General features: G+C 50.2%; 1 protein-coding gene and 1 pseudogene across 1 annotated transcript; both read right to left on the bottom strand.

The window, feature by feature from the left end:
* Positions 1–43609: 43609 nt before the first annotated feature.
* Positions 43610–119105, bottom strand: FA2H (fatty acid 2-hydroxylase). Its single transcript, XM_037877813.2, has 7 exons — positions 118759–119105; positions 76363–76455; positions 55150–55292; positions 53929–54035; positions 49553–49725; positions 48155–48407; positions 43610–43747 (listed from the first exon to the last, which is right to left on the bottom strand). Exons 1-7 carry the CDS (start codon positions 119023–119025, stop codon positions 43668–43670), a joined length of 1116 nt encoding a protein of 371 aa, XP_037733741.2. The 5' UTR covers positions 119026–119105; the 3' UTR covers positions 43610–43667.
* On the bottom strand, positions 111747–112266 carry LOC114022252 (annotated as a pseudogene).
* Positions 119106–142622: the final 23517 nt, after the last annotated feature.

Raw genomic sequence — 142622 nt, 5'->3', positions numbered from 1 at the left:
CCTGCACTTAGGACGGAAGAACCCAATGCACCGCTACAGACTAAGGACCGAATGGCTAGGCAGCAGTTCTGCGGAAAAGGACCTAGGGGTGACAGTGGACGAGAAGCTGGATATGAGTCAGCAGTGTGCCCTTGTTGCCAAGAAGGTCAATGGCATTTTGGGATGTATAAGTAGGGGCATAGCGAGCAGATCGAGGGACGTGATCGTTCCCCTCTATTCGACATTGGTGAGGCCTCATCTGGAGTACTGTGTCCAGTTTTGGGCCCCACACTACAAGAAGGATGTGGAAAAATTGGAGAGAGTCCAGCGAAGGGCAACAAAAATGATTAGGGGGCTGGAACACATGACTTATGAGGAGAGGCTGAGGGAACTGGGGTTGTTTAGTCTTCAGAAGAGAAGAATGAGGGGGGATTTGATAGCTGCTTTCAACTACCTGAGAGGTGGTTCCAGAGAGGATGGTTCTAGACTATTCTCAGTGGTAGAAGAGGACAGGACAAGGAGTAATGGTCTCAAGTTGCAGTGGGGGAGGTTTAGGTTGGATATTAGGAAAAACTTTTTCACTAGGAGGGTGGTGAAACACTGGAATGCGTTACCTAGGGAGGTGGTAGAATCTCCTTCCTTGGAAGTTTTTAAGGTCAGGCTTGACAAAGCCCTGGCTGGGATGATTTGATTGGGGATTGACCCTGCTTTGAGCAGGGGGTTGGACTAGATGACCTCCTGAGGTCCCTTCCAACCCTGATATTCTATGATTCTATGATTCTATCTGCTGAGATCCTGTCCATTAACCTGCCTGGGGGACTGTGGTTCCCAGCTGAGGAAACCACCCCTGTTCAGGACACTCTTTAAGTACTTTTGGGCTTAGTTGCTGTCCTGAAAAGGGGTGGACTTGAGCACACGTTTCAGGACTTTCCAGGAGCAAGGCCTGTGTAAGGCTGGCAGAGCCCAGGGTGAGTCTTAGAGAGGTAGTTAATCATTCCCAGGTAGGAGGCCAGACTTTGGATTCTGAGGCTCCGCTAGGTTATAAACAGTATGGCTATTGGAATGTATTGGAGAACACGCCTGAAAGTCAATACCCCGGCAGGCTAACTGGCCAGGTTCTGGGCAGTGGGGAGGGGTGGCACCTGTTGGAAGGCCATGCGGATAAGCATCATTAGGAGACAGACTCCACTAGCCCTCAGGGGTGGATCGAAGGGGTCCGATCTCATTACTGATGTGTACTCCCGGAGATCCACTGCTCCATGGGAGTTTTAAATGCTGATCTGTGTACCCAGATACAGTGTCAATAAGGCTGGTTAGTCCCCTCCAAGCCCAGCTTTCACCAGTGAAGTTGCTTCTTGTGCTAAGGGCAATGGCAGCACCACCATGTTCAGTCAATGCATGTCATGTCACTTGCGTGCCTGCACGCTCGGCTCCTTGCATCGACGCTGTGCATCCTCACCGCGAGTCTTTGCATCAGTATAAAATGCATTTCATCACAGACAGGCATCCCAGTGTGTCACAAGCTGCAGTCTGGCTCAGGGCCTTGTGGGATATTTTTGCAGTGCTTTGTGGGATGCCACTCATTCATTTAGAGAGTTTTGGGAGGTAGGAGGTCAAGTTCTCACCGTGCCACTTTCTCCATCCAATAATGCCTATTCCATCCCATAATTTTTGCACCATTTTTTAAAAACTGCCATCATCCTGCATGCAGCTTTTTGGTCTCTGCCATTGCTCTGGCAGAAGCATGGACCCTGCACAGCTCAGCGCAATTCACATGAGCAATGCTAACACGGGACGTATGAGTCTACTGTATTTGCAGATCCTAAACGACTACTGCCACAGCAGAGGAGGAAGATACAGTAAACCTGAAAGCTGATGAACACAACAACAAACAAATGCCAGGCTGTTGCAAGCATTCATGGAGCAGCTGCACACAGCGGGTTGCTGCTTCTGAGGAACGAGCACTTCTTGGTGCGACTGCATTATAATGCAGGTGAGAGATGCCTGTGGCTGCAGCACTTTTGGATGCCAAAGGGCACGTTCCTGGATCTGCCAGCCCTTTGGCACAGGGACACTAAGACCAGAGCTGCGTTGCCAGCAGAGAAGTGAGTAGCAATTAGGCTCTGGAAGCTTGGGATGCCGGATTGCAGCTGGTCAGTGGGCTATCAGTTTGGAAATGGAAAATCCACAGTGTTGGAACAATTGATCTATAACAGAGGTTGGCAAACTATGGCCCGCGGGCCACATCCGGCCCGCAGGACCCTACTGCCTGGCTCCTGAGCTCCTGGCCCGGGAGGCTAGCCCCCGGTCCCTCCCCTGCTGTTCCCCCTCTCCCGCAGCCTCAGCGCGCCATGCTGCCGGCACAATGCTCTGGGCAGCCAGGCAGCGCAGTTGCAGAGCCGCGGCCTGAACCGGTGCTCTGGGCAGTGTGGCTGCAGGGCTGCCAGCCACTGGTGCTCCAGGCAGCGCAGTAAGGAGGCAGGGGGCAGGGAACAGGGGGGTTGGGTAGAGGGCAGGGGAGTTGCGGGGGATGGTCAGCGGGCGGGAGGGGTGGATAGGGGGCGGGGCAGTCAGAGGGCGGGGAACAGGTGGGTTGGATGGGGCAGGAGTCCCAGGCTGCAAGTCAGGAATGAGAGGGAGGGTTGGATGGGGCGGCAGGAGGCAGTCAGGGGTGAGGGGTCCAGGGGTGGTCAGGGGACAGGGAGCAGGGGGTGGTGGATGGGGTAGGAGTCCCAGGGGGCCGTCAGGAGACGGGGGGGGGGGGTTGGATGGGGCAGGAGTCCCTGGGGAGCTGTCGGGGGTGAGAAGCAGGGGGGTTGGATAGGAGGCAGAGGCTGGGACATGCCTGGCTGTTTGGGGAGACACAGCCTCCCCTAACTGGCCCTCCATACAATTTTGGAAACCCGATGTGGCACTCAGGCCAAAAAGTTTGCCCACCCCGATCTATAACATTTGCCTGCTAAGGAATTTACCATGGAAAGTAGGTAAAGCTATTTTCAGTAAAGAATGTTATAAACAGGTGCAAGAGAATCAGACAGAGAAATGGGATTAGACTAAACCAAACCGTCCACGACAGTATAATTCAACGACTGTTGACATGATGCATGTTAAAAACATGATGTGGAGCCGTAAGTTCACGAGCCAAAATTGGTGTGTCAGATATTAGGCCTCATTGGTGGACAAAATAATGAGGGGATGGGCTATTCCACCTGCAATTCCCAATTCCCTTTAAAGAAAGACTTGGGGGGCGGGGCGGGAACAGAACGAACAGACAGAGGCTATTGGAGTGAGTTTCGCTGTTATGGCTGCCACTCTCACTGTTTCCTGGGACCCCAGACTCTCTCTGTCCTAATCTTGAGGGATGTCTTGACCAGATCAGGCCAGAGAGAGGAATCCAGATGACATTGTCACCCCGACTGGCTCCTGCTGCATCCCAACCACAACCTGGGATGAAATGGGATGGGACTTTAACAGCAGCTCCAACTCATCGCAACTGACTTCTTTTTCCCAAGCAGACCATTATTACCATATTTGATACCATCTAAGAGTCTGTCAAACCATGGGAGGTTTCTGTCTAAAAACTTTACTCCTGGGGGAATTCTGCGCCACTGTGCAATGCAGAATTTTGCAGAAATTAACATGCACACAGAATTTCCTTTCCCACGACAGAAGTGGGCTGCAGTGCTGCTAGCCGCCACTAAGGGACACTGGACCTGGCAGAGCCCAGCTCCAACATAGAAGAGACTGGCGGGAAGAGGGAGCCAGAGAAGGGGTGGGGAACCTATGGCCCGCAGGCCGGATCTGGCCCACTGCTTAATTTCATACGGCCTGCGGCAAGTCTCCATGCTGTGGGCAAGCAGCCCCAAACCTCGGCGCCCCCCTATGGGGCTGGAGCCGTGAGCACCAGCTCACCCTGCTGCGGGGGGAAGCTACGGTTGCCAGGCCGTTAAAAGTCTGGTTGGCTCCGTGCATCTCCTGGAAGCGACCACATGTCCCCAGCGCTGGCTCCGCAGCTCCCATTGGCTGGGAACCACAGCCAATGGGAGCTGTTGGGTTGGTGCCTGCAGGCGCAGGCAGTGCATAGCGCGCAGAGCCCCCTGGCCCCTCCAGCTAGGGGCCAAACATGACAGCTGCTTCCTGGAGCAGCACGGAGCCAGGACAGGCAGGGAGCCGCCTGAGGTAAGTGCTGCCAGGCCGGAGACCGCACCCTGAGCCCCCTTCCCCAGGTCGGAAGCCCCTCCCACACCCTAACTCCCTCCCAGACCCCGCACCCACACCTGCATCCCCTGCCCCAGCCCAGCTCCCCCTCCTGCATCTTGAACCCCTCATTTCGGGCCCCACCCTGGAGCGTAGGGGAAGCCGTGCACCTCTGTGTCTCCCCACCAGGCTGGAGCCACGAGCACTGGCTCACCCCCCTGTGACTGATTTTTTCTCTGGGTCAGTGACCCCTGATAGAAAAATGTTCCCCACCCCTGAGCTAGAGGGTTCCTGGCAGCTGCAGTTCCCAGCATGCCCTGAGGGAAGGAGAGGCCGGCCCACAGGAAACTCTGTGCAACCCTGGAACTGAGCATCAGACTGTTTCTCCCTCTGGATCCCTGGGCTCTGGGGGGAGGGGCTGTGAATATCTGGGCCGGGGGAGGGAGCACCACGGCTGAGCTCTGGTGTGTGGGGAGTGTGGGTATCTGGGCCAGAGAGGCCCTGCAGCTGGGCTTTGGGGCGGGGGAGGGGGTTTGGGTGTATTGGCTGGGGGGAACCACACAGTTGGGCTCCTGGAGGGAGGGGGTGCAGGTATCTGGGCTGCGGGGGGGCCACCACGCCTGGGCTCTGGGGGTAGGGGGTTCAGGTGTATTGTCTGGGTGGCCCCGCAGCTGAGCTCTCGGGGGGGAAGGGTTGTGGGTGTCTGGCCCCCTGGCTGGCCTTGAGTGGGGGAAGGGGGCAGAGAAACAGGAACTGGATTGTCATAGGGGTTTTTTTAACTCTCTACTTCTGGGGGGATTTTTGTGTGTGTCTGTACCAATACATACTTGCCGACAGGTATTTTGAAATTAATTACCAAAATAATTGAAACTGGCGTGATTATGTAGTGTTATTTTGACAATAAAATTTGCAGAATTTGAAAATATTGTGCGCAGGACTTTGAATTTTTTGCCACAGAATTCCCTCAGGAGTAAAACTCCCTCTAAATAGGGAACAAAACAAGCTGCTAACATAGAAGCCTTACTTAAAGCATTAGAGATGTAAAGCATTAACTGTTTTTTCTTCCTTTCTGTACCTTTAGTAAAACATTAAAACAATGTTTGAAGACGTGCCATGGTACTAAGGTGGCTGAGGTCTCTATTTACCAAACCTGGTTTAATGTTGGACAGTGACTGGGTGATATTAACTGCTGTGGCACCTAAATTAATACAACAGGGCCACTGTCATCCAAATGTGTAAGCCAACTAATTGCCTCTTGCCACCCAGGTTTGTGACGCTCAGTAATGTGCAGGAACTTGTGGATGGCTTTGCAGCAGGAGATTGCTGAATAGCAGTGGGACAATAGATAGCACATATCTCCTTATTCTTGCACCATGCCACCTTGCCCCAGAGTACATCGACAGAAAGGGAGACTTTTCCATGGCAGTCCAAGCGCTGGTGCTCACCAGGGATGCTTCACAGGGATGGCTTGTGGAAGGTACATGATCCTTGCACCTTTAAGGGTGTGAGATTTTTCAGAAAGCTGCAAGCAGCAACATTCTTCCCCAGCTGGCACATTCACACTGGCAATGTTGAAATGCCATTAGTGGGGACCCAGACTAGCCCTTGCTCATGAAGCCCTGCACTGGCCCGCTCAACAGTGCCAAGGAAAGATTCACCTGTGGTCTCATGTGCAGGCTGAATGTGCTTGTGGGAGCTTGAAGGGTCATTGCTGATGTTTGTTCAGTTAATAGGATCTCAGAAAGGCCATTGTTATTGCGGTATGTGCTGCACAGTAGCTGTGAGGCAAAGGGTGGGGTGGAGGGGAAGCTACCGCCGCGGTGGAGGAGCAAGCTGGACTGGCTGCCTGCGGGGCTATTGGGAGAGCTCGCTGTGGAGCCAGGCACATTAGTTTGTGTAACGCTTTGTGAAACAATGTTCCGGAGTGTAGCACGGCCGCCTGCTTCGACGTGGGCAATGCTTGAGTAAGCTTTTGCAAGAGGTTGATTATTGCCTCCTGTTACGCATTCTGTAATGTTTGCTGTACAGTCATAAAGAGTCTCAGTTTCCAACAATAAAACTTTATTATGTGCAAACAAACAGCACAAGGGCAAAACACAAGGGTAAAGACAGCCTAGCAACAGTGTTAAAGGAGGACCATACTTTAAAATCCCCACCCATAGATGACTTGTGCCTCCCCATACTGTGCGGGGGTGGGGAGGGAGAAGGGAGGTACAGTCTAAAGGGGAGGACACATGAATGCACTGTGTGTCTCCTCTGCCCAGTGATCCCCCCATTCTGGCCCTGAACGCAGCCTTGCACCCGGCTGGGGCCACTGTACTCTCCCCACCCCACCAGTTACCTCTGTGTGTGTGTGGGGGGGTGGTTTGTCCTTCTCCCGCTGGGCCTCCCACCTGGCACATTCAGCCACTCTCCCTGGACAGCTGGGCCCGGGCATGGGGCCAGATGGAGCCGCTTCTCATGCCGGCCGAAGCTGGCCACTCCGGGTCGATGCTCTGTGCAGCACAGCAGCTGCCTGGGAGAGAGCCTGGTTGGAGTGGTGGCGGTGATGGGCCACCCAGCTCCCAGGCCTGGCTGCTGAGGACAGGGGCCGAGTGAGCCAGAAACATGGAGGGGGGCAGGGACTCTGGCTCACTCATAGGCACCTACTCCGTGGGTGCTCCAGGGCTGGAGCACCCACAGGGAAAAATTAGTGGGTGCTCTGCACCGACCAGCAGCCAAGCTCTCCGCCCTGTCCCATCTCACCTCTTCCTCCGCCTCCTCCCCTGAGCGCGCTGCGTCCCTGCTCCTCCACCTACCTCCCAGCGCTTGCCACCGCCAAATATCTGTTTGGCGACGTTACAAGCTCGGGGGGGGGGGGGAGTGGGAACGTGGCGTGCTCAGGGGAGGAGGCAGGGCTTTGGGATCTGGGGAAGGAGTCGCAATAGGGGCAGGGAGGGGGCGGAGTTGGGGCAGGGACTTTGGGGAAGGGGTTGGAATGGGGGCGGGAGGCAGGGGCAGGAGGGGCAGGGGCAGAGGGGGGTCGAGCACCCACTGGCACGAGCAGAAGTCGGCGGCTGTGGGCGCACTTGGCCCCTGTCCCCAGCAGCCAGGCCCAGGCCAGGGGTGGGCCGTCGTCACCACCTCCCCAGCCAGGCTCTTGCAGGCAGCCACTGCGCTGCACAGAGCAGCGATCCGGAGCAGCTGGTGTGAGAAGCGGCTGGCCCTGCCCTTTCAGCTCCCCGCCCAGGCCTGGATGCCAGGAACAGGGGCCAAATGTGCCAGAGGGCAAGTGCAGTGGGAGAAGGACAGAGCCCCTCTCCCTCCCACTTAGCAGGCCAAGCAGAAATCTGGGGGGGCACTTGACACCACATGCCGCCCCACATCCCCGTCTACAAAATGGAACGAAACAAGTATTGTCCGATCCTGTGGTTTTCACGTGTCTGTGTAGCTGTGGGTCTCCTTACTTCCCCCCAGTCGTGGAGTAGTCTGGAGTACAGCTGTGCCTGTGATACCATCTGATGGGCTGGGGGCGTAGGGAGGAGTGACCATGGAGTCTCGAAGACCTGGAAAGACTGCTGTGGCAGTGTTCTTTGGGCATGTAGGTCAATGCTCTGCAACATTCATGTTTGATGGCTTGGTACATTTCCCAATGAGCCTTTCAGTTCTTTTCCCTCTCCTGCAGCAGCTGATTCCTCCATTCTCAATCCTTCTCCATGGTCTCAGTCCTGTGGCCCCTCCAAGCCCTGTGTTCCCAGTCTGAAGCTGTAGAGGATTGGAAGAGTTGGCTGACCATATCCTTTCTGGTCTTCTTTCTCCTCCATTCTGCAGGTAGGAGGGGATGCCTATCAAGGCCACCACACCAAAGGCTACTGATTGAGACAGATACAGCATTAGATTTACAGTCACAGAGAGGGAAGTCAGGTCTCAAAGGCCCTTGCATGAGTCCTATAGACAGCTTTTATTGGGCAAGGCTAACTGTCACTTTTGCTTTGGATTGCTTTGATACAGCACCACTCCGCAGCTCGAGCCATAGCAATATGGCCTAGTCTACCATGGTATGTGTGTGTGTTCTCTTGCATGGAACCTTCAGAAGCTGGGTATAGGGCAAGTGCAGTGAATACTGACAATTGTCACACGCAGTGGTGATCTTGGCTGAGGGTGACAAAGGCACAGAGAACCCAGCTGCCACTGGGGTCCTGAAGCTGCCCTGGCCCCTATGCTGCTAGCCCATTGCAGTGGTGCCAGCTGAATGCATTGCAGAATGGAGTGGGAAAGTCTATCAGGGGGAAGACATTTCAGAGGGAGAGAATTTCAGAGTATTTCCATAAAAGTTCCAGCAATCTCCCTCAAAGGACAAAAGGGATGTCCCTCTTCACGTGATAAGTGAACTCTACATGGCCTGTCACTGCACAGCCCAACAAGCCAAAGAATTGAGAAGCGGACACCAACCATCTGTTTCTTCTATCTGTCCAAGCACAAGACATTCCATCCTTAGAGGTTTTTAAGGCCCAGCTTGACAAAGCCCTGGTTGGGATGATTTAGTTGGTGTTGGTCCTGCTTTGAGCAGGGGGTTGGACTAGATGACCTCCTGAGGTCTCTTCCAACCCTAATATTCTGTGATTCTATGATACTATGAATAACCGATGTGGGTGTGTAACTGGACTGCCTGTTATCTTTCGGAATGGATTCTAGGTTGCCTAGGGAGGTTGTGGAATCTCCATCACTGGAGATTTTTAAGAGCAGGTTGGACAAACTCCTGTCAGGGATGGTCTAGATAATACTTAGTCCTGCCAGGAGTGCAGGCAGCTGGACTAGAGATCTCTCAAGGTCCCTTCCAGTCCTACAATTCTATGATCTCTACAAATTTTAATTTCTAACACACTAGTAAGTGAGTCAGTCAAAAAATGTGTGCCTTTGTTCTCTAAAGCTGCAGATAGGATGGTGAAGGGCAGTGGAGGGAGCATGGGGGCGGAGGAGGAGGGAAGTGAGATTTCAGGCAAACAAAAATGAGGGGAAGTTACTATAAGGATTAATTCAGGCACAAGCTTACCTCAAGGTCCTGTTCCCTTCATCAGCCAGATCATCTGCTTTCATCTGGTGGGGCAGGCTTGATTCCAGAGGAATTTCAAACAGCTCCCTGCTTGCATCATGGTTTGAATCCCCTGCCACATGCCTCCCTGCCCCCCACCCCCACACAAAAGACAGTAGCCACAGGGGGTGAGAGTGATTGCTGGACCCAGACTAGAAGGAGACTAGTCTGTAAAAGGAAGCTTACTGGAACACCTCTGAGGGTGAGGTTTTATCTGGATTCAGTTTCCTTACTGTATTAGGCAGAGATGAGTGTTTTATTTTATTTTGCTTGGTAATTCAATTTGTTCTGTCTGCTATTACTTGGAACCACTTAAATCCTACTTTTTGTATTTAATAAAATAATTTTTTACTTATTAATTAACCCAGCGTATGTATTAATACCTGGGGGGGGGGGGAGGGACAGCTGTGCATATCTCTCTATCAGTGTTATAGAGGGCGAACAATTTATGATTACCCTGAACAATTACCCTGTATAAGCTTTATACAGCACATTAACGCCCTGTTTCATATCTAGGCATGCATGCAGCCCTAACCCTCCTTGCCCCAAGAGCCCGCACCGAATAACTTCCTTCCCAAAATAAAAGCCACTTACTGGGAACCTCCTGTGGTGTTTGTCCTTCCTCAAGCACCAGCCACCGCCACTGGCTACCTTCCTCCTGGCTTGAGCACAGCTCCCTCCTCCTCAGCACCCTCCTCCCACTTTGCTCCTCCTCCTCCTGCCTTGTTGGACTGTGCTCTGAAGTGTCTATGGTGGTACTCAGAGTGGAGGTGGGGCCGCTCCCAAGTATTGCGTCCAGTTCTTTGTAAAAATGGCAGGTCGTGGGGGCAGCACCGGAGCAGGGGTTTGCCTCACGGGCTTTGCGGTAGGCATTCTGCAGCTTCTTCATTTTAACCCTGCACTGCAGTGCATCCGGTCATGGCCCCTTTCCAGCATGTCCCTTGATATCTGCCTGAAGGTATTATAATTCCTACGTCTGGAGCGCAGCTGGGGCTGGACAACTTCTTCCTCCCAAACACTTACGAGGTCCAGCACCTCATAATTGCTCCATATTCTTTCCAGTTTTTCCACATCCTTCCTGTAGTGTGAGGCCCAAAACTGGACACAGTACTCCAGATGAGGCCTCACCAATGCTGAATAGAGGGGAACGATCACGTCCCTTGATCTGCTGGCAATGCTCCTCCTTATGCAGCCCAAAATGCCATTAGCCTTCTTGGCAACAAGGGCGCACTGTTGACTCATATCCAGCTTCTCGTGCATTGTAACCCCTAGGTCCTTTTCTGCAGAACTGCTGCCTAGCCACTTGGTCCCTTGTTGAACCTCATCAGATTTCTTTTGGCCCAATCCTCTAATTTGTCTAGGTCTCTCTGTATCCTATTCCTACCCTCCAGTGTATCTACCTCTCCTCCCACTTTGGTGTCATCTGCAAACTTGCTGAGGGTGCAATCCACACCATCCTTCAGATCATTAATGAAGATATTGAACAAAATTGCCCCAGGACTGACCCTTGGGGCACTCTGCTTGATTCCGGCTGCCAACTAGACATGGAGCCTTTGATCACTACCCATTGAGCCCAACGATCTAGCCAGCTTTCTATCCACCTTATAGTCCATTCATCCAGGACATACTTCTTTAACTTGCTGGCAAGAATACTGTGCGAGACCGTATCAAAAGCTTTGCTAAAGTCAAGATATATCACATCCACTGCTTTCCCCATATCCACAGAGCCAGTTATCTCGTCATAAAAGGCAGTTAGGTTAGTCAGGCATGACTTGCCCTTGGTGAATCCATGCTGACTGTTTCTGATCACTTTCCTCTCCTCTAAGTGCTTCAGAATTGATTTCTTGAGGACTTGCTCCATGATTTTTCCAGGGACTGAGGTGAGGCTGACTGGCCTGTTGTTCCCCGGATCCTCCTTCTTCCCTTTTTTAAAGATGGGCACTACATTAGCCTTTTTCCAGTCGTCCAGGACCTCCCCCGATTGCCATGAGTTTTCAAAGATAATGGCCAACGGCTCTGCAATCACATCCGCCAACTCCTTTAGCACCCTTGGATGCACCTTATCCTGCCCCATGGACTTGTGCTCGTCCAGCTTTTCTAAATAGTCCCGAACCACTTCTTTCTCCACAGAGGGCTGGTCACCTCCTCCCCATGCTGTGCTGCCCAGTGCAGTGGTCTGGGAGCTGACCTTGTCTGTGAAGACAGAGGCAAAAAAAGCATTGAGTACTTTAGCTTTTTCCACATCCTCTGTCACGAGGTTGCCTCCCTCATTCAGTAAGGGGCCCACACTTTCCTTGACCTTCTTCTTTTTGCTAACGTACCTGTAGAAACCCTTCTTGTTACTCTTAAGATCCCTTGCTAGTTGCAACTCCAGGTGTGATTTGGCCTTCCTGATTTTGCTCCTGCATGCCTGAGCAATATTTTTATACTCTTCCTTGGTCATTTGTCCAATCTTCCACTTCTTGTAAGCTTCTTTTTTGTCTTTAAGATCAGCAAGGATTTCACTGTTAAGCCAAGCTGGCTGTCTGTCATATTTACTATTCTTTCTACACATTGGGATGGTTTGTCCCTGTAACCTCAATAAGGATTCTTTAAAATACAGCCAGCTCTCCTGGACTCCTTTCCCCCTCATGTTATTCTCCCAGGGGATCCTGCCCATCAGTTCCATGAAGGAGTCAAAGTCTGCTTTTCTGAAGTCCAGGGTCCATATTCTGTTGCTCTCCTTCCTTTCTTGTGTCAGGATCCTGAAGGCGACCATCTCATGGTCACTGCCTCTCAGATTCCCATCCACTGTTGCTTCCCCTACTAATTCTTCCCGGTTTGTGAGCAGCAGGTCAAGAAGAGCTCTGCCCCTCGTTGGTTCCTCCAGCACTTGCACCAGGAAATTGTCCCCTACCCTTTCCAAAAACTTCCTGTATTGTCTGTGCACTGCTGTATTGTTCTCCCAGCAGATATCGGGGTGATTGAAGTCCCCCATGAGAACCAGGGCCTGTGATCTAGTAAATTCCGTTAGTTGCCGGAAGAAAGCCTCGTCCACCTCATCCCCCTGGTCCGGTGGTCTATAGCAGACTCCCACCACGACATCACCCTTGTTGCTCACACTTCTAAACTTAATCCAGAGACTCTCAGGTTTTTCTGCAGTTTCATACTGGAGCTCAGAGCAGTCATACTGCTCCTTTACATACGGTGCAACTCCCCCACCTTTTCTGCCCTGCCTGTCCTTCCTGAACAGTTTATATCCATCCATGGCAGTACTCCAGTCATGTGAGTTATCCACCAAGTCTCTGTTATTCCAATCACATCATAGTTCCTTGACTGTGCCAGGACTTCCAGTTCTCCCTGCTTGTTTCCCAGGCTTCTTGCATTTGTGTATAGGCACTTGAGATAACTCACTGATCGTCCTGCTTTCTCAGTATGAGGCAGGAATCCTCCCCTCTTGTACTCTCCTGCTCGTGCTTCCTCCTGGTGTCATGGAGTCCCCGGGCGATGCTCTGGAACTGCTCCCTATGAACCCAGGCAGGACTCTGGGGCAGTCTCCTTTCTGTGAGCAGCCTGTCTGCAGGGCAAAAAGCCCACACAGCTTCCACCTTCCTGGGTCTGACCTTGGAGCATTCAGCATCCTCTGCCCCTCCGTGCGCTTCCCGCAGCGAGTCCGCCCATGCGGGGTCCTGGGGAAGCCAGAGGGTCCTGCACCCCAACTTCGCAGTCAGACATGACTCTCAGTCAGCCAGTAAAACAGAGGTTTATTAGATGACAAGAACACGGTCTGAAACAGAGCTTGTAGGCACAGAGAACAGGACCCCTCAGCCGGGTCCATTTTGAGGGGCAGTGAGCCAGACAACCACATCTGCACTTCACTCCTTGTCCCCAGCCAGCCCAAACTGACTCACCCTTCACCCCCTCCTCCTCTTGGCTTTGTCCCTTTCCCAGGCCAGGAGGTCACCAGATTCCTTTGTTCTCCAACCCTTTAGCTATCACCTTGCAGGGGGGAAGGGCCCAGGCCATCAGTTGCCAGGAGACAGAGTGTCGGCCATTTATGTACACTGATCCTTTGCTCTGCAACAATTACACCCCTTTATCCCACTACCTAGAGACTTAAGAAATGCACAGGGGAAACTGAGGCACCCCACAGTATTCAGAGGAAACATTAAGAACAGTCCCACTTCATCACACCTGGTATCCCACTTCCCCACTTACCTCAGGGCTTTGGTCTCCTTCCCCCGGTGAACCTAGTTTAAAGCCCTCCTCACTAGGTTAGCCAGCCTGCTGGCAAAGATGTTCTTCCCTCTCTTCGTTAGGTGGAGCCCGTCTCTGCCTAGCACTCCTTCTTCTTGGAACACCATCCCATGGTCAAAGAATCCAAAGCCTTCTCTCCGACACCACCTGCGTAGCCATTCGTTGACTTCCACGGTTTGACGGTCTCTATCTGGGCCTTTTCCTTCCACAGGGAGGATGGATGAGAACACCAGTTGCGCCTCAAACTCTTTTATCCTTCTTCCCAGAGCCACGTAGTCTGCAGTGATCCGCTCAAGGTCATTCTTGGCAGTATCATCAGTGCCCATGTGGAGAAGCAGGAAGGGGTAGCGACCCGAGGGCTTGATGAGTCTCGGTGGGCTCTCCGTCACATCGTGAATCCTAGCTCCTGGCAAGCAGCAGACTTCTCGATTTTCCCGGTTGGGACGGCAGATAGATGATTCAGTCCCCCTGAGGAGAGAGTCCCCGACCACCACCACCCGCCTCCTTCTCTTGGGAGCGGCAGTCGTGGAACCCGCATCTCATACCTTCCAATTGGCGGAGTCTCCTTCTGTTCCCTTCCCTCAGATGTATCATCTAGTCCACTCTCTGCATTAGTACCTGTGAAGAGACCGTGAAAACGGTTGCTCACCTGTATCTGCATTGCTGGTACATGGATGCTCCTCTTTCTTCTTCTGGAGGTCACATGCTGCCAATTTTTTTCACCGTCCTTATGTCTCCGCTGCGCAGCCTGCTCTGAATCTTCAGAATGTTGTGCCCGCAGAAGCATATCCTGACGTCAGTCCAGGAAATCTTCATTTTCTCTTATGAAACGCAGGGTTGATACTTGTTTCTCCAGACCTTGAACCTTCTCTTCCAATATGGAGACCAGCTTGCACTTTGTACAGACAAAGCCGCTTCTGTCCTCTGGAAGAAAGACAAACATGGCACATCCTGTGCAGGTCACAACAGCTGATCACTCACCATCCATATTACCTTCCTTCTACGAGCTTCTTCAGCTGTTGCAGTAACTACTCAGAGAAGCCTGCAAGACGAAAGCCTCAGTGGGCTCTCCCCAGGTGAACTCCCAGTCACACTCCCGCTGCAGACTCTCCACTGTTTGCCACTCAGCTGACTGCCTTTTTATAGCAGTCAGGCCCACTCAAGGTCCACCTGGAACAAAGCACTCTCAATTCACACTTTTCAAACCATCAAGCACATGATCAAACTGACAAACTGTCCCTGCAACAGACACTCAGATACTCACCAACACAGCTCCCTTACCACAGCACTTACTGTACCTCCTCTAGAAATTTTATTTAAACTATAATACAATGGATGTAGAATAGGAGTGGGGAGCATTGGAGGAAATCCCTAAACCCCCTTGCCTAATAGTAATCTAGCTAGGTTTGACTCTTTATTTCTAGCATTAGGGGGGCTGTGTTGGTGAGTATCTGAGTGTCTGTTGCGGGGACAGTTTGTCAGTTTGACTGTGTGCTTGATTGTTTGAAAAGTGTGAATTGGTAGTGCTTTGTTCCATTAGTTTGTTTGTTAGTAATAAAATTACTAAAATAATTTAAACCAGTGACTATATTGCATTATTTTGACAAAATATACAGAATTTTGCAGAATTTTTAAATATTGTGTGCAGAATTTTTAATTTTTTGGCACAGAATTCCCACAGGAGTAAGATTTACACCTCTGCTGAACACGTACTGGAAAAAAATTAACTACCTAAATCTTGGCTTGTTAGCTCACTAAAGCCTTTCCCCCATGTGGCTTGTGTTGCTTTTTTTGTGATATAATGGATCATTGATCAGAATTGCTTGTAGCAATTTTGATCTCCTGGGATCAGCAGGATTTATTGTGGGCTGAGAAGGCTCTGGTGCTATGAAAAGGAGGCTAAAGGTTTCTCTCCACCCTCACAATGACAGCCTAGCTGACTGCCCAGTGCTAGCAGAAATCCATGCTAAGGCAGCATTTGATGGAATTAACTGAGGCTATACATATTTAAGATAATGTCCTGCATCTCAGTGAGACGTTATGGCCCAGTCATAGTGGATACGGCACTGGCTTGGGAAATGGACAGCCTATGTTCTATTTCAGGCTAGGTGTGTGATGTCCCTTCCTCCCCTCTGTTCCCTCCCAGTCTTTTTTTTTTTTTTTTTTTTGGCATGCCTTGTCTATCTAGATCAGAGGTTCTCAAACTGTTTGTATTGGCCACCCCTTTCCACTCTGCCCATAGCCAGAACTCACAGCTCTGACACCAGCGCCACCACCAGCAGGGCAGAGGATAGTCTGCTGTGAAAAGTGATATTGACAAAGTTTCTTTGCCTGCCCTGCCCCCACTCCTCCTGAGAACCTCTGGCGTGACTCCCAGTTTACACACCACTGGTCCCACCTCAGCTCCCACACTGGGAAGAGCCTGGTGCTGCTCCTGACTCACAACCCCCGTGTAATAACCTTGTGACCCCCTAAGGGGTCATGACCCCCAGTTTGAGAACCCCTGCTCTAGATAGGGAGCCAATTGCGGGCGGTCCTCTCACGATGTATTTGTGCCTTACAATCTCAGTTCAGGCCTTTAGGTGCTGCTATAATACTACTAAGAAGAATACTGCCTAAGTAAGTTTCCCCAAGTTATTTGTAACTCACATGATGAACTCAGCTTCACTGGCACTGGTTACAAAACTCTGCTTACTTCCTTTTACCCTCAAGCCATAGCCAAAGCTGTGCCCTCCCACTGAGACGATTTGCTTTGAGCCACTTGCTGCTGCTGCTTTACAGCTGTCATTTTCAATTGTTCCCCATTGTGCGGCAGACCAACAACGTGTCGTTGTGCTGTGAGGACGTGCTGCTTCATCCTAGCGCGATGGACAGCTCTGCATGGACATGGGGATCCTGGTGGGGAGGGGAGGGGAGGGAAGGACTGACTCACTTCAGTTGCTATGACATGTCACTCCTAGTAGTAGTTAATGATTAATGTCCATGTGTCTTATGTGTTTTGACCAGCAAGGAAATACTTGATGATTATATTGTCTTCATTAAACTTCAGAATCAACATCTCATGGTGATAGTGGGCAGCTGACCTCTCTCAGAGCTATTGTTTCAGGTGGTCTGTTGACTCAGGCAGATCTCTACATTGGTTTATGCTTGGTTCAACATTCTGAATGTTTTATTCCCAACCTAGAGGTTATATTTCACAGAACACAGAAATTACATAAAACCAAAATGATCTTGCTGGAAGATTTTAGCGTAATATTATTTTCTTTTGTAACCCTTATGCCAGGTGGAGCCAGCAGCAACCAGGGCCGGGTTCAGTATCTAGGGGTTCCTTTTCAACAATACAACACAAAACCTGCTTGAGCCCCCACCCAGTGACCTGGGACAATTACACACCATCCCCGGGGTGCCTCTTAAGAGGCAATACTTCCCCTTTCACAAGCACAGAGTCTGAGTGTAGCAAAACTTTTAATAAAAGGAGGGAATTAACTCAACATTAATTTGGGAAAACACTGCAACTAGGGTTCATAAACACAAACTGTGAGGTTGCACCCCATAATGCTTTATAGAAATATGCTTATGAATGTAAATATGACATAACTGAAATAAATTTTATGCTACATATGCCATGTAACATATCTTTGCAAAGGTTATGTTCTTCTGCATGTATTCATCCTATTCGTATGCATGTATCATTTTTATATCTGAAGTTATAAGCGTTGGCTCTACGCTTGTATTAATGTATTTGCTGTAGAAAGCACCTACGGTAGATTTGGTCAACATAGTGTGAAGATGTTATTCAAGTAATTGGGAGTACTTTGCCAACAATGGACCTTGATAGATGTCAATCCACATCTGAGCTTTCCTGGGAATGTTCGGGCTAACATGGCATCGGCCTGTAAAGAACTGAGTCATGCATGGACATGTGACTTGCCCATGTGACTCCAAAACTCCATCTTGGAGCTGTAATTCTACACAGGGGGAGAGATGGGTTTCCACCCACAAGAGGTAGGCTATATAAGCCCCTGGAAAACCCCTCCATTTTGTCTTCATCTGGCTCAAGAGATAGCCTCTCCACCCCAAAGGATGCTTGAAAGAAACTGGAACAAAGGACAGTAACTACAGGGGTGTGAGTGATTGCTGGACCCAGACTAAAAAGAGGCTAGTCTGTCAAAGGAGCTTATTGGAATATCTCTGAGGGTGAGATTTACCTGAATTTAGCTTCCTACTCTATTAGGCATAGACTTGTGTGTTTTATTTTATTTTGCTTGGTAATTCACTTTGTTCTGTCTGTTATTACTTGGAACCACTTAAATCCTACTTTTTGTTTTTAATAAAATCACTTTTTACTTATTAATTAACCTAGAGTAAATATTAATACCTGGGCAGGGTGGGGGAGGCAAACAGCTGTGGATATCTCTCTATCAGAGTTATAGAGGGCTAACAATTTATGAGTTTACCCTGTATAAGCTTTATACAGAGTAAAATGGATTTATTTGGGGTTTGGACCCCATTGGGAGCTGGGTACCTAAGTGCTGGAGACAGGAGCACTTCTTAAGCTGTTTTCAGTTAAGCCTGCAGCTTGTGCAGGACGTGGTTCAGACTTGGATCTGTGTTTGCATCAGGCAAGTGTGTCTGGCTCAAACAAGGCAAGGTACTGAAGTCCCAAGCTGGCAGGGAAAACAGGCTCAGAGGTAATCTAGACAACACAGGTGGCAGCCAAAAGGGGTTTCTGTGATCCAATCTGTCACACAAACAATGAGCAAAAGACCTACCCCCAAGTAAGTTGGGCAGTGTCCTTTTCCCCCTCAGGATCTTAAGTCCAGCAACCCAAAAGTCCCTTTAATGTGCTTGTCCCTTCTCCGCACCCCATTCAAAGTTGTTGTCCTTGGCCAGTGCAGCCCCAGAGTTCAGAGATTCATCCACAGAGTTCACCTCCCATCGTGTGGAAGGCAGGGGGTGGGCAAGGAGGCACCTTACACGCTGCGCTGCTCGAGCACTCGCTCGTCACCCCAATGGCTGATTGCCACACCTCTGCGGAGTTCTGCTCCCAGCTGGCCGCTTGCCACGCCTCTCCACCAGCCACCGCCTCTCCCCAACACTAACCCTAACCTCTCCACCAGCCACTCACTCATCAAGATGACTTCAGGCCCCAGCCCCAACACTTAACACAGCTCTCCGCGATTTCAGCTGTTAGTGGGGGAGCCTCACTGCTGGTGCACACTGGGCAGTCCATTGCAATAGAGAAAGTAGGTCTAATGCTTAGAAGTAGGTATTATTGATTTCAGCTCTGCAGCATGTAACGAGACTCTCAATTGAATCTAAATTAGCTCTTTTATTATACTATGGCAAGAGGGGGGGAAAAACTCAAATGCTGTCTAGTGCCCTTAAATAGGACCCCACCCTCTCTCAATTCATTGGGCTTTGGAACCCATGTCCCCTGCCTAAAGAGTGCTGCTCAGTGGAGGGTGATTCACAAGTCATACCCTCCACTTGGGTATGCCAGGTACAGTTCTGCTGCCCGAAGTTCACAAAACAAAGATAGCAACCCTTTATTACTCCTGTCCCAATAACAAGGAGACTGGGGATCCAACACCATTCATTCGGTCAAGCAGTCCTGTCATGCTGAGCACCTAGGCAGGGTGGGTGTGTCCATGAAAATGAGATCTGCTTCTGAAGTCTTTTTCCACAGCTGGATGTCAGGGGAGAGCTCATACAGATTGCTTATACTTAGAATCTGAATGATAACACAAGAATCCCAGAACAAAGAGACAAAGCAGGCTTCTCCCTACAACAGGACTCCAATCACACACTTTCCCACAGAGCATCCTGCCTGCATGTAGGAGAAGGAAAACTCCATCGAATTTAAAACAATAGACCACTGGTTTTCAAACTGTGGGTCATGACCCAGCACTGGGTCACAGAATGTAAGGCAGTGGGTCGTGGTGGCTCTGGTCAGCACTGCCGACCGGGCCATTGAAAGTCCCATCGGCTGTGCTGCTGGGCCAAGGTAGGCTAGTCCCTAACTGTTTTGACACCACGCTACACCCCGGAAGTGGCCAGCAGTAGGTCCAGCTCCTAGGCAGGGGGACCACGGGGCTCTGTGCGCTGCCCCGACCCCAAGTACTGGCTCCGCACTCAGGAGCTGTAGGGGGTGGTGTCTGTGGGTGAGAGCCACACAGAGCCACTTGCGTGCCTCCGCCTAGGAGCCAGACTGCTGCTGTCCATGGTGCCAGGACAGGCAGGAAGCCTGCCTCTGCACCCTGGCTGTGCCACTGACTGGGAGTGGCCTGAGGTAAGCCCGTGCCCCAATCCCCTACCTGAGCTCTGAGCCCCCCCCCAAGCCCAGAGCCCTCTCATGCACCCCAAACACCTTATCCTCAGCTCCACCCGAGCCTGCAACACCAGTCCAGAACCCTGACCCCCTCCCATACCTTGAGCCCCTCACTCCCGGCCCCACCCCACAGCCTTCACACCCCAACCTTCTGCCCCAGCTCTGAGCTCCTCCCACACCCCAAACCACTCATCCTCAGCTCTGTGGGGTCACGGGCATCAACAATTTTCTTCAACTGGGTTGCCAGAAATAGAAGTTTGAAAACCACTGTGATAAGACCACAGCTTTCAATACACCACATTAGAGAGACTTAGATCTTTTTTTGACATGAAAACAGAATCTGGAACATGACAGAAAGCACCAGGGGAAGCATCTGTTTGCTACACTGCCCTGAGCCAGCTCTATTATACCCTGCCTGAGCATCTAAGTTCCATATAGCCCCTGAAAGCTGCCGTACCACCCCTTAAGGGAGAAAGTGCAGATTCCTTCTAAAGAGACTCCTTCACGAGCAGGGGCTGCAGGGAAGGAGCGATGATCTTTCCTAAAAGTCATGTCTATTGAGATAATACGGCAAGACAGGAAGGGGTCCATGGGAAGAACAGAGAGCTGGAGACGCTCCCCTCTCTATGGGCAGCAGGCATATCTGTGGAACAGCTCCTCAGCCTGGGCAAGGAGCCCATTTCCCCAGTCCCTGCGGAGAAGCCTGGGTGGGTGGGAGGTCATGATTCAGCCCATGTGGTTTTGTTAAGGAAATCTCCTCTGAAAGCATTTGTACTTCAGGTGCCAAAGAGGACACTGCTAAACCCCACAGTCTGGTAAGGCAGACTGTGACGTTATGAATGTAATATATCTCATTGAAAGGTGACATAGGGCCAGAAAGAGTTAATTAACTCACAGACTGACCTGACCCATGGCTGAACTTTAAAAACTTGTTAGGAAGAGATGTAAATGAATAGAGCTTTGAAATGCAAGCATCCCCTACAGCCTCCTGGGAAAACGAGACCCCGGCTGCCTGGTCCTTGCCACACTCTTCAACCAGTGCAAGTGGGTCTGCCGGACTCCCAGCTCCTGGAAGAAGGCCATGACGGTGCTGGTATACAAGAAGGGCGAGTGGGACGACCCCAACAACTGGAAGCCCATCTCCCTCTGCTCCACGGTGTACAAACTGTATGCCAACTGCCTGGCGTCAAGGATCACGGAGTGGTCGGTGCGCGGGGGGGCCATCAGCTCCATCCAGAAAGACTTCATGTCCTGCGAGGGCTGCTACAAACACAACTTCGTCCTCCAAACCACCATCCAAACAGCCAGAAGGGCACGGAAGCAGTGTGTCATAGCGTGGCTCAACCTGGCTAACACCTTTGGGTCCATGTCCCACCACCACATCTTTACCATGCTCCAGGAGTTCGGGATGCCATAGAACTTCCTTCGTGTGATCCAAGAGCTGTACAAGGGGTGCAGCACCACCATCCACTCAGTCGAAGGGGAGACTGCTGAGATCCTGATCCGGAGCGGAGTAAAGCAGGGCTGTCCTCCCAGCGCCATCATCTTTAACCTCACCATGGAGCCGTTGCTACGAGCGATCTCCAACAGCACAGATGGTTTAAACGTCCATGGTGAGAGGGTGAGCATCCTGGCTTACGCAGATGACCTGGTCCTGACTGCGGACGACCCAGAGAGCCTCCAACATATGCTAGATGCCACCAGTCAAGCTGCCAACTGGATGGGGCTCCACTTCAATGTAAAGAAGTGAGCAACTCTCCACTTTGACAGTAGCAAAAGGGACTTGGTGCAGGCGACGGAGTTCCAGATCTAGAGGGGCAGGCATACCAGCACCTCGGCACACCGATGGGATTCCGTGTCCTGCACACACCCAAGGACACCATCCAAGAGATCTTGCAGGATGCTACCAAGATCGACACCTCCCTGCTGGCACCGTGGCAGAAGATAAATGCCCTGAACACCTTCCTGATCCCCCACATCTCATTCGTCCTAAGGGGATCCGCCGTGGTGCAGGTGCCCCTCAACAAGGCAGACAAGATCGTCTGGCAGCTGGTGAAGAAGTGGCTGTTGCTTCACCAGACAGCCAGCAATGAGCTGGTCTACATTGCCCACAGGCATGGCGGCACCAACATCCCCCGCATGGGCGACCTGTGTGACATCGCGGTGATCACCCACGCCTTCCACCTGCTGACGTGTCCCAACTCCATGGTAAGAACATGGCAGCAAATGCCCTCCATGACGTGACAAAGAAGCGGATCGGCAGAGCCCCCTCCAACCAGGACATTGCCACCTTCCTGAGCGGTTCCCTGGATGGCGAATTTGGATGGGACAGGCGTGACATCACTTCACTGTGGTCCTGCCCTCGCAATGCCACACAGCACCTGGGGAAGCGCATCGGCTGTCACTGGGAGTTGTGCGAGGAGCACCAGGAGCTGGGAGTCCTGGTGCCACAGATCAGATCCGACAACACCATCGTCACTCTGAGTGCCGGGGCATGCTGGAGAGGACCCTGAAGGCAGCCAGCCATTCACTGTATGTGGAAACCCTGAAGCATAAACCGGACCAAGGTAAAGCCTTCGAGTTGACCAGCAAGTGGGACGCCAGCAACCACTTCCTCACTGGGAGCGGCTTCACCCATTTCACTGACTGGCGGTTCATCCACCGTGCCCGGCTCAACTGCATCCCGCTCAACGGAGCCGTCCGCCACAGGAACCGAGACAAGCGTTGTAGGAAGTGCGGCTACTCCAACAAGACCCTGCCCCATGTCCTGTGTATCTGCAAGCCCCACTCCAGAGCCTGGCAGCTGCGTCACAATGCCATCCAGAACTGCCTGGTGAAAGCCATAGCACCGCGCCTGGGGGAGGTCGCCGTGAACTGCGCCATCCCCGGTACTGACAGCCAGCTGCGAACTGACGTTGTCATCTCCTACAAGGCCCAGAAAAAGATCATCCTCGTCAACGGCATGGTCTCCTTTGAGAACAGGACCCAGCCTTTCGCGAAGCCCGAGCTCATAAGCTGGAAAAGTATGCCCCCCTGGCCGACACCCTGAGAGCGAAGGACTATGGGGTGCAGATGGATGCTGGCATAAAAATAAAGGGAAGGGTAACCACCTTTCTGTATACAGTGCTATAAAATCCCTCCTGGCCAGAGGCAAAACCCTTTCACCTGTAAAGGGTTAAGAAGCTAAGATAACCTCACTGGCACCTGACCAAAATGACCAATGAGGAGACAAGATACTTTCAAATCGGGAGCGGGGGAAGCAAAGGGTCTGTCTGTCTGTGTGATGCTTTTGCCGGAAACAGATCAGGAATGCAGTTTCAGAACTTCTGTTAGTTAGTTAGTAATCTGGCTAGATATGCGTTAGATTCTGTTTTCTTTAAATGGCTGAGTAAATAAGCTGTGCTGAATGGAATGTATATTCCTGCTTTTGTGTCTTTTTGTAACTTAAGGTTTTGCCCAGAGGGATTCTCTATGTTTTGAATCTGATTACCCTGTAAGGTATTTACCATCCTGATTTTACAGAGGTGATTCTTTTAGTTTTTCTTCTATTAAAATTCTTCTTTTAAGAACCTGATTGCTTTTTCATTGTTCTTAAGATCCAAGGGTTTGGGTCTGTGTTCACCTATGCAAATTGGTGAGGATTTTTATTAAGCCTTCCCCAGGACAGGGGATGTGTAGGGCTTGGGGGGATATTTTGGGGGAAGACATCTCCAAGTGGGCTCTTTCCCTGTTCTTTGTTTAACTTGCTTGGTGGTGGCAGCATACGGTTCAAGGACAAGGCAAAGTTTGTACCTTGAGGAAGTTTTTAACCTAAGCTGGTAGGAATAAGCTTAGGGGGTCTTTCATGCATGTCCCCACATCTGTATCCTAGAGTTCAGAGTGGGGAAGGAACCTTGACAGATGCCCTGATCGTCGGAGCCCTGGGAGCCTGGGACCCCTAAAACAAGTGTGTGCAGGATCGGTGTGTGGTACCGCTCATGCGGCGCCTCATCCGATGGTCCAGGGACATCTAAACCGAACACATCACCGGCCACTGAGAGTACCAGGAGGTGTGAGCCAGAGCGACATCATGCTTTGACTATGAGAAAGGGATCGAGAGACTTTGTCCATTGGACCATATGAACTGGAACCATAAACTCACTGAACGTTAAATTCACCAAATGAGGGTCAATCCATCATAACAGTATCCACTCGTACTCCACACCTGAATGTAGCCATTATAGGAACAACATACCCTCATAGCTCAATGTCTGTACTTTGCCTCATCAACCTTTTACCCCCAATCAGGGATATTGCAGCTTATGTATTCCTTATGCCACCCGAACTTAAACTGAACTTCGCACCCCTTGATAATCTGTGCGTTATTCCATGATAACCAGAAACTTCTATGCTTAAACTCTGTACTGTTCACTTTTTTTAAACATAAAATTTTTATATCTCATTGAAAGGTGACATAGGGCCAGAAAGAGTTATTAACTCACAGACTGACCTGACCCATGGCCCAACTTTGAAGACCTGTTAGGAAGATATGTAAATGAATAGAGCTTTGAAATGCAAGTCTGCATTGTTAGAGATAGAAGGGTAGCTGTTTGCTCAGGTCTTGTGATGTAAGCAAGCAAGTCTTGTCTATTGCCATGGCTTTGATTCAAAGATCAAAAAAGGAGTATTAATATTTAGGAAGACACTTGAGTAAAATAGTATTATTGTCTGTATGTCTTGTTGAAGGTTGTGGTAACCGGTGTCTGAACTGTTTAATGGATAAATTACCCTGGGCTAATTGCCATGATGTTTGGGAGAAGGCAAGTGAAGCCTATTGTTTTCTCAGGCCAAAACGCTGCTGGAAATGTATAAAAACCCAGGGACATGATCCTTCTTCATCTCAGATCTGCTTTGGGTTTCAAGAGGGAGAAACCTTAAACCACGAGGATTGAGATCCCCAGTCATTGAGATCCCCAGTCATCCCTGAATATGAACTTTGGACTATAACCTGTGGACTATTTCTAAAAGGACTTTTGGCAACTACAAACTCATCTCTGCTACGTATCTGAACCTCAAGAATTGAATTCCTCTGTATGTATATTGATCTTTTAACCAACACTCTCTCTTCTCTTTTTTTAATAAATTTTAGTTAACTTAATAAAAATTGGCTATAAGCATGTATTTTGGGTAAGATCTAGTTATCATTTGACCTGGATCTGGGGCTTGGTCCTTGGGATCAGGAGAACCTTTTTTCTTTTACTGGGGTATTGGTTTTCATAACCAGTCTTCTGTGTTTGGCTGTGTCGCAGGGCTTCCCCCTGCTTCCCTGTAAGGTGGTTGGGGGCATGGCTGAAACCCTGAGCAGGGAGCCCAGCTACAGGCCCTAACAAGGGTAGGCTCAGGGTGATCTGCTAAGCCAAGTGGAACCAGCTGGGTTGATTACTGGGCAGGCATATAAACCCAGGGAGGAGCTCAGTGAGGAGAGGCTAGCCAGGCTGGAAGATAGAAGGGTTGTGGCTCTATCCCTGCTGGCTGACACAAGCCTCAAAGGCCAGAGGACCCAGTGAGGGGTCGGGGGGGGGGGACCGGTGTTGGGGGGGGGAATTGGGATGTACAATCACTGTAAATAAAGAAACATTTGTGAAGTACCTGCAAGAGGTGGCTGAGACCCTTTCTTTTGCCAGCTCAAGCGCAGGGTGCAGGGACAAGGGGGAAGAAACCTGTGACACCCTGTGACAGGCGGGTTTGGTTTGCCTTGGTGTGCAAAGGAACCCCAGCCTGGGGCTGTGACTGCCCTGCTCAGAGCGGTTTGTCCTGAATTGGTACTCTCACGTGGCTCCCACCAAGGGCAGCATCGTTACACACACGTCAAAAACATGTTCCCAGAGCAGCTTGCTGCAAGAGGCATCTTTTGGAGATACCCAAGGAGCCAGGGGCAGGACAGGAACCCCTCTCCTGAAGTACTTAAGGAGCAGCTAGGCAGCTGCTAGGCAACTGCCCTGCAGCGTGAGTCCAAGTCAGCGGCCAGAGTTCTTCCTCCTGCTGCACGAGCCTTAGTATGACACGCATGGTCATATACAATCACATAACACACTCCCAGCTAAAGGAAGGTCACGTGGCTCCGGAGATCTGCCAGCTCTGTCGCAGACGCCCTGTGATTTAAACGAGTCAGTCTCTCAAATGGGGATAATCCCTCCTTTTTCTCCTCCCCTCCGTCTGTCTCTCATCCAGCTGGACTGCAGGGTCTTCCAGGCAGGACCTGACTCGGTGCCTGTAGACGATGTGCAGCACCTGGCCCCATGGGGATTTAGGTGCCACTGGAACACACACACTGTAGGGTCGAGTTCAAAAGCTCATCACAAGAACTGTACAATTGTGAGGCCAAGCTCTCAAGAGTCAGGAATTCAAGTTGTCTGTGCATCCATGGGGGGCCTCTCATTACATGATCTCAAATAGGGAAAGAAGAAGTGAAAAATGACTTAGGGCCTGGCTACACTTGCAGATGTAGAGCGCTGTGAGGTAAACCCGCCTTTGTAGAGCGCAGAGGGAAAGCGATGCCGTCTGTCCACACTGATGGCTGCAAGCGCAGTGGGGTGGCCACATTTGCTGCACTTGCAGCGGCATTGGGAGCGGTGAATTATGGGCAGCTATCCCACAGAGCATCTCTTCCCATTCTGGTGCTGTGGCTTGTGGGAAGGGGGCAGGGAGTGTGGGGCATTCTGGGTGGTGTCCCAACACCCCGTGATGCATCGCTTCGCATCCCAGCAATCCCTGTGCTTCTGGCCACATTTGGCGCCATCTTCCAATGTTTTTTTTGTACTGCGTGCTCTGTCTTCCCTTTCGTTCTGCGGGAATGAATCCCGAAGTGCTGAGGAATATGCTGATGGGTCTTGCCAGCACGTTACGTCTGGCAGTCGAGTTACTCCTTAAGCTGCAAACTGACAGTGAGGAGTCCGATGATGATATCGACTCGAGTAACGCATATGACACGAGATTGCTTGTGGCATTCACAGACATGCTCACCACCGTGGAACACCGCTCTTGGGCTCGGGAAACAAGCACTGAGTGGTGGGATCACATCATCAGGCAAGTCTGGGATGACGAGCAGTGGCTGCAGAACTTTCGGATGAGAAAAGCCACTTTCATGGGACTGTGTGAAGAGCTCGCCCCCACCCTGCGGCGCAAGGACACGAGATTGAGCGCTGCCCGGCCGGTGGAGAAGCGGGTGGCTATTGCGATCTGGAAGTTGGCATCTCCAGACAGCTACTGATTAGTCGCTAACCAGTTTGGCGTGGGAAAGTCGACCACTGGAATTGTGTTGATGCAAGTTTACAGGGTCATTAATCGCATCCTGCTCAGAAGAACCGTGACTCTGGGTAACGTGTGTGACACTGCGACTGGCTTTGCACAAATGGTTTTCCCTAACTGTGGGGGTGGGGCTGATAGATGGCACGCATATTCCAATTCCGGCACCAGCCCACCTAGCCTCCGAGTACATAAATTGGAAGGGGTATTTCTCGATGGTTCTCCAGGCACTTGTGGATCACCGTGGGCTTTTCATTGACATTAACGCAGGTTGGTTTGGAAAGGTGCATGACACATGCATCTTTCAGAACACTGGCCTGTTCAGGAAGCTGCAAGCCGGGAATTTCTTCCCAGACCAGAAGATCACCGTAGGGGAAGTTGAAATGCCCATTGTGATCCTTGGAGACCCCACTTACCTTTTAATGCCATGGCACATTAAACCCTATAGGGAGCCTTGACAGCAGCAAGGAGAAGTTCAACAACAGGCTGAGTTAGTGCAGAATGACTGTGGAGTGTGCTTTTGACTGTCTAAAGGCCGCTGGCGCTGTCTGTATGGGAAGCTGGACCTGACCGATGACAACATCCCCACGGTTATATCCGTGTGCTGTACCCTCCATAACATTTGTGAAGGGAAGAGTGAAAGATTCACTCAGGCATGGACCTCGGAGGTTCAACCCCTGGAGGCTGAATTTGAACAGCCAGAGAGCAGGGTTATCAGAGGGGCCCAGTGGGGGGCTGCAAGGGTTAGGGATGCCTTGAGGGAACAATTTGAGGCTGAAAGCCACCAGTAATGTTTGGTGCCCTGCACGGGAATGAAGTGCAGTGGTTCCAATGTTAGTAGGAATCTGTGTTTGCTACGTATGATACACTGACTTGCAGTGTCTGTTGCTTTCCTGGGCTAAGGTATCTTTTACGTTATGTAATAATAAAGAATGTTTTCAAAGCCAAAAAATGCATTTGTTGAAAAGAAACACAACTGCTTGGGAAACACAAAGGGCAAGGGGGTGGGATGGGGAACGGTACAATCACAGATTTGTGTATGCCCTGTTATCATACTCAGCCTTCCTGTCTGGAGTGCTGTGCAATGAGTGCTGCACGTCTGGCTGGCTAAAATGCATGGTGATGAGGGTTGAGTGCAGTAAGTAACGGTCACAGTTTGCAGGGCTGGGTGGTGAAGCTACAGGTGTTGGAGGCAGCTGGTGGCGATAAGAACCCGGATGTTGGGGAAAGTGGGGTTGGAGGTGACATGGGGGCACAAGGGAAAGAGTTTTGGGACAAGGGCTGCGGGGGGTGGGGTGGAAGTGCTCCGCCTGCATTGCTACGAGCACCTGTATCGAGTCCACTTGGCGCTCCATGATGCCTATCAGCTGCTCCGTGCTTTGCTGCCGGCGATCTGCATTCTGCCGGCGGACCCTCCTTTCACTCTTCCGCCACTCCTGCGCTCTTTGATTTTCGTTAAGGGACTGCTGCATTACTTCATGCAGCATGTCCTCTTTGCTTCTACGCGGCCGCTTCCTGATTCTTTGGAGTCTTTCAGCCGTTGATAACAAGGACGGCTGGGATCTCAAGGTTGCATCTGTAAAGCCAAAATGCAACACTTAACACTGGCAGCATTGTTCACACTAGACAGAGCAATGATTCCCCCGTACTTAAGGGCAAGCACAGTCTACACACTAACACATAACCCACAGGAGCTCCAAAATGGTGAGTAAGCACAGGGTCAAGGAGGACTGATTGTTTCACGGCTGTACTGTCCTCTGGGGTTCTGTGCCTTGGGGAGATCCAACAGCGGCAGGGGGCCCTGTACTGAACGCTGTCCCCACATTTTCCACAGGATGAATTCATCCTGGAAGATGTCTCGCTGCTGAGGTTGACCTGGGAAGCAAGGGAGGGTCTTCTACTGCAATGCAGCTTCCGCCCTGGCCCATATGCAGCTCGCCTGTGTGCAGCAATGGTCCCCCTGCCCCTCACCGCACAGTGGTGTGGACAAGTTAGCCTGACTGGGACAGGACCTACAGTGGCTATCCCGAGAAACCTGTGCAAGCGCATTGCCCAAGTGCTGGCTGAGACCTTTGAAGAGATCACTGAGACTGATTACCGCGATGCGAGAGAGCACATCAACGCCCTATTCCGCATCTAGGCATCAATGCCGCCCTAACCCTCCTCGCCCCAAAAGCCTGCACCAAACAACGCCCTTCCCAAAATAAAACCTGCTTACTGGGCACCTCCTTTGGTGTTTGTTCTTCCCCAAGCACCGTGTGCTGTGACTGGCTACCTTCCTCCTGGCTGGAGAACAGCTCCTGGCTGCATGCATCTAGGGATGCCGGGGTGTCTTCTTCCGCCTCAGCACCCTTGCGCCCACTTTCCTCCTCCTCCCACCTTGTTGCACTGGGCTGTGAAGTGTCCATGATGGTCTTTGAAGTGGAGGTGGGGTCGCCCTCACGTATTGCGTCCAGCTCTTTGTAGAAACGGCAGGTCGTGGGGGCAGCACCGGAGCGGCAGTTCGTGGTAGGCATTCCGCAGCTCCTTCACTTTAACCCTGCACTGTAGTGCATCACAGTCATGGCCCCTTTCCAGCATGGCCCTTGATATCTGCCCGAATGAATCGTAATTCCTACAGCTGGAGCGCAGCTGGGACTGGACAGCTTCCTCCCCACAAATACTGATGAGGTCCAGCACCTCGCCATCGCTCCATACTGGGGATCGCCTGGTGCGTGGAGGCAGGGTCACCTGGAAAGATTCACTGAGAGCACTCCACACCTTGCTGAGCAAATAGGAAGGGGATTTTCAAAATTCCCAGAGAATTTAAAGGGCGGGTCTGACGGCTGGTCACCTGAGGGCAGGGCAGTAGAGTTCAAAGTGATGACCAGAGTGGCTAGAACAGGCATTGTGGGATACTTGTGGAGGCTGATCAGAGCGCATTAATAGACCAGGGCGTCCACACTGGTGCTGTGGTGCTCAGGCCAGGGTGCATCAAGCTTTATTCTTCTCATCGAGGTGGATCACCAGGAGCGCTCCAGCCACAGATTCCGGGCACTCTACGTGCCTTGCTAGTGTGGATGCATCATGAGTTAGGGTGCCCAGGGCTGATTTAATGCACTCTAACTCGCAAGTGTAGCTAAGCCCTGAAACAAGTTAGATGTCTTCAAATCAGTAGGGCCTGATGAAATGCATCCTAGAATACTCAAGGAGCTGACTGAGGAGATATCTGAGCCATTAGCAATTATCTTTGAAAAGTCATGGAAGACGGGAGGTGTTCCAGAAGACTGGAAAAGGGCAAATATAGTGCCCATCTATAAAAAGGGAAATAAGGACAACCTGGGGAATAACAGAACAGTCAGCTTAACTTCTGTCCCTGGAAAGACAATGAAGCAAATAATTAAGCAATCAATTTGAAAACACCTAAAAGATAATAAGGTGATAAATAACAGTAGGCATAGATTTGTCAAGAACAAATTGGCCTCCTTACCTGTAAGGGGTTAAGAAGCTCAGATAAGCTGGTTGGCACCTGACCAAAAGGACCAATGGGGAAAGAAGATACTTTCAAATCTGATTTTACAGAGGTGCTTCTTTTACTTTTTTTTCTTTATAATAAAGTTCTGTTTTTTAAGAATCTGGTTTCCCTATCTGGTTGGTAGATTATTCTCAAGCCTCCCCAGGAAAGGGGGTGAAGGGGCTTGGGGGGATATTTTAGGGAACAGAAACTCCAAGTGGCCCTTTTCCTAAATCTTTGTCTAACTCACTTGGCAGTGGCAGCAGTACCCATCCAAGGACAGGGAAGGATTTGTGCTTTGGAGAAGTTTTTAACCTAAGCTGGTAGAAATAAGCTTAGGGGGTCTTTCATGTGGGTCCCCACATCTGTACCCTTGAGTTCAGAGTGGGGAGGGAACAGAGTCTGTATTGCTCTCCCAGCAGATGTTAGGGTGATTGAAGTCCCCCATTAGAACCAGGGCCTGTGATCTGGAGACTTCAGTTAGTTGTCCGAAGAAAGCCTCGTCTACCTCATCCTTCTGATCCGGTGGGCTATAGCAGATGCCCACCATGACATCACCCCTGTTGCTCTCGCCTCTAAACTTAACGCAAAGAATCTCAACAGGCTTTTCTCCAGTTTCAAACTGGAGCTCTGAGCAATCAAAGCAATCTCTTACATACAATGCAACTCCTCCACCTTTCCTCCCATACCTGTCCTTGCTGAACAGTTTATACCCATCCATGACAGTGCTCCAGTCATGTGAACTGCCCCACCAAGTTTCTGTTATTCCAATCACATCATAGTTCTTTGATTGTGCCAGGACTTCCAATTCTTCCTGCTTGTTTCCCAGGCGTCTTGCATTCATGTACATGCACCTAAGAAAACCTTCACTATGAAAACCTTCAGGATGTTTAATGCCGTTTGTTTTTTATTAAGGGTTTCCTTTCACTTCCTGCCCAAGTGCTGGCCAGTGGGTGGGGGACCCTGATCCCCACAGTGCCCCAACAGCAGGTGCCTCAGACAGGGTGACCGAGTGACTGACCGGGCCGTTGACTGTGTGGGCCTGGCAGGCTCCCTGCTGCTAGCCTCTGTGCTCCAATGGGAGCTGTGGGGCAGCGCCTGAAGATGGGGCAGCGGGTAGAGCCACCTGGCTGTGCCTCCACGTAGGAGCCGGAGGGGGAAACATGCTCCTGTTTCTGGGAGCTGCCCGGAACCTGCACTCCCTGATCCCCTTCCATACCCCAACCCCCTCCCACCCTCCAAATCTCTCAATCCCAGCCCAGAGCACCCTCCTGCACCCTAAGCCCCTCATCCCCAGCCTCACCCCAGAGCCCGCATCCCCAGCCAGAGCCCACGTCCCCAACCCCCTGCCCCAGCCCAAGCCCAGAGCCCCCTCCCACACTCCGAACTCCTCAGCCCCAGTCTGGAGCCCCCTCCTGCACCCCAAATAACTCATCCCCAGCCCCACACCAGAGCCTGCACTCTCAGCCGGAGCCCTCACTCACTCTCACAACCCAACTCACTGCCTCAGCCTGGAGCCCCCACCCTCACCCTGAACTTCTCATTTCTGTCCCCACCCCAGAGCCCTCACCCCCAGCCAGAGCCCTCACCCCCCCTCCTGCACCCCAGCCCCCTGAGCCAGCCTGGTGAAAATGAGCAAGTGGGGATGAGGGTGAGGAGCGTGAGCGACAGAGGGAGGTGGGGTATGGAGTGAGCGGGGGCAGGGCCTCGGAGAAGGGGCATGGCATGGGTGGAGTCTCAGAGGAGGGCAGGGCAGGGGGCAGGGCAAAGGTGTTTGGTTTTGTGTGAGTAGAAAGTTGGCAACCCTAGCTTCAGAATAGGGCAGCCTTGTGCACCCCCACCCCGGGGGTGAGGGCTTCTACTGGCCTGTTGGAACCTCAGCTACCCCTGGGGGGACCCCACTCTCATCTCCCCACCAGTGCCGACCCCCAGGCAGCTGGGATCATGTTCTCCATGGGTAGCCTCATGCCCTGGGACACAAACCAGCAGAGTAACAAGCTCAGTGGTTAGACCAAGTGAAGATGCCCCAGACCTGGTGCCTCAGGGAGGCAGAGCCCAGGGTAGATGGCACCATCAGGGGGAATCAGGTTGGGGGCTGGCGGTGGAGCAGGCCCCTGCAGCATAGCCCCACTAGGCAGCAAACCAAATACTTATGGGAGGCGAGTGGCAGCTGGCAGGATGGTGTGGGTGGAGACGTGTGCTCGGCCCTGGCCCCACTCATGCTGGGGAGCATCCTCTGAGGAGTACGCTGCTCCCTGTGGGCTGGCCCTGGCTCTTTTCTCCATTCATAGAATCATAGAATATCAGGGTTGGAAGGGACTTCAGGAGGTCATCTAGTCCAACCCCCTGCTCAAAGCAGGACCAATCCCCAACTAAATCATCCCAGCCAGGGCTTTGTCAAGCCTGACCTTAAAAACTTCTAAGGAAGGAGATTCCACCACCTCACAAGGTAACGCATTCCAGTGTTTCATCACCCTCCTAGTGAAAAAGTTTTTCCTAATATCCAACCTAAACCTCCCCCACTGCAACTTGAGACCATTACTCCTTGTCCTGTCCTCTTCTACCACTGAGAATAGTCTAGGACCATCCTCTTTGGAACCCCCTCTCAGGTAGTTGAAAGCAGCTATCAAATCCGCCTCATTCTTCTCTTCTGCAGACTAAACAATCCCAGTTCCCTCAGCCTCTCCTCATAACTCATGTGTTCCAGTCCCCTTATCATTTTTGTTGACCTCCGCTGGACTCTTTCCAATTTTTCCACATCCTTCTTGTAGTGTGGGGCCCAAAACTGGACACAGTACTCCAGATGAGGCCTCACCAATGTCGAATAGAGAGGGACGATCACGTCCCTCGATCTGCTGGCAATGCCCCTACGTATACATCCCAAAATGCCATTGGCCTTCTTGGCAGCAAGGGCACACTGTTGACCCATATCCAACTTCTCGTCCACTGTAACCCCTAGGTCCTTTTCTGCAGAACTGCTGCCGAGCCATTCGGTCCCTAGTCTGTAGCGGTGCAAGGGGTTCTTCCGTCCTAAGTGCAGGACTCTGCACTTGTCCTTGTTGAACCTCATCAGATTTCTTTTGGCCCAATCCTCTAATTTGTCTAGGGCCCTCTGTAGCCTATCCCTACCCTACAGCGTATCTACCTCTCCTCCCACTTTAGTGTCATCTGCAAACTTGCTGAGGGTGCAATCCACACCATCCTCCAGATCATTTATGAAGATATTGAACAAAACCGGCCCGAGGACTGACCCTTGGGGCACTCTACTTGATTCCGGCTGCCAACTAGACATGGAGCCATTGATCACTACCCGTTGAGCCCGACAATCTAGCCAACTTTCTATCCACCTTAGAGTCCATTCATCCAGCCCATACTTCTTTAACTTACTGGCAAGAATACTGTGGGAGACCGTGTCAAAAGCTTTGCTAAAGTCAAGGAACAACACGTCCACTGCTTTCCCCTCATCCACAGAGCCAGTTATTTCATCACAGCATGGATTCACCAAGGGCAAGTCATGCCTGACTAATCTAATTGCTTTCTGACTGTTCCTGATCACTTTCTTCTCCTCTAAGTGCTTCAGAATTGATTTCTTGAGGACCTGCTCCATGATTTTTCCAGGGACTGAGGTAAGGCTGACTGGCCTGTAGTTCCCAGGATCCTTCTTCTTCCCTTTTTTAAAGATGGGCACTACATTAGCCTTTTTCCAGTCATCTGGGACCTCCCCCGATCGCCATGAGTTTTCAAAGAGAATGGCCAATGGCTCTGCAATCACATCCGCCAACTCCTTTAGCACTCTCGGATGCAGCGCATCCGGCCCCATGGACTTGTGCTCGTCCAGCTTTTCTAAATAGTCCCGAACCACTTCTTTCTCCACAGGGGGCTGGTCACCTCCTCCCCATACTGTGCTGCCCAGTGCAGTAGTCCGGGAGTTGACCTTGTTCGTGAAGACAGAGGCAAAAAAAGCATTGAGTACATTAGCTTTTTCCACATCCTCTGTCACTAGGTTGCCTCCCTCAGGGGCCCACACTTTCCTTGACTTTCTTCTTGTTGCTAACATACCTGAAGAAACCCTTCTTGTTACTCTTAACATCCCTTGCTAGCTGCAACTCCAGGTGTGATTTGGCCTTCCTGATTTCACACCTGCATGCCCGAGCAATATTTTTATACTCATCCCTGGTCATTTGTCCAATCTTCCACTTCTTGTAAGCTTCTTTTTTGTGTTTAAGATCAGCAAGGATTTCACTGTTAAGCCAAGCTGGCCGCCTGCCATATTTACTATTCTTTCTACACATTGGGATGGTTTGTCCCTGTAACCTCAATAAGGATTCTTTAAAATACAGCCAGCTCTCCTGGACTCCTTTCCCCCTCATGTTATTCTCTCAGGGGATCCTACCCATCAGTTCCCTGAGGGAGTCAAAGTCTGCTTTTCTGAAGTCCAGGGTCCGTATTCTGCTGCTCTCCTTTCTTCCCTGTGTCAGGATCCTGAACTCGACCATCTCATGGTCACTGCCTCCCAAGTTCCCATCCACTTTTGCTTCCCCTACTAATTCTTCCCGGTTTGTGAGCAGCAGGTCAAGAAGAGCTCTGCCCCTAGTTGGTTCCTCCAGCACTTGCACCAGGAAATTGTCCCCTACACTTTCCAAAAACTTCCTGGATTGTCTGTGCACCACTGTATTGCTCTCCCAGCAGATATCAGGGTGATTGAAGTCTCCCATGAGAACCAGGGCCTGCAATCTAGTAACTTCCGTTAGTTGCCAGAAGAAAGCCTCGTCCACCTCATCCCCCTGATCTGGTGACTCCGACTCCGACCACGACATCACCTTTGTTGCTCACACTTCTAAACTTAATCCAGAGAAGGCCAAGGCACAATTGGAGTTGCAGCAAGCAAGGGATGTGAAGGGTAACAAGAAGGGTTTCTACAGATATGTTAGCAACAAGAAGGTGGTCAGGGAAAGTGTGGTACCGTTACTGAATGGGGGAGGCAACATAGTGACAGATGATGTGGAAAAAGCTGAAGTACTCAATGCTTTTTTTGCCTCAGTCTTCACAGACAAGGGCAGCTCCCAGACTGCTGCACTGGGCAACACAGCATGGGGAGTAGGTGAGCAGCCCTCAGTGGTGAAAGAACAGGTTAAGAACAATTTAGAAAAGCTGGATGTGCACAAGTCCATGGGTCCAGATCTAATGCATCCGAGGGTGCTGAGGGAGTTGGCTGATGTGAGTGCAGAGCCATTGGCCATTATCTTTGAAAATTTGTGGTGATCGGGGGAGGTCAGAGATGATTGGAAAAAGGCAAATATAGTGCCCATCTTTAAAAAAGGGAAAAATAGAGAACCCGGGGAACTACAGACCAGTCAGCCTCACTTCAGTCCCCAGCAAAATCATGGAGCAAGTCCTCAAGGAATCCATTTTGAAGCACTTGGAGGAGAGGAAGGTGATCAGGGTCAGCATGGATTCACCAAGGGCAAGTCATGCCTGACCAACCTTATTGTCTTCTATGATGAGATAACTGACTCTGTGGATATGGGGAAAGCGGTGGATGTGATCTATCCTGACTTTAGGAAAGCTTTTGATACGGCCTCCCACAGTATTCTTGCCAGCAAGTTAAAAAAGTATGGATTGGATGAGTGGACTATAAGGTGGATAGAAAGCTGGCTAGATTGTCGGGCTCAAAGGGTAGTGATCAATGGCTCCATGTCTAGCTGGCAGCCGGTATCAAGTGGAGTGCCCCAGGGGTTGGTCCTGGGGCTGGTTTTGTTCAACATCTTTATTAATGATCTGGAGGATGGTGTGGATTGCACCCTCAGCAAGTTTGCAGACGACACTCAACTGGGAGGAATGGTAGATATGCTGTAGGGTAGGGATAGGCTACAGAGGGGCCTAGACAAATTAGAGGATTGGGCCAAAAGAAATCTGATGAGGTTCAACGAGGACAAGTGCAGAGTCCTGCACTTAGGACAGAAGAATCCGAAGCACTGCTACAGACTAGGGACCGAATGGCTCGGTAGCAGTTCTGCAGAAAAGGACCGAGGGGTTACAGTGGACAAGAAGCTGGATATGAGTCAACAGTGTGCCCTTGTTGCCAAGAAAGCTAACGGCATTTTGGACTGTATAAATAGGAGCATTGCTAGCAGATCGAGGGATGTGATCGTTCCCCTCTATCCGTCATTGGAGAGGCCTCATCTGGAGTACTGTGTCCAGTTTTGGGCCCCACACTACAGAAGGGATGTGGGAAAATTGGAAAGAGTCCAGCAGAGGACAACGAAAATGATTAGGGGGCTCGGGCACATGTCTTACGAGGAGAGGCTGAGGGAACTGGGATTGTTTAGTCTGCAGAAGAGAAGAATGAGGGGGGATTTGATAGCTGCTTTCATCTACCTGAAAGGAGGTTCCAAAGAGGATGGCTCTAGACTGTTCTCAGTGGTAGCGGATGACAAGACAAGGAGTAATGGTCTCAAGTTGCAGTGGGGGAGGTTTAGGTTGGATAGTAGGAAAAACTTTTTCACTAGGAGGGTGGTGAAACACTGGAATGCGTTACCTTGTGAGGTGGTGGAATCTCCTTCCTTAGAAGTTTTTAAGGTCAGGCTTGACAAAGCCCTGGCTGGGATGATTTAGTTGGGGATTGGTCCTGCTTTGAGCAGGGGTTTGGACTAGATGATCTCCCAAGGTCCCTTCCAGCCCTGATATTTTATGATTCTATGAAGGAAGAATCCCATGCACTGCTACAGGCTGGGGACAGACTGACTAAGCAGCAGTTCTGAAGAAAAGGACCTGGATTACAGTGGATCAGAAGCTGGACATGAGTCAACAGAGTGCCCTTGTTGCCAAGAAGGCCAAAGGTATAATGGGCTGTATGAATAGGAGCGTTGCCAGCAGATCAAGGGAAGTGATTACTCCCCTCCGTTCAGCACTGTTGAGGCCACACCTGGAGTATTGCGTCCAGTTTTGCTCCCCCCACTACAGAAGGGATGTGGACAAATTGGAGAGAGTCCAGCGGAGGGCAACAAAAATGATCAGGAGGCTGGAGCACATGACTTATGAGGAGAGGCTGAGGGAAGTGGGGTTATTTGGTCTGCAGAAGAGAAGAGCGAGGCAGGATTTGATAGCTGCTTTCAACTACCTGAAGCGGGATTCCAAAGAGGATGGAGCTCGGCTGTTCTCAGTGGTGACACTATTTCACTAGGAGGGTGATGAAACACTGGAATGGGTTACCTAGGGAGGTGGTGGAATCTCCTTCCTTAGAGGTTTTTAAGGTCAGACTTGACAAAGCCCTGGCTGGGATGATTTAGTTGGGGATTGGTCCTGCTTTGAGCAGGGGGTTGGACTAGATGACTCCTGAGGTCCCTTCCAACCCTGATATTCTATGGCTCTATGGTGAGAGACTGAGCAGGGACGTAGTGGCACTGCTAACACCTGTACTGCATGGGGCCAGAGAGGGACCAGCCTTTGGGTCCCTCTGGCCCTGTGTGGCAGCAGGTCTGTCAGAGTGTGTATTGCCAGTAACGTGTCATCTTGATGATGGTTTTTCCCCCTCCCCCAGCACCCTCTGGTTTTCCATGTCAAAATAGGTCAGCCCTGTGGCCCCAGTACAGAACCAATGCTGCTTGCCTTGGTTCTAGGATTTATCCCTGTTAGCGTGTGGTGTAAATACCCCTCCTGCGAGTGTTCCTGTGGGTGGAAGCAGACGTACCCCCTCAGGTATCACAGGGTGCTGACAGTGGCTGGAAAGGGCCTCTCTTGCAATCAGTGCTGGGCTGGATGCAGGGTGGAGTCTGTGTTCCAGGTGCCCAAAGGCATTTTGGACCTTAGCTTTGAATACACCCCTAAGATTGTAGTTACAGCAGGTGGGCACAGGGTGGCACTAACACACCATGTCTCCCAAGGGCACAGTGTGTTCTGCGGGCAACCTGCAGCCAGAGAGGGGGTACTGCTGCCCTTCCCTCTGTCAGACCTGATACACTGACTCTGGCCTGTGTTTGAAGGCACACTCGTGCCTAAGTTAACACACAGCACCGACCCGGGAGAATGAGCTAGTGGTTGAGACTGGGACCTGGGAGTGCAATGCTGGCTATTGGCTAGAGCAAGAGAGATGGGCCATCAGGGCCTCTGGGTTCTAGCACTGGCTCCGGCACCGACCTACTCACTCCACTGAGCAGCGGCAGAGTCTCTGTATGTCGAGCTGCCAACTCCCCTTTCTGATTCCAACTGCTCAGCGCTTGCCTGGCCCCTGGACGGCACCAAGTGTGAATAAAACAAAACAGAACCTTGCCATGGCTTTTCCTGCTCCTTCTCACTCTTGCCCGCTCACTAGTTTTGCAGACTCTTTAAATAATAAGACCCCCCCACACACACACACACTGTTGCTCCGCTGTCCCCACCTTCTGCCTGGGTTGGTAGATTCCCAGGTCAGAAAAGCGGGTCCCTCCTGCAGCATCTCTCCATCACTCACCCAGTAACCGCTGCATCCAGTCCAGTCGCCTGGGGTCAAAATAGAGCATACCCTTTAGAAAGGCCTTGCTGCGAAGACCCCACGGGATGGAGAATCCGCAGCTACCCCCATGTCCAGCGCACAAAAGCACTGGGTCCAAGGTGAGAAATAAGCTGCAGCCAGCTTCTTTAGTTAGGGGGAGGCAACAGCAGGGGGCAGCAGAGCTCATGGTGCACCTCGCTGCTGAATCCGGAGCAGGCTTTCAGCCATGCCAGCTGCCTCGGCTCAGCCATGGCAGGGGCACGGGCCCACTGCACCTGGTGGGCAGGAAGGAGAGGGCTGGGCTGCGGGCAGGTCAGCTGCTGAACTCACTGCATGGGTGAGGGGCCATGGGCTGCTGCCCTGCACGCCTCACCATAGGATGGGTTTGCTTCCATTTCATCCCTCTGGCCTAGTTAGACAGCAGCACGCCCTTGCCCTAGGGCCATCCTGTTAACCAGCATGGGCTACCTCTGGCGGCTATTACAAGACATTATAGCCTGAACGCTAGAGGCCAAACCAGTAATTCCCCCTCCAACCCCAAATCCACCACCATGCTGAAGTGCAGGTAGCCCCTGCCAGCCAGTTTGCTGGGCTGTGGTCAGCAGTTACCCGGGTGAGACCCCCCACAGATGGGCCCAGGGTTTCACACAGGATCGCACTTGGGGCTGTTCACCCTCCTGCTGCTCACGCCACCACCGCTACCCTTCATTCTTAGAGCTAGTGTGGGTATGTCTCTCCAGTGCCGATGCAGGCTGACTCATGGTTGCTCCCCATCTCCCCCAGTGATTGGCACAAGTCCAGGGAAAACCTACATACTCCCACCCCATTCATGGCTGACGGGGATGCCCAGAACTCTGAAGGACATTCAGTTCCCCCAGCTTTGCTAAGAGCTGCTGCTCTGCAGGTGCCATGGCTGAGCACTTTGCCTTGTCTCAAGGGACGGGGATGGAGGATGGTGAAGTGGGGAAAGATTCCAGGGAAATTCCTTCTAGAACTGCCTGGCTGGAGGCATCTGAAACCATGCACCAGCACTGGTACCTAGGAACCACAGGTAGATGTGACATCATGAGGCTTCAGGCTTGGGTGTGGTCTCTTGTTAAGGTAAACCAGACTAGTTGCCCTCCCTCTGGGCCGAGAGCATCCCAAGAAGTCACACATCCACACACTTTTTAAACATTTTTTTCAAAATATACAGTTTATTTACAATTATGTCATGTCTACAGTTTTATGGATAACTTTATTTCAACCTTTAAATGTCAGCAGTAGACATTAGGGAAAAGCAAGTCATAGGATCATCAAAAGTAAGAGACCTCTTAGCAATTATATTCATTGGAGTTTAAGTTTCAAGTAGCCAATGTCTACAAAAAACATTAACAGGATAAATCTGGCAAAAAAGATATTGTACACTGGGTTAGAAGAAGGCAAGACACAAACCTGCAAAACCCTTACCGCTGGCTCAGCTGGGCTCCCTGAGCAACTCCCTCCCGCCCCAGCTGGGATCCCCCCCAGATCCCAGCTGGGGGAGGGGGGGGTGACTTGAAAAAAGCCCCCTCTGAAGTGATCTGGTAAGAGTCACAAGTGCTACATGCCTCAGATCTTGGAGTGGGGAAAGCAGTGCCAGGGCACGGCCTAGTTTGCAATACAAGAGCAGTCATATGAAAATGAGAGAGGCTTCCACCAGGGGTTAGTCAATTGAAGGTTTGGCAAGCACATTAGCAGCAGCTTCCAGACTCTAGGAGCTTATTTAACATCAAGGTCATGAACACTGCACGATGCTTAACATTAACGTCCTGGATTCCTCCCACCAAGCTGGGGGGGAGGGGGGGTACTGGACGCCATATGAACACTGTCTAGCAGTCAGTGCGGTCTCGTGGGGGCGAGGACGCTTTGGAGGCGGCTAGCTGCACTTTGGATGCTCTGGCGGCTGGGTGCTCTTTCCCCGAGCTGTGGAGCAAGGTGCCGAATTTGGGAAGGAGACGCATGGCAAGGGGACCCAGAGAGCAGCAGGAGACTGCTAGGCCAGCAAGGCAGAGGGAGAGCTAGAGAACACGGCCAGCCGAGGGGGAGCACAAAGCAGAGGGGAATGCCTGCAGCAGCCCCAGGAACAGGAAGGGCAGGACGCCTGAGGCGGGCGATGTTTGGCACTTCATCTATCAGGGCATGCTGTGCAGCAGAGTCCACCCGTCTATCAGTGGCCCACCATGGGGGAGGGGAAGGAAAGTCTGGGGATCCAAGAATCCCCTACCTTGGCAAGTCAGCTGTGGACAGTCTGGCCCCCTGTGAGAACGGCAGAGTTCTCAGGGCCCCCCCCCGCCCGCTGGCCCCAGCACCAGACGTTAAGCTAGTTCTAAGGGGAGCAAGACTTCTGGAACGCCGCACACTCGCCCGGCTGCCAGGTGTCTCCAGGACGGGACTGGGTGGAGGTGGCACTCGCAGAGAACACACACGGCACCTCTGCTACTGTAACATCTGGCTCCCACAAAGAGCAGGGACTAAGCCAGACGCTTCTGAACCAGCCAGCAGCACAAGGGATCTGTGCTGAGCAGCAGACGCAGAGCAACCGTCTTGGGGTAGGACCCAGGGGCCAGGAGAGCCCTGGCAAAGGCTGCCGGCTCCACCACTTGCTTTGTGGCCCGATGACCGAGCTGTACAAGCCCCTTCTCATTTCCCTCACCCCTCTCTTCCCACCTTACCGGAGGGGACAGGTAAAGGCGTGGAGCTGAGAGCCCAGGGGAAAGAGGAGAGGAAAGTTAAAGACAGCAGCACTGCTTTCCTCTTCTACGAGGGAGCCAACGGGCCCAAAGGCATGCCACAGCACTGAGCGCCCACGGGGGAGTCCCAGCCCCCCACCCAGGGGTCACTCTCTCTGGGTCTGTGCTCAGCTGCCAGTGCCAGCCACCGGGCAGAAAGGGCAGGGCCAATGGAGGCAGGAGACAGCAGGTGCTGCCCAGCCCGGACGGAGCTGGAAGGGCAGTTCCGGCTCCACCGGCTGTGCGGTGGCCTAAGAGCTCAGCTGGGTTCGGAGGGGCCCCCAGTGGCTCCTGGTGTCGCCGGCATCCATATTCCAAACTCCCCATCCAGCCAGAAAGGACACCGCCATTCTGGGGCCCCAGAGCAAAGCGCATGGCCCCCCAGTTGGGGAGGTCAGATGGGAAAGGAGGGGGTTCTGCTCCCAGCAGGCCCGAGGGCGGCCATTCACTGCAGCACCCTCCTCCTCCCCTGGGCTCAAGGACTCCTAGCTTCCAGCGGGGCTGGCCCGGCCAGGCAGTGTCCCTCACTTTGGCTGTTACAAGGATTTGAGCTGGGGCAGGGAGAAGGAACATCCTACCCTGCCCCAGCAAACCCAACAGACAGAAGGAAGGGACCTGAGCTGGGGCAGAAGCCGGACTATCATTGCTGCAATTCCTCTCCCTCTGGCCGCCATGTCCAGAGAGCCTCCAGCCATGGGCCCCTCTCCACTCGGACACCAATGCAGGAGGTGTGTCAGACTGGCAGTGCAGCAAGCTGGGATGCTCTGCCCTCCGGAGGGCAGGCAACCCCCCAGGAAGAGGCTGGATCTCCTGGTTCTTTGGCACACGGTGGAGAGCAGGGACGACGGACTGGCTGGTTCCAAGGTGGGAGGGTGTCGCTGGCACGATTTTGCCATGTGGCACCAAAGCCAAAAGCTTTGCACCCAATGCACGTGTGTGCTGGGCAGGCGGGATTTTGACTGCACGGCCAATGCACTGGAGAACAAAGGGCAGCACACCTCCCACCGGCCCTGACTGCAGAGCAGGCAGTGAAGCTGCAGCCAGCCCTCCCCCCCCCCCCCAGTGTATTGTCATGCTTTACTTGGAATTAACAAGCCCTCGGCGGTGCAGCCAGCCCCTGGCATTTGGAGAGCTGAAATGTCCATCCCCTCACTCCAGTGCCAACAGCTGGGCTGCGTGTGCCTGCCTGCCAAGTCTTCCCCTAAGGCCCAGACTCCCCTTTCCCACCTGTAATGGGGAGATGCCGCCCATAGAGAATACAGGTCCCAGCATGCAATGCTTCTCCTTGACCAGAGCCAGGTCAGCACTGGGCCAGGACAGTCTGATGTTGAGTGCAGTGCATCATGGGATCCGAAGTCTCCCTGGCTGCAGCCTGCTCTGGTGTATACAAGGCAGGTTGCTGGGATGGTTTAGATGCACCTCTTGGCTTGGCAGTTAGTTCTTGTCCCCACTCCTCCCTCCCTCCTTGCTGACGAGCTCAGAGCAAAAGAAACCCAGAGCATTTACACAGCAGCTACCTTGTCTCCTGGCAGACTCACTGCAAAAACACAAAGTTGCTTCTCCACACTGAGTGGTGTGACAACCTTTCAAGCATCATTAGATGTGCAGATCCCTCTTGGGAGAAATACCTGCCTTTACCTCCCAGGAGCCAGGCAGAGTGCCGTGAGGTCGAAGCGACAAACGCCAGCAACACAGGGCAGTCTTCTCCCTCTGCGGTCAAGGGGCTTTTACTCCCAGTCATTCAGTTCTGCAAAGGTGGGCGCCCTCCCGACGTCCTGCGGCTGGTGGAAAGGGAGGTGGCAGCGTGATGCACCAGGGACACGGGAGCCAGATGCTAAGCGGGGGAGCCACGGATGTTAATCCTCTTCCTCAAAGGTTTCCTCCGGGATTAGTGTTTTAAATGGACGGTCCCAAAATTTACTAGTGATGCCAAAGCCTTGGGGGAAGAGGGGGGAGAGGAGAAAGAAGAGAGAGAAGCTGTGTGAATTGGCATTCAAAAAAGGGTAACCTGACCTGTCTTATATGGCCCTCGTCATTTCTTGTCTGAGCACCTCACTGTCATTAATGGAGCCCGAGTGGTGGGGAAGGGTCCCCATTGTACAGCCAGGGAGGCACAGGATAGAGTTAGGAACTCGCCCAAGGTCCCGCTGGGGCTGAACTAGGAATTGTCCCATTAGGACCCCTGCCCACCCCGCCTCAGTCAGTGAGAGTGGAGACGCCCAGGGAGCACAGACACCTGGGTCAGTGTATGGTGACCCCAGGCCAGGTGCATTCTGGATGGAATGCCGCTGCTCCCCAGAGGTGAATTTAGACTAACTGCAGCCACCAGCGGATTCTGAGGCAAGTAACAACCGAAGTGCTGGGCCGCCAAGGCGATGGGAGGGGAGTCAGGCCTGCGCGCCTCAGCCCCCAAGTGTGAGCTGCCTAGGAGCAGCTGTCAGTCTGAGCCTTCGCTGTTCTGACACAGCATCTCGGGGACATTTCCCTCACACTGCCAACTCCCAAGAGCAAGGGGTGAGCTGCCCACGCTAGTGCCAGGTCCCTGTGCATTCCCAGAGAACGGTTACCTGGCACAGGCTCTGTATGTGGTGGCTCCTGTTTGGAAGGGGTTTTCCTGGCTCAGGCGGAGGGAGGGAGAACATTATGGAATCGGCTGCATCTCCCGCCCTCCCCCCACCTAGACATTCAGTATCGACAGTCAGGGAAGCTGTGGCAACAAGTGCTCTGCACCAGTCTGTCATGCTAAATTTCCATCCGTATCTTCAACTGGGTTTTGTAGTGTTCACTTCCTGCCTAAACTGCTGTGTGCATCAGCTGCTGCACTCTCCCTCAGAGGTGGTTGCATTTCAGTGGTGGGAGAAGGAGCCATGGCTCAGAAAGCTGCACGAGCACTAGTCCCCCCACCAAATGCAGGCATGTCTGAGTACTGTTGAGTGCTGCTCCAAGGATCATTGCTGCTTTGCTGAACACGGCAGAGCGCTGGGGCACCATCCAGAGTGTTTGCTCATTTTGCATTTGAAGATATTAAATTTAGTACAGATCCTCCCACGCTCCAGGCCGATGAGCCCACTGGGGATCCTGCGTATGTGCGTGGGTTGCTAGCCGGCGTCAGGTTCATGTCACTGCATCTTCTGTGCCATGGTTACCCACAATACCCAATGAATATTCTGCACTGGACTAGTGCACGGGGCTGGGCCTCCACGCTCCCCACCGCTCCCAGTGGAGCGAGGGCTGTAAGGGGACTAAGGCCTTGCTAATGGGGAGGAATACCTTTGATTTATGGAATTCATTCCATTTGAAAGAGACACTGGTAAGATGCAAGGGAGTTTTTTTAAAATCCAGCACTGGCCTTTGGGGCTCTGCTCGGACAGCGGGAGGGGCAGAGCGTTTCCAGGGAACTGCAGGAGTTCCTGGGGAAAGCTGGAGGGTGACTACAAGCAGCCATGGAATGAGAAGCAGAGGAGGTACCAGCTCCCTCCCTCTGGGCCCCAAACGGGTCACCACTAACACAGCCAACCCTTGCCAGCCTGAACAACCCAGGTCTCCTCTAGAAACAGCCCCCGACCGCGAGCGCTGCACGGCTCAGAGAACCCACGGCCTCAGGAGAGGGGAGGACCGCAGGGGCCAGCTGCCTGTGGGAGGGGAGCGTTTGCAGCCAATGTCCTGCCGTCAGGACGGCAACAGCTACCCTATGTACAGCACTTTTCTCCTGCCTGTCTGGAGACCTCGCCCCAGCCGCAGAGCACGGCGTGAGCAGCATGGTTTTAGGGTGCCTGTACTGCGGGGACAGTGTAGCCTTGGGAAAGTCATTTAATCCCAGTGTGCCTCAGTTTCCCCATCCGGAAAATGGAGATAACCGCTGCGCTCCTGGGCCAAGGATCACTGGAGAAGCAGAAAGGGGTACCCCGGACCCTGACCTTTCCCCCAGCATGAGACAGTAGGGATGTGCCTCTCTATCTGCATATCCTGCAGGCAGCTCGGGTAGCGCATCCTCACTGGCTAATGGAAGAGGAAGATGCAGAGAGCCCAGGGCTGGTCAGATAATGCTGGCTAGGCAATGCCCGAGGATATAAGCCTCATACTCCATGCTGCAGGCTACATCAGAGCTTTAATTTCTATAAGAACCTTTCACCCTAATTGAAACAGTGGCAGGCTACATCTACAGTGCACACCACCGGGGGCCGCAGCATATGGGACATATGTAGCTTCACACCACAGTGTGGATGCATCTTGTTTGTCACTGTGGTGTGTAGCTACATGGGTCAGTGAAAGGCTTTGGCATGGGGGAGGCAGCGAGGAAAGGCTCCGGCACCGGCAGCATCTACACTGCTCTTTGTGCTTGGACGAGTGGGGCATGCAGTGTACGTACTCGACACATCCCTATAAAGAGTGCTCAGAGGAGACGTAACCTCAGAGCTTTAACAAAAATTTGTTAGAGGATTGGGTCCTTCTCCCACCACTGAAATGCAGCCACCTCTGCGGAAGAGTGCAACAGCTGATTCACAGAGCAGTTTAGCAGGAAGTGAACTCTACAAAAACCCAAGCGAAGTTACAGGTGGAAATTTAGCATGACAGACTAGTCACCCAAAGGGCAATTTTAACAGGTCGTTGGGGCCAACACCCTGACCCCTGCCTAACATTTAAACAGGCGCTTTAATTACCAGAAGTAGTCAGGACTTGCATTACACCCCATCAGAAAGGCTACAAGCCCAGTGGGAGAGTGCCCTTAGCACTGCTGCATTTTAGTGCCAATTCAGAAAGTAGCACCTACTTCTTAAAACCTTTGGACACACTTCTCAGCACCTAGATTTTCCCATCCACATACCTGTCAAGCCCTTGCAGAGCTGCAGCTGACTAGATGGCTTAATTTCTAACAAAGAGGAACATTATTGAAATCCACCCAGCCTCTACATGACCATAGATTTACAGGCTTAAAATCCTCCCAAGTGCAGAAGTCACAGCTGAATGCACCACTTTAACTCTGCCCTCTTACACCAATAGAATCACACAAGCTCAACTTCACCTCACATACTAGTGCTCTGGTAACAAGGAAACTTTCTACAACTTCAGGTGCACATGTGCATCTGTGCACAGTCCCTGTTACCTATGTCTGCACACACAAGGGAGTAGCTAAGGTTTGTTTCAAATGTAAAAAGCTCTGAAATAGGATTCTTGGTAGACTAGGAAGCATCTGTTTGCAACTGATTCAAATTAATTTTTTATATATGTTTGTATGTAATTGTAGAGTATTAAAACTACACATTTAATAAATCAAAGTAAGTTTTCCGACTCAAGTACACAACTTGCCTTAATTTTTAACCATGTGCTCACATATTGTGCAGTATTAAGACTATTTCAAGGCACATACACACAGGGGCAGAGTTAGGGCTCAGTAGAGTCAGCCATATGCACTGGAATTTCCTGAGCTTGATTTCAGCCCCCTGATTAACGTGAATCAAGAGGGGGAAAAAGCATCCCACATTTTCTTCACACGTCAGACAGTAACTGGAGGAAAACGGACTGACAAGAGAACGTACCACCACCATTTGCAAACCCATGTTGGGGTGTGGTGTATGTGTCTGTGCCATAACCACCAGTCTGGAACGCCTCCACTGAGTCCGATTCAACTTCTCTGCTGCATGTGTAAATCTCCTGGAAACTCAAAACTGGGCCCACGCTTTTAATCAGATGTGCCTAACTTTAGGTACCCACGGCCACATTTAGGCACCACAATAAGTGGTTGCTGAGAACTTGTAAAAAGAAAAGGAGTACTTGTGGCACCTTAGAGACTAACCAATTTATTTGAGCATAAGCTTTCGTGAGCTACAGCTCACTTCAAAGCTTTTGCTCAAATAAATTGGTTAGTCTCTAAGGTGCCACAAGTACTCCTTTTCTTTTTGCGAATACAGACTAACACGGCTGTTACTCTGAAACCTGAGAACTTGTAGCTTTTCTTGACCCCAGTAGGGGCTGCCAAGGCTCAGAATCTGTGAGGATCAGGCCACGTTTTTCTTTGCCTAAATGTGGCCTTGGGCACTGAAAGTTAGGCCCCTGTGATTAAAAGCGTGGGGCCAGTTCTAAGTCTCCAGGAGGTTTACGCACAGAGGCGTGGAGCTCCAGTTGACTCAAGGGAGAAGAGCAAAGACTGGGGGAGGTTAGGAGATGAACAATGGTTCAGAGACACGCCACCCCGAGCCCCAAGGCATGGATGATGCAGACCTAAAGAGCACAGTCTGACCTCGGCTCAGCCATGTGGTCTCAGGCTCCCCGGGGGTCAGTGGTGTTCGCTGGCCGTGTGTCTGTTCTGAGGGCACAGCAGGAAGGAGGGAAAAGGGGCAGGTACCTGATTTTTGGTGTTCGAAGTGGTGCTTCACATGATAAGCCTTCAGTCCATACAGGTAGGTGCCTTTCTTTGGCGAGCCGTAGTGCAGGTAGTAATGAGTCATGTCGTAGACGACATAACCAAACAGCCCGCCAACGAACATGGAAATGCCAACTGCTTCAGGCAGGAGCAGGCGCAAGAGAGTGTAGAAAAACCCAATCACCAGCGATGCAGGCACGGGAGGGAAGACCAGACGGGAGCTGTCGAATGGAGACTGTAAGCAGAGGAGCACAATGGGCAGGGTGAGTTCCTAGTGCGTTTAAGGAACCCAGGTGCGATACTCTCCTGGTTCAAGTGACCCAGAGAGAGAGGGGGCAATATGAACAATTAGCATCAGATCAGAAGCTACAAACACGTCTGCCTCTGCTCCTGTGGTCTACAACCAGCTACGGTGGAGCCTCTCACCGGTCAAAGGAGCTGTGTTTAAGGCATCATGAGGGAGCTTCCAAGCAGCGTCAGAAGAGTCTACTAGCGCCTGTTGCAGGTGCAGGGGCGGCAGATTGGCTACGCTGGCCAGCTCCCAGGGGAAGCTGATTTGGATCTTGGCCCCTCCGCCTTTCAGGGGGTTAGGGTTCTTCTAGTTGCAGCAGTGGCCTCTTCTAAAGCTACTCTGCCACCATTCCCAACACTAACAAAGCTAGAGGTTGCCAAGGCAGCTCAGGTGCCCACAGAAGGGTAAGTTTGTTGAAAGCTACTTTTAACCATCTAAGTCTCAACCTGGTCAGACCCCTACCTGGTGCAGACTGGCATGGCTCCTTGGAGTTCAATCGAGTGACATTGATTTCCACCAGCCAAGGAGCTGGCACTGCATTCATGGATTTGGGATATTAAATCACAAATCAACTCGCCCAACTTCTAGTTACCCAACAAGACTCAAGGCTTCCGCATTTCCCCATCACTAGGGCTAAAGCATCTACTGTCTTGGAAGGGACATGGCGCCTCACCCTGCTTTGAGTCATTGAGAAACACAACCCTGCGTCTGCAGGCTTCCCAGGTGCTAAAGCGTTTCCAGTCACCATTGAGAAATTCCAGGCAAACGCCCCTACATCTGGAGTCCTGCTGCATATGGCTTGAGATGCCACGTGCCAAGAGACTGGCAGGTTGCCACTGGAGCTGGCCCGTGCGTGTCTAAGCACGGCTCCGCAATGTCAGTCAGACCTTGAATTTTAGCTTTCGTGGCAAAACTGTTGCTCTGGGCAAGTGTAATAGCGCTGGACGGTGCTCCTTTTCTAAGCAGAGAGAGGACACGAGTCACTGACATGCATGACTAGGCTCCACAATGCCCATGCCCGAGCCTGTTATCTCCAGAGATCCGTTGTGCCACTCCCTACATTGCAAGCAGGGGTGAGCACTACTCACCTTGTGATGCTGGCCGTGCAACAAGAAATGCAGTGTGATGAGATAATAGTTACTAGCAGGAGGCTTCATGTGGAAGAGAAACCGATGGATGAGATACTCTACTAAGGACCACAGACACATTCCCAGCACGAAGATGAATGGGAAGAAGTACTTGTGCACAGGGATGGAATACTCTACAGGACAAGGAGACATGCAGCTATCAGCAACCATGCATCACTACCACTGCTAGCGAGCAAGACAGGGGATCACGTCACATTTACTTTGTACTTCCCAGATTTATTGTATTTCCCCTTTAGCCGCTTCAGACATATCCATCCAGACCCTCTTGGAGAGCCAGGAGTCTCCTCTCCTCTCCTCTCCCCTGCCAGCCAGGCTCTGTTCCGGCAATAAGCTAGCCTTACTGCTAAAGCCTGCTTCATGGCCATGGGTCATTTCTTGACTTGGCCACTGCAAACACCTCCGGTTTCTCAGTTCTCCACCCTCCAAATGCTGTGGTCAAGATTCTCCTCCTCCCCTTGAGCAGCACTGACCATGTCCACCCGCCCTGTCCCCCTCAGATGCTTTCAGTGATCTCCATTCCTTCCACATCTCCTCCTCTCTCCAGACTCTGCCAGCACACCCCATCTCTTCCCTTGCACCCCCTGCGCCCTGCCCATTGCACCCTCTGGCTCCTTCACCCCCCCTTACTTCCTGATACCCCTCGCACTAGAAAGGGCCAGAGCCCCTCTCAATCTGCTCCCAGCAGCAGAACCACCATCTGTACCATGGAGTCTCCCAGCTCAGACTGAACCCCCTGCCCCCAAGCCAGAATTTTAATTGAGCAGCTGATGCTTCTGCCATCATCTTCTCTGGGCATTGAAGGGGAAGGTGGCGTGGAGGCTGCTGCCAGGCTGGAGCGCTTTCCCATTGTTCCATAGACAGATCTGCCTCTATCAGGACGCCGGGAGCTAGGCAGAGCACGTCAATGGGAGGGCTGTTTTCCCATGGTGTGGCTCAAACACGCATCTTTGTATGATCCCCAGTCATTTACTCTGCAGAAGCAAAGCTAGCTCCTTGGGCTGTGTGCGCGGGGGGATGTTCACTGGATTATAGTGAGAGTCCCTAGCACTCGGGCCATGCGGTACCTACTCACTTCCCCACTAAATGCTGCTGTAGTTCGTACTTCTAGTGACACATGCAGCCCTCAGTCTCAGCCTGGAGTATGCCCCCACGGTGCCCCCCAGCCCCGTTCCCTAGGGGATGCTTCCTGCAGACAGCAGTTCTTACTGAAAAAGGAACAAGGTAACCCCCGCCCACCGCCACAGACTGTTCAACTTGCTACCAGCTGAGGCCAGGAATCCGACTACTACGGGTCTGACACTTCAGATCTTTAAAATGGGCGTGTGACAAGCCCCTCCTCTTGTGACTGACGACCTGTCACAGATCAGGCCTCAGCCAACAGCACAGAAGACTCACAATTAGCTTCGGGGGCGAGAGGGGGAAGAAGGGGAGAAAGCCTCAACCCAGAACGAATCGGTTGCCCAGGGGACTCTGCGAATGCGTAGCGGCGCCAGGCTCTCCCTAACCCAGCTGAGAGCACAGCAGAGCGAACACTGCAGCGGGCGGGGGGCACCAACAGACACCCATGAGGAAGTCTGCTTCGTGTCACAAAGCCTTGACAAGAGCTGCTGCTGCCCCTCCTGGCTGGCTCCTAATGCAGGGCACTTGGATCCTCTCAACGGGCGGAGGTCTAGCTACAGGTTTGACTGGACTTCCTGAGCCCTGCGTCACTGGCTGTTTGCGCCAAGCTGTTCCCTGCCTCATGGTCTGTTCACCACAGCTTCATCTCACATCTGCCCTTCTCAGGCTCTGGCTCCTGCCCTGTCCCCCTCACTCCCGTCCCTGCTGTTTAGCTGATCCCCCAGCCCCTAAAATAATAACAATTATGGCATTACCCTGCTCTAGGCTGCCATCGCACTGTTCACCCTGCTCATGTGTTCTAGCCCTTCCCCCACCCGCATCTGCCTGGTCTCTTTCGGCTGTAAGCGCTGCAGGGCAGAGACTGTCTGCTACTGTGTTTGTACAGCACCTGGCACAGCGAGGGCCTGTTCTTAGCTGGCCCTTGGGCACTGCCTCCATAAACGCGATTGCTCATAACAAAGGCGCAGACGCCGGCTGGAGGTGGGGCACAGGGGCAGCACTTCAAGCTACTTTTGACTAGCTTTTAAAAAAAACAAAAAAACCCCAAACCCCCCCTCGATTCAAAGTTGAAGGGGTCCCTTTAAGACCCCAGCTAACAGCATTTGCCAATGATCTTCTCCAAATGCAGCGCCCCCTCCAGCCCACTGAGTTGCACCCGCGCCACCACGGCAGGCTCTGGTGGGGCATGGCCACATGACACCAGGTCAGCCTGCCAAGAGGAGGAGGAGGAGCTTCTCCCTCCCCCTGCTGTTCACCCGCCCCTGGCCACAGCCCACGCTGGTACCAAGTAGCATCTCCAAAGGAATGCAGCTCAGGGAGGAAAACAGCACATTAGAAACAAAGGCGGCAACATGGTCTGGCTGCAATTGTTGCTGGCAGGAGGGTGGCCAGTGGGGGATTTCACACAAACAAGCCACGCACTGTGCGAGGCTTGTCCAGCACCAGCAGCACTGAGGGATGGGCTTGTCGAACAACCGAGCAGGGCTGCAGACTTACAGCGCTGGCTGTTTTTTTTGCTTCTATTCAGCTGCAGAAGTGGGCAGGGATGAGTTGAGAGCAGCATGCCCCACAGCAGGTTAAAGGCCACTGGAGATGGTCTCTGCAGCCCCCAAAGCCCCATAGTTGTGGGTCCCCTTGATTTGGGGGACCCCAAAAAAGTGGAATCTCAGCTTTTATGCAGCTGAATTTCTTGCCTTTTTCCTTGTAAAGATAACTAGACAGTGTCCACGCTGGAATTGTTGCAAACTCCTCCCAGGAGCTTGTCTCCAGTTCCTACTAGGAATAAGGCTACGATTTAATCATGGCAATCATGGCAGTCATGGATTTTGTGACTTAACCGGACCTCTGGGACTTCTAGGACTTCAGGAGGCGGAGGCGCGCACCCATGCCCTGCAACTGGGGTTGGCTAGAACCAGGACCCTGTAGCCCCAGTCCCGCGGCTTCCACCAGGAGCTGCAGCCCCACACCATCCTGGGCTTGGTGGGGGCTGCAGCTGGAGCCGTGCACCCATCCTGCAGCTGCAGCCAGCTCCAGAGTGGCGGCTGTGTGCCCCCATGGCTGCGTCCCCTGCTGGAACTGGGGCTGTGCCCCTTGCTATGGCGGGGGTGGGGTGGGGTGGGGGGCTTGGCCTGTCAGTCCCCCCCATGGGGCTCCGTTCCTCCCCCCTACCTAGCCCTGTACCCCGGTTATTTTTAGTAAAGTCATGGACAGTCATGGGCTCTGTGAACTTTTGCATATTACCCGTGATCTGCCTGTGACTTTTACTAAAAATAACCAAGACTTCAAGTTACAGAGACTCCACTGTTTACAGGGTCAGATGGGATTGTACTTGGGTGCCTGCTGCTATTTTTAGCATAGTAGCTCCAGCAGAGCTAGCACGTGTATGTTTCCCCAACCTGGAATTACATCTCCCCACGACTGTGCAGAGACACCCGAAAGGGCTAGACAAGGTGTTCTAGTAAAGTGGGCCAAAGAGGAAATGGTTTGCATCTTTGCTCAGGATCCGGCCATAGGGAGCTGGATAATGCAGGCCTGCGCGGGTGTGTCTGGAGTGAAGCACCACAGGAGCTGAATCTGATTCCAGCACTGCAGCCCATGTGCTTGCGCTCGGTAGAAAGCTTTGGGGGCTGGACAGACAACAGAGAAGCGTTGCAAACTTGGCACAAGTCACTGGACTGGTACAATATTTTCTTCCTCTTATATGCCTTGCCCAAAAGCACCACCGTGATGGATGGATTACAGCTGCCCCAGACCACAGCCCCCAGCAACCGGACTTCTGCAGCAAGCCAGTGATCTGGTGCTGCTCACAAGCTGTAACACTTAGCCCAGAGCGTGGGATGGATGCAGACAACCATGGCTGTGACTGGGTTTAAAGGAGACCGGATGTTATTTCAAAAGCTGTACTTGACAAAAAGGGTTAATTTGCTACTGTTCCATGCAACTAATTGTAGCTTCAAACATGCACCAGTGTGGTGGGGTGGTGGAAAGCAAGCCAGCCAGCCCCCCATCCCCATGGCCCTGCACGCACACAGAGTTGACCCCTTCATGCTAGTGGGATAGCTTGTGCCAACGTACATGCTAGTGACTCCCATCAGGAAAGCAGGACTGCTGGGATGCAGGTGAGTGCAATCGCCTTTCAGGGGCTTAAGGGACCCGGATTAGACAGGGACAGGTGGAGCCGCGCTGGAGTTCAGTACCTGTTGTGAATGACGAGAAGAGTCTGGTAGTTCCCTGCGCAAGAGATGTGTAGCAGAACCAGCTGAGGTACAGCACCACGGGGATCCACACCATGATAACGATGTACCTAGAGGATGGAAGAGAGGAATTCGTTTGAGCAAATTCACAAGCCTTCTCCATGCTCTATGGCAAACTTAGGGCTTGTGCACATTACCACTTGTATTGGTATAACATATGTCACTCAGGAATGTGAATAAGCCACACCCCTGAGTAACGTAATTTACACTGAACTAAGCGCCAGTGTGGATAGTGCTATGTCGGCAGGAGAGCTTCTCCTGCAGACGTAGCTCCTGCCTCTCCTGGAAGTGAAGTTCTTGTGCCAGCAGGAGAGCTCTCTCCCATCAGCATAGAGCGTCCTCCCCAGATGCGCTGCATCAGTGCAGCTGGGCCGCTGTGGTGTATCTAGTGCAGACTAGCCCTTAGCTATTCCAAACAGGGCACGTGCTTCGGGGGATATTTGGGCAGCTGTACCAGTGGCCCCAAAACTAGCGTTCTGCCTGTTCTACACTTCATAGGCCCTCACCTCCTGCCCAGGCTCAACAGAGAGAGAGAGGAGGAGACCCAATTCAAACTGTTTGGGAGAAGAGCTTTAGGTGGCAGCCATCCTACATCCTAAAGGAGCAGGCCCTGGTACCAAAGGCTGCTTTGCAGGGGAGTCAGCCCAGTGGCTTGGGCTGTGCACAACCACAGCAGAGACTCAGGCTCGGTGTCCACGTCTCTTGCTTCCCATCCTAGGAATGCTGTGGAGGAAGCACTTCTCATTGCTCTGCAGCTGCTCCCCTTCGCTTCATCTCCTGAGGGGCACTGAGGGATGCGGGAGCAAGTCTCACCATGGTCACTGTGGACACAATATTGACTGGAGGATGGTAGGCGACGGGGCAGAGAGCGCGAGGGCTCCAGCAACACCTGGATGCTCCAAGAAGCTCCCAGATGGGACATGTCTTATTATCTGAGCTCGGCCCATTGTGGAGTCACCGCACTGAGCTGGCTTTCCCTGCCGGACCCCAGGAGCTCCCTGTGTATCCAACAGGCCCAGTTTCCCTCCCCTTTCCCTGGGGACATGGTCGGACAATGAACGTCTGTATTGAGATTCTAGTCTTGGAGGTGCCAAGAAGCACAAGCCCTGGGGGAGGGTCAGACAAGGCCAGGCCTGCTGCAAGCCTCCCTCAGGCTACACTTACCATGCTGTTTTAGAGAGGGACTCTATGAAATCCGAGTGGAACAAGCGAATTGGCCGGTCCACAGGCTGATGCACCCACTCATCATATTTCTCCCCCAAATGGCCCACCTGCCAGAGCAATGGTTTGTACCAGTCCACGAGATCCTAGGGGAGCAGAGAACAGGGGGCAAGATCTTTTACAACCAAGTCGCTAAGCCATTTTACATTCCTCACCTAGCACAATACCTTGCTGAGTATTACTGGGTGATGTCCATATCTCCCATGGAACATCAGGGTGAGCCAGACAGCTTATTCAACCTGCATCCAAGAACTTCTCCCCTACACAGAGCAACACCTAAGGGGCTTTACCCAGGCTCAAGGTTAAGATTGCTACATTAATATGAGCTAGGACACTTCCCCAGGCCGGGGAGCTGACCGGCTATGCAAAAATTAAAAACGGTAACATTGTATGTCCATCATAGACTGAGCTGTTTGGTTCAAGGAGCTGAATCTATTAGAGTTAGGTGGGAAGAAAGGACCTCTTTCTTCCCCCTACGCCCCCTGCCCCACCAGCGACTCCTGCAGTGAAGCTCTCAATTGTCGGTAACCCAGGGGTCACTTTCATATTTGATTTTAAAAGCTGCCACCGAACTACCACAGAACTTTCATCCTTCTGCACAAACCCCCAAGGGCGGCAGAGGGAAAGACTAGGGGGTTCGTAAGCCCAGAGGGTGCAGGAGAGATATCATACTGCTGGCTAAACGCTGGCAGCACAGAATTACAATCAGCTCTCAGTATTGGAAATGCGGAGTGCTGCTCACTTTAATACTCGTGTTATTATTTGAGCTGCTCTGTGGGCCAGAATTTTTTTCTCCCTAGCATTAGAAGTATGGAAGCGTCCAGAGAGTTTTTTGTAAGACACTGTGTTTACCTGCACTGAGATATATGAGAGACACGCACACCCCCTCCCTTGCACTGTGATCAGACAGACAGATCCCTGTGGCAAGCCGGCCCCCTAAATTACGCAGCAAAGCCCTCTGCAGCCCTTGGGGGTTTGTGCAGAAGGATGAAAGTTCTGTGGCAGTTCGGTGCCAGCTTTTAAAATTGAATATGAAAGTGACAACTGAGAGCTTCACTGCAGGAGTCGCTGGTGGGGCAGGGGGAGTAGGAGGTTTGGCAGCTGGGTGGGGGACAGGGAAGACAATTTAGGGTGGGGATGATCAAAAGTGCTCAGTGCTGGCCTGATGTTGCTTTCCCTGAAGTCAGTGGAGCCAGAGCTCCCTGGAGGCTGAGCCCTTACAAACGCCCCCACCCTCGCTTTATCACAGGCAGTGAGTACAGGAGACCAAGGTATTGTGGCTAGATCGCTGGGGCTGGGGCTGCTCAGGTTCCCTTGCTGATTCTCTGTGCCAGGAGGTGCTGCACACCGTAATCCTCCGCACTGTCTGAATGCCCGGATCTCACAGGAACGATTACACCCTGGTTTATGCTCTCCTAAGCGAGCTGTGCTTTCGCTCAGGGACGACACTGCAGCACCTGCCACCTCCTGCTGTCCATCATGCCATCCTAGCGCTGCACCGGAAGTGAGCAGGAGACATGCGGGAACGGGGTGGACCAGCCATTCCAGGCTGCCACACACGAGAGCAGCTTCCTCTGCAATGTCTTCATTCCCCCTTTTCGAAGATATTTGGTGCTTACCAAGAGCAGGCGAGGGACACGTTGGGGAGGTATCGCACCAGTTGGTGACTATAGATGAACAATTACTGAAGGGACAGCTGGAGCGTGAGCGCCGGTGGGCGAGGAATGGAGCACAGCAGGGACAACAGGCAGAAAGGGGAGTAGTGATTTTTTAGGTCCTGGGTGAAGATACTGTAACAGCCATAGTGGAGTCATTCAGGCAGCCCTGGGTGTGCACTACCACAGCACTGAGAGCCGGCGAAAGAAACACGTTAATGCAGAAAAATCTGACTGCGTTTGAGAAACTCTGTCCGCATGGCATGGTCTGAGGAGCCTGAGACGGCAAGGAAACCCCTGGGCCCTTGAAGCCATCCATGCCCCCTGCAGAGGCATTTCTGTACCCTGGGCGCTAATACAGACCAGAAATTGGAATTCCAGGAGATCTGACAAACAAGACTACAGCTGCTTCACGATGGCAGGTGGCTCACTGGCTGCATATCCAGACCCTGCCTGCCTGGGCACAGTCGAGGAAGTACCCCTTCACATAGAATCATAGAATATCAGGGTTGGAAGGGACCTCAGGAGGCCATCTAGTCCCACCCCCTGCTCAGAGCAGGGCCAATCCCCAACTAAATCATCCCAGCCAGGGCTTTGTCAAGCCTGACCTTAAAAACCTCTAAGGAAGGAGATTCCACCACCTCCCTAGGTAACGCATTCCAGTGTTTCACCACCCTCCTAGTGAAAAAGTTTTTCCTAATATCCAACCTAAACCACCCCCACTGCAACTTGAGACCATTACTCTTCGTTCTGTCATCTGCTACCACTGAGAACAGTCTAGAGCCATCCTCCTTGGAACCCCCTTTCAGGTAGTTGAAAGCAGCTATCAAATCCCCCCCCGATTCTTCTCATCCGCAGACTAAATAATCCCAGTTCCCTCAGCCTCTCCACATAAGTCATGTGTTCCAGTCCCCTAATCATTTTTGTTGACCTCCGCTGGACTCTTTCCAATTTTTCCACCTCCTTCTTGTAGTGTGGGGCCCAAAACTGGACACAGTACTCCAGATGAGGCCTCACCAATGTCGAATAGAGGGGAATGATCACGTCCCTTGATCTGCTGGCAATGCCCCTTCTTATACATCCCAAAATGCTATTGGCCTTCTTGGCAACAAGGGCACGCTGTTGACTCATATCCAGCTTCTCGTCCACTGTAACCCCTAAGTCCTTTGCTGCAGAACTGCTGCCGAGCCATTCGGTCCCTAGTCTGTAGCGGTGCATGGGATTCTTCTGTCCTAAGTGCAGGACTCTGCACTTGTCCTTGTTGAACCTCATCAGATTTCTTTTGGCCCAATCCTCCAATTTGTCTAGGGCCCTCTGTATCCTATCCCTACCCTCCAGCGTATCTACCTCTCCTCCCAGTTTAGTGTCATCTGCAAATTTGCTGAGGGTGCAATCCACACCATCCTCCAGATCATTTATGAAGATATTGAACAAAACCGGATTGAAGAGCTCTGCCTTGGTACATGCAGCGGGGTTGCAAAGATGCAATCTGTGCAGTCAAAGGGCATGTCTACGTGGCAAAAAACAAAACAAAATCCAACCCAGTTGCAGTGAGTCTTAGATCCCAGGTCATCTGCCTGGGGCTCATGCTATCGGGCTAAAAATAGCAGCAGAGCTGCTCCCGCTCGGGCTCTAAGTCCCGCCCGCCTCGCTGGGTTTCAGAGCCTGAGTGGGAATGGCTACGCTGCTATTTTTAGACCTGTAGCAGGATCCCGCAGCAGCTGACCTGGGCTCAGACTGGCTGCGGTGGGGTTTTGGGCAGTACAGATGTGCCCAGAGATGCTGCAAGTCCAGTTTGCAGGTTTGCTTCCGAAGCAGCAGCCTCAGAAGGGGCCAGTGGCTCTGACATTGGAGCCTCCTTTTCCGGCTCTAGGAGCTGGGAAGCCTGGCACACACCCGCTCCAGGCACACCTTAGCTCTGCCTGGGTCACCCTGAGATGCCCATATCTAGTTGGGGCAGCTTGATTAGGCAGTGTAAGTGCGCAGTGGTTTCTTCTGTGGGACTAATGCATCTCACAGCTGCAGGGTGTTTCTAGATGGCAGCCCAGTAGCACACGGTCCCACCCAAAGCCAGCAGCAGTTTCATGCCTTAGCCAATTCTATTATCCTTTGTGGTATTTGGGTCAGGGCAAGGCAGCACAGGTGGCTTGATGGTGCCAGGTGGGAGGTGGTGGAGGCCCACTGCACGTCAGCGAAGCCAACCACGATGCTAACCCTCTCTCCCACAAACAGCAGGGTGAGCCAGATAACCTGCGGTGCTCATGTGCAAACACAGCAATGCCTCAGGCGCTTTCCACAGGCTCAAGGTGAAGGCTGCTGGATCACTAGGGGCTGGAGCACATTTCCAGGCATCCAAACCCTGACAGGACAAGGAAACAAACTGACAGCAAAGGTGCCAAGAGCAGCCTGAGATGTTTCATTTTAGAGACACTTGAAGCAGTCAGCAGCCAGCACAACTTGAAAGAACCTCTTCTAGTGACCATTAGATTGGCCTTCCGAGACCCCAAGGAGAAGGAGCTTACAGCATTCCCTAGAGTTTGTAGTTTCTTGACTGCAAAGAGCTCCCAGCACATTTGCTGAAGGGACAGGGTTTGTTCCCCGAACTGTAGCTATAACTGTGTCGCCCAAACTGAAGGGCGCAAAAAAAAGTTACACATGCCAGAAGCAAGTGCCATGGGATTTGCTTCCCTCCGTCTGGGCGACAGGCTCCCTTTCTGAGACACACCAGTAGTCAGAAAAAGAGTGTGTGGAGTAGAGGTAACTTTGGGACTCTCAGGAGAGGAAGAGTCGAGCTGCCAGCACCCGTTTCTGCCTGCTGAAGAGAGCTGGTTAATGAAGCCGCCTGGCTGCTGACCATGACCCATGGTACTGACTGTGTGAAAGGGGAGTCATTCTAGAGAGATAAATATCGCTTCCTCCTTTATCCCTCCCATGCCTCAGGACAGATTCTGCTCCGGCCCAGCTACTTGGCTCGGCATTGCTCAAGGAAGTCAGAGTGTCGCTATGACAACATGGCATCCAGGCCATGTTATGAGTCGTTTGGCTTATCTGATGGACTGTAGTGTCACATACCAGCTCATTACAGTGCCTGCCTGTGCCACTCCCCAGGGCGCCCTGGGTTGCGAGCATAGGCGGCAGGTATTGTAGGCTGGGGAAGTCTGTGCCCCCCCAAACAGCCTGGTGTGGCCCTGCTTACGCTCCATCCCCAGGCCTCCTCCTGCCTGCTGTTCTCTTCTGCCGGCAAGAGCTGCGGTGCACACAAGACCCCCAGGCTGGAGACATGCCGTGCCGCCCGTCCTCCCAGTGCTGGAGCTGTGCTGCCTGGTGCTCTGGGGCCACACCACCTGGAGCTCTGGGGCTGGGCACAGGCGAGGGGGTGCTCCAGCAGCGGAGGGGGACAGATGGGGCTAGCCTCTTCCAAGGGCACGTTCACCCACCACCCACGGTTGGGAGGCACCTCGCCAGCACCTGCCCTCAGCATGAGACAGCTTTGTCCCCAGCCTCTGGTAGCACAAGCCCTGCCTTCCAGAACTCCGCAGGCCTCACTTTTTCTCTTTCCCACAGAGACAGGGAAGTGTTATTGCCATTACACAAGCATCTGGAATATCGCGTGGTGTTCTGGTCTCCCAAGTTTAAGAAAGATGAATTCCAACTGGAACAGGTGCAGAGGATGGTGATCGAGGAATGATAAACCTACCTTGTGAGAGGCGAGTCAAAGAGATTGGCTTGTTTAGCCTCACCAAATGAAGGCTGAAGGGAGATAGGATCGCTCTCTATAAATACATCACATATACAAATACCAAGGAGGGAGGGGAGTTATCTAAGTTAAGCGCCAATGTGGACACAAGAACAAATGGATAGAAACTAGCCATCAACAAGTTTAAGCTTGAAATTAGACAAAGGTTTTTAACCATCAGAGGAGTGAAGTTCTGAAGCAGCCTCCCAAGGGGAGCAGTGAGGGCAAAAAACCGAACTGGCTTCAAGACTGAGCTTGATAATTTTATGGTGGGGATGGTGCGATGAGACTGCCTACAATGGTATGTGGCCCATCGGTGACTGCCTGTAGCAAAAATCCCCAACAGCCAGAGACAGGGCACTAGATAGGGCAGGCTCTGGGTTACTAGAGAATTCTTTCCCAGGTGTCTGGTTGGTGGGTCTTGCCCACATGCTCAGGGTCGAACGGATAGCCATATTTGGTGTTGATAAGGAATTTTCCCCTGGTCAGATTGGCAGAGACCCTGGGGGTTTTTTTGCCTTTCTCTGCAGTGTGGGGCTCGTGTCACCTGCAGGTTTAAACTACTGCAAATGGTGGATTCTCTGTAACTTGAAGTCTTGACTTAAAGATGTGAAGATTTCAGTAACTCAGGGCTTGTCTACACTGGCAAGTTTTGTTGCCAAAAACTGCCTTTTGGTGACAAAACAGCAAGAGGCTACACACTACACTGGCTCTGTGGATGAGGGGAAAGCAGTGGATGTGTTATTCCTTAACTTTAGCAAAGCTTTTGACACGGTCTCCCACAGTATTCTTTCCAGCAAATTAAAGAAGAATGGGCTGGACGAATGGACTATAAGGTGGATAGAAAGCTGGCTAGATCATCAGGCTTAATGGGTACTGATCAATGGCTCCATGTCTAGTTGACAGCTGGTATCAAGTGGAGTGCCTAAGGGTCAGGCCTCGGGCCGGTTTTCTTCAATATCTTCATTAATGATCTGGAGGATGGTGTGGATTGCACCCTCAGCAAGTTTGCAGATGACACTAAAGTGGGAGGAGTGGGAGGAGGGTAGGGATAGGAATCAGAGGGACCTAAATAAATTGGAGGATTGGGCCAAAAGAAATCGGATGAGGTTCAACAAGGACAAGTGTAGAGTCCTGCACTTACGAAGGAAGAATCCCATGCACTGCTACAGGCTGGGGACCGACTGGCTAAGCAGCAGTTCTGCAGAAAAGGACCTAGGGATTACAGTGGATGAGAAGCTGGATATGAATCAGCAGTGTGCCCTCATTGCCAAGAAGGCCAATGGTATATTTGGCTGTATTAGTAGGAGCATTGTCAGCAGATAGAGGAAAGTGATTATTCCTCTCTATTCGGCACTGGTGAGGCCACACCTGGAGTATTGCATCCAGTTTTGATTCCCCCACTACAGAAGGGATGTGGACAAATTGAAGAGAGACCAGCAGAGAGCAATGAAAATTATTAGGGGGCTGGGACACATGATTTACGAGGAGAGGCTGAGGGAACTGGGGTTATTTAGTCTGCAGAAGAGAAGAGTGAGAGAGGATTTGATAGCAGCCTTCAATTACCTGAAGGGAGGTTCCAAAGAGGATGGAGTTTGGCTGTTCTCAGTGGTGGCAGATGACCGAACAAGGAGTAATGGTCTCAAGTTGCAGTGGGGGAGGTTTAGGTTGGATATCAGGAAACACTATTTCACCAGGAGGGTGGTGAAGCACTGGAATGCGTTACCTAGGGAGACGGTGGAATCTCCTTCCTTAGAGGTTTTTATGGTCAGGCTTGACAAAGCCCTGGCTGGGACGATGTAGTTGGGGTTGGTCCTGCTTTGAGCAGGGGGAGGGACTAGATGACCTCCTGAGGTCCCTTCCAACCCTGATATTCTATGGTTCTAACTTGCCAACACAGGAGGCTTCACTCATGTACAGTGACAACTGCTTCATGTATTGTCGTTGTCAAAGGGCCTGGTCACAGAGGAAATCGCTCTCTACCTCCCCCATCCCTCCCAGTCCCAGTAGGTGAAACCTACAAGAACAGGAGGATGGGAAAGGCCCATCTGCACAAGATCAGTCCACGGAGTTCATGTCCAGAACTCCTCTTCCTGGCCCCTAGACTCATTTGTACATAGTCACTTGGCAGCGCGGTGCAGCATGTGTTAGCTGCCAGATCTCGGAAGCAAGTCAGGGACACTTGTTAATCAAATAGGGACAATTTCCCTCCCATAACCCCGGCCACAGAGAGGTTCACACAGTCTCAGCGTAACTGCCATTGTTGCCCCAGTCAAATTTGAGCACCAATTTGATTTCCTCCAGCCCCTGCCTCTGACAGCCGTGCTTGGGGAGCAGCTAGTGGGACGGTGTGGGCGAGAAATGTGGGGAGGCCCACACAAGAGCTCAGCGCAGAGGAGGCAGATGGTGGAGCAGCGTGGACTGGCTGATGGGACGTGCGGATTCCATGGGACAGAGTGCAATGAAACAGGAAGGAGAAAGGAGATGCAAGGGGAGGACAGAGCCATAGGACAGCGATATAATTCTCTTGGCAACTTCTGCCTCATGGTCCCCTCATCCACAGCTGCATGCCTAGGTAGTAGATCAGACACTAGTGGAAAAGTTTGATGTTCCCGACACCGTTCTTGCTCCAGAGTTCCTGCCACCCGGGACAAGTGTTTACGAGCAAGCATCAGCCCAGCAAATAAGGGAGAGAACATGCAATTTGCTTTAAAAAAAGCACTCAGTTTTAGACACCTGCAGACCCTAGCAGAGCAGTCTGCCAACAAGATCTTGTCTCCTCAGTGCAAGCAGAGAGTGGAAATGCATGCAGCCCTCATGCTCTTGCAGGGAGTAAGGGAAGCTTGTAGGGGACTTCCTATGTCCACAAGCAGTCTCTGCTCGAGGCTGTCTGTCATGCGACTGCGGCAGGCAATTCCAATCATGCACTCATATTCCCTTGCCTGCAGCGAGACAGAGGCTGGCCAGTCACTCGAGCCCAATATTAAGGGGGTTTCTGTTCCTATCAGGCTGTGGAAGTTCACACCCCAGAGAGTGGTTTCCATGGAACCAGTCCCTTCTGGAGCGGTGACCAGAGGCAGCTAAGGGAGTTTTGGAGGGAAAAAGCTGCAGGCTCCGTGCTTGGAGGCAGCGGGACGTGGTGAGTGGCGCGTTTGGGCCAGCTGTGGGTTGCTCTCTGTGTACAAGCTGTGGAGCTGGGCTGTGAGGCTCAGCCCTTGGAGCTTTGATTCCCCCCCACTCCCCCCAGATCCAATGGCTGGGAGTTGAAGCTAGACAAATTCAGACTGGAAACAAGGTGTACATTTTTAAGGAAGAGCAATTAACCACTGGAACAATTTACTAGGGGTCATGGTGGATTCTCCATCACTGACAATTGTTAAATCAGGACGGGAGGTTTTTCTAGGAATGACTCTGCCTAGGAATGACTTTGGGGCAGGTCAGGGTACATGATCAGGGTACATGATCATAATAGTCTTTTCTCGACTTGGAATCTATCACCAGCAAAGCAACCAGCACACCAGTCTATACAGTCAGGGCCCTGGCACTCCAACCCAGGGGAGAATGGGCCAAACTGGGCAGAACATTAGAGCTCAGCTAATAAATGAAGTGATCACACCTGGCTGATACTGCCCTTATTTAGGTAAGGGACGTTTCATCATTTATAATCTTTCACATTTAAAAGTTTTAAGAACAAAGTCATCAAACCCTTCCCCCTAACGTAGATGAGTTCATTCATAGAATCATAGAATATCAGGGTTGGAAGAGACCTCAGGAGGTCATCTAGTCCAACCCCCTGCTCAAAGCAGGACCAATCCCCAATCAAATCATGAAATACATGAAATACAAGAGCTGGGCCCGCTCCTTTCTGTCCCACCCTGGCTTCTCCCTGCAGTCCCCCCACTCCACTGGGGGAGCCCGTTCCTCCCCAGAGCGACAGGCAGTGCTAAAATGCCCAGACATTGTGTCTTCCAGACCAGCAGCATTTCCTTGGGGCTTAAGGCAGCGACTACACCAGGAAGTGTCTAGCTGTCTCACCTGCTCCTCCCCAGAATCACTTTGCAACCGCAATCTGGTTCAGCCACATTTCAAACACTGTCCAGGCTGCTTTGCTCCAGGCAGTGTGGGTGGGTTAAGTGCTTCCCCTCAGCCACTCCCTCCTCTCCCCTGAAGGTCCCAGGGAAGGAGAGAGCTGGCCCAGCCAGCAGCTGAAGTTCCCTAGGGAAAGGTGGGGATGAGTTGTCAGAAGCTGTACAGAGATATGCCAGGAATGGCACAGAAGAGGAGAGGACGAATTGCTTCCCAGGTAGAGAATGGCGCCAGGATGGGGAGAGGGAAGGCTGCAAGCTCTGCCCGCAGGATGGGCCCTAGGAGCTCTCACGGACTAGATCCAATTTGCACCAGCTGCTTTAAGGCTGGCTGCTTTGGACAAACTGGAACCAGCTCTATGTCTGCAGCGTCACCCCCAGCCATGTTTGTGGTCCAAGTGTAAGTGGCAGAAGGGAACGTTCTGCATTTACCCCTTCCTTCCCTGGCGAAGGGAATTTCCTCTCCGCAGCCATTCACTCCCAGCTGGCTTTTAAACGCAGCCAGACACCATGATTAGACTTTGCACTTCCAGCACTTCCTATTCAAAGCACTTGCAGGCCTCTGGAGTCTCCCACCATGGTCAGGTATATCGCCCTGCCTCATAGCACATCTGCTTCATCGCTGCAAAGGATCCATTCTGGGAAGCTGCATGTTACCCTCTCAGTTCAGAGCCCGAACAGCTAGTGAGGTCAAACTGTTTGTGTGGGGGTGGAGATGTAACCCTGCCTTCCCCCAGCTCCGTTAATAAGGACGCTTGAGAACCACATATCATGAGGGGACATCTGAAGCTGAGGGATGTAACCTGCATATTGAGCAAAATCTACTTGCCCAGCCCTGGTTATGGTAAGGGCGTGCGTCTAGCTGGAAACAGACTGTTGCACGTTGGCAGGCTGAGCAGGAGAGAGGGACTGGCCACATGACAGGGAACTGGAGTCTGGAACAGTGAGGGAGGCTCAAAGGAGGAGAGCAAGCATCTCCTTGTAAAGGGGGGAGACAAACGAGGCAGGTCTGGCAGGATTCTGGAGTTAGGGTTCTCACACTGGGGGTTGGTACCCTTCAGGGGGTCACAAGGTTATTACATGGGGGGGTCGCGAGCTGTCAACCTCCACCCCAAACGCGCTTTGCCTCCAGCATTTATAATGGTGTTAAATATATAAAAAAGTGTTTTTAATTTATATGGGGGGTTGCACCCAGACTTGCTATGTGAAAGGAGTCACCACTACAAAAGTTTGAGAGCTACTGCGCGAACAGTTAATACGCGAGAGTGTTCCAGACTGATTTTCCAGGCCTCAGGTGCCTCCTGGCTCTCTGCAGGGGCGCAAAGAGATATTGGTTTAGCCAGGACTCACTGGGATATGTGCAATTCTGGATACCCACAGACACATTAAAAAACACAGCTACCAGTCTACAGGGGAGTGTGGACAATGGGGCCTTATCCATTAAGGAGCTTGAACTGCCTCTCACTAGCTATCTGGGGCAGCAGCATCTCACTCCAATAATGAACCATCCAGGGGTGTGAGCCTATGGGCTCATACTCAGCCTTTCACCCCTTTTGGCTCCAGGCACACTGGGGGAGTTCTACTTTGGAGAGATGTGTGTGTATCAGGATCCTGCCTAGGACAACCCTTGCGTCCTATGGGGGAGGACGCAGCCAAAGGTTTCTTAGGTGGGAGGGCTGGAAAGGAGCTTTTGGGTCATTCAGCCAGTCCTCTTCCAAACAACACCAAATATGAGCCCCAGGAGGATACAGGATGGGTTGAAGAGGATTACAAGGGAGAACAGGAATGGAAAGAACTTGCAGCCAGAGGGAACAGGGGATAGACTGGAGAATAGCACCGTCACCAGGAAAAGGCAGGTCTATGTGATTGGGGACTCTTTACTGAGAAGAATAGACAGGCCTGTAACCAGAGCTGATCCAGAGAATAGGAGGGTGTGCTGTCTTCCAGGTGCTAAGATACATGATGTAGACCTGAGGTTGAAAAGGATCCTAAAGGGAGCAGGAAAGAATCCCCTAATTATCCTTCATGTGGGAACAAATGATACGGCTAGATTCTCGCTGGAAAGTATTAAGGGAGACTATGCTAGGCTGGGGAAGACGCTTAAGGAAATCGAGGCTCAGGTGATCTTTAGTGGGATTCTGCCTGTTCCTAGAGAAGGGCAACAAAAGTGTGACAAGATTATGACTATCAACAGATGGCTCAGGCAGTGGTGCTGTAAGGAGGGCTTTGGGATGTATGGCCACTGGGAGGCATTCATGGACAGAGGACAGTTCTCTCAGGATGGACTTCATCTGAGTAGGGAAGGAAATAGACTTCTAGGATGGAGGCTGGCACAACTGATTAAGAGAGCTTTAAACTAGGAATTTGGGGGAGATGGTTGGGAGATGTCCAGGTAATGTCCACGCCGGATTTTAGCCTTGAGAGGAAAGAAAACGAAGTAAGAGAGGATACAGCCGCAGGTAGGAGGAAGGGCAGTGTAGATATCAGTCTAATAGGTTCTACTGGCTGTAGAATGACCGTGCCTAATCGGGTACAGAATGTGAGTGAGGCCAAACAGCAAAAATTAAGATGTTTGTACACAAATGCGAGGAGCCTAGGTAACAAAATGGAGGAACTAGAGCTACTGGTGCAGGAAGTGAAACCAGATATTCGAGGGATAACAGAAACATGGTGGAATAGTCGTCATGACCGGACTACAGGTATTGAAGGTATGTGCTGTTTAGGAAAGACAGAAATAAAGGTAAAGGTGGTGGAGTAGCATTGTACATCAATGATGAGGTAGAATGTAAAGAAATAAGAAGTGATGAAATGGATAAGACAGATTCCGTCTGGGCAAAAATTACATTGGGGAAGAAAACTATTAGAGCCTCCCCTGGGATAGTGCTTGGGATGTGCTATAGACCGCCGGGATCTAATTTGGATATAGATAGAGCCCTTTTTAATGTTTTTAATAAAGTAAATACTAATGGAAACTGTGTGATCATGGGAGACTAACTTCCCAGATATAGACAGGAGGACGAGTGCTAGTAATAATAATAGGGCTCAGATTTTCCTAAATGTGATAGCTGATGGATTCCTTCATCAAGTAGTTGCTGAACCGACTAGAGGGGATGCCATTTTAGATTTGGTTTTGGTGAGTAGTTAGGACCTCCTAGAAAAAATGGTTGTAGGGGATAATCTTGGCTCAAGTGATCATGAGCTAATTCAGTTCAAACTGAACGGAAGGATTAACAAAAATAAATCTGCAACTAGGGTTTTCGATTTCAAAAGGGCTGACTTTCAAAAATTAAGAAAATTAGTTAGGGAAGTGGATTGGACTGAAGAATTTATGGATCTAAAGGTAGAGGAGGCCTGGGATTATTTTAAATCAAAGCTGCAGAAGCTATCAGAAGCCTGCATCCCAAGAAAGGGGAAAAAATTCATAGGCAGGAGTTGTAGACCAAGCTGGATGAGCAAGCATCTCAGAGAGGTGATTAAGAAAAAGCAGAAAGCATACAGGGAATGGAAGAAGGGAGGGATCAGCAAGGAAAGCTATCTTACTGAGGTCAGAACATGTAGGGATAAAGTGAGACAGGCTAAAAGTCAAGTAGAGTTGGACCTTGCAAAGGGAATTAAAACCAATATAAATCTATAGCCATATAAATAAGAAGAAAACAAAGAAAGAAGACATGGGACCGCTAAACACTGAGGATGGAGTGGAGGTCAAGGATAATCTAGGCATGGCCCAAATATCTAAACAAATACTTTGGCTCAGTCTTTAATAAGACTAAAGAGGATATTAGGGATAATGGTAGCATGACAAATGGGAATGAGGAGATGGAGGTAAATATTACCATATCTGAGGTAGAAGAGAAACCTCAAACAGCTTAATGGGACTAAATCAGGGGGCCCAGATAATCTTCATCCAAGAATATTAAAGGAATTGGCACATGAAATTGCAAGCCCATTAGCAAGAATTTTAATGAATCTGTAAACTCAGGGGTTGTACCGTATGATTGGAGAATTGCTAACATAGTTCCTATTTTTAAGAAAGGGGAAAAAAGTGATCTGGGTAACTATAGGCCTGTTAGTTTGATATCTGTGCAAGGTCTTGGAAAAAATTCTGAAGGAGAAGGTAGTTAAGGACATTGAAGTCAATGTAAATGGGACAAAATACAACATGGTTTTACAAAAGGTAGATCGTGCCAAACCAACCTGATCTCCTTCTTTGAGAAAGTAACAGATTTTTTAGACAAAGGAAACGCAGTGGATCTAATTTACCTAGATTTCAGTAAGGCGTTTGATACCATGCCACATGGGGAATTATTAGTTAAATTGGATAAGATGGGGATCAACAGGAAAATTGAAAGGTGGATAAGGAATTGGTTAAAGGGGAGACTACAATGGGTCCTACTGAAAGGTGAACTGTCAGGCTGGAGGGAGGTTACCAGTGGAGTTCCTCAAGGATCGGTTTTGGGACCAATCTTATTTAATCTTTTTATTACTGACCTCGGCACAAAAAGCAGGAATGTGCTAATAAAATTTGCAGATGATACAAAGCTGGGAGGTATTGCCAATTTAGAGAAGGACAGGGATATCCTACAGGAGGATCTGGATGACCTTGTAAACTGGAGTAATAGTAATAGGATGAAATTTAATAGTGAGAAGTGTAAGGTCATGCATTTAGGGATTAACAACAAGAATTTTAGTTATAAGCTAGGGATGCATCAATTAGAAGTAACGAAGGAGGAGAAGGACTTGGAGTATTGGTTGATCATAGGATGACTATGAACCACCAATGTGATATGGCCGTGAAAAACGCGAATGCGGTCTTGGGATGCATCAGGAGAGGTATTTCCAGTAGAGATAAGGAGGTTTTAGTACTGTTATACAAGGCCCTGGTGAGACCTCATCTGGAATACTGTGTGCAGTTCTGGTCTCCCATGTTTAAGAAGGATGAATTCAAACTGGAACAGGTACAGAGAAGGGCTACTAGGATGATCCGAGGAATGGAAAACTTGTCTTATGAAAGGAGACTCAGGGAGCTTGGCTTGTTTAGCCTAACTAAAAGAAGGTTGAGGGGAGATATGATTGCTCTCTCTAAATATATCAGAGGGATAAATACCACAGAGGGAGAGGAATTATTTAAGCTCAGTACCAATGTGGACACAAGAACAAATGGATATAAACTGGCCACCAGGAAATTTAGACTAGAAATTAGACGAAGGTTTCTAACCATCAGAGGAGTGAAGTTTTGGAACAGCCTTCCAAGGGAAGCAGTGGGGGCAAAAGATCTATCTGGCTTTAAGATTAAACTTGATAAGTTTATGGAGGAGGTGGTATGATGGGATAACATGGTTTTGGTAATTAAATATTCATGGCAAATAGGCCCAATGGCCTGTGATGGGATATTAGACGGGGTGGGATCTGAGTTACCCAGGAAAGAATCTTCTGTAGTATCTGGCTGATGAATCTTGCCCAGATGCTCAGGGTTTAGCTGATCGCCATATCTGGGGTCGGGAAGGAATTTTCCTCCAGGGCAGATTGGAAGAGGCCCTGGGGGTTTTTCGCCTTCCTCTGTAGCATGGGTCACGGGTCACTTGCTGGAGGATTCTCTGCTCCTTGAAGTCTTTAAACGACGATTTGAGGACTTCAATAGCACAGACATAGGTGTGAGGTTTTTCGCAGGAGTGGTGGGTGAAATTCTGTGGCCTGCATTGTGCAGGAGGTCAGACTAGATGATCATAATGGTCCCTTCTGACCTAAATATCTATGAATCTATAAGAGCAATATCAGCCTCTTGTTTACTGCCAACCTTTCTGTCAAGTTAGGAGCGCTCAGACTTCCAGAGCCACTGGAGAAATCCATTTCCAGGGCTTACAGCTCAGGAAGGGCTACGGTCCAGTAACCTAGCTAATGAGGCATTGCACTGCGGCACCACTCGCTATGAAGTGCCTACTGCCTGCTCCCAGAGAGTATCTGCACCGACTGCAGGAGTACCTGGCTCCACACCCCAGGACAGCCACCCTGCATTGATACAGCGCAGCCCTGCAAGACTAGGCACACTTTCTCAAGCAAGTTATGCTATTTCTTTGTGGTCTATTTTTAGTTCTCTTGGAGACGGGGAGAGAGAACATGTGTCCTTTCTTTCTCCGAAAGGACTAGAGGCTGAGCTTCAAACACCAAGCCGTTTGTATGAGTACACGTACACCCTCCCCACACACACACCTTTAGCCAACTGCCAAAAGGACTACACCCTACTCACGCCCTGTCCTCCCACTCCACCTGCTGCGGGCACCTTGCCCAAACACCTAAGTACGTCTGACAAGTTATTATGCAGCCAGTTTAACCCCACTCTGGTGAGACTCCTTGCACCTGCAAGGGTCTTAAATGCTGGACAGCCGTATTGATTTCTCTGGTTAGAAGTGTGCGCCTGCCCAAATCACGGCTGTACAGCATAAAATGGCATCTGTGTCCCCCCAGCTGGATTTGTGGCCAAACTGCCAAGCATAGCTGCCAACTTCTCCTGGCGCCGGTGGGTGCTCACGTCCCCCTACCCCCGGCCCCGACTCCACCCCTGTCCCGCCCCCACCTGCCCCATTCCAACTCCTCCGCCAAAGTCCCACTCCAACTCTGCCCTCTCCCTGCCTCTATTGGGCTCCTTCCCCAAATCCCCACCCTAGCCCCGCCTCCCCCCCTGAGCACACCGCGTTTCCGCTACTCCCCACTCCCTCCCACAGCTTGTTTTGCGGCGGCAAGCGCTGGGAGGAGAAATGGGGAAGGCACGCTCAAGGGTGGAGGCAGAGTGGAGGTGAGCTAGGCCGGGGGGGTGTGGAGCTGCCCATGGGTGCAGAGCACCCACCAATTTTTCCTCCTTGGGTGCTCCAGACCCAGAGCACCCATGGAATTGGCACCTATGCTGCCAAGGTAGATTACCCAGAATTTAACATATCTGGATGCTTCCCTCCACACTAGGTCACTCTCACTGGATGTGGACACAGCTTTGGGTATCAGGGGAACCTTCACTTTTCAAGTCCACACTATTTGGACAGCGGAGGGTAAAGCCCTAGCTTTGATCTCCTGGGCGTGGGCATGTTTACTAGAAAAGCACTGCTCTATTCCACACCCTTACGCTAGTGACCCTCGTTTTCAAACAGCCTCAGCTTTGCAGAGCAGAGCACCTAGGAATAAATTCAGCACCTTCATCTTGGAGCAAAGGAGCTGGTTTTAAATCACTTTTCAGCTTAGAGAAGTCAGACTGCACTTTGACTCCCTTTATGTCCACACTGAAGGATGACAGTTGGAACAACTGTGAAACACCGATAAGGCTGGGAGCAAGCTTGCAAGACCATGGAGGAGGGGACTGGAATCATCATTCACTTCCCCACTCTTCAGCCCTTCTTTTTTTTGTTATTGCCGTATCTGATAGTGCTGCAAGGAGTGGCCTCCACAGGGAGCAGGGTTTTGCCAAGGTGTGATGCTTAACGCCTGAGGGTGGAACTGATCTGGTAAGATCCGTAATGACTATCGTGGGCGTTCAACTTGATGCAAATGCACCTCTGTTGCCTAACACATTGTATGACCTAGGGCTGGGGTTCTCAAACTGGGGGTCGGGACCCCTCAGGGGGTCGTGAGGTTATTACATGGGGGGTCGCGAGGTGTCAGCCTCCACCCCAAACCCCGCTTTGCCACCAACATTTATAATAGTGTTAAATATATTAAAAAGTGTTTTTAATTTATTAAGGGGGGGGTCACACTCAGAGGCTTGCTATGTGAAAGGGGTCACCAGTATAAAAGTTTGAGAACTACTGACCCAGGGCAATGGTTCTCAACCAGGGGTACGCATACGTCTTCCAGCCGGGTACATTAACTCTGAGATATTTGCCTGGTTTTACAACAGGCTACATAAAAAGCAATAGTGAAGTCAGTACAAACTAAAATTTCATGTGGATGACTTGTTTATACTGCTTTTATATACGATTCACTGAAATGTAAGTACAATATTTATTTTATAATTATATGGTAAGAATGGGAAGAAGCAATTTGTCAGTACTAATGTGCTGTGACATTTTTGTAGGTTTAGGAGGGATAGCTCAGTGGTTTGAGCTTTGGCCTGCTAAACCCAGGGTTGTGAGTTCAATCCTTGAGGGGGCCATTTAGGGATATAGGGCAAAAATTGGGGATTGGTCCTGCTTTGAGCAGGGGGTTGGACTAGATGACCTCCTGAGGTCCCTTCCAACCCTGATATTCTATGAATCAGACTCCTGAAAGGAGTACAGTAGTCTGGAACAATTGAGAGCCACTGACCTAGGCAGTGGACAGTTCCATGCATCAGAGCGACTCTGGACAAACAAGACTGCACCTCCACTCCAAACATGAAGTCTGCTCCCATGTGGCTGCCCCTCTGCATGGGAGATGGCCAAGGGCAGATCGGAGTCTGGGAGGTAGGGAGGGGAGGATTGGGGTTTTGGTGGAGGTGTTGCTTAGGCTGGGGTTCAAAGGAGCCAGAGGCTGAGCCATGTTCTTAGTTAGAAGTGACGCAGCCTGGCTCTGCAACACGGGTCTCATTGTGGATGCCCAGAGTTAGCGTGCAGGGGAACTGCACACAGGGAGATGCAAGGCTGCTGCCAAAGAAACCACCTCCTGCTAATCACTCCTGCTGCATTATTTAGCCACACCTGGGTGACAAAGCATAAGCAGCCCCATCGGCTGGGGGTGGGCAAGTTGACTCATTCATGTAAATTTCAGATAGTGCCTTCTCAAGATAAACAAGACACACAGCAGCTGCTGCCTGGCAAATCTCAAGCAGTCTGGAAACAGCCATGAACTGCAATCCTGCTTCTGCCACCAGAAAGCCACCTCCAGTTAAACCAGGGAAGAAAGTGCTTGGGAATGGATCAAAGATGGGCAGGCCACAGCCTCCTGCCGAAAGTGCCTTATCAGAATTGTAGCATGCTGACTCTCTGGAGTGGATGGGTGTGGAGGAGGGAAAAGCCTCTTACACGTTAACTACATACATCACCGAGAGAACAACCATATCAGTGTATAACTTGCTTGCCTGAGTCAAGGCAGTCAGTCACGGGTTCACACCTTGTACAATGACTTAAGTTCATATCCAGTGGTGACGCTGGAGCATGGTACAGAAGGAGGGGCACACTGCATTTTAAGAGGCGTTTCCTATGCTTGAAGGGTAAAAGCTGAAGATCAAAAAAAGGTACACGTCAAAGGGGAATAGCATCCTGGCCAGCATTCCCCAGCAGTTCTACCCAGGCTCCAGCATCCAAGGCTGACAGAGCTACTGGAGAGCACTACGCAGGCAGGGCAAGCCTAGTGCCTAATGTCTGTAGCAGTTTGTACACTCACTACTGCAAAGGAAAGTAAATCTTGTCCCACGTGCAGGGCGGCCAGCTGTGGATCTACATGTGCATCTACTAATCACAGAACTCCTGGCATAGCAAGGTCATTGTATCCATTCAGTCTCCTGAACACTAGCAGTTCTCTTACCAAACATCAGGACCAACCCACAACGTCCATTGTGGTGAGAGGCTTATTCTTAGCAAGTTAAAGTGTCAGTCCGAGATGAGGGCTGGCAACAGGGAATGCAGTACATAAGCAGTCAACTCAAACTCAGCTCAGACAGGAACAGGGCGGTACTGGTGGACAGAGGACAAGCAGAAGATCTCGCCAACACTAGGACCTCAGTATGTCTGTAGAACATCAGGAAGGTGCAGTGTCATTCTTGGCTCTGCGCTGTGTCTAGAGGCACAAACTGCAGAAGTGTCCAGGAAGGCCCCTTTCCACCTCCAACTGATCAACTGTGTGCCCACTCCTCACGGGCAAAGCCCAGCCTCAGTGGGGCAGGGGAAGTCACACGGACATTGCAGGCAGTTTCAAAACATGGCAGTACATCCAAGTAGGACAGGTAAATGAGAACAAGTCACACCAGAGCTCCCTCACACTACCCTGGACCTTCATTCATATTTGATCCAGTTCAAGGTCATCTTCAAAGCCCTCAATGGGCTAGTCTGCCGAATAGCTAAATGGACCACCACTGCTTCGAGACCCTCTAGAATGCCGCAGTGAACAAGGACGCTGCAGCCAGCAGCACCTGGGCCAAGCATTCTTGGCTCTGAACTCACCACTGCAGGAGCTCAGGATGAAACTTGGGCTAAGCCTGCCCAGCTGCCCTACACATAACTTACATAGTTATCTGCAAGTTATCTGGAGCTCATGAATCTGGGGGACCTGAATCATAATTTTTGAATGCCTGGGGTTGGCAACACAGAGCCTATGGAGGCCAAACCATTTTATGGGTTCCAAGGTTCTTTTGAAAGGAAAAGGCCATTTCTGAAATGCAACGACTTAGAAATTTCCTTCTAAGAGGTAGTGGATCGGGAGACAATGGCTAATTCATGTGTACAACAAAAAACATGGAAATAGCATCAGTTGGGTATTGAGGATTGAACAAAACGAAGTACCAAGCCATGACTCTTGCTGTCCGGACACTAAAATATCACCTTGTATTATCAGTCCATCCTGCCCTTCACAGCTCTGTTTCTACGAGGAACCCTCACAGCCTCCTCTTCTCCCACCAGATGCAGTTTTTCCATAACCTTCTTATGGAAGTCAGTCTCTGTTGCACTCCAGCTGCCCTTGTAATAAGAGGACTAGAACAGTATCCTGGATTCCATTTGGGCCATCACTATATTCTCGTCTAGTCCTACAATAATTTTCTGTCGTTTACGTACAATGCCGCCACTGTTTACATATCCCAGAGTGGTGTTTGCTGCCCAGCCTGCTGCTCTATTATGGCACAACTGCACGGAGATGCACAGTGAAGAAAGCTCTCCTTCACACAGTCACATGTGGACAATTTGTGAGCACGTAGAACATGCGAGGGTACAGTATGACCTCCAGGACTGCACTTGGGATACTGGAGCACTCTTCCAATTAATCTGGATTTACCATTGTGACAAAAGAAGCATATTTGGATGTTGGGGAGGGGAAGAAGTGGCAGAAGGGGGTACAGAGCCTTTTACCCTAGGTCAGCAGCTCAAATGGAGCCCAGGCAGCTAGTGATTATCATTCATAGCCTATTTGGTGGCCTAGAAAAGCTAGCGTGTGGATCGCCAACACGTAGCGCCCCTTTGCTGGTATGCACTTCTCAGAGAGGCCTTGGTTTGAATGGGCTTGGAAAACGCATGCCCTCCTCACTCCAAGAGATGGTGGCATGGCACGTTGGTAGGGTAGCACAGTGGAAGCTTCTGTGGCTGGTCTGGAGGAAAAAGACATCAGTCTTTAACACTTTTGATAAGCATGCTAATTACGTTCACAGAATGTCAGAACCAGCAATGGTACTGTGTGGTATCCCGCTATGGGCATAACCCTCACCAGTGCCCATGGTTCTCATGCTAGCCCTTCTAATGGAGACGCTGTGACTCCAGTCCAGCTTCGTTCCTGCAGGATCTAGAAGATCTGTGCAAAACTCCATTCTTGTCCTACCTTGTGTTTATTTGGAACATCTCTGCTCCTGATCTTGATTTGGACTGTGTTCCTTCGTTACAGGTTTGAAGGAAGATTTCCATTTTCAGACACAGAGAAGAGTGATCAAACATGTTAGCTTCTGGAGATCATTTGAGCAAAGTAACAGTGTTCGAGAAGCCGACATGCTTCTTCAAATACTATACAACCAGTTCCTTACCTTATCTGGATCTACTGTTTTACATCTAGGATCCATCCTATGGTTCATTGTTCGAGCTGTGGAATTTACTGGTTTCTCTGTCTCGAGAAGGCTCTAGAGACAAGAACAAGAAACAATTAAATCCATAAGACATCACTTGAATTTAGTCTGGCAGCAATAAAACCTGAGGTGTATGGCTAAGACCCACATATTAAGCAGCTAGTCAGGATTTTTACTAAGTTCCCACAGCAGATTTCATATGTATCAGGGAAGCACTAGTTTTATGCTGTCAGAAGTCTAGAATCTTTGTTCTTTGATACATGACAAATGGCAAAACACCACTAACCCCTCACAATCATGTCAGTTATATACATACATACATACAGACTTTACACAGAAGTCATTGAGTTCTGATAATGTTTTTTCCTGCAACTGTATTCACGTGGGCCAAGATTTTGGGCACCTCCATATTTTTAGTGTCTAACTTGAGAAATCTTAAAGAGGCTTTCCCAAACTTCAGAGAGTGGGTGCTCTGTATTTTCTGAAAATAAGTCTCATTAAGGCTTCTCAAACGTTGGACCACCAAAAATCATTAGTGTCATTTTTGAAAAATCTTAGCCATGACCTGTGTGTGTGGAATAGCCATGTGTGGAACAAGCGCTCACGGATTAAATCCTGATGCCTGGCGGCATGTGGTGTCCCAGGCACACCATTATCAGAGCACCAATGAGCATCACTTTCCCCTTTTTAAAAATCTTGACGTGCAATTGTATTGTCCAGAGAAAAAACATTTCTACTAAACCTGCTTGGGAAACAGTTTTTTTGTCCTCCAAACATCCGATTCAAAAAAAAAAATTCCAGCCCAAAATTGGAATGAAGAGTCAAAAAAACCCCTCAATTTTCACACCACAAAAATCCAAACCATTTTTGGATCGGGTCAATCAAATTATGGGTTTCAATTTTGACTTTTGTCTTTACCATCAGTTTAGTTCAAAAAACACTTAATTTTGAAACCTGACTTTGTCATTTAGAAAACATAAAATGGGATGTTTCAACAATTTCAGAACTCTCCCTGCAATGAGCTTCTGAAATAGGAAATTTCTTGAAACTGACCCATTCCCACAAAATTTTTGGTTTCAACTAAAACAGTATTTTCCGATGAAACAGCGTTTAATCAAAGAGTTCCCAGCCAGCTTTAATTTCTACTATCTAGGCCATCAGTTCACTCTCAGCATTACAAGCTAGATACCAAGTGACCAAGGTGGCTACGCTGAGGACACCTTTCAAGCAGCAGCACCGCCCACCCCCAACACACCTGCAGAGAGGCATTTTGACACCTTTGGTTTCAGAAGCACAATGCTCCTGACAGGCATCGCAACAGCAGAAGTGGAAGGTTAAGGAGCTGCTGTGGACAACAGGGGGTCACACAAGCAGAGACGATGAGCAAATAAGGAGAACCACTCTGAAAAGCAGCTGGAAACCCACAGCTCCAAATAGCCAAGTAAACTGGAAGTAAGGAGAGATCGCCTACTTATAGCTCATGAAGAACCAGCCAAAAAGAGAACCAGACTAGGGGGTTACAGCCAGGAGAGCAAATTTTCTTGTTTATTTCTTCTTTCAAGCCATGTGTGCTTCAAAGGGGTTTACACACAAGCATTGGAAAGATGGGAAATCCAGCATTAAGGTTAACACTGGGGGAAAGTAGCAGACTGTATGGAAATGAATAGCTCCAGACAGACAGACAGCCATCAGCAATCAAACCCAGACACTTTCAACACAGTTAGCCTCATACACCTACCACTGCACCATGGCTGATTTACTCATCTAAGTACCATCAGCATGGCCACAGCCCATGGCCAGTTCACTTCCCTTTGGCAAGAGCAATGCCAGCCTCTGCCCCATTCCCCGTTTTGACCCCTTGTTAGTATATAGGCTTCTTTGTCTGCCTGAAATAGAATTTTGGGTTTGACTTTGATACTTTTATATTTTTATTAATATGTGGATAAAACAAAGACACTGTGTTGCATTCTTCACAACCAGACGGGGCTTTTAGTACAATGGGAAGAGATAAGGTATAGAGCTAGTGTGTTACAGGGTATGGTGGGAGTGCAACGTATATGAGCATACACTAAAAGGCTGCCTGGCTCCTTTCTCAAGCCAAGGTCAAGCAACCAATTAGGAGGGGTAAGGGAGGATGGGGGGGGGGGGGGAACATAAGAAACACTAAAAGCCAAAGAAAAGCCTGGCCTTGGCCAGAACACAACCTCACCCCTCCCATAATATAAAAAAGGTGGAACGAAGACCCCAGACTCACAACCCTCCAAAACAAAACATGACAATAAGTTCTAAGGAGAGTAACTAGGGGCGTGCCCTGCAGGTATATTTGGGCCTGCTAAGAAGGAGGAGGTGGGAATGGGGAGGTGGGACACAGGCAAGGCTCTGCGGTGTCACAGCTGGGAAGGGGGACACAGGGGAAATGCTCTGCGGCATCAGAGCTGGGAACAAAACACTAGGAAACAGACTCTGCAGCATGTAAATCTATGAAGATGCTTGCTTGAAGCTTACCCCAACAAACATCGCATTGCCTGCACTTTGGACTTCTGCTTTGTCTGTGTGACAAGGACCAGGGGAGGGGGTGAGGGGAAAGCCCTCTAGCACCCCTCACACCCAAGAGTGGAAGCAATGCACCAACTGGGATTTTATCATGATCCAAGAGTGAGCTAGCCATCTTCCAATACAAATAGGAAGGCCATCCATAATCACTCAGAGACCCTGCTGCCCAGGCTTCCAGAGAGACCAAGGACGCTCTGTATATCCCCCCATATAGACCGTTACATAAATCACTGTGTGATGGCCACAGACTAAGGCCCTTAATAACTGTCTACTTTGCAACGTGTACAAGATTCATGGCCAAGCCGCCTATCTGGAGACTGCTATATAGGTACCAACTAACTGCTATGCTTGTCAAAGACTTAAAATCATACAGTCATAGGGTTAGAAGGGACCGCAAGGGTCATCTAGTCTAACCCCCTGCCAAAACGCAGGATTTGGCTTTACTCAATACAAAAGTTGCACAGACAGTAGTAAGACAGAGACTTTTGAGGCAGAACTCCTCCCCGCTCCATAGTATTTGAAGCGTAATCTTAAATTTTATATTTATATTATACTCACACAGGAAATTCAGAGTTATTTTACATTATTCCACATACACCCCCAATCCCCCAGCACACACCATTTGGAACTAACTACATCTTAGCAGAAGAGCTTTAGCCTGTGAATTCTTCCTCCAGCCTTGGAGCAAGTTTTAGAGTCAGCAAACCCACCCAGATGTCTCCAAGGAAGAGTCCTCCTCACGTATACTGTCCTGGAGGTGGAGGGGGAAGGAAAGGGAATGCGGGAGTTAAATTATGTAGATGTAGGCCAGTAGAGTAGCCTTCACTCCCCAGAGATATGAGTTGAGTCCCAACTTGGGAAACAAGTCAGTTCCAAAAATAAATCAGGGCACTGGACATAGTTGTCAGAATCCTTGAGAAGCCCATAACAGCTATCTACATCAAAAGCTATTCTTAGTGCTTGCCTAGAGCCAGTGCTTTCATGAGCACGAGCTTCCTCCACAAAACTAAAGAGATGGGCATGGCAGCTGTGCACCTGCACATGTTCTGTTAGTCACTGTGCCAACCTATGTGTCAAAAATAGCACCAGAGCGGACATTTCTGCTATTCTCTGAATCTTGCCTTGTAGAACATGCCTGCAAACCTATTGGCGTGCGGGAGGTACGGGGACCAGATCTCCACCTCGCACTGTTGTGACAAAACAAGGTAACAAGAGCACAATGGAACCAAAGAGTAAACACTGACAGCAAGAATGCACAAGGCAAGAGGTTATCCAATGCACGGTTTCCACAGCTCGCTAACCATATTGATTTATGCTGGGTAGAACAGTTAAGTGTAATTAACTTTGCCAGAATCACTTAACACATTAGAAGAAGGGTAGATGTCATTGTGATGAACTTAAGATCCTGGTCAACTTAAGGCACCCCTGCCCGCTGTCAGAATTCTGATAACGCAATGGTAGGCAGCTGCCTCACAGACCAGGCACGTGAGGCCAAGACACCTCTAGTGCTGCCCTTGCAGACCAGAGATGCTGCCTTTCGAGGAGTCTAATTCCAGTGAAATGTTACCACATGCAAGAAAATCGGTCGATCCCGGCAATGCACATGGCATGACCTTGCATTCAGCAGTGAAGGCCAGCGAAAGGATTGCCCTATAGTGCCTCCATGTCCCTTCATTGTCGGTTGCATTTCACTCCCTACCCTCTCAGTTAGTTTGATCTTCCTCCTGTTTGTGTACATGTCTCATCTGTTCGACAGCATCCAATGCTCATGGCCAACAGATGAACTAACAAAAATCAGCAGAGCTGGTAACTTGCTGTAGCTGTCAGTCTACAGAAAGTATAACCTGTCCCACTCAGCAGGACAGTCTGGCAACTGTATTCTAACAGTCTCCTTGCCTTCTTGATGTATAGCACTTTCATAGATTCATAGATTCCAAGGCCAGAATGGACGACTGATAATCTCATCTGAACTCCAGGATACACAGGCCAGAGAAATGCCCCAAAGTAATTCCTAGAGCAGAGCTTTTAGAAATATCTCCTCTTGATTTAAAGATGGTCAGCAATGGACAATCCACCATGACCCTTGGTAGATTGTTACAAATTTACATCTTTATTTCCAGTCTAAATTTGCTTCAGCTTCCAGCCACTGGACACATTATATCTCTTTCTCTGCTAGACTGAAGACCCCATTATTAAGTATTTGTTCCCCGGGTAGGTACTAATAAACTATAATTAAGTCACCCCATTATAACCGTCTCTTAGTTAAGCAAAATAGATTGAGTTATTTGAGTCTACCGCTATAGGACAGGTTTTCTAATCCTTTAATTGTTCTCATGGCTCTTCTCTGGACCCTCTCCAATTTATCAACATCCTTCTGCAATGGCAGACACCACAACTGGATGTAGTATTCAGCAGTGGTTGCACCTATGCCAAATACAGAGATAAAATAACCTCTTTACTCCGACTCAACTTTCCCCTGGATATGTATCCCAGGATTGCATTAGTCCTTTTGGCCACAGTATCACACTGGAAGTTCATGTTCAGCTGATTATCCACCATGACCCGCAAATCTTTTTCAGAATCACTGCTTCCCAGGATAGAGTCCCCCACATACTGTAAGCATGGCCTACATTCTTCATTCCTAGATGTATACATTTACATTTAGCTGTATTAACATGCATATTGTTTACTTGTACCCAGTTTAGCAAGCAATCCAGATCACTCTCTCTCAGTGATTTGTCCTTTTCATTATTTACCACTCTCCCAATTTTGGGGTCATCTGCAAACTTTATCAGTGAAGATAAAGCTAATTAATAAAAGTTGTTAAGCAGAATAGGGCCGAGAACCAATCCCTGCAGGATCCCACTAGAAACACAACTATTTGATGATGACTCCCTGTTTAAGGTTACGTTTTGAGACCTCTCAGTTTTCCAACTTTTAATCTATTTACGTTGACTGGCATTAATTATATTACCCTCCTTTAAGTCTTGATTAATCAAGTCCCATGTCAGTAGCTCCATTATGTTGTCTGGGATTGGGGTCAGACTGACAGGCCTATAATTACTTGGGTAATCCTGTTTATCCTTTTTCAATATTGGCACAACAATAGCTTTCTTCCACTCTTCTGGAAATTCCCAGTTTTCAAGAGTTATTCGGGGAGGGGGGGTGGGAAATAATTAACATTAATGGCCCCCTGAGCTCCTTAGCTAGCTCTTTCAAAACTCTTGGATGCAAGTTATCTGTGTCTGCTGATTTAAAAGTGTCTAGCCTTAGCAGCTGCTGTTTAACATCCTCGAGATACTAGTGGAATGGAAAGAGTATTAGCATATGTTATGACATATGTTTATTTCCCAAATACAGAATAGAAATATTTATTGAACATTTCTCCCTTCTCTGTATTATTGATCATTCTACCATTTCCATCTAGTAACGTACCAATTCCATTGTTAGGATTATTTTTGTTCTTAATATACTTAAAAAACCTCCTCATTATCCTTAACTCTGCAGGAAATAGATTTCTCCTTGTGTCCCTTTGCTTCCCCTATCAATAGTCTACAGTTCCTAGCTTCTAATTTATATTCATTACTATCAACTTCCCCTTTCTTCCATTTGTTTACATAATACATTTATGATTTTATTTTATTATATATATATATCATTTTGACCAAAGAAGAAAGTCCAGCTCCTAGTATAGACTTAGTAGAGGCATGATTAGTTTAATAAACATTACCTTTGCCATGCTCTAGAATAGATCCATTCATAGGTGTTGACTCCATGGGTGGTCCGGGGCTGGAGCACCCATGGGGAACAATTTGTGGGTGCTCTGTACCCACTGGCAGCCAAGCTCCCCCTCAGCCCCCGCCCCACCTCCTCTCTTGAGTGCACCGCATCCCCGCTCCTCCGCCCATCTCCCAGCATTTCCTGCCTGGCTGCCGCCAAACAGATGTCTGGCAACATTAGCACGCTCCGGGGTGGGGAAGGAGTGGGAACGTGACGTGCTCAGGGGAAGAGGTGGAGAAGAAGCAGGGCAGGGATTTGGGGAAGGAGTTGGAATATTGGCGGGGGGGGGGGGGGGAGAGTTGGGGTGGGACTTTGGGGAAGGGGTGGGGAAGAGGCGGGGCCTCGTGGAAGGGGTGGAGTGGGGGCGGGGGGGGTCAAGCACCCACGGGAAAGAGGGGAAGTCAGTGCCTATGGATCCATTACAAGGTTCTCCACAAGGGAGAAGGCAGAGAGGCCTTGCACCTGATTAAAACTGAAGGATTTAATTCCTCCTGCATTCACTGTCCTTTCTCCTAAAGTTTCCCACCATTGCTACTGGCCCAATGGTGGGAGCACTAGTCCCGAGAAACTGACAGAGGGTGCCAGGGTGTTTCCCGGTTATCTAAACCCTGCCAGCTCAGTGATGACACGATGGTTACAGTAAACAGTGACAACCTACACGCTAGTGTTCCCACCCCACCCATTGAGCATTAAGGCCAGAATGGCCCATTTCTAGCCAAACACAGCTAGGAGCAAAATGCAGAAACATTTAATTGCAGAAGCCAATGCTTCCCTGCGGAAGAAAGCCTCCAACTAAACTCTTGCTCAGCATTTAGGAAAGGGTTGGGAAGGGAAGAGAGTGTGCGAATCGTGCTTTTGTTCTGCTTGGCAATTCATGCAGCAGGATGCTGGACACTCCCAATCCCCTCCCCACTCTGCTCCCAGCTGCAGTAAATCACCTTCCCCCAGGCTGGAAACCAGGCAGGCACCAGCCTGAACTAGCTCCGCTGCCACTGTTTAAGAGAAAGACACTTGTCAAACATTGCACACTACCCCACCCTAAGTTAGAGGGTCCACCCCTCCTGAACGAGGCTGTGACAACATTACAACCTCCACAAGGCCAAGTATTATAAATGCAGATCATGGGAGGTGCATGAACTGCCAGCTCCTAGCTCCTGCCCTGCCCCTTCTGCTCCCCTCCACCGCCGTAGCCCAGCCAAACCCCCCCCCCCCCTCCCCAGCTGCCGGCCCCGCCGCCTCAACGCCTCCAGGCCCGGAGTGCTGGCCAGGCAGGCAGCGCAGCTCCCCGTGCCCCCAGCCCCAGGAGGGTGGCGCAGTCCCCAGCGACACCCAGTCCCCAGTGGGCGATGCGAGCACTGGCCCCAGCCACCTGGAGTCCTGGACTGCAGGCTGGCCATGAGGGACGAGCACCAGCGGGAAGCAGGAGAGGGTCTGGGGGTGGAGCACGGGCAGGGCCATGCAGGGCTGTTTGGGGAGGCTCAGCCTCCCCTGGCCTGTGATACCTGCCCCCATGATGCAGGTGCTCGCGAAGTGTTGTTCCCTGCTAGCTGGAAATGGAACATACAGGCTGCTGCTCTCAACAATGCTCAGAGAACAGGATGTTTGACGGTCACCTGCCTGCTCAGAAAGTTCGAGGGCAGAGTGGAGGGTGGCATGACACCCATATGCACCCGGGATTTGATGGGGGTGGTGGGAAAGGTGGGAATTTAATGACGCATCGGCTCTGGTTTAGAAACATTCAGTAAAACATCCCTTTTATGAGCAGAAACTTTAAACACAAGAGGTGCCATTAGAAAGCAAGTTAAAGGGTGCTTGAAGGGCACACATGTGCCAAGGTTAGAGAGACGCGTTAGCAGCCTCTTTTATCGCACATACTGCACGGAGGGCATGTTTCCACCATGGTACCGTCTGGCAGCGCTATCACAGCGCAAGTTATCAAGAAGTCAAAGAAGAAACACCCAGCCCACTTCATGAATTCAGATTCCTCAGCCCAGCGAGAGAGAGGCGCTGCAGTTTGTCTTCCCACGCAGGGTGTCTACCCATCTATCAAAACCCTACAGATGCTCCTCTACCAGCAATCCCTGCTCAATGCCCCATCCTGTACCTCCTCCCCGTCTCTTCTGCAAGGCACTGTGCGCGCGTGTTATCTGAATATGAATAATGTAAGATCCAAGATTCTCACCCTTCTGTCAGTCCCATGAGACCATGACCCCACATGGCAAGTTTCCAGGCTCAGGCTAAGGTGGATGTTATGCCCTGGGAAGATCCCCAACCCAGACTTCACAGTCAGCTTCCTTGGCTAGGAAAAGTCTAAACGTTTTTCCTCCAGTGCCGCAGCTGCGCCAGACTCAATGGCGCAAGCCATCGTGCAGTCTGGTGCAGAGGGATTGCTATCATCTCCTCTACCCCTGCTCTAAGTGGTACAAGTTTTACTAGTGTACGCACACACTTTGCAACAACTAAGACTCCATCCACAGCTTCCCTCCAGGCATGTGAACAGATCCGAAGTTCTAGAGGTTTGGTTTTTTTGAGGTATTCCAGTTGTTTTATGCCAATCTCTGCCCATGAGCTGCTTGTGAAGTCTTTGCTCTTGCCTTTAGCTTACGGGCACTGTTCCCTCTAAGCTGTGAGCGTGCACACAGATCCTAAACCCTGCACACATGGCAAAACACCGCGTGCACAAAAATTTGCACAGAAGAAATTTTTTGTGCACATGGCCTGTCAAAAAGTAGAGGGAACATTGCTTATGGGCTGTTTTGATTGGTCTGTGGTATGTTTATTTGACTGAAATACACTAACTGGTGAAAATTTGGCATTTCAGGCAGAATTCCCAGTGAACTTGTTCATTCCAGTGTCTGTAGAAAGCAAACAGCTAAAGCAACTGTGCTTGAAAATGTGAATGAGTGCTCAAGTAATACAGCTCGGACTGTAATAATGCATCATTCTTTGCTCCTGTGATTCTTCTCAGTGCAAGACAGTAACTCAATGGACTCTGGATTATCCCATGGGCATACATGCATCACAAGCCCTATAGTTATTGGGCTACTGCAAAGGATCCATCCAACAGAAGGAGAGCTCACCAGAGTGCTCACTAACATGGGACACTTCAGCAGGTTGGACATCCTTCTTTGCTAGCCAACACCCTTCTCGGTTGCAGGAACTCTGGAACAAGGCGAGGTTCCCAGCTCTGATAGGTGGCTGGTCACATCACCTCATCTCTGCATCATGGCAAGCAGCAAAGATCTCTTTTGCGGGAAAGGGTTCAAACAGGAGTTTACAAAACCCTCCGCGGCTAAATGTCCAGGATCCAATGCACTCCCAAGTATGGGGGAGGTTTAGATTGGATATTAGGAAAAACTTTTTCACTAAGAGGGTGGTGAAACACTGGAATGCGTTACCTAGGGAGGTGGTGGAATCTCCTTCCTTGGAGGTTTTTAAGGTCAGGCTTGATAAAGCCCTGGCTGGGATGATTTAACTGGGAATTGGTCCTGCTTCGAGCAGGGGGTTGGACTAGATGACCTTCTGGGGTCCCTTCCAACCCTGATATTCTATGATTCTATGATTCTATGGAGGAACGTACTAGTGCTTCCCCGAGCGAGGGCAGATCAAGGAATGGCCCTGCCTGCACCATCATGGCTATGAGAAACAAGGTCACAGTCACTGTTCTGACACAGCTCGAGCCCCCGCAATAGGTCTTTATCAGGGCTGGAGGAGTTTTCGGAATCAAGCATGGGGAGAGTATGGAGAACAGTGGTGAGCTGCATTTATGACGCAGTGAGGCAGACACTTCCTACGCGAGCGTCTGAGAGCCTCTCTGGGATCTGCAGAGGACTGTCGATAGCTTCACTTCTTTTCATGTAAGGATCCAAACCCAGCTGCACGTTTAGGACCTTGATGCACAACAATCACCACCTCCTCCGTAGGCACACCTCAGTCAGGCCTGCCTGCCCTGTCCCCGAGCCATACCACTCTGGGAAGTGGCCGGCCCCATGTCCCGGCGGTCCGTAGGGGGAGCGGGGACAGAGGGCTGAGCGCTCTGCCCTTGCCTGTGGGTACCTCCCCCGAAGCTCCCACTGGTCACGGTTCCCTGTTCCTGTCCAATGGGAACTTCGGGGGAGGTACCCACAGTCAACAGCAGTGCACGGAGCCCTCTGTTCCCCCTCCCCCAGGGGCTGCAGGGACATGGTACCGGCTGCTTCCCAGAGCAGAGCGGGGCCTGCAGCTCCACAGGGGTGGCAATCCCGTGGGCTGGATTTGCTCACCCCTAGTCTAGTTATTCAGGTGACCTTGAGCCCTGGGCAGTGCAAGCGTCTCCTTGCTTCCTCAGAGTCAGACACACAGGGAGGCTCCCTCCTGCTGCCTATTAATTTCATTTGGTAACCCCTAGTTCTTGTGTTCTGAGAAGTAGTAAAAAGACACCACTTCCTTCTCTACACCAGTCATGATTTTATGGACCTCAATCATATCTCCCCTTAGCCCTCTCTTTTGCAAGCTGAAAAGTCCCAGTCTTATTAATCTCCCCCCATATGGCAGCTGTTCCATACCCCTAATCATTTTTCTTTCCCTTTTCTGAAACTTTTCCAAGTCCAATATATCTTTGAGATGGGGCGACCACTTCTGCATGCAGTATTCAAGATGTGGGCGTACCATGGATTTATATAGAGGCAACATGATATTTTCTGTCCTATTATCTATCCCTTTCTTAATTATTTCCAGCCTTCTGTTCGCTTTTTTGACTGCTGTTGCATATTGAGTGGATGTTTTCAGAGAACTATCCACAATGACTCCAAGATCTCTTTTTTGAGTGATAATAGCTAATTTAGACCCCATCATTTTATATGTATAGTTGGGATTATACTTTCCAATGTGCATTACTTTGCATTTATCAACATTAAATTTCATCTGCCATTTTGTTGCCAAGTCACCCAGTTTTGAGAGATCCTTTTGTAGCTCTCTGCAGTCTGCCTGGGTCTTAACTATCTTTAGTAATTTTGGATCATCTGCAAATTTTGCCACCTCCCTGTTTACCTCTTTTTCCAGATCATTTATGAATATGTTGAATAGGACTGGTCCCAGAACAGACGCCTGGGGGACACCACTATTGACCTCTCTTCATTCTGAGAACTGACCATTTATTCCTACCCTTTGTTTCCTATCTTTTAACCAGCTACCAATGCATGAGAGCACCTTCCCTCTTATCCCATGGCAGCTTACTTTGCTTAAGAGCCTTTGGTGAGGGACCTTGTCAAAAAGAAAAGGAGGACTTGTGGCACCTTAGAGACTAACCAATTTATTTGAGCATAAGCTTTCGTGAGCTACAGCTCACTTCATCGGATGCATACTGTGGAAACTGCAGAAGACATTATATACACAGAGACCATGAAACAATACCTCCTCCAACCCCACTCTCCTGCTGGTAATAGCTTATCTAAAGTGATCACTCTCCTTACAATGTGTATGATAATCAAGTTGGGCCATTTCCAGCACAAATCCAGGTTTTCTCACCCCCCCCCCTTTTTTTCAAAAAACCACACACACAAACTCACTCTCCTGCTGGTAATAGCTTATCCAAAGTGACCACTCTCCTTACAAAAAAAAAACTTCAAATCCAGACTCCAGCGAGAAACTGCTGAATTGGAATTCATTTGCAAATTGGATACTATTAATTTAGGCTTAAATAGAGACTGGGAGTGGCTAAGTCATTATGCAAGGTAGCCTATTTCCCCTTGTTTTTTCCTACCCCCCGCCTCCCCAGACGTTCTGGTTAAACTTAGATTTATGCTGGAAATGGTCCACCTTGATTATCATGCACATTGTAGGGAGAGTGGTCACTTTGGATGAGCTATTACCAGCAGGAGAGTGAGTTTGTGTGTGTATGGGGGTGGGGGGGGGGGGGTGAGAAAACCTGGATTTGTGCTGGAAATGGCCCACCTTGATTATCATGCACATTGTAGGGAGAGTGGTCACTTTGGATGGGCTATTACCAGCAGGAGAGTGAGTTTGTGTGGGGGGGGGCGGAGGGTGAGAAAACCTGGATTTGTGCTGGAAATGGCCCAACTTGATTATCATACACATTGTAAACTTCAAATCCAGAGTCCAGCGAGAAACTGCTGAATTGGAATTCATTTGCAAATTGGATACTATTAATTTAGGCTTAAATAGAGACTGGGAGTGGCTAAGTCATTATGCAAGGTAGCCTATTTCCCCTTGTTTTTTCCTCCCCCCCCCCCAGACGTTCTGGTTAAACTTGGATTTATGCTGGAAGTGGCCCACCTTGATTGCCATGCACAGTGTGGGGAGAGTGGTCAGTTTGGATGAGCTATTGCCAGCAGGAGAGTGAGTTTCTGTGTGTGTGGGGGGGGGGGGGGGTGAGAAAACCTGGATTTGTGCTGGAAATGGCCCACCTTGATTATCATGCACATTGTAGGGGGAGTGGTCACTTCGGATGAGCTATTACCAGCAGGAGAGTGAGTTTGTGTGAGTATGGGGGTGGGGGAGTGAGAAAACCTGGATTTGTGCTGGAAATGGCCCACTTTGATTTTCATGCAGGTTGTAGGGAGAGTGGTCACTTTGGATAGGCTATTACCAGCAGAAGAGTGAGTTTGTGTGTGTGGTTTTTGGAGGGGGATGAGGGGGTGAGAGAACATGGATTTCTGCAGGAAATGGCCCACCTTGATTATCATATGCATTGTGAAGACAGTGGTCACTTTGGATGGGCTATTACCAGCAAGAGAGTGAGTTTGTTTGTGGGAGGGCGGAGGGTGAGAAAACCTGGATTTGTGCTGGAAATGGCCCAACTTGATGATCACTTTAGATAAGCTATTACCAGCAGGAGAGTGGGGTGGGAGGAGGCATTGTTTCATGGTGTCTGTGTATAAAATGTCTTGTGCGATTTCCACAGCATGCATCCGATGAAGCGAGCTGTAGCTCACGAAAGCTCATGCTCAAATAAATTGGTTAGTCTCTAAGGTGCCACAAGTCCTCCTTTTCTTTTTATTGTAAAGAGAGTGCTCACTTTGGATGGGCTATTACCAGCAGGAGAGTGAGTTTGTGTGTGGGGGGGGCGGAGGGTGAGAAAACCTGGATTTGTGCTGGAAATGGCCCAACTTGATTATCATACACACTGTAAGGAGAGTGATCACTTTAGATAAGCTATTACCAGCAGGAGAGTGGGGTGGGAGGAGGTATTGTTTCATGGTCTCTGTGTACATAATGTCTTCTGCAGTTTCCACAGTATGCATCCGATGAAGTGAGCTGTAGCTCACGAAAGCTTATGCTCAAATAAATTGGTTAGTCTCTAAGGTGCCACAAGTACTCCTTTTCTTTTTGCGAATACAGACTAACACGGCTGCTACTCTGAAACCTGACCTTGTCAAAGGCTCTCTAAAAATTTAAGTACACTATATCCACAGGATCCCCTGGGTCCACATGCTTGTTGATCCCCTCAAAGAATTCTAGTAGATTGGTGAGATATGATTTCCCTTTACTAAAACCATGTTGACTCTTCCTCAACAAATTATGTTCATCTATATATCTGACAATATTGTTCTTTATTATAGTTTCAACCAGTTTGCCCGGTACTGAAGTCAGGCTTACAGGCCTGTAATTGCTAGGATCACTTCTGGAACCTTTTTTAAAAATTGGCGTCACATTAGCTATTCTATGAATGAAATACTTCAGATACTAATGGTTGCGTGTTGGGTAACCAGCCATTTCCAGAAGGAAACACTACACAGTGTCTGATTTTTGCAAGCCAGGCACGCATGAGAAGTATGCATGTACTCTCAAGCAGCGTTTTACTCCCTTGGGTATCACATTCCACTGGGCTGCTCTGGCTCATAGACTAAATAGCCTATGAAGTGATTAACCTAAGTAGAACAAAAGAAATCCAAAGCAGCACACACCCAGAGATATCTGCTGTTGACATTTTCCCTGCCAAACTAGCTAGTCAGAGCTTTTTAGATTTAAAGGGAGGCAGCCTCTACTATGGTGCTGAATTTGGGCAGTTGCATTTATTACCATTACTACAAACAAGCATCACAAAGATCATTAAACAGCAGCAAAGAACAATGCCTGCTCGATAAGGTTATTGAACAATTGCACGTTTTCTCACTACTCCCTTCCCTCCTGAGGAGAGAGAAAACACAAAAGCAGAACATGTTAAAAAATACGTGAAGCCTGGTTCTTCATGACAGAATGTTGCACCTTTCACAGCTTCTCATCTGGGGTAGATCTTCCTCAGAGGTGTGCACTGCTCAGGGTGCAAGGCTCAGTCTATCATTATCACAGCTTTATTGCAAAGAGCCAGCACCTGATAAGGGCTAGTCCACAGTAACCTGTGAAGCTTCTACTGGCTTTTTCTGTTTCACTTTCCCAACTCAATAACCACTTCCAACAGATAAGCCAGAGATGGAAGGATGCAAGGCGGGAGGGGGGCACACAAACCTAAGAGAAGTGATGAGGTGCTGACAATGGGATCAAGAGCTTCTCTTTGCTAGGTCACTCATTCAAATGCCGCCCCGGCCTGCATTGACGAATAGTGGGACAATCTGTGTGTTCAGTGTTTGTGTGCCTAGCCCAGTGGGGTCCCACGCCATGACTAGGGCATACACGGGCCTGCATTAAAGAGATTTCATTGAGAAGACGGCTATAATCACAGCACAAAAGCCATCAGTGCAGGGCCTAGCCTTGCTGACCGCCTGTCAGTAGAGTGACTGGGTCAAAACAACTGAATTCCCTTGGGACGTCTAGATATGCACCATAAATCTGACCTGGAGGGGGCATTAGCAGAGGTAGAGTGCGCGAGATGCTTGCAGGTCCACTATCCATGCAGTGCCCATTCTAGGGCTAGCAGCCTTCAGCCTCCAGGGTTGTTCCAGCTTGATACCACGTGCATGGTCGAGCATTCTGAAGTTACTGGGTGCTTTGGTAATGGAAGGATGGGCTGAGTATTTCCCCAGTACTACAAGTGGAGCCAGACTTCCCTCCGGGATTCAGATTAAAATCTTCCCTAATATTTTACTGGGCTCGGGAAACTGACATTAACGGAGGGCCCATGCAGCCGTCAAGGATAGGTAGGTGTATTTGTGGTGCACCGACAGAGCATGTGTCATGCTGCGAACACCATGGAGCGGGACTATGTCTCGTCCCCTACCCCGAGGGAGCAAAGATGACTAGACAATCATCCAGACAAAAAGGCACTACAGGGGCCAGCAGGCGGATGCAGCACAGAGCAGGACAGGAGCGCCGCACACAGATGAATCCACCACACACTGAAATGCTTGTAACACGGATGGGCTTCCCAGAGGCCATGTGTTTTGAGGATTTCTCCATTTAACATGTGCAGAGGGTGTCTGGAAAGGCTTCTGCTAGTAGCAGATTGTGTTAAGACGCAATCACATCCTCAATAGCCTTCATGCTGTCCCTTCTGTGTTCACGGGAGCAACTAGTCCAGAGAGAGAGGATGGCCCACCAGGCTCCCTGCCTGCCTGCCCTGGCCCCGCACCACTCCGGGAAGCGGCTGGTACCACGTCCCTGCGAGGCCCCTGAGGGGGCCCCCCACAGGGTTCCACGTGCTGCCCTTGCCACGCCTCCAGGTACCTCCCCGAAAACTCATTGGCCGCGGTTCCCCATTTCCGGCCAATGGGAGCTGCAGGGGGCAGTGCCTGGAGGCAAGGGCAACACACAGAGCCCTCTGCAGAGCCCCCCACCCCCCCCTGGGGCCCCAGGGCCGTGGTGCCGGCCGCTTCTGAGAGCGGTGCAGGGCCTGTCGCACCATGGGGGGCAATCCCGCAGGCCGGATGCAAAGCCCTGACAGGCCGGATATGGCCCACGGGCCATAGTTCGCCTACCCCTGAGCTAGAGACTCCTACTTCTCACACCAGAGGGGAGCCCTAGAGTTCTGACCCCCAGCCTGGCAAGAATTCCATGCTGCCCCCTCTCCATCCTGCAGTTTGTTTGCACCCAACCAAACTCATATGTGCAACACTGACATAGAGAAGCTGGAAAATCACTTAGTATCTCCTTAGGCATCCTCCTTGCGGATGCAGTCTCCATTCCTCCCTCCTCTGACATGCTTGCATGGCTGAGATTTGTAAGCCCACATGGACACCCACACAGAGCTGCCAAACGCTGCTTCAGATCAGATGCTCAGATTTAGTGGGCGTGGCCACACCAATTCCTCCCAGCCACAAACATGCCATCTTAAAAACACAAAGGCAACTCCATTCCCAAGACTGATTAGACTATTTCCAGAAGCCAGCCCCACGCCTTCAGTTGGAATGAGCAATAAAGTAGGAGGCAGCCTTCAGTTGGTCCATTGTCCAGCAGTCAACAAGCTAAACTCTAGTTACAAACAAGGGGCCTGAGGCTCCAGTACATTAATCCAGTTCTGCGCTGGTATAACTCAATCAATTCAGTTACAGTGGCGAATCAAGCCCAGGAACTGCTGCAGTAGACTGCTCATCCAGCCACTACAGCATCTCTTGCTAGCTGCAACTCCATGTGTGATTTGGCCTTCCTGATTTCACTCCTGCATGCCCAAGCAATATTTTTATACTCATCTCTGGTCATTTGTCCAATCTTCCACTTCTTGTAAGCTTCTTTTTTGTATTTAAGATCAGCAAGGATTTCACTGTCAAGCCAAGCTGGTCGCCTGCCATATTTACTATTCTTTCGACACATCAGGATGGTTTGTCCCTGTAACCTCAATAAGGATTCTCTAAAATACAGCCAGCTCTCCAGGACTCCTTTCCCCCTCATGTTATTCTCCCAGGGGATCCTGCCCATCAGTTCCCTGAGGGGGTCAAAGTCTGCTTTCCTGAAGTCCAGGGTCCGTATTCTGCTGCTCTCCTTTCTTCCCTGTGTCAGGATCCTGAACTCGACCAACTCATGGTCACTGCCTCCCAGGTTCCCATCCACTTTTGCTTCCCCTACTAATTCTTCCCAGTTTGTGAGCAGCAGGTCAAGAAGAGCTCTGCCCCTCGTTGGTTCCTCCAGCACTTGCACCAGGAAATTGTCCCCTACATTTTCCAAAAACTTCCTGGATTGTCTGTGTACCGCTGTATTGCTCTCCCAGCAGATATCAGGGTGATTGAAATCTCCCATGAGAACCAGGGCCTGCGATCTAGTAACTTCTGCGAGTTGCCAGAAGAAAGCCTCGTCCACCTCATCCCCCTGGTCTGGTGGTCTATAGTAGACTCCCACAACGACATCACCCTTGTTGCTCACACTTCTAAACTTAATCCAGAGACTCTCAGGTTTTTCTGCAGTTTCATACTTGAGCTCTGAGCAATCATACTGCTGTCCTCTTTCTCTGCTCAGCATTTGGAATACAGAGTGGCCCCATGAGGAATTAAAGAAACTCCTCTGACTTTGAGTAGTTAGCACAAGCTGTATGGAGCGTGGGGAGCCAAGAAGCAGCTATTTAGAAGACAGAGGGTGGGGAAGAGGAACAGGAACATACAAAATATCTTCAGAATAGTTACATGCCTGATGTACTAAAGATTCACATGTCCCTTGATGCTTCAACCACCATTCCAGGGGACATGCGTCCAGGCTGATGACGGGTTCTGTTCGATAACGATCCAAAGCAGAGCGGACTGACGCATGTTCATTTTCATCACCTGAGTCAGATGCCACCAGCAGAGGTTGATTTTTCTTTTTTGATGGTTTGGATTCTGTAGTTTCTGCATCAGAGTGTTGCTCTTTTAAGACTTCTGACAGCATGCTCCACACTGCGTCCCTCTCAGATTTTGGACGGCACTTCAGATTCTTAACCCTTGGGTTGACTGTTGTAGCGAGCTTTTAAAATTTCACATTGGCATCAACTTTGCATTTTGTCGAATCTGCAGTGAAAGTGTTCTTAAATGAACATGTGGTGGGTCACCAACCGGGACGGCTATAACATGAAACATATGGCAGAATGCGGGTAAAACAGAACAGGAGACACACAATTCTCCCGCAAAGGAGTTCAGTCACAAATTTAATTAACACATTCTTTTAATGAGCATTATCAGCATGGAAGCATGTCCTCTGGAATGATGGCCGAAGCATGAAGAGGCATATTAATCTTTAGTGCATCTGGCACGTAAATATCTTGCGACGCTGGCTACAACAGTGCTATGTGAACGCCTGTTCTCACTTTCAGGTGACATTGTAAACAAGCAGCATTATCTCCTGCTAATGTAAACAAACTTATTTATCATAGTAATTGAACAAGAAGTAGGACTGAGTGGACTTGTAGGCTCTAAAGTTTTAGATTGTTTTATTTTTGAGTGCAGTTATGTAACAAAAAATACATTTGTAAGTTGCACCGTCATGATAAAGAGATTGCACTACAGTACTTATATGAGGTGAATTGAAAAATACTATTTTGTTTATTATTTTTACAGTGGAAATATTTGTAATAAAAAGTATAAAGTGAGCACTGTGCACTTTGTATTCGGTGTTGTAATTGAAATCAATTATTTGAAAATGTAGAAAACATCCAAAAATATTTAAATAAATGTTATTGTATTATTGTTTAATCGCATGATTAATCACGATTAATTTGTTTAATCGCTTGACAGCCCAACAGGGAATGGAATTCGCCAGGCAGAGACCCACACTGCACCAGCAGCAAGGCTAAGAGTTTGCATATCCAGTTTCGTCCAAATTGGAATTGTATGAAACCCTGAGTAAAAATTCCCGCTCCACTATAGAGGCGGCACAGGGAGGTTGGTTAAAACATCCTGCCCGAGTTCTGCTTCTGAAGAATGTAACCCTAAAGCTGTTGGAGAAAAGCCACTCAAGACTTAGCTTTGAGTGCCCTTCCTTAGCCACAGAGTGCGAGGGGGATGAAAATAGCGTGCTAGGGGAGCGGCATGACTTATCACTGGCCTCTTCAGGGTGGAGTTCTTCCAAATACATTGCCCATGGTGGGCGTGACCGGCCTAGCTCCCCCTCAGTCTATCCATTCCTCCCTCACTTCACAAGATCGAAAACCCATTGCTTCAGCACGCATGGAAAATAGGGGAGCTCTCGAGTCTACCCTCAGAGGAGCCCCATTGCACAGGCTGTTCAGACAATGGTGTCAGAGGCCATAGAATATCAGGGTTGGAAGGGACCTCAGGAGATTATCTAGTCCAACCCCCTGCTCAAAGCAGGACCAGTCCCCAGTTTTTGCCCCAGATCCCTAAATGGCCCCCTCAAGGATTGAACTCACAACCCTGGGTTTAGCAGGCCAATGCTCAAACCTCTGAGCTATCCCTCCCGCCATGTACGTCTGGAGACCCACAGTAGCAAGGTACCACAAGGCACTTTCTGATCAGTGAGGGAGAAAGTCCCTTTAGAGCCACAAAAATGCTTTTAAGAAAAATCTTGACATGGAAATGAATCTTGACAATTTCTGTACAGAAGCCTTCATTCCTGTTTGACCACGTCACCCATAGTTCCAAAAGAATGAGGGATATGAGAACGGGAAAGTTAAGACTGACAGCTTTGAGAGAGGGAAGAACAGAAGATAGGAATGGCCACACTGGCTCAGACTAATGATCCATCTAGCCCAGTATCCTGTCTCCTGACAGTGGACTGTGCCAGAGGGCACAAACAGAACAGGACTATTTCCAGTGATTCACCCCATCATCCAGTCTTAGCTTTTGGCAGTCAGAAATTCAGGGACATCCAGAACACGGGGTTGTGTCCCTGACAGACCTATCCTCCATGAACTCACCTAGTTCTTCTTTGAACCCAGTTATACTTTTGGCCTTCACAACATCCCCAGGCAACAAATTCCACATGTTGACCATGCATTGTGTGAAGAGCCACTTTCTTTTGTCTTAATCCTGCTGCCTACTAATTTTGTTAGGTGACCCCTGGTTCTTGTGTTACGTGAAGGGCTAAACAACACCTCCCTACTCAGTGTCTCCACACAAGTCATGATTTTAGAGACCTCTATCAGCTCCCCACTTAGTTGTCTCATTTCTGAGCTGACCAGTCCCAGGCTTGTTGTATCAACCTAGGCAAGGTACTAACAAGCTTCAACAGGACTTTAGTTTCAAAGTGGAAACCTCTTTACCAAGCTGCTGCTGCACCCTCTGTAGCTTTCTCCCAGCCTCTCAACTCCTCCCCGCCTCCCTCCTGTTTCCTGTCCTTTCAGGCTCCCAACAGCCAGTGCTCCCAATTCCAATAATTACAAGCAACATCACATTCCCTCCTCTTAAAAACCTCTCCCAATTAAAATAAACATTATTGTTCTAACCACAGGAACAAATATGAAACAAGACGCTATACTGTTGGCAGAAATATTACACTGAAAACACTGTAGATACTAGAAAACAGTGTTTAGTCCAGACAGGCTGTCTCTCAAGCCCCGGTTCCAGTGCAATGTCTTGTTGTGTTGGTACTACGGTGAAGTCATCCAGTGCAGACTGGGTGTTGGCATAATCTCCTCTCAGTGCATAGGCAGGTGCAAGGTAAGAAGCATTCCATACCTGCCCATCAGAAAGTCGATAGGTGCAAGGTCCTTTCTTCTCTATGATTTTAAGGGGAACTATGAATTTATGGTCCCCTTTGCATAAAATTCCAGGTTTTCGTATTCTGAGGAAGGAACCACACTCAAACTTGGTTCCTTCACACCCCGCCACTTGTCTGTGAAAGCCTTAGACTTTGCTTGGTTCTGTTTGACTGTTTTTCCTCACATCATCCTCGTTTGGGGCATCAGGTCATGCCTTTAACAATCCAGCAATGTTCAGTTTAGTATTCATCTGTTTCCCATTTCCCTGCGGGTGATCTTTGCGTTGTGGCATGTCATGTAGCCCGGTATGCTTGCAAGAAATCAGTAGTGAAGGGTATCCACAATCACCCTTCTAGTTTACCCGTTTGCAAACTCTTCAAACTTCTGTTAAATGGTTCGATTTCCCCACTGGCTTGAGGGTAATATAGAAATGACCGTCTGTGTAAAATGCTCCTCTGTGCTAGAAAAGTTTCAAACTCCAGGGAAGTAAATTGACTACCATTATCTGAAACCAGTTCTTTGGTGTTACCTTCCCTGCTAAAAACTGAAGAGAGGAACTTAATTACTGTAGCAGAAGAGATTTGTAATGTAAACGCTACCTCAGACCATTTACTGAAATAGTCTGTTAAAGTGATGGCATAACGGAAGTCAGTTGGAGCAGTATCAAAGGGTCCTACAATGTCAACCACCACTTTTTCCCCATGCAGATTCAGGAAGAGGAACAGGCTGTAATGGAGGGGTACATGTTACTGCTGTCTTATGCATTTGGCAAGTGACACAGGATTTTATGAGTGTTTCAGTTTGAGAGTCCATCCCTGGCCACCAATACAGATCCCGTAGTCGTTGTTTGGTTCGGACAATTCCTTGATGAGTATCGTGTGCCAGATGTATGAGTTTTGACTGTAATTCTTCTGGCACAAGGAGCCGGTGTGTACCTCGTAGCACACAGCCATCAAACAAAGGTTTCAGAGTAGCAGCCGTGTTAGTCTGTATCCGCAAAAAGAAAAGGAGTACTTGTAGAACCTTTTTTATTTGGGCAAAAGCTTTCGTGAGCGCCAGCCCACTTCATCGGATGTAGTGAGCTGTAGCTCACGAAAGCTTACGCTCAAATAAATTTGTTAGTCTCTAAGGTGCCACAAGGACGCCTTTTCTTTTTGCAAACAAAGAAAGTTCATCCCGAACTCTAAAATAAGGCAGCAAAACTAGGTCAAGGTTTTTAGGGTGACTGGGCCATCTTTGTCAGAAATTCCCGTAGTTTTTGTTGAACTGGACACGCTGAACAAGCAGCTTGAAATTGTTCCCTTCTAACTGCAGCGAGAGTGCTTGTAATAAGCGCACCACGACAACCTCATCCTCCGGTGGTCCATCTGGTGAAGGCAAAGGCAGGCGAGAAAGGCAATCAGCGACCACATTTGGGTTTCCAGGCTTATATTCCAGTTCATAATTGGAAGAGAGTAGTCTTGCAGACCCTCTAGCAATACGGTATCCTGCTCTTCCCAGTCCTTTCGTGGTGAGCAAGGTCGTCAAAGGGCTGTGGTCTGTGCGCAACTTGAACGTGCGGCCCCCACAAGTTCTCCATTTTTCCGTAGCCCAGACACAAGCTCTTTTTTCGACTGTAGAATATTCTCTCAGCATTACTTAGCGTCCTTGAAGCAAATGCAACCGTCCTCTCTGTGTTGTCCTCATGCAGTTGTGTGAGAACAGCCCCAAGTCCATAATCAGAAGCATCATTAGTTACAATTGTGGGCAATGCACGACTGAATAGTGCAAGTACTGGACTATGCACAATCAAGTCTTTCACCGTTTCGAAACTAGCTTGTGGGGGGAGGGATAGCTCAGTGGTTTGAGCATTGGCCTGCTAAACCCAGGGTTGTGAGTTCAATCCTTGAGGGGGCCATTTAGGGATCTGGGGCAAAAATTGGGGATTGGTCCTGCTTTGAGCAGGGGGTTGGACTAGATGACCTCCTGAGGTCCCTTCCAACCCTGATATCCTATGATCCATTGTCCACACTAAGGTTGAACTTCTCCGTAGTAATTCCCATAACGGTTCAATGACAGAAGCATAAATGGGAATGAATTTTGCATACCAGGAGGTAAGACCCAAGAAGGAATGTAAGGTTTGCAAATCTGTTGGAGGAGGAGCATTTGAAATTGCCAGGATATGATCTGGATCAGGTTTTAGTCCAGCCTGTGAAATTGTATGCCCCAGAAAGGAGAGATCAGTTTGTCTAAATTTGCATTTGGACCTATTGAGCTGGAGGCCTGCTGTGCTGATGCAGTTTAGTACAGACAGCAGGTTATTGTCATGCTCCTCAGAAGTATTTCAAAACATGATAATATCCAGATAGCACTGAACTCCGTGTTGATTCTTCAGAATCAATGACATTTTTTGAAAGGCACTTGGAGCAGATGCAAGACCCTATGGAACACGTTTAAAATGAAATAGTCCCTCATGTGTAATAAATGCTGTGAGGTCTCTGCTATCTTCATGCAACATAGCCTGGTGGTTGCGCTCTCCAAATCAAGAGTAGAAAACATCTTTGCTCCACGGAGTTCTGCAAATACTTCTTCTATGTGAGGAAGAGGATGGCTGTCAATCACAAAAGCTTTATTTGGCTCCCTTAAAGTCCACACAAAGGCGAATGCCTCCACCCTTCTTCTGCATCACTACTATAGGTGAAACCCATTCCGAGGAGTCGATCTCTTCAATAATGTCCTTTTGAACAAGTTTTCTAAGTTCCTCTGAAACAGCTTCCCTGACTGAAAAGGGTAAGCGCCGTAACTTCTGTCGTACAGGCATCACATTATTCCGCATTTTAACTTTATGCAGAAACCCATAAGCACAGCCGAGTTTCTCCTCAACCTGGTGCTGGGTCCCAGCTGAAACTGGTGTGTGTACCGCAAGAGTGCTTTGCTGAGGAAGATCAATTCATCCATTAACTACCCTGAGATTTAAAGCAGCCAATAAATCTCTGCCAAGGATAGGAGTGCCTTTGTGGACAATGTAGAACTCTGCAGTGACACAGCAATCACCAAAAGTAACTATTACTGGCAGGCAGCCATGTACTGGAACATGGTTTTTCAAGTAGCACACCAAGTGAAGTCTGGGTTGAGTAAGAGGCACGTCTTTAAAGTAATGCAGATAGATGGAATCAGGTAGTATAGATTCCAGCTAATGTTGGACACTGGCTCAGCGGTTAGAGTGTGGTTTGCATGCGGATATGGGGGAAACGTTTACAGTGCACTTTATCTGTTCTGGAATATGTGCAGTAGTGATTTTGACCACGCTCAGCACAGTAACATCTGGTATTGTAACTGTGCATGCACCTGTTAATTGAACTGGCTACATTGATTGAACTGTCGCATACTTTAGCAAAATGTCCAATCTTTTTGCAATGATTGCAGTGAGCTACTTTTGCTGGACATCCTGTGTAGCTTGCAAGGTGTTGTAGGGATCCACAGCGAAAACATGCTTTTACTGTTTTTTGAATTTGCTGATTCAGTGGTTTTTCATTAGTTTTCCTCTTGCAATTGTGTGTCTGCAGTGGTAGTGAACTTTTCTGCAAAGGAGTCACAGCCTGGACGATGCCTCCTGTATCCAGGCTCATTGTTTTGGCTTCAGCTGTAGCTGACTCAATCTGAGTAGCAATGGTTATTGCTTTTTCTAGTGTAAGTTGTGGTTCTAGAAGTAAGTGTTCTCCTACATGAAGCATGGTTGTTTTCTCAATGAGCTGGTCTCTAATCATCTCATCTGCCATATTCCCAAAGTCACAAATTACAATCAGACTCCTCAGGGAAGCAATATATTGCATTATAGTTTCCCCTGGTTTCTGCTCATGCTGGCAAAATCTGTAGTGATTAGCTACTACATTCACTTTTGGCATAAAAAAGTTCTTTAATGCAGTGAGTGCAGTCTCATATTTATCATCTGCAAGGGGAAAAGTGTAAAATAGACGCTCCAAGGCAGTGGATTAGCAGAGCACGCTTTCTTACTTCAGAAATCTCTGTAGCACTGATTGCAAGCAGATAAGTCTCAAACGTATGGATCCAGGTAGTAAAAGCAATTGGAGGCTCACCTGGGCTTTGCAGAAAGGGCGTAGGTGGGTTCAGAGGCAGAAGATCCACCCTCGTCGCCAAAATGTTGTAGCAACCAGGCAAGGTACTAACAAGCTTCAACAGGACTTTATTTTCGAAGTGGAAACCTCTTTACCAACCTGCTGCTGCTGCACCCGCTGTAGCTTTCTCCCAACCTCTCAACTCCTCCCCCTCCTTCCTGTTTTCTGTCCTTTTAGACTCTCAGCCAGTGATCCCAATTCTAATCATTACAAGCAACATCTAAACACCACATGGCTCTCCTCATGTGGAAGCTGTTCCAAACACCCCTCATCATTTTGTTGCCCTTCTCTGCCCTTTTCCAACTCTAATAAAAAGGGAACAGAAGTCTGAGGCTAAGATGGTCTGCCCATACCTCCCAAAGCCAGGGGAATACATTAGTCATGGAGATGCTCAACGTGAGGCAAGAGCTAAAGTTTGTTCATTAATTCTCCAGCATTAATATTAAACTAATTGGCATCATAGGGATGCACAGTGCCGCACAAAAGAGTCTAAAGTGCCTCAGGCCAGGGACCTGCCCAGGCAAAGACAGAAAAGTGCGATGCAGATAACTCAGAGGCTGAGGAAGGAGGGTGGTAGCAGATGATCTCTTTGGTCTATTGGCCATGGGAGATTGGGCAAATATGGAATGATCCTGAATGCCAAGACAGCAGGTGCTTGGAGGCTGGGCAGAGGGAGGCTGTTCCAAGCACAGAAGGCAGGGCAGTAAATACAGCAGAATTAAGAAGGGGACAGATGATGAGGCTGTTGAAGGAAAGAACACAGATTGATGAGCAGGGGACCAAGGACTGAACTCTTAGGGACATCCAGAGAGACGGGGCTAGAAGAGGGCATGAGATCCCCAAAGGAGAGACTGAGGAGACCCTTTGCTTTGGCCACGCATTGCTGGTCATTGCCCTTGGCAAGGTCACTGGTTTCAGCTGTGCCAAGATGGTGGAAGTCAGACTGAAGGAGAGAAGGAAGCGGAGTCAGAGAGAAAAGAGCACACGCCGGCCCTGTGGGGAAGTGGGGTCAGGGAAGTCTTTCTTCAGGAATAGTGAATGAGAGAGGGGGTTTCTTTTAGGAGAAAGGACCCAGAGGTTGCGAGAAGGAATGAGAGGAGAAGGGAAACAAGAGGGGCAAGGGACTGGACCCTCAGATTGTAAATTCTTCAAAGCTCCTGATGGGTCTGTGCAGAGCTAGCACAGGGGGCTCCAGTGCGAACTGGGGCACTCATGCCCAGGGGCCCCAACACCGGTCCAGCCCTCCAACACCACCTGAAACTTGACAGAGGCAGCAAGCTGTCGAGTGACTTAAAGCCACTGAGGCAATATAACTGCTTCCCAGCACGGGGATCCATCCTCCTGCTATGGTGCAGATGGAATCTGCAGGTCTCAGAGATGCAATTGTATGATTATTTCCATGGCAGCCAGGAACAAGGCTCAGTGGAGGATTGAGATTTTCAACAACTGGATAGAGCAGCAGGAGTGGATGAGCTGTGAAATAATGGCTGATGCTCAGACCCCAGTGGTTCAGGAGCTGAATTACCGATCTACATTACCCGGAAGAGCTACAGGAGTGTGAATTCATGGTCTCATTTACTACAGTGCTATAGATTCATAGTGTGCCCAGGGAAATATTTTGTGTGTGTATGTATATATACACATACAAGGGGTGTGTGTGTGTGTGTGTGTGTGTGTAATTATTCTCTCAGCAAAATGACTGACCAGGTATTATTTCATCAACTACAATTGGTTAATAACCTAGTAAAAGCCTTCTGATTGGTTAATAAATTAAATCAGTGTTTTAATATCATGTGCTGCAAAGAGCCACAGGAGACACATTAAAGAGCCACTTGTGGCGCACGAGTCTCAGTCGCAGTATCGCTGCCCTAACGAATCATGGAAAGGGAACCACAGACTGAAAGAGCACCTGATTTAAGAACTAGTTTTCCATGAGTCGCCAATACCCCCATGGACGCTCCAATTTTGATTTCCTTAAACACATGTTTAGAAACAGACGCCTTCTATGTTACTTAAGACCACCGCCACGAGTCTTCCCAATAACCACAATCTTATCAGCCTCCAATAACCCTGTCCCATCTGGGTCACCGTCTCTTCTCCATTAATGTAAACTGAAAGCTCTTCGGGGCTGGTATTCCATTTCTATTCTGGTACTCCACAAACACAGGTGAAGCTTTACAAGAAGTGAACAGCAATTCAAGACAAAGACACAAAATAGTCTGAGGCATGTTTGATTTGAGCATCGTGCCCCGTGTCATCATTATCATAATCTGCTCCAAGAAGGGGTTTGGGAGGCATCCTGCCCTCCGAGTTTGCTTAGCCAGAGAGAGCTCGTTTGAATGATGTAGGAAGCTGGCTCTGATCAAATCAATAACAACTTCACTGAGGCCAAAGGTGCTAGTGCGGTGACTCAAAAATCAGACCTGCAGACGTTGTGACTTTCTCTCCTTATTCGAGGTTCGGTGGGCAGAGAACAGAAAAAAGATGACTGGAGAAGAGAGTGAAAACTCGGGAGTGCCGGCTGAGCCAGAGGATGGTGGGCCATGGACAGCAACACCCATTCAAGCAAAGGTTGCAAGGCAGCTTCCATCGCAGTTGTGATTTCACATGCTCATGCGTGTCCTAGAGCAGTGGTTCTCAGCCACTGGCTGTCTGCAGCTTATGACTAAGGGATCCACAAAAGACAGACTGAAAACTGAACAGAATTTGACTTTATATACAGACAATAGATGTCCAAAGAGGTCCACACCTCCAGTTGACTTTTTTAAGGGTCCGCAAATGAAAAAAAGTTGAGAACCACTGGCCTAGAGCTCACTGCAGCCCTCCTGTAATTTGAGTCATTAAGGTAGACGGAAAGTTTTATGATTTGCCCCCAGACTTTCTATCATCTCCAACCCCCACAAGGGAGTATTAGATAATGAAGGTCAACATAAACATGCTCATGAAGTGCATAGCCAGCATATTAGCTAAATCCACGCACTACTTGCATGAGTGAAGGCAACATTGCTCCAGCCTCATCATGACAGCACACGTGGCCACCAAGTGAGGTCTCATGTTCCTGCGAAAAGAAAACCCCACAAAACTGAAACAAAGGAAACACAGCCAACGTCGTCTTCATCCAGACCTTGCAAGGGGAGAGCCATTTCCTGTTGCACCTGGAACAGTCCTTTCTGAAGGATTATAAATTGCATTCACATGATGCCTATGGTTAGTCCCAATCAGACCAGGGCAGGACTACGCAGATAAAGTCCCACCCACTAGCAAATGTGATCGCTACGCACGATTTATCATTGTTTATTATGTTAACGCCAACCAAGATAAAGATCGGGGTAGGCACTGCACAAGCAGTAATAGACAGTCACTGGTCCAAAGAGCTTGTAATCTGAACAAACAAGACAGACAGAGCAGGAGAAAGGGATATCACACACAAGCAGAGTGAAGGTTCACACACATCATGTTAGTTTGGTTTGATTTATTTAAATTTTTGAGGGTAAGGTTTAGAGAAGAGATATCAGGAACTGGAATTAAAAAAAAAAACAAAAAACAAAACATAACCCAAATCAAAATGTCTGACAAGCTTCTGCTACTTGAAAGCAAGAGGCTGGGGGGGGAAGGAAAGGGGAGAAAAGACCACCCTCTGCCAGGAGCTTCCAGAGGCCAATTGTACAGACATAGCTTTGGTTTTCAAAGAAGTTGAGCTCCTGAAATCCATTTGTGGAGTTAGGACCCAAACACCATAGAATCTAGCTCATCTGCTCACTTATGCAAACTGAGGGCATCTCCCCACCACTCGGCTCTAAGAGTGCTGTAGTGAGGGCTCAAATTATTCTCAGCCTTGTCTAACTTCCCAGAATGAAGTATTAGCGCATGGTACTCTCGATGCCGTAAAATTTTACGGCATCAACGTCAAGACTGAGGCTCTGATCTCAAACATCCTACAAACACACAGGCCAATTGAATTGCAGCTGTCAAAAAATAAACCAACCTGATTCATTGTCCTTGCTTTATTTGGTTTATTTAATAACTGCTGGCTGGTTTGCCAGTTGTTAGTAAGGTCCTGCCATAGCTGTTTTGTTGTCAGCTCTTACGTAAGAAGAGAAGAATGGGCCAATGGTGGTGGGAAAACCCAGGTTCAGCTTCCTGCTCCGCCATGGACTTCCTACATGACCTTGGGCAAGTCACTTAGCCTCTCTGGGCTTCAGTTTCTCATCTCTAAGATGAGAATAACACTGCTTCCCTACCTCAAAGGATAAATGCATTACAAGATTGTGACTCTACTGATGAAAAGCGCTACATAAGAAAGAGAGACAAGGTGGGTGAGGGAATCTCTTCTACTGGACCAACTTCTGTTGGTGAGAGACAAGCTTCAGAGCTTACACAGAGCTCTTCAGGTCTGGGAAAATAACTTGGGGCTTGTCTACACTACCACTTACTTTGGTATAATTTACGTTGCTATGGGATGTGAATAATCCCCACCCCGAGTGACATAAATTACACTGACCTAAGCACTGGTGTGGACAGTGCTATGCTGACCTGAGAGCTTCTCTTGCTGACATAGCTATTGCCTCTCGCAGAGGTGGAGTAATTAAGTCGACAGGAGAACCCTCCCCTGCCCCGGGGGGGGCTTAAAGCGTCTTCATCAGACACACTACCACAGCGCAGCTGCAATGGTGCAGGTATGTCACTGTGGCTGGCATGAGCACTCATGTGCACGCCTATCACCTCTCATTTAGGTGGTTTTATTACGTCAATGGGAGATCTCCCCTCAGTTGGCATAGAGCAGCTACACGAACGATCTTATAGCATCAATACAGCTGTGCCCTGGGCGTTCGCTAATGTAGATGTGGCCTTAGTTTCCCAGACCTGAAGAAGAGCTTTGTAAACTCAGAAACTTGGCCATCTCTACACTACAATATTACATCGACATACAGCCAAGCACAGTTATTAAATTGCTTCTGCGCGCACGCTTGGCTCCTTGTGTCTGCATCATCACCAGGAGCACTTCTATTGATTGTATTGTCAATGTGGGGCACTCCCGAGAGCCAGTAACAGTCAACGTGAACCATTGTTCACGTTCAGGGTCTACACTGACAGGGCGTTGACCTAATTACATCGACCATGACTAAGCCGTATAGGGAGGTGTGTTACTAAATTAGCGTAGAGAGGCATTTATGTTGGCGGGAGCCAAATTTAAGTGAAGACATTTCCACATCTAGGCTGACGCAAGGAACTTATGGCAACCTGACTCTGTAACATAGGCCAGGCCTTCATCCCTCTCAACAACAGAAGTTGGTCCAATGAAAGTTATTACCTCACCCACCTTCTCTCATATCCTGGGACCAACACTACTACAATATAAGTGTATATAAGAAATTATTGTTGTTATTAATGAGGAAGTGCTCTCTCTGCAGCTCAAACCCTTCCATTGTTTCAGTTTCCCTCTGGTGATATTAGGAGCCCTACAAGAGTAAATTCACACTCTTGGCTTCTACCACTTCACTTCCCACCCTGCCCTCGAGCCAAGGAGCCGGTTCTGTAGCTAGCTGAGGTGTGGCTGGCTTGCGACACTCATGGTTTAAGATAATCAGTCTTGAGGGGTGGGATTCAAGAAGTAAAATACCAAACTCAAGATAAGGTGAGGCTGCTACCCAATCCTCACCACAATGCACCCTTTATTAGTTACATGTGCTTGCGAGAGATCGTGGATTGGACAAACTGGAGCATAAGTGAGATTTGTACCCCGAGAATGTCAGGCCCCAGCCCTAACAGAACCTTGCTCCCCTGTCCCCAGATGGGCTCTTCCCCTGCACCACAAGATAGAAGGAAGACAGAAGACTAGTAGAGTCCTCGAAGCTCTTGTCCTCTTCAGCCATCCAGAAGGCCACAGGACATTAAAGCAACGTACGTTAATTAGAAGTGTCATTAAACATTTGGTGCCTTTGTGAGGAGATGAAGAAGAAGAAGAAGTTCAATCAGCCACAAAAAGCATCATGATATTTACAGCACTTCTGAATGGAACATGAGATCTTCTTTTGTAAGGGAGGATGCAGGCAGTTCACCCCTACCCATGCCAAGCCAAGGAATGTGATAGTACAGGGGCTTTTTACTGACAGCAGCATACCACCAGTGATGCCTTGATCAAAGTGTATTTTGCTTAAATCAGAGACTCAATTATATGATTTCTTCCCCCCCAATCTAGCAAGGCTGTTACCCAGAATAGAGACTAGATTATAATTATCCCACTTACCTTTGATTTCTTTCTATTCTGATTGCAAAACTAGTGATGATTTATTTCAGATAATTGGGTTTATTGATTCATCCCAGGATATGTGCCAGGGAGCGGTTGTCTGGAGGACACACACTCAGGACCCACAGAAGCATGAGCAGACATGGACATGCCTGCCTGAGTCTCTCAAATACCTGGAAGCCCAAGCCCCAGAAGTGCTCCCTGGAAGCTGGGACATGGGAAACGCTTTAACCCCAAAAGGGTGGCACGCATGGGACACCAACTCTGAAAACAGCAAACTAAAAATTAGGGAATCGGGAACCCTGATTAGAACATGCAGTAGCCAAACAACAACATTCACTCAGGCCACTGCTCAGAGACCCTTGAGTCTCATACAAGGCAGAGAGAATTAGACCACTTAAGCCTACAAAAGTTAGTCACTTTAGACAGGGAGATTCCAAGAGACGCAACTCCCAATGCATTTCAATGGTATATGGGCACCCACCTCCATTTGGAAAATCCCATTAGAACTGAGTGATGTAAGCTGTGTTTCCAACATCATTCATGCCCAAGAAAGTTGAGTAAATATAGTACTATTTAACATCCCCATACTTAATTTCTGTGCAAAATTTTGGACTTGTTGGATGGGGGCCCAACTTTATGCCTTGTTTATAAATGCCCTATTTTATAGCTCTGGACTCCAGTTCTTGCATCAGCCAGGCTGTGGATTTTAGAGAATCTTCTATACAGTTCAGGCTATTAGTTCAGAATCTACCACTTCACCAAGAAGTGCCTGCAGTGCATCTGGCAATCAGAACTCAAAGACACTCTCTAAGGACTTGCTAGTGAAAAAAAGCAGAATGCCTCAAACTTCAGTCAATGTGATATAGTGGCAATTGCAGAACTGGATAACATGACTATCTGGGATCATTAGAATCAATCCCAGAGCAAGCCACTCTGCAAGTTCAAGTGAACAAATCAGCATACATTCTAGGGGGCTTCTGCCTGCATTTCAGAACTACTGTTAACTAGTTCTGCCTGCAAGAGCTGTGAGAGGCAGCAAACCCCAGTTCCAAGTGCACACCCAGTCCTCCAGCCTCTTTGCTGTCAAAGACCTTATCTTTATAAGAGACACAGGGCCAGAATGTGGTCAAACAGGTTCAAGCCATTAACAGAGACTGGAGAAACCAGCATTAGATTCATCCAAGTTCTATGCAGCATTCCTCAAAATCCTCCCTCTCCAGGATGTGTCTCCTGCCTGTCCAGTCTTCAGCCATACACACCAACACGCCTAGACGTCCAGTGAGCTGACCTAGAGCCTACATTCCAATGATCCAGGGGAGACTGAATCACCCAGAGACATGACGAATTTCTTTTAGCTGCATAGGGTGTCCTTAGCACAGGATTGTGGCAATAGGAGATAAGCCTAAGTTGCAGGCTTGTTCTTCCACTGGAACCATTTGGAAGGTGCTTATTGGAAATCATGCAGGTCCCATTTCACAGAGCTGTGGGCTGCTTGAGCATCCTTTGAGCACACCAGGCATTCCCACCCTTGGGAAACAAGAGCAAAGCTCTCTCACAGAACAGAGCAGAGCAGTAACCCCACCAGCATCACCGAGATCAGAATTGGTGCCTAAGTCTACAGTAGAATCCAGACTTATGCGAGAAGGATTTGCCTCTGTTTGGGGGAAAATTGAAGACATGCCATGATGTCATGGGGGCCTTAAAAAGACAGACTGAGGCTGTGTCTGCACTGCCACTTTCATGGCTAAAACTTTTGTCGTTCAGGGGTGTGAAAAAACACACCCCTGAGCGACAAAAGTTTTAGCGCTGAAAAGCGCCAGCAGAGACCACTTTGTCCCCAGGAGCTACACTCCCAGCAACAGAGCTACCACCCCTCATTCGGGGTGGGGGATTTTTTTAAATTGCTGGGAGAGCACTCCCCCAGCGATAAAGCATCTCTACACTACCCACTTCACAGCGCTGCCGCGGCCACACTAACGTGGGCAGCGTACACATACCCAAAATGCTCAGAGTACAACCCGCATGGCACATCGAATGTGGAGATAAGCCTCTCCTAAAACCCAAACAGCTGCAGCGTCTGCACAAAGGACAGGGTAATTTACAGATGGAAAAAACGAGAGGAAGTGGATGATGTAATCTCTTTTCAACTCCTGTCAGTGAGAGAGAATAAAAGCTATTACCTGGTCCAATAAAAGCTCTTACCTCATCCCCTTGTATTGCCAATATCCTGGGACTCACACGGCTACACCACCATTACACACACACAAGCAGTCATTGAAGGCAAGTGGGACATGTCCTCTTAACAGGGACTCTGGGCGACAAGTGTTTGCTGTGCCATTAGAATGGGATTTAAATCCTTTCTGGCCCAGGCAAAGCAAATCCGAGTCTGAGGGCATGCGTGCAGCAAGCAAGTCACTTGTTACTTAAATCAGCAGATGCCAGATAGAGAGTTTGTCTAGTGCCAGGTTGTGTCTGATCTCCCTCCACGGTCTGCTTTCCTCGGCTCTTGACTGGAACTATAAACTCACTGAACATTAAATGAAAAGGAGTACTTGTGGCACCTTAGAGACTAACCAATTTATCTGAGCATAAGCTTTCGTGAGCTACAGCTCACTTCATTGGATGCATATTGTGGATTTTTCCACAGTATGCATCCGATAAAGTGAGCTGTAGCTCATGAAAGCTTATGCTCAAATAAATTGGTTAGTCTCTAAGGTGCCACAAGTACTCCTTTTCTTTTTGCGAATACAAACTAACACGGCTGTTACTCTGAAACCTGAATATTAAATCTCACCAAAGGAGGGTAAATCCATCCTCATCATCGTATCCACTCATTCTACTCCACACCTGAACAGAGCCATTGTATGAACATACCCTCGTGTCTCCATGTCTGTACTTTGACCCATTAACCTTTTAGCCCCAATTGGGGCTATTGCAGATTATGTTTTCCTTATGCCATCCGATCCTAAACCGAATTTTGCACCCCTTGATAATCTGTACCTTATTCCCTGATAAACAGAAGCTTCTACACTTAAACTTTGTACCTTTTTTTTTTTAACATCATCTTAATAAAATTATTAAATCTGAACGGCATTCCCCTCCAGAACAGGCTGCAGAGTAGGAACTTGCTTGTCTGGCTAGCTCGTTGGGAGCACGGGGGAGGGGGCTGGAAGGGGAGTGGCATGGGAGAAAGGAGAAGAGTCTCCAAGCTGGGGACCATTTGCTCTTTCAAGGATTTGGAAGACTGAAGAATTTTGTTTCAAAAATGCTAACAGGAGCCCTATGATACCAAAATTCAGACGATTTACAAAGCCGTCCCTGAGAGACAGCTGGTGCACGGCCCTCGCTGCTCCATGCTGAAACACAAGGGCTAAACTAAGCCAAGAAAACAAACAAACAAAAAAAACCAAACAAAATTAGCCAAACAGAAACCTTGCACCCCATGGTCTGAAGGTCACTAAACGCTGGCTCTGGCACCCTCCCCAAGGGAGAGCAGTCCAAAGGAAAGGGAGGAAGCCTTGGTTATGAAAGACCTGCCACCAGTTCAGGCTAATCACTTCCAGGGGTAGGCAGCAAGATTCCAGCTGATACTAGCTGCTGTGAAGGGGGTGCAGAGTGCTAAGGGGGTCTCTGGCAAGTGTCCCCAAACAGGGCAGCTTTCAACAAGGGAGCCCCTCCACACTCCAGAGAGAAGGCCCTTGGAATGACCTACTTGGATTATAACCCCAGCCTCTGTTTATCTGAAAGCAGGAGACAGGAGATCAGAAATCAGCCAGCAAGCGGACAGAGCCCCAGGCCAGCAGTGAGTGGAACCACTACTGGGTGACCTGCAGGAGGAGCAGAAGAGAGAGCCCTCATCTTCCGCTCCCTTGGCCTGTTATGTTGGCTCTTTTCTACACCTCCGCATCCCTGGATGGCAGCAGCAGGCACCCTCTCTGCAGGGGAGTAGTTAAGGAGCCAGGGAGGGAGATGGATGGACATGACCAGCAGTGGGAAGTGAATTGGGCTGCTACTTTCCCCACTGGGTAGGTGAGGCATTAGAGGAAGGAGCCAGCTCCCTAGTCTCAGGAATTGCAGAGGTTAAAGGCCCCTCTCCCCACATCGGTCTTGTGATGACTGTGACAGGGTCAGGCCAGATGGCTACAGGAGAGTGTTTTGTTTTGTTTTTTTAGGAGAAAAGCTTTTGTTTAAGTATAAATCTGGAACGCTCTGGTGAAGGAGGCAGACTCAAACCGGAGAGGACACAGAGTGATGGAAGCCGTGGGTTGGCCCAGAGGCTGTCACAGAGCAAACAGGATGAGGAGTGCCACCATTAAACAGAAGAGTCCCATGGCCTCGGACAGGGCAAAGCCCAGGATGGCGTAGGAGAAGAGCTGCTGCTTGAGAGGGGATTCCTGGCATAGCCGATGATCAAGCTGCCAAACACTGTTCCATTACCTGCTCCTGAACCAGCCACCCCCACTGTGGCAGCACCCGCACCAATGAACTTAGCAGTAGTATCAATATCCCTGGAGCTAGGGCTCGTTTGGAACTCCCGGTGAGCCGGCTGTAGATGGGAAACACCAGAGAGCCGTACAGTCTGAGTCTCAGGCCTGCTCAGTACAGATATGGAAACCAGCCTTGCCAGAGCCTAGAACAGCAGCGGAAGCAAGGAGAGCCACTGGAGTCTGCATTTTGACTGATCTGCAGACAGTCGCCCCCACGCGAGTCCCCGAGCTGCTGCCCTTTGAGATATATTAGTCCCAGATTAAGCAGGTCCATTTTCCCTGGGTAAGGTAACAGGCAGTTTTCGAAACAGAAAAAAAAGGAACTTGCTGGAACAAATTCAGGCAGGCAGGCTAATTAGGACACCTGGAGCCAATTAAGAAGCTGCTAGACTCAATTAGGGCAGACTGGATAATCAGGGCACCTGGGTTTAAAAAGGAGCTCACTTCAGTTAGGGTTGTGTGTGAGGAGCTGGGAGTGAGAAGGCGTATTGCTGGAGGGCTGAGGAGTACAAGCATTATCAGACACCAGGAGGAAGATCTGTGGTGAGGATAAAGAAGGTGTTGGGAGGAGGCCATGGGGAAGTAGTCCAGGGAGTTGTAACTGCCGTGCAGCTGTTCCACGAGGCACTCTAGACAGCTGCAGTCCACAGGGCCCTGGGCTGGAACCCAGAGTAGTGGGTGGGCCTGGGTTCCCCCCAAACCTCTCAACTCCTGATCAGACACAGGAGGAGTTTGACCTGGACTGTGGGTTCCCCCAGAGGGAAAGGTCTCTGGGCTGTTCCCCAACACACATGGTGGATTGGCAGGATTGTTGTTCTTCCTTTTTCCCATGCTGGCCAGTGATGAGGTTACCTGAGTGAATGGCAGGTTTGAGCCACTAGCAAAAGTGGCCAAATTGAGGGCTGCCATGAATCTCTGAGGAAAGCAAATCCACCAATAAGTGCAGGACCCACCAAGGCAGAGGAGGAACTTTGTCACATGACTTAGGAGCTCTTTGTACTGGATAAGAATACTGTACATGTCGGCTATATGGACACACTATTTATAGCCTCCTTAGGTAGCCCCTGCCTTGCTTCCAAGTGCTTGAGTTTGGTGAGAAATGCACTGGGTAACTACCCTCACATCTCGCCCACAACTAGCTTTTGAGAGCATGTTGCTTGGGGTTTAAGCTTTAAACAAGCATTGGATGATGGGTCACTGGATCTTTAATATGTGAGCATTGCTGGCCAGGCTAATGAGGACTCCTTGGGAGCACTGCCTGATATGCCATTTCACCGTACAGCTACCATGCATGCACAGAACAGCCCGCCTTCACTCCAACATTGGCAAAGGAGTGTGGGGAGGGGGAGGAGAGAATAAAAGAGAGTCAAAGTAAGCAAGGATTAAGACCCTGGGTTCTTGACTCGAGAGGCTTCGTGTCAAATGGACCCTCTTTGTGCCTTGTCTGAAAGGGGCGGCTAACAAAGCTGTGTGGTGATGTACGGCTTCTCCAGCTGTAACATTCAAGCACGTTTACAAGGGAGAATAAGCATTTAAGTATTCTTGACCCTGCCGCAGCTGGGGGGGAGGGGTGGGTCAGACTAGATGAACTCTCAAGATCCCTTCCAGCCCTGTGTTTCTCTGATTAGCTTGATTTACAACTAGCACTGCTACCAGCTGCTGGCGTTTACTGTACATTTGAGAAGTTTCTTTAGCTGGTTCAGAGGTGGATGATGGAAAATCTTCTGTTGCCATAAGATCTCTCTCCAGCAGCTTCAGAGAGAGTGAACCAAGCCTAGTTTTCAAATAATGATAATTCCTTTACCTTTTTTTTTATCCCTGCCCTAGAAAGCTGGCCTGCATTTGAGTCAGCCTCCAAAGTTACCTGCCACAACACTGGTGTGCCACAATGTGGTTTCGTTGTGTAGACAGAGGGACACTAGTAGTATTAAACGCCTGAAATTTCAAGGAGCCATTTTTGGATCTTTTCATCTCAAGCCAAGTACTTCCTCCATTTAAACCTCATTTCAAGCAGAGTCTAGTTGCCAGTGAGACTCAAACCTACAAATATGGAAGCACAAGGATCACTACCCCACAGTTACAAGGGGGAAATCAAAGTCAGTCTTCGAAAGGCACCACAACGCCCCCAGACACTGAACCTCAATGCCCTGTGGCTGCTTTCCCTCCCAATGCAACCATGCCCTGGCTACAACAGAACTCCTAACCTTATCTCCCAAACCTCTTCCCCCCACCTCGAGCACCCCCTTCACTGTAACGGAGGGCACCACGCAGGCCTTCCCAACAAGCTGGTGCATATGGCGCAAGTGTGCTTTGACTCCTCCCTTTCCTTTGCCCTGCCTATCTGAACCCTGCTGCCTCTTCTGCCATACAGCTAAGATCCATCTTTCTTTCTATTCCCATGGCAGGAACTCTGAGCCAGGACCAAAGTATCCAGCTGTGATTACTGCAGACTCTTCTCTGGCCTCCCTACTTTATGTTGCCTCCAACACTTGATACAAAACACTGCTAAAATTACATTCCTTGGCCACGATCTTCCCTATTTAGCACCTCCATCCCTGCTGCAATCCCAATAGTGCCAGTCTCAATGTGACCCTCTGTTCTTCTGCTCCAGCCCAGGTCACCACGCCACGTCCCAGACATGTTTCCTGAGTCAGGTGCCACTGTCCCCTCCTGAACACCCATTTCTATCACGACTCCTACAGGGATAACAGCAGGGCTCTAAGCTATTCCAATATGTAGCTTAACATGATTACACATTCAAGCTGTATTTCATCAACATGTAGCCTGTCATCACCCGGCCAGCTTACCTGTCTCTTGTCCCCTGCTCTCCCCTACCCTCCATCTCTGCCTGTTGTCTTTCTGAAGTGTAAAGCTTTTGGGCAGTGACGCCCATGTTGGGAAGATGCCCATCACATCCTATGCCTGCTAATGGAAGCGAGCAACACACAGTACAGAGTTGGCATTAGCAGCAGGGTTGGGCCCGATCTATCGCCACTATTGTGAATAGTGAGGATTAAGCAAAACTTTTCCTTAAATCCAGCTGGCACATGAATTGACGGGGATTTAACTTTAGGGAAAGTTTGCAGGGACAATAACAAACAGAGCTTGGTGAACAGCTGATGTTTTGGTCCAGTGCCAGTAGAGAATTTTTTTTAAAAAAAAAAAAATCAATTCAGTCAAACCAAATAAAAATTCAGAGTGATTAAATCAGAAGATTTTGTTTTGGCTCTGTTCCAGAGCAAGGGTTTGAACCTGGTGTGTCATACCCCTGGTGAGCACCCCGTCATTGATCTTCGTGGTCAGCTGCAACTGTATTTTTTAGCAAATAAAGTACTTATAAGAAAACCTGAATTTAGCTCTAGTAACCAGCCTTTTCCCTCCGGAGGGGATAAGAAACCAGGAAACAGACAGGAATCAAGATTTAAAAATCAGGGTAATTATTTGAGAGACTAGTTACTCAAAACCAGTTGAATGGATTTTCTTCATAAATACTTTTACAAAAATATTGCTCTTCGCCTTCAGAGGAAGTCTGGTAATTTCAGACCTGACCAATTTTTACTGCTAAAGTTACTGGTGCGTCAGTACACAGCTTTATGACAGAAGCTGGGTACAAGCTCAAGAGACTAGCTCACTGTTTCTGTATAATCATTGACAGTGTAACATTGGGCAGTGCCATGCAGTGACGGGAGTGCAGCATTTGCTCTGGCATCAGTTGTTAACTACCCCTCCCACCTCCACCCCTTTAGCCCATGCACAGAAATGAAGCCTTTCAAAGCAGCATACAAGCTATTTGAGAACGGAATTAATTAATTGAGAACCAGGATCTCTGCATGAAGAAATGAAGCATTTTTCCTCCCACTTCTGCGAACAATTTTGAAATATTAAACCCTCAGTTTAGCCTAAAAGAAACAATTATTTTATTCTTAGTGGTGACATTCTCTGAAGTTTGTATGGATGGGGGGAGGCTTGAGGGGGATGTGTACAATGCAACCCACCTCTAGGCACCTCCTGCTGGGATTTGTGCCCTGCCACTGATCTTCCTTCCCTGGCATCCAGGAACAACTGCTCTACCTCTGGGAGTATCCCCATCAACGCAACACTTTAGAAGTGAGCAGAGATTGCAAAAGGGATTTGCTCTGAGCTAAGGCGGGGCTAGTGAACCACAAACCTTGTGTTGTTACTCCCCCCCACCCCACTCTTATATTTCCACATCCTAGTAAGAACAGAGGGCAAGAGGATGGGGGTAGAGGGGTAGTGCTGAAGTTCAGAAGATGAGCAATAAGCCAGCATGGAAGTGAAAGGGGGGCACGCAGGTGAGAGGTGAAGGGGGTAGGATGTGCACTGCAGGAATAGGGGGCAAAGGGGAAGGGAGGGGGACCGAGGGAGGGGCCAGGTTGCAGAGGCAGGGGCCTAGGGATGGATGCAGGGGGTAGGGGTATGCACTGCAGGAATAGGAAAGGGAGAGGGGCCCAGGGAGGGGCCAGGTTGCAGAGGGCAGGGACGGGGGACTGGGGTGCAGAGGTCAGGGACAGATGTAGAGGGAAAAGGGGCAGGGAAGGGAGCCCAGGGAGGGGCCAGGGTGCAGAGGGCAGGGATAGGGATGGATGTAAGGGGCAGGGGTGTGCACTATAGGGGTAGGGCTCAGAGGAGCCAGGAAGGGAGTGGAGCCCAGGTTGCAGAGGACAGGAGCCTGGGGGACCAGGGAGTAGAGGACAGGGACAGGGTACAGGGATGGGTGCAGGCTGGGGGTGTGCACAATGCTGGGATGGGGCACAGAGGATGGGGACAGGGATAGGACACAGAGCAGCAGGGAAGGAAGCGAGGCCCATAGCGCAGAGATGGGACTAGGGTGTAGGAGGCAGGGATGGGGCGCAGGGGGTGCAGGCTGGGGGTGTGCACTCAATGCAGGGATGGGATGGGGACAGGGGGACTGGGACAGGGAGAGGGCACAGAGGGGTGGGGAAGGGAGCTGGACACAGGGTGCAGAGGGGGAGGACGGGGCCTGAGGGACCGGGGTGCAGAGGGGGAGGATGGGGAGGTGTGTGCAATGCAGGGATGGGGCACAGAGCGGCAGGGAAGGGAGCGGGGCCCAGGGTGCAGAGGGCGAGGACAGGGGCAGGGATAGGGACAGGTGCAAGCTGGGGGGGTACGGAGGGCAGGGACGGGGCACGGGGAGTGGCACAGGGATGGGAGCAGGCTCGGGGGGGGACAGGGACGGGGTGCAGACCGTGGGGCGTAGAGGGCGGGGGGGCATGCTGGGGCAGGGTGGGCAGGGGTTGCGCAGGCGCAGAGGGCGGGGGGGCACGCCGGACGGGGGGGGAGCTGCGGGGACGGGTGCAGGCTGGGGGGGGGGGGCAGAGGGCAGGGACGGGGTGCTCTGGGCAGGGACGGGGGGCAGGCTGGGGGGGGGCGCAGGGACGGGAGGGCACAGGGGGCAGGGCGTGCCGGGCAGGGATGGGTGCAGAGGGCAAGGACAGCGGGGGGGCACAGAGGGCAGGGATAGGTGCAGGCTGCGGGGGGGGGGGGCGCAGGGGGCAGGCTGCGGGGGGGGGGAGGGCGCCGGACAGGGGCAGGGCAAGGATGGCGGGGGGGGGCGCGGAGGGCAAGGACGGGTGCAGGCTGGGGGGCACAGGGACGGGTGCAGAGGGGCGCACCGGGCAGGAATGGGGGGGCGCAGGGACAGGGCATGCCGGGCAGGGACGGGTGAGGCGGCGGGGGCGCAGAGGGCAAGGACGGGCACAGGCGGCGGGGGGGGGGCACGGAGGGCAAGGACGGGCGCAGGCTGTGGGGGGGGGCAGGGACAGGTGCAGGCAGGGGGGGCGCAGGGGGCAGGGACAGGGCGTGCCGGGCAAGGACGGGTGCAGGCGGGGGGGGAGCGCAGGGGGCAGGGACAGGTGCAGGCTGGGGAGGGGGCAGGGACAGGGTGCGCCGGGCAGGGACGGGTGCAGGCTGCGGGGGGGGGGGGCGCGGAGGGGCAGGGACAGGGGGCACCGGACAGGTGCAGGCGGGGGGGGGCCACAGGGGACAGGGACGGGGCGTGCCGAGCAAGGACGGGTGCAGGCTGGGGGGGGCGCAGGGGGGGCGCAGGGCAGGGACAGGCGGGGGGGGGCACGCAGGGGGCAGGGACAGGGCGCGCCAGGCAGGGACGGGTGCAGGCGGGGGGGGGCCGGGCCGCGCAGAGGGCAGGGACGGGGGAGGGTGCAGGGCAGGGACGGGTGCAGGCGGGGGGGCGCGCAGAAGGCAGGGACGGGTGCAGGCGGGGGGGGGGGGCGCAGGGGGCCGGGCCGGGGGGCGCAGGGGGCCGGGACGGGGGGGGGCGCAGATGGGGGGCGCAGGGGGCCGGGAGCGGGCAGGGCCGGGGCGGGGCGCAGGGGGCCGGGACGGGGGGGCACAGATGGGGGGCGCAGGGGGCCGGGAGCGGGCAGGGCCGGGGGGGGCGCAGGGGGCAGGGCCGGGGGGGGGGCGCAGGGGGCAGGGACGGGTGCAGGCGGGGGGGGCGCAGGGGGCCGGGAGCGGGCAGGGCCGGGGGGGGCGCAGGGGGCAGGGCCGGGGGGGGGGCGCGCCGGGCAGGGACGGGTGCAGGCGGGGGGGGCGCAGGGGGCAGGGCCGGGGGGGGGGGGCGCAGGGGGCCGGGAGCAGGCAGGGCCGGGGCGGGGCGCAGGGGGCCGGGGCCGGTACCTGCGGGGCGGGCGCCGGGCGCAGCTCGCCCAGGTAGTACTGCTCCAGCCAGCGGCGCGCGTTGCGCGAGTGCCGGTGCGGCGGCCCCTCCAGCGCGGCGCTCACGTCCCCGCCCGCCCGCTCCCGCAGCAGCTGCTCGCCGCCCGGGTGCAGCCGCACGAAGCCGCTGAGGTCGTAGAGGCGGCGGCCCCGCAGCACCAGGCAGGCGCCCTGGGCGCAGCGCTGCCGCAGCTCGGCCGGGCTGTAGGTGCGGGGCGGCGGGGCCATGGCGGGTCGGGACGCTCCGGCTGCGGCTCGGCTCCGGCTCCGCTCCTCGGGGCACCCGCAGTCGCCAGCCCGGCACCTGCTCGTTTCCATATCATGCATAGGCATGAGCGCCGCCACGCCCCCAAGCGGCGCCTCATGGATATTCAGCAGGCGCGCGGGGCTCTGATTGGTGGCTGGGGCGGCGGGCGGGGTGAGAGCGGCCAGGTGCGGGCGGGGCCCTGAGCCAGACCCGCCTCTCCCGGGGGCAGCCGGAGGGAGGGCGGGAGCCCGGCGCTGGGTGCAGCTGAGTGTTATCAACAACGCCCAGCCCCCCGCTAGCGGCAGAGCACGTCAGACAGGTGGGCAGGAGCGGTAGCCCCATTTTACAGAGGGGAAACTGAGGCACGGAGTGGGGGCTGTGGCTTGCCCTAGGTCACCCGGCAGGGAACGGGGCACAAAGCCCGGCTCTCCTGCCTGCCAGTCCGGCGCGCTCGTCCCGAGACACACGCTGCCTCCCTCGCCTGGGTTATGGGCAAGATGCCCCACCCACAGAGGACCCGAGAGCCGCCTCGAGGGGGGTTGGAGACCCAGAAGAGGCTGTGAAGCCACTTCGCGGAGGTTTTGGAGACCTAGAAAGGGAACACGTGACTGTTATTAGTAATAATTACCCATTATAGTTAATCATTAGCCCTATTCACTATACAATCCACAAAAAGCTGCTTGGTTTTTAACTGTGCGTGTCACCTTCCAGGAAACCACATTAGCAAGGAACCTAGGGCCCTCCCCAAAGTGCAGGTTAGCTACAGCTAGGTTGCGAATACAATGGGCCGGATCCTTGGCCCCTTTGCACTGCTTTGGGGGCCCAAAGCAGCATGAAACCTTGCCTGAGAATCTGGCTGAGGATGCTCAGGGGACCCCAGTACAGGGGGTGTTTTGGGGATGAAGCATGGCCAGAAGAGGTTGCATTCAGACAATCCCCAGCTTCCATAATGGGGGCTGTTGCAGACAGCCATAAATTAGAGCAGCCCTGAGGCTGCTTATGATGGTAGCTGAACTGGACCTTGGCAAGCTTGGCCTGGGGTATCAGGGGAAAGCAGTGATAGTGTAAAACCACCTTCTCCTCCCTTGGGTCCTGCGCTGAGCCTGACACAAAGATCTGGGCCATTTTCATTATTATCAATTGTTTGTATTGTGGTAGTATGCAGGAGCCCAGTCAGGGACCATGACCCTGTTGTGCTAGGCGCTGTACAAACAAACACAGCCTGCACACCAGCTGCCTCACCCTTGTCAAGCTTTTTGTGAGCAGCATCCCAGCCAAGGGGAGCTTTAAGGAGGGATTTGAAGGAGCACAGTGAGGCAGCTTGGCGGATGGTTGCAGAGAGCACCTCCCACACCTAAGGGACAGTATGGGACACAGCACAAGGGTGCTTGTTGGAAAATGTAACAAGTGGACAGTGAAGGCTGGTGTCATGGGCTGGTCAGAGGTAGGAGTCATTGTTCCCCTAGTGTATGAGAAATAATACATAGGGTGGGGACAAGCTGCAAAGAGCCATAGCATGGATAACAGATGATAATGGTGCAAGGAAGAGTTTGGAGCACAGAGGCACACAAAAAAAGGAAGGGGATACTGAGACACCGGGTGAGGTGGGGTTGTGCTTTCCCCCAAAGAGAAGAACATGAAACTCTGTGTGACACAGATTTCCTATTAGTTACTTTACTGTGCTGATAAATATCTTTGTGACTGAAGTACCTTTCTCTGAAAAATTAGCATTGGAAAATTAGCATGTGCAGAATAAGGAAACACTGGCTGCTCAGTGAACAAGGAGAGGGGGACAGACCCAGGCCTATGGGACAGCACAGGAGAAGACCAGAGGAATGGAATGGGGAGAAGATGAGGAAAGGAGTGGTTAGGCAGGAAGGTTATGGGGAAGAGATGGGGATAGGGGGCTATGGCTAGTTGCGCATGTCCTCATGTTTTTGTCCTCCACCAAAGGCTCTTAAGCAAAGTAAGCCACCATGGGATAAGAGGGGAAGTCCCTTCATGGTTTAAAAGATAGGAAATAAATGGTCAGTTTTCACAAGGGAGAAAGGTAAATAGCGGGGTCCCCCAGGGATCAGTATTGGGACCAATGAGGTTCAACATATTCATAAATGATCAGGAAAAAGGTGAGGTGGCACCCAAAAAGGCCAACAACAACAACCCAACAGTGCAGTGGCAAAGCGTTACAAAGGGATCTCACAAAACTGGGTGACTGAGCAACAAAATAGCAGATGAAATTCATTGTTGACAAATGCGAAGTAATGCACATTGGAAAACATTATCTCAACTGTTCGTACAAAATGATGGGGTCTAAATTAACTGTTACCACTCAGGAAAGAGATCTTGGAGTCATCATGTATAGTTCTCTGAAAACATCTGCTTAAAGTGCAGCGGCATTCAAAAAAGCTAACACTGTTAGGAACCATTAGACAGAAAATATCACGTCACTATATAAATCACTGGTATGCCCATACGTTGAATACTGCGTGCAGTTCTGGTCACCCTGTCTCAAAAAAGATATAATGGAAAAAAGTACAGAGAAGGGCAACAAAAATGATGAGGGGGATGGATCAGCTTCCATGTGAGAAGAGTTTAATAAGACTGGGACTGTTCAGGTTGGAAAAGAGATGACTAAGGGGGATATGATAGAGGTCTATAAAATCATGACTGGGGAAGAGAAAGTGAATAGGGAAGGGTTAGTTACCCCTTCACTTCACACATGAACCAGGGGTCACCCACTGAAATTAACAGGCAGCAGGTTTAGAACAAACATAAGGAAGAACTTCTTCCCACATCGCACAGTCAGGCTGTGGAACTCATTGCCAGGGGATGTTGTAAACGTTAAAAGTGTAACTAGCTTCAAAAGAATTAACTAAGTTCATGGAGGATAGAGCCATCCATGGCTATTAGCTGAGATAGTCAGGGACATAACCCCATGCTCTAGGTGTTCCTAAACCTCTGATTGCTAGAAGCTGGGGCTGGATGAAACAGGTTGGATCACTCAATAAAGTGCTTTGTTTTGTTCATTCCCTCTAGGGCACCTGGCATCAGCCGCTGTCAGAAGACAGAACACTGGGCTGGATGGACCAGTATGGCTGTGCTTATGTTCTTATGTTTATATTCTTATGTGTGCTGCTAACAGATGTACCTCACACTTGCACAGAGTGTCCAAAATGCCATGCTGGGCACTGGTACACGCTGTGTACACACTTGTGTCTGCCTCCACACTGTCCCTCCTTGGTACGTGATGTTAGTTCTAGCATTTCCACAGGAGACACTCTAGGAATCGCCTTCTTGCGCGTTGCTGGTCCTGCATGCTGCCTTCACACATCTGACAATGGCAGGTCCCACTCCTCTCTCCCATCTGCCAAACTGGGTGGAAGATGTGGAGCAAGTCCATGATGCTGTGGCTCTTCTCCTGCTTCTGAGACAAATGTGCACGTGGTGCAGTGCTGCGTACTGAACGGAATAAGTCATGCTCTCAGGCAGTCACTAGTGCAGCTGGTGGCTGAATGCTTTCAGGTCCAGCCTGCCGCCATAGCCCCAGCTCCTCTCTGGGAACACATACCTTCTCCTTCTTTTCCTCCTCCTCCTCCTCCTCCTCCTCCACCGCCAGCTGCTGCCCATGCTGCTGTTGAGCCAGTGGCTCAAACCCTGCTCTCTGTGCCAGGGAGGAGCCTGCTAGATGCCCAGTGCAGCATCCTTGACCAGCACCTGAAAACTCTTGCAGGGGACCCCCCCAGAGCATGCAGGAGGGGAACAGTGAGCCCAAGCCAGTCCCTGTGCAACCCAGCCTGTGTCTGGCCCTCAAACTCCATGCAGCTGACAATTCCCACTTGTCCCCCTCCCCCACAATATTCCACAGCCATTCCCCCCGGCCAGGTTGAGGGGAAGGGGAAGGGCAAGGAGCTGGGTCCACAGACGTGAATGTTTGTACATTTCACAGGGTATTTGACTCATTTTTTGTTTATTTCCAGTTCCTGTTGAACTGTTCTAGTTCTGTCCCCCATGATTCCCTTTAAATAAAAGTTACTGGTCATTTAAATTGTGAGTGCGATCAATGGGACGTTTGCCACATGGTTTGAATGGATCGGCAGGATTTACAGCTCATGACAGTGATTTCTGTAACTGTCCGATGCCATACAAATGCAATGAATTCTCTCTCTCTTCCACATCCTTTTTTCCTTCCCGCACCCCCCAGCCATTCCCAATCTTAAAAAAAAAAATCAACAACAAAACCATGGTTCATGACGATGAGCTAAGTTTGTAAATATCTATTGCGGTCCACAGCAGCAGAATGCAGAGCAAAAGTGACATGTACATGTACGTCTTCATGCCTTTGTAAACAATGCAAGTGACAACATAGAGAAAGGAAACAAAAGTAAAAAATTTATAGTGCAGAATGCAGACATCTGACCCTGAGCTGTGCTTTAACAACTCCTCATCGGGGCACTGGAACAGGGGGGCCAAGGGGCCATGGCCCTTCCACTTTTGAAAGTGGATGGGCCTCGTACCTCCACTTTTTGCCATGGGCCTGGCCCCCTGCTCCCCCTCTTCCCTCTGAGGCCCCACCCCCTAGCCAGGCCAGAAGCTGGAGCCTGGTCCAGGGAGCCTGGGCAGCTGTGGGGAGCCACGGACCCTCCTCCTGCCCGGGGTGGGAGGACCAAGAGCAGTCCATGTCCTTGCCCCCCGGACCCCAGCCCAGAGCAGGTGGAAGGTCTGCAGCTCCCCACAGCTGCCTGGGTGGCTCTTACCATGGCCTGACTGTGGGTCTTCAGCCCCCACCCTCAGGTCAGGCCAGAAACCAGAGCCAGGTCAGGGTAAGAGCCATGAAGAATCTGTCACCCCTGCCTCTCTTCCTCCATCCTCAACAAGCATTCATTGTTTGCAATCTTGGAAGTCCTGTGGGCACTGGCGGCAGAAAAGAGTGGGAAGAAGGAATGTGCAAAGCCCTTCCCAAACCTTACTGACCTGTTTTCAGGTTTGCTAGTGATTGGTGCTCACCAAAAAGCACCCTTAAACAGAGCTGTTAACATGTAACAAAAACATTTCCACACCCCTATCTGTCATCTAGCACCTCACAATGGAAGCCCCACAGGGTATCATGAAACTACAACTCATACTCAATCAGAACTCCATCTGGAAAGAAATCTTTCCTGAACCCCCTCTTCTCACCTTCAGACAACCCCCCAGCCTCTCCAAGCTCCTCATCAGAAGCAAGCTCCCCACAGACCAGGACACACCAACTCAAAGCTGCACCAGACCCTGCCAGAATAACAGATGCAAAACCTGCAAACATATCTCCACGGCTACAATGATCAACAGGTTACACCCTGAGCCCTAGGAACTGGGTAAGGTGGCATACTTAAATTAACCAGCTTATGCCCTGAGCCCTAGGAACTGGGTAAGGGAGCATACTTAAATTAACCAGGTTACACCCTGAGCCCTAGGAACTCGGTAAGGGAGCATACTTAAATTAATCAGGTTACACCCTGAGCCCTAGGAACTCGGTAAGGTGGCATACTTAAATTAATCAGGTTATGCCCTGAGTCCTAGGAACTGGGTAAGGTTAGATTCTTTTTGCACAGAGCTCTAAGAACTGGGAAAGGGTGGGAGTGTGTAAATTAACCAGGATACACCCTGAGCCCACTGAAGGGAAAGGTGGGTGCCCTAGAGTGTGTGGGTAACACCAAGGACATACCTTTGCAATCCCAGCGGCATTCAACACATCTGTTCCATGCGAGCCCACTGGATCTTCATTCACCTTCTCGGTCAGCCGTCTTCGGTGTCTCAAATATTCCATCCAGTATCTGGTACTGCACCATGAACATTTGTCCCGTGAGCAGGAGCAGAACCACATTGTCAGGAACTAGCTCCAAGTCTTCCGCCTGTTAGTATATAGGCTTGTTTGTCAACCTGATACACAATTTTGTGTTTGACTTTTTAATACTCTTGTATCTTATACCAATATGTGTGAAGAACAATGAACAAAGACACCATGTGTTGCATTTCCCACAACCAGATGGGGCTTTTAGTAAAATGGGAAGAGATAAGGGATAGAGCAGTTAAAGTGTTACATGGCTGATGGGAGTGTAATATATGAGCATACACTGAAAGGCTGTCTGGCTTCTTTCTCAAGCCAAGGTCAAGCAACCAGTTAGGAGGGGCAAGGGGACATGGGGGGAGGCATAAGAAACACTAAAAGCCAAAGAAAAGCCTGGCCTTGGCCAGAGCACAACCTCACTCCTTACGCCTCCCATGGGATACAAAAGAGGTGGGATGAAGACCCTAGACTCATGACCCTCCCAAATGGAACATGACCATAAGTTGTAAGGGATGTGACTAGGAGTGTGCACTGCAGGTATATTTGCGCCTGCTAAGAAGGAGAAGGTGGGACTAGGGAAGGGGGAATAGGGACTAGGGAAGGGGGAACAGAGACACAGGCAAGGCTCTGTGGCGTCAGAGCTGGGAAGGGGGACACGGGGTAATCGCTCTGCAGCATCAGAGCTGGGAACGGAACACTAGGAAATAGACTCTGCCGGTGTTTAGAGCTATGAATATGTTTGCTTGGCACTAACCCCAATAAACATCGCATTGCCTGCACTTCAGACTTCTGGTCTTCTGCTTTCTGTCTGTGTGACAAGAACGAGGGGAGAGGGTCAAGGGAAAACCCTCTGACACCGCCCAGTTTGGCACATGGAAGAGAGGAGCAGGATCCGTCATCACTGTATGTGCGAGGGCGGCTTATGATACCAGCAACACACAGCGAGGCAGTACCAAGAGTGTCTCCTGTGCTGCACTGAATTCTGGGATACTTCCCCGGAAATGGTAGCATTAGTATCGCATACCAAAAAGGGGCAGTGTAAACATGGGTATATGTGTGTACACAGTGTGTGTACATGCCCAGCACAGCGCATGTGGATGCTTTGGGTGTGGGGTGCCTGTGCTATCACTACAGGACAAGTACCCAGGGACACATGCAAGTGTAGACATAGCCTGATGGCTCCGTGCAGAGAACATAGACTGCATGCCCTCCCAAGCATGGATGTAAATACCAGTGTACATGGAGAGGCATGGCTTCAGTGAATAAAGACACCCCAGAACCTTAGGGTAGATACCCTACACAGCTCTCTACGTACCCAAGGGGTGCCTCCCCTGTCTACACTGCTACTTTTCACAGTGTTGTGTCCCGCTGCCTCTCTGCTGCCAGAACCTTTCACTGCAGCCTGTGGCTATACACCAAAGTATGTTTTTACTGCAGCGATGCATGAAGATACACATACCCTACACGCCTCCACCGATGGTGACAAGGCCAGAGAGTCACAAATGGAGTTGTGTACAGTCTTGGCCATGAGGACCAGCAGTCTGAACTAGACGCAGAAGGCAATGAGTAGTCAGCGAAGTGATTCAAATAGGGGAGTGATGAGGTGGAAGCAGTGGGAAAGGAAACTGAGCTCAGCAGTTGCACCCTGGGTGGGCTGAAGGAGGAAGAGGTCAGAATCAGGGAAGCCAAAGAGCAAAGGTGGGACATGGACAAGGGCCATTGCTATAGCAATGGAGACAAAAGCAGAGCTTAGAGAAAGAAGCAACAGGATTTGGTGACACCAGGAATACGTGGGGAGAAGAGAGAAAACGTGAATGGGACACCAGGGTGGCGTGCTTGGATGGCAGGAGGGAAAGGGGTGCCACTGGCAGTAATGAGAAGAAGAAATAGCTTTGGCAGAATAGGGAGCTTAGCTTTCAGTGTGCCGAGACTGAGCAGCTGGTGAGCCATCAGGATGTTACCTCAGCTCCCATCTGCACTGCGACTGTGGGTGTCATTTCCAGCTTGCGCAGATGTACGTGTGCTAGCATTGATCGAACCAGTGCACTACACATAAAGTGTCGCCGTGGAGCTGCAAGTGGTGGGAGGCCCTGGCTGCCCAAGGACATACCCAGGGTTTTAGATGGGATTGTACTCGGGGCAGCAAGCCAGTGGAGAGGCAAAGAGGATGAGACAAAAAGAGAGGCCACTGGACGTTGCTAGGAGAAGGGGGATCTTAGCAAGGGCACATTTAGTTGAGTGGAAGGGGTGGTGTGACATTTCACTCCATATTCTTTGTGAAAAATATGCTTATGATATGAATATGGTATAACTGAGATGTACTTTATGCAAGATGGGTCTTGTACGGTATCATTAGAAAGGTTATGATTTACTGAATGTGATTATCCAATTTGTATGCTGGTATCATTTCTGTATCTGAAGTTAGGAATATTGACTGTGTATCTGTATTTCAACTATGCTACTTTGGGTGACGCCCACTTCTACCACTTCAGGTGCCACAATGGAAAAGCCAGACAGGGCGGAAGGCCCATCAGTGAGGACAATGGACTGTGAAAAGCTCGGCCTTCCTGCGGTTGCTCCATACTGCCACTAACTTATGGATGCTGTGATCCTACAGAGTTAAGTGGTCTTGTCACCTGATACTAAGGGCTTGGCTACACTTACATTTTATAGCTCTCTAACTTGCTGGCTCAGGGGTGCAGCAAGTCTGAACGCTTTAAAGCACTAGTGTAGACAAGCTCCGAGCTCTGGGAGCTAATCCCCTCGCGGAGGTGGATTACCAGGAGCTCTGGGAGAGCTCTCTCCCGGTGTTTGTGCGCGACCACACTCGCACTTCAAAGCGCTGCCATGGGAGCGTTCCCGTGACAGCGCTTTGAAGTTTCCAGTGTAGCCATGCCCTAAAACATTATCTGGAACTTCTTGTAACTTTCCACTGTAAGGGCAGGGGGGTCAAGTTTGGGAAACAAAGGATTCCCGCCTTATGTAAATCCTATTTAAGGGCAGGGAGGAAGGCAAATGGGTCTCCTCCTCCTCTCCATAGGCCTGTCTGCCCAAGAAGAAAGACTGCTAAAGCCACCTGAAGGGAAGGCGGCGGGTCAGGGAGGGGGAGTCCAAACTGAGACAGGAGTCCAGTCTGAAAAGAAATATAACTGGAACTCTGAACCACAGAAACTTTGCAAGCTGCCTAAAATAACATTTAGGGTAAGAAATTGGGTTTCGTATCCTGTTTCTTAAGTATATTGACCTTAGCTTGCGTACTTTGTTTTATTTTCTCAGAAATCTGCTTTGTTCTGTCTGTTATCTCTGATATTCACTTAAAATTCACCTTTTGTAGTTAATAAACTTATTTCTTTTTTATAATGAAACTCAGTTTATGCAATTTCTAACTGGGGGTGGGGTGGAAGAAGTTGTGCATATCTCCCTCCACACTGAGGTTAGGGGGCAAATTTCATAAAACTTTTGGGTTTGTACCCCTTAAAGGGAGTGGGAACCAGAGTGTTGGGGCAAGTCCCTAAGGCTGAATCTTTCCAGAGTGGATCTCTGTCTCTCTGTGCAGCTGGGTGTGGCCCCGCCTGTGTGTTTGGCTGGAAGAGGCTTAATAGCCTAGCTGAGCAAAACAGGTAAAGAGGGTGCCCAATCTGGCATAACAGGCTGGCTCAATGGTATCTCAGCACATCAGGTGATACCCAGTGGTGAGCTGGAGCCGGTTCGCGTGAACCAGTTGTTAACCCATGCAGGTTCTGAGGGGGGCAGTCATAGAATTATAGAATATCAGAGTTGGAAGGGACCTCAGGAGGTCATCTAGTCCAACCCCCTGCTGAAAGCAGGACCAACCCCAACTAAATCATCCCAGCCAGGGCTTTGTCAAGCCTGACCTTAAAAACTTCAAGAGAAGGAGATTCCACCACCTCCCTAGGTAATGCATTCCAGTGTTTCACTACCCTCATAGTGAAAAAGGTTTTCCTAATATCCAACCTAAACCTCCCCCACTGCAACTTGAGACCATTGCTCCTTGTTCTGTCATCAGCTACCACTGAGAACAGTCTTTGGAACCCCCTTTCAGGTAGTTGAAAGCAGCTATCAAATCCCCCCTCATTCTTCTCTTCTGCAGACTAAACAATCCCAGTTCCCTCAGCCTCTCCTCATAAGTCATGTGTTCCAGTCCCCTCATCATTTTTGTTGCCTTCGGCTGGACTCTTTCCAATTTTTCCACATCCTTCTTGTAGTGTGGGGCCAAAACTGGACACAGTACTCCAGATGAGGCCTCACCAATGTCGAATAGAGGGGAACGATCATGTCCCTCGATCTGCTGGCTATGCCCCTACTTATACATCCCAAAATGCCATTGGCCTTTTTGGCAACAAGGGCACACTGTTGACTCATATCCAGCTTCTCGTCCACTGTAACCCCTAGGTCCTTTTCTGCAGAACTGCTGCCGAGCCATTCAGTCCCTAGTCTGTAGCGGTGCATGGGATTCTTCTGTCCTAAGTCAGGGGCAGAAAGTGGGTGGGGGTCGGATAGGGGGCAGGGACAGGCTGTTTGGGGGGACTGGAACACATGACTTATGAGGAGAGGCTGAGGGAACTGGGATTGTTTAGTCTGCGGAAGAGAAGAATGAGGGGGAATTTGATAGCTGCTTTCAACTACCTGAAAGGGGGATCCAAAGAGGCTGGATCTAGACTGTTCTCAGTGGTAGCAGATGACAGAACAAGGAGTAATGGTCTCAAGTTGCAGTGGGGGAGGTTTAGGTTGGATATTAGGAAAAACTTTTTCACTATGAGGGTAGTGAAATACTGGAATGCGTTACCTAGGGAGGTGGTGGAATCTCCTTCCTTAGAAGTTTTTAAGGTCAGATTGGTCCTGCTTTGAGCAGGGGGTTGGACTAGATGACCTCCTGAGGTCCCTTCCAACCCTGATATTCTATGATTCTATGACCTGGAAGATCATCATCCAACATGGTCTAACCAGCGTAGTTTCTACCAAGTAAAATGCATTGCACTATTCTTGTAAATTTCTTTGAATGTGTCAGTAAATTAGCAGATAAAGGGGAACTAGTTGACAGAAACTGCTTAGACTCTCTTCTTTTAGTGTCCACTCCACAGAATTTAGTCATGGCCCCTCCACCAACACCTGCACAGTGTAACACAACAATTCTACTATCTATGACCCTATTTAGAACATAAGCACGGCCATACTGGGTCAGACCAAAGGTCCATCTAGCCCAATATCCTATCTTCCAACAGTGGCCAATGCCAGGTGCCCCAGAGGGAATGAATAGAACAAGTAATCGTCAAGTGATCCTTTTTATTGTCTTCAGCCCCTGTTCATCAAAGCCCTGAGAGGAAATCTCCCTTCCTTGGGATCTCCTTCTGTCTGAGCCGAGCTAGCCTAGCCTAACCCTGCCTTGTCCTGTCCTCTCCCCCCTCCCCTCTAACATTTCCTTCCTGCCTTTTTTCAAGCTAATTAGTTGATGAGCCTGTTTGTTCCTTACCTCACCCAGCTTCCCCATCTGATTAGCTAATTCCTCCCTAGTTCCTCAACCAACCATCTCCGGGGAAAACAAATGAGGCTACTGTCAAGGTTCCTTCCCCACTCTGAACTCTAGGGTACAGATGTGGGTACCTGCATGAAAAACCCCCTAAGCTTATCTTTACCAGCTTAAGTTAAAACTTCCCCAAGGTACAAACTATTTTACCTTTTGTCCCTGGACCTTATTGCTGCCACCACCAAGCGTCTAACAAAAATAACAGGGAAAGAGCCCACTTGGAAAAGTCTTTCCCCCCAAAATCCCTCCAAGCCCTACACCCCGTTTCCTGGAGAAGGCTTGATAAAAATCCTCACCAATTTGCATAGGTGAACACAGACCCAAACCCTTGGATCTTAAGAACAAGGAAAAAGCAATCAGGTTCTTAAAAGAAGAATTTTAATAGAAGAAAAAGTAAAAGAATCACCTCTGTAAAATCAGGATGGTAAATACCTTACAGGGTAATCAGATTCAAAACATAGAGAATCCCTCTAGGCAAAACCTTAAGTTACAAAAAGACACAAAAACAGGAATATACATTCCATTCAGCACAGCTTATTTTATCAGCCATTTAAACAAAACAGAATCTAATGCATATCTAACTAGATTGCTTATTAGCCCTTTACAGGAGTTCTGACCTGCATTCCTGCTCTGGTCCCGGCAAAAACATCACACAGGCAGAGAGACCCTTTGTTTCCCCCACCCAGCTTTGAAAGTATCTTGTCTCCTCATTGGTCATTTTGGTCAGGTGACAGTGAGGTTATCTTAGCTTCTTAACCCTTTACAGGTGAAAGGGTTTTTCCTCTGGCCAGGAGGGATTTAAAGGTGTTTACCCTTCCCTTTATATTTATGACAGCTACAATGATCAGAGTACTAGGCCACATCACTTTGTCCCAGTGTCTCATAACACAAGACATTCAATGAAATTTGGCAAAGTCACGAGCCTCTGAAAAGCTCACTTTGCACATGCTTCGTAGAGACTTGTCAGAGTCTGGCACCTAAATTCTCTGACGATTCCATCTACTCTGAGCATGCTCCAGCCCTGGGATGCAGGGGCTGAGCAGGACTTTTCCTGAAATTGCTTGTCCCCGCTGTTGGGCACAGGAACTAAGAGCTGACACTGTCTCTTCTATGCTCACACTCCCCCTCGCCTCCTGCTGGTTCCAAGGCCATGTGGAGGAGAAAGAAGAAGCACTCTGACTGGAATGAGGAGCCAGGCCTGTGGGAATGGTGAGTAGGGAGACTGGGACAAGAGTCCCAGGGTGCGTGGGGAGACTGGGACAAAGAGCTATGTAGAGGTATGGGTTGGGGGAGAAGACTTGCCAAGGACAGGTTAGAGGAGGCAGGGACAGAATGGGTCAGACTTCTGGGAGATAGGGGCAGAAGGGTTTGTAACTGATAGCGTACAGTCCCATCAGAACCTGGAATAGAACCCAGGATTCCTGAGTCTCATCCTTCCCCTGCTGTCAGCAAACACCTGTGAAAACCACTGGCAAAATGTGTGCCCCATCCCCCTCTAGTGCTGGTCCACACAGAGGGTGACAACCTACTACTGCTAAAAGTTATTCCATCAGCTCAAGCATCAGAGATCTGGGTGGTGGATCTCATGGTACTAACCTGATGACAAATCAGGTCCCGGGCTCGCCCACACTCATCCTCTGTCAGACAAGGCCTACCAGCTTGCAGCACTTAGATGGTGCCCCTCCCTGACTATGGCACCCTGGGGGGTCCAAATTACGGTGGGCTTGCATTCCACCTTTGTCTTAGGTGGAGCTGTTTAGCGGTCTCCAACAGCTATCTTAAATGCGGGGTGGAAGTCACAACAGTTATTAAGACATTTAACCCAACTCACTTAACAGTACAATACAATGCTGCACAAGTGACCTGTGCCCCATGCTGAAAAGGAGGGCAACCCCCTCCCCCAGTGTCTCAGCCAATCTGTCCCGGTGAAAAATTCTTTCCTGATCCCAAATATGGTGATCAGTTAGACCCTGAGCATGTGGGCAAGCCTCACCAGCCAGACAGCTGGGAAATAATTCTCTGTAGCGACTCAGAGCCCTCCCCTTCTGGTGTCCCAGCTCCTCACCTAAGTAGCCCAGGTTTGTTGCATCTCAGAGAGTGCTGCAAGGCCTCTCTGTTTGCTTTGGCTTGGGGAGGGGGCTGCTGTCTGTGAGACAGAAGAGTTTTGATGGAGGAGGCAGTTTTGTGGGGTTCCATGGGCTGCTGGGCTCTCTCTTGATTCCCTGTGTCTATAGTTAGTTGTGTCAAGGACTCCTGGAGCAAAGGGTTGGAAATCAAATGGATCCAGGATGCTAAGAAATAAATTGTTGCCGAGGCATATAAAAGAGCAAAAACACCGAAGGGTGAAATCTGCTGACACAGCACTCGTTGCGAAACCGTGTGTCGTACCCAGGTTTCAAGCCAGAATGGCTCCAGCCATGACTACACTATAGCAGGACAGCTATGGCACCGTCGCTAGGCCACCGTAACCCTGCAGTGTACTCACTTGCTCTAGTGGTGGAAGGGTTCTTGCCATCACTGTCGGAAGACCATCTCCCCCAGGCAACAGCAGCGAGAGCAACGGAAGCATTTGCCCATCAACCCAGCTGTGTCTACACTGGGAGTTAGGATGACAGAGCTCCGGGGTGTGAGTTTTCACACCCTTGAGCCCTGTAGCTGCATTAACCTACGTTTTAAATGTAGTTCAGGCCAGACACTCCTGTTCACCTGGGACCCTGAGGTGTGAGCTGGCTTTAATCTCCCCTCTTCCTTTCACCCATTATAGAGGGAATGGAAGTGGCCAGCTATGGTGGAACGGTAGGATAAGCAGCTGGTTATTTGTGTCTGTATCACGGGTGGGGTTTTCTGAAGAGTCTAAGGTACTTAGGAGCACAAGTCCCACTGTATGTCCACAGAGCACTCACAAGTTCCAGTCTTCAGTGGGAGCTGCAGGCTCCCAACCCCGAAGATGAGGCCTCAGTAATTCTAGGGAGTGCAATCATTTTGGTGGAAGGCATCCGCGGGAAACCCGGTGCCATAGGTGCTGACTTCCTCTCTACCTGGGAGGTGCTCGAGCCCCCACTCCACCCCTTCCCCAAAGCCCTCCCCCTGCTCTTCTCACCCCTGCCCTGCCCCTGCCCCGCACCCCACTCCACCCCTGCGCTGCCTCTTCCTGCCCCCACCCCACCTCATTCCACCCTCTCCCCTGAGTGCGCCCCATCCCCACTCCTCCTCCTCCTCCCTACCAGCGCCTCCTGCATGCCTTAGAACAGCTGGTCCGTGGTGGGAGGAGGTGCTGGGAGGGAGGGGGAAGGGTTGATTAGCAGGGCCGGGGCGGACGGGAGGCACTGAGGGGGGAGCTTGGCTGCTGGTGGGTGCTAAGCACGCGCTAATGTTTTTCCGTGGGTGCTCACGGAGTCGGCACCTGTGCCTGGTGCACTGGGGAGGTTAACACGGCAGAATGGAAGGCAAAGGGCTTTGATCTACCCACAACCTGTTTCTTCCCCGGGGAGTTTTCCAGGGATGGGGCCTGGTGTCTTCTAGCCAAGCCTGAGGATTGTCACTGGGCCAGTTCCTGGCACAGCTCAATTGCATTTTTCTTCTCTCTTTTTTTAAAGGGCAATTGGCTGGTTAAAACCAGTTTCCCGTCTCAGGGAGGTTACAGTCACACCGATTGGACTCGTATTTCCAGCTTGTGGGTTACCACACCCATCTCATCTCTCCAAGGGCTGGTTTCTGCCTCAGGGAAAAAGTCTTCTGCAAGTTCTGAGCAAAAATAGTGCAGCTGGTTTGGACTGTGAGGGCAGAAATATGATTTAAAAATAGCTCTGAGCCTCAGCAGGGCAGGACAGAGAGCCCCCAAATGTGGCCCAGAGAGAGGTTGCAGGGAAGGGATTCTCTCCACCCTAGACAGGGTCTGAAAGGGGGTGGGGAAGAGTCCCCCCAGGGCAGAAGTAGTGTAGGGCTGATATGATCAGCCCAGCACTGCAGCACTTGCAAGCCCCACCAGAGGGGGCAGGAAGAGGCACGCAGGAATGGGAGGGGACACCTCCATAGCACATGGCATGAGAGATTCCGGGTGATGGGTAGGCCCCTATGTAATCTGGGTAAAGTGGCTGTAAATTAGAGCAACCCACTGGTCGGCTCTGGTGTATGCCAGGGGCATGAGCTCACAGCCATGGTGAAGGTTCACACTCACACTTGGCCAGTTCAGTCTGTACTTGAGGAGCCCTCTTGGTTTCCTTGCTAACAGTGAGTTCTCACACACCAGTGTCTGCAAGTAACCCCTTCCACCATCTCCAGTTGGCTCGGAGATGCCAATCCCATCCTGGCGGACAATGACCTGGCCTCAGTTCTTCACGCCTTTTTCACCTATGAGCTGGATGACAGCGATGATATTTACCTGGGCATTAAACTTTCAGTGCTTAGGAAACTCCAAGTACTACAAAACTCTGCAGTGCATCTCCTCAGCAACACAGGCACCGTGAGCCCATTGCACCTCTGCTCCACTCTCTGCACTGGCATCCCACAGAATGTCTAATCAAGCTCAAGGTCTTGGTCCTTATCTTCAAAGTGCTCTGTGGCCTGGGCCCAGGACATCTAAAAGACCATCTTAAGCTCTGGGACAAAGATCCAGAAATTCAAAGGTACAGTGCCAAAAGTGAAATCCCTGCAAGCTGCATGGAAACTTGTTAAAGACACCATAATAGAGGCTGAACTTAAATGTACACCCCAAATTAAAAAACATAGTGAGAGAACCAAAAAAGTGCCACTGTGGCTAAACAACAAAGTAACAGAAGCACTGAGTGACAAAAAGGCATCCTTTAAAAAGTGGAAGTTAAATCCTACTGAGGAAAATAGAAAGGAGCATAAACTCTGGCAAAATGAAGAGTAAAAATATAATTAGGAAGGCCAAAAAAGAATTTCAAGAACAGCTAGCCAAAGACTCAAAAAGGAATAGCAAAAAAATTTTGTAAGTACCTCAGAAGCTGGAAGCCTGCTAAACAACCAGTGGGATCACTGGATGATCAAAATGCTAAAGGAGCGCTCAAGGATGATAAGGCCATTGTGGAGAAACTAAATGAACGCTTTGCATCGGTTTTCATGGCTGAGGATGTGAGGGAAATTCCCAAACCTGAGCCATTCTTTTTAGGTGACAAATCTGAGGAACTGTCCCAGATTGAGGTGTCATTAGAGGAGATTCCGGAACAAATTGATAAACTAAACAGTAATAAGTCACCAGGACCAGATGGTATCACCCAAGGGTTCTGAAGGAACTCAGATGTGAAATTGCAGAACTACTAATTAGTTTGTAACCTATCATTTAAATCAGCTTCTGTACCAGATGACTGGAGGAGAGCTAATGTGATGCCAATTTTTAAAAAGGGCTCCAGAGGTGACCCCGGTAATTACAGGCTGGTAAGCCTGACTTCAGGACCAGGCAAACTGGTTGAAACTATAGTATAAGAACAAAATGGTCAGACACATAGATGAACATAATTTGTTGGGGAATAGTCAAGATGGTATTTGTAAAGGGAAATCATGCCTCACCAATCTACTAGAATTCTTTGAGGGGGTCAACAAGTATGTGGACAAGGGGGATCCAGTGGATACAATGTATTTAGATTTTCAGAAAGCCTTTGACAAGGTCCCTCACCAAAGGCGCTTAAGCAAAGTAAGCAGTCATGGGATAAGAGGGAAGGTTCTCTCATGGATTGGTAGCTGGTTTAAAGATAGGAAACAAAGGGTAGGAATAAATGGTCAGTTTTCAGAATGGAGAGACGTAAATAGTGGTGCCCCCCAGGGCTCTGTACTGGGACCAGTCCTATTCAACATATTCAGAAATGATCTGGAGAAAGGGGTAAACATTGAGGTGGCAAAATTTGCAGATGATACAAAACTACTCAAGATAGTTAAGTCCAAAGCAGACTGTGAAGAGTTACAAAGGGATCTCACAAAACTGGATGACTGGACAACAAAATGGCAGATGAAATTCAATGTGGATAAATGCAAAGTAATGCACACTGGAAAACATAATCCCAAATTATATATATAAAATGATGGGGCCTAAATTAGCCGTTACCACTCAAGAAAGATCTTGGAATCATCAGGGCCGTCCGGGGGGTGGGGGAGCGGCAAGCGGGGCAATTTGCCCTGGGCCCTGCAGACAGGGCGGGGGTAATTTCGGCTGCAATTCTGTAGCGGGTCTTTCAGTCCCTCTCTTCCTCATCAGCAGCACTTTGGCGGCAGCTCAATCGCTCTGCTTCAGTCTGCAGCAATTTGGTGGTGGGCCCTCCTGTCCTCTTCTTTCTTCAGCGGCACGACTTGGGTTTTTCTTTTTTTTTTCTTCACCGCTTGGGGTGGCAAAACTAACTTTTTTTATGGAAGGGCCCCCCCGAAATTGCTTTGCCCCAGGACCCCCGAACCCTCTGGGCGGCCCTGCGAATCACTGTGGATTGTAGATGGACCTTTGGTCTGACCCAGCACGCCCATTCTTACGTTATGTTCTTAAGAAGGACACTGTATTTGAACGCCGGGCAAAGGCTCCACCCTCTGTCATTTCTTTTAAACTTCCAGACGTGGTTCTAAATTTCAGGCAGAATTAGTAGAAGCTGAGGGACACCGTATCAGGAGGCCTCTTTCACTACTGGTGCAGGCAGCTGCGTGCCAGCTGTGCTTGCAGGGGGCATTCAGAGGTGAGAGGGCCGGGGAAGACAGCAATACAAGCCAGAGACCCTGGGTGACCGAACAGCCCCTTAGGGGGTGTTATCCGGCAGTACAAGTCACAGCAGCCCTGCGCCCCACTGGTCCCTTGACAACCTCCAGATTTGGGGAGGTGGAGAGGTGGCATGAAACCATCAGTGACCTGTTGTCCCCAGGTGCCAGGAACATGAGAATCCGTCCCTGCATGACCAAGGAATGCAGCTGGTAATACCAGTGTGCACAAACAAACAGCTATTGCCCAGCTGCCTTCACCACGCAACCATGTGGTAGTACAAGCACACAACACACACACCTTGCAGGTTGCAGGGTAGGATTCTACATTTTGTTAGTTCTGCAGCAAGCCTCTCGGTAGCACTTGGCTACAGCTCTGTGCTGAATTGCACAGGACATGGAATTGGGTTGACTGTGTCACAGAGGAGAAGTGGTGTTGTGTGGAGGGTACAGACTGGGACTAACTACCAGCCAGCAATCCCTGACTCCGACACTAGCTTACTATATTGCCTTAGCCAAGACATTTCACCTCTGCCGCAGTTTCACCAGCCGCTAACTGGAGACACTGTTTGTTTACTCAGATGAGTGTTGGGAAGATCAGTTTTGCCATCGGTTACATGGCAACCATGTTCATTTACTCGGATGGGGAGAATAAGTTCATTTATCTTTGTAACGTCATTTGAAGACGTAAAGTCCTACTGTCCATAATCACTCAGCGTTATGGCAAGTTTGCTGTCAGAGATTATGGCTGAGGGGTGCAGCGGTGAGAACGGATGAATTGTGAGGTTGTGTGGACTTTTGCTTTAAATCCGTAACAGCAGGGATCTGGGACGCCATAGGGAAGCAGAGAGAAATGGGTGGCGTAGCTTTAGGGAGGACTCTGCTTTCCTGGTCCCATTAAAGTTTCTTGTTCAGTGTTAGAAGAAAGTGATTTCAGAGTAGCAGCCGTGTTAGTCTGTATTTGCAAAAAGAACAGGAGTAATTGTGGCACCGTAGAGACTAACACATTTATTAGAGCATAAGCTTTCACGGGTTACAGCTATCTTACTATATGTTCCATCCAATGCATCCGATGAAGTGGGCTGTAGCCCACGAAAGCTTATACTCTAATAAATGTGTTAGTCTCTATGGTGCCACAAGTCCTCCTTTCTTTTTAGAAGAAAGTGGCTTGCTCCTGGTTTCTGCACCATGGTCACATGACATGGGGTTGGAAGTGGACTCCAGCACGACACAAAGCGGCAAAGAACCTGCGGGAGGGAGGTCAGCCTGGCCCAGCCCACAGAACAGCCCGCATGGAAGGAGCCCTTCGCCCAGCCAATCCCCAACAGAGCTGGGCACAGCGGTCAGGGAGAGCCCAATGAAGAGAATAACAGGGCCGGTTCTGCCGCTCATGCAGTCATCTGCCCCACTGCCCTGTGACTGCACAGAGCTACTACTTCGGAGCAGGACCATGTTGTACCCACACAAACGAGCACGTTGTGCAGGGCAGGGCTGAACTGGGCCAAAGGCAGATCACACAAAACACGAGCTGAAGACAGTTGAGGCTTCTGGCCTAAAATGAAAGAAAGGAAATGAATTCTCGCCCCTGGTCACATGACATCAGAGAAGCAGGTCAGGGAGCTTCATATTGGAAGCTGCAGCCAAAGAGCTGCTGGGAACCCAAGGATGGCAGTGCCAGTGTCCACATCACAAAACGTCTGAGTCCTGCCTGACCGTATTTCCTGTATCTCTTCTGGTACTGCCCACCCCGAGCAGTCACAAATCAAGGCTCAGGCCCTTCCTCCCCTCAAATCATAAAATTCATTACTTTTTTTTTTTTAAATGTTGGTTCTTTTTCTTTGCCTTTTAGTTTCTGAGCCTTGGGGTTGCACTAGCTCAGTGGTCCCCAAATTTTGAGGATCATGCCCCCCCTTACCCCATCCATGCCCCTGCCCCCGCACCCTCCCAGGGCTGGGGCTTTGGAGGAGAGGGCACGGACGGGGGTAAGTGGGCCAAGGCTGGGGCCACAGCTGGGGGTGGGTCTGGGGCTGGGAGCAGGACTGGAGCCGCAACCAGAGGCCAAGACTGGGGGCAGGAGCGGAGCTGCAGTGGGGGCCAGCAGCCAGGCCCACAGCCAGGTGCAGCTCTACTCCTGCTCCCAGCCCCAGCTGCAGGGGGAACCGGAGCAAAGCTCTTTGTGGGAAGGGGCTGGGTGGCACTCCTTCCCCACCCCACGTGGGGGCTGGCCTGGGCCCTGCTGTGCCCTCATAAGATTCCTCCACTCCCTCCTCTAGGGGAGCGCACCCCACAGTTTGGGGACCTCTGCACTAGCTTCATATTGTCAAGCTTTTCTCTGCAACCAGCCAGGCTAGAAATTCACTCTTTAAAAAGGAAAGCTGATGGTTTGAGAAAATAACATGACTCCAGGATCTGGGGCTTTGAGAAAAAACCCCACCAAATATCTTGAGATGAGTGATAAAATTGCGAGAGATAGCACCACAGAGAATATTGTCCCATAGTGTTTCCTATATCTTTCCCCAGAAGTCACTGTGCTATGGGCCAGGCTCCAGCATACCTGTGTACGTAAAGGAGATTTCAGATACTCTGCTCTAAACTGTGTCATCGCTCTGGGATTAGGTACCATTTAAATAAAATCTGGTTCCCAAGTTCCATTCATTTGGATTCAAAGCAAAACAAAAAAATATTTAATTTTCATTTTGGGGATTAATTCATCCCCTTTTCCAGGGTTTCTGTAGAAGGGTTTCTACAGGTATGTTAGCAACAAGACAAAGGTCAGGGAAAGTGTGGGACCCTTAATGAATGGGGGAGGCAACCTAGTGACAGAGGATGTGGAAAAAGCTGAAGTACTCAATGCTTTTTTTGCCTCGGTCTTCACAGACAAGGTCAGCTCCCAGACTGCTGCACTGGGCAACACAGTATGGGGAGGAGGTGAGCAGCTCTCAGTGGTGAAAGAACAGGTTAAGGATATTTAGAAAAGTTGGACGTGCACAAGTCCACGGGTCCAGATCTAATGCATCCAAGGGTGTTGAGGGAGTTGGCTGATGTGACTTCAGAGCCATTGGCCATTATCTTTGAAAACTCGTGGCAATCAGCAGAGGTCCCAGACGATTGGAAAGAGGCAAATATAGTGCCCATATTTTAAAAAGGGAAGAAAGAGAACCCGGGGAACTACAGACCGGTCAGCTTCACTTCAGTCCCTGGCAAAATCATGGAGCAGGTCCTCAAGGAATCCATTTTGAAGCACTTGGAGGAGAGGAAGGTGATCCGGAACAGTCAACATGGATTCACCAAGGGCAAGTCATGCCTGACCAACCTGATTGCCTTCTCTGATGAGATAACTGGATCAGTGGTGAGGGGAAAGCTGTGGATGTGATCTATCTTGACTTTAGCAAAGCTTTTGATACGGTCTCCCACAGAATTCTTGCCAGCAAGTTAAAAAATTATGGTTTGGATGAATGGACTATAAAGTGGATAGAGAGCTGGCTAGATTGTCGGGCTCAAAGGGTAGTGATCAACGGCTCGATGTCTAGTTGGCAGCCAGTATCAAGCAGGGTGCCCCAGGGGTCGGTCCTGGAGCCGGTTTTGTTCAACATCTTTATTAATGATCTGGATGATGGAATTAATTGCACCCTCAGCAAGTTCACAGATGACACTAAGATGGGGGGAGAGGTAGATATGCTGGAGGGTAGCAATAGGGTCCAGAGTGACCTAGACAAATTGGAGGATTGGGCCAAAAAAATCAGATGAGGTTCAACAAGGACAAGTGCAGAGTTCTGCACTTAGGACGGAAGAATCTCATGCACCGCTACAGACTGGGAACCAACTGGCTAAGCAGCAGTTCTGCAGAAAAGGGACCTGGGGATTACAGTGGACAAGAAGCTGGATATGAGTCAACAGTGTGCCCTTGTTGCCAAGAAGGTCAATGGCATATTGGGCTGCATTAGTAGGAGCATTGTCAGCAGACAGAGGGAAGTAATTATTCCCTTCTATTCAGCACTGGTGAGGCCACATCTAGAATATTGCGTCCAGTTTTGGGCCCCCCCACTATAGAAAGGATGTGAACAAACTGGAGAGTCCAGTGGAGGGCAACGAAAATGATCAGGGGGCTGGAACACATGACTTACGAGGAGAGGCTGCGGGAACTGGGATTGTTTAGTCTGCGGAAGAGAAGAATGAGGGGGGATTTGATAGCTGCTTTCAACTTCCTGAAAGGGGGTTTCAAAGAGGATGAAGCTTGGCTGTTCTCAGTGGTGGCAGATGACAGAACAAGGAGCAATGGTCTCAAGTTGCAGTGGGGGAGGTTTAGGTTGGATATTAGGAAACACTATTTCACTAGGAGGGTGGTGAAGCACTGGAATGCGTTACCTAGGGAGGTGGTGGAATCTCCTTCCTTAGAGGTTTTTAAGGTCAGGCTTGACAAAGCCCTGGCTGGGATGATTTAGTTGGGGATTGGTCCTGCTTTGAGCAGGGGGTTGGACTAGATGACCTCCTAAGGTCCCTTCCAACCCTGATATTCTATGATTCTATTATATGATTCTATGAAACATGGGTGAGAAAGGGGGGAACTCCCCACTGCTTTATTTTTCAATTTCATCAGATTCTAAACAAAACTTTTCAATGGAGATGAAAATCAAAAGTTTCTGCAAGACAAAAAAGGCTGCAGGAGACAGTACACTCCTTCACACCATGTGGAAATTATAGAATCATAGGACTGGAAGGAACCTCGAGAGGTCTCTAGTCCAGTTCCCTGCACTCATGGCAGGACTAAGTATTATCTAGACCATCCCTGACAGGTGTTTGTCTAACCTGGTCTTAAAAATCTCCAATGACGGAGATTCCACAACCTCCCTAGGCCATTTATTCCAGTGCTGAACCTCCCTGACAGTCGGGAAGTTCGCTCCAAAGCTGGTCTCTTTCATCAACAGAAGGTCCTATAAGAGATAGTGCCTCACCCAACGGGTCTCGCTGTTTCTGCTGGCGGTTATCACACGAGCGGCAGGTGTCACACCCTGCTATCAAGGAAAGGAGTTGCATATTCCTTTCTGGCCAGTAAACACGCTCTTGACAGGGGTCATTACTGAGACATGAGACTTATTTTTTGCATGAGATCCTTATGTAATGTGGGACAAACAACTCTCAGTCCTGGAAATGAGATTCCATCCTGCACACGCAGCTCATCTTAAAATTTGAAAATATGGTTCTGCTCCTCCCAGTACTTGGCTAGTATCTTCTGGCCACACTGCCAGGATTGCTCTCTGGCCTGCCTGTAGTTGGATGGCCTTTTCCAGAGCTTCTTTGATTTCCATCAGCTGCACTGCTGAAACTGGGAGATTGAATCCATTGGCATGCTGCACTATGTCCTGACCCCTTTCCCCCAGCTCGCTGATGCTGGATCTATAGGCCTGCTTGAGGGATTGGCCAACACCAGTAATTGTCCTGGGCAATGTCTGATCTCTACCTGGTAGCACCAAAGGTAGATCAACATGTGCTGCTGTCTCTTTGGACCATTAAGGAGG

The sequence above is a fragment of the Chelonia mydas genome, chromosome 12 (genome assembly GCF_015237465.2).
Source record: "Chelonia mydas isolate rCheMyd1 chromosome 12, rCheMyd1.pri.v2, whole genome shotgun sequence".
In the NCBI taxonomy this organism is placed as follows: Eukaryota; Metazoa; Chordata; order Testudines; family Cheloniidae; genus Chelonia; species Chelonia mydas.
Note: the sequence above shows the minus strand (reverse complement) of the source record. Positions and strands in the feature narration are given on the sequence as shown.

Coding starts and splice junctions, on each gene's coding strand:
- FA2H (XM_037877813.2), bottom strand. CDS start 119,025: ATGGCCCCGCCGCCCCGCACCTACAGCCCGGCCGAGCTGCGGCAGCGC. Junction 76,456..118,758: donor GCCCGGCGCCCGCCCCGCAG/GTACCGGCCCCG, acceptor TCTTGTCTCTAG/AGCCTTCTCGAGACAGAGAA. Junction 43,748..48,154: donor CTTCGAACACCAAAAATCAG/GTACCTGCCCCT, acceptor TCTTCCCCCAAG/GCTTTGGCATCACTAGTAAA.